The sequence below is a fragment of the Chelonoidis abingdonii genome, chromosome 8, assembly GCF_003597395.2.
Source record: "Chelonoidis abingdonii isolate Lonesome George chromosome 8, CheloAbing_2.0, whole genome shotgun sequence".
NCBI lineage: Eukaryota > Metazoa > Chordata > Testudines > Testudinidae > Chelonoidis > Chelonoidis abingdonii.
This window is the reverse complement of record NC_133776.1, coordinates 77,418,406-77,562,584: the sequence shown is the minus strand read 5'-3', so window position 1 is coordinate 77,562,584 and position 144,179 is coordinate 77,418,406. Positions and strand designations below refer to the sequence as shown.

The 144,179-nt window shown below is 40.3% G+C and overlaps 1 protein-coding gene across 2 annotated transcripts; it reads right to left on the bottom strand.

Moving 5' to 3' along the window:
- Positions 1 to 34,125: 34,125 nt before the first annotated feature.
- RPS6KA6 (ribosomal protein S6 kinase A6) lies at positions 34,126 to 113,120 on the bottom strand. 2 transcript variants are annotated; one of them, XM_032765473.2, is made up of 22 exons: positions 112,924 to 113,120; positions 97,637 to 97,696; positions 92,011 to 92,127; positions 82,660 to 82,741; positions 81,732 to 81,812; positions 79,859 to 79,938; positions 75,063 to 75,169; positions 74,735 to 74,772; positions 71,482 to 71,624; positions 70,178 to 70,248; positions 68,740 to 68,828; positions 67,484 to 67,548; positions 61,558 to 61,660; positions 59,085 to 59,209; positions 58,639 to 58,764; positions 57,766 to 57,855; positions 55,630 to 55,788; positions 52,131 to 52,292; positions 50,805 to 50,881; positions 47,100 to 47,217; positions 43,594 to 43,734; positions 34,126 to 41,455 (listed from the first exon to the last, which is right to left on the bottom strand). In XM_032765473.2, exons 1-22 carry the CDS (start codon positions 113,002 to 113,004, stop codon positions 41,330 to 41,332), a joined length of 2,241 nt encoding a protein of 746 aa, XP_032621364.1. In that variant the 5' UTR covers positions 113,005 to 113,120; the 3' UTR covers positions 34,126 to 41,329. The 2 variants fall into 2 exon arrangements, with proteins under 2 accessions (XP_032621364.1, XP_032621365.1); XM_032765474.2 differs by lacking the exon at positions 79,859 to 79,938 and having other exon boundaries at positions 75,063 to 75,156; positions 112,924 to 113,119.
- Positions 113,121 to 144,179: the final 31,059 nt, after the last annotated feature.

Genomic DNA, 144,179 nt, shown 5'->3' with positions numbered 1-144,179 from the left:
TTTTTTCAAACAATTGTCATTCCACACACTGAGCACACAGAAATTTGAAGTTATATACATTTCTGGTGATTCCATTTCCCTCTGCCTGTTCTCCCCAACAGTTCTGTTTAGCATTTCCTCCATATGGCAATTAGCATCTCTGTCTTACCCCAACCTGTGTTTGATAGGCCTTTATCGCCTCCAGTCGACTTTCCATCGCGTGCACTCAGTGGTTTCAGTGTCAGGAGGATGTTCCCGATGTTGCTTCAATTTTGCATGATGAGTTTATGCACAGAATACGAGATGTTTGAATCATTAAAATTCAGCAGCTCACTGAAGCTGATGCTGGTCACCTGACACCAAGTTCACTGATAGGACTAATGAACAAGAGCTCAAGGGTTAACTCTCAGTCTGTGTCTGCACTTCTCTGTTCTTTCCTCTCTGTTTGCACCATTATCCTAGCCCTGACCTCTCTGTCAGCTTTACAATCCGTATCTTCCGCTTTTTAGAAGCACATTTGTCATACCAGCTCCTGTGTATCATCAGTGTCTAATTCTAGAATGCTCTGACAGTCCACATTGCAGGGACATTTTCACTGGTTCTGTTGTTGTTGCAAACACATCATTAAAGTCATTTGTTCGTATGGCTGATGTCGGGAGCAATCCAGAACATATTTGCGACGTCAGATCTGCCACATCTTTGTTTGACTTTTGTTGCTCAGTAACTGTATGTTCATTTTGAATTGTTTTTCAAGTCGTGGTGTGTGTACATTTCTTGATGGTGACTCTCTTGATGCTTCGGGTACAGCATCAAACTCTGCCATCAGTCCACATTTTAGGACAAGTTCATTGATGGCCTACAGGCTATTGGGTGCCACCAGTGCTCGGTTTTGGTGCAGTTCTACAATGGATGAACTTTTCACGAACATTTGCAGTAAGAGTTCTGGATGCATTTCTCTTGTGATGTCTCTATGATGGCCTTTACTTGTCTTTCAGCTTCTTCTCCACCTATGGAATGCTCTCTGGTGATTTGCTGCCTTCTCATGGTATGCCAGATTTCTAGCCAGATTTTTCCAGTCCTTTGTTCCTGTAGAACCCAGTGTGGCTGGAACATTAGTCTGGAAGAGTTTGCAACAAAAACAGTATGCAGCATTCTGGATTTTTGAGTACATAAGCCATGGCCTCTCCACTTTGTCACCATTTGGGATTTCACGCCAGTATTGTGTTGGATGGAAACTTCTATTTTCATTGTCTTTGGGGAACATGAAGTTCTTCACTTGCTGTGGCCCATGCAGTACAAGGAAGTCCCTCAGGCTACTGCTCAAGTGGGTCCACAGTCCTGGATCACCTACACTTAAAGAACTAAACTCAGCAGTGTCTGTTTCTTGCGCCTCCACCACACTCTTCTCTGATCTACACTTTTCTTCAGGAATGTGCATGGTTTCTTCCATTTGAGATGGAGATATGGATGCTGCAGTAGCTGCCAGGTCACCTGCACTCTCACTAACTGGAAGATCAGGCATCTCCTCACCACTCACATCCTCACTGGGGCTGAAAGGCTCACCATGAACGTTTGTGTCTATGTATCTCAGGACAGCTTCTTCCTGCTTAGATAGAAAAGCTTCCTTTGCTTTCTTTCTTTTTCTGAATGCTGCCCCAGAGGGGCCTCTTCTTCTTTCACTCATGACTGCTGTTATGTGCCAGCTATAATGGTTCTCAACACTAAATTGAAGGGGACAAATAAGCAGGCTGGTAGCAGGGCCTGAGTTAGGGAACATATCAGCATCTTAAGGGCCTAACTGGCTCCTACTACTTCAGTTGACTGCATATTCTCTTCAAGTGGTTTCAGGGAAGCAGGAGGAAACAGGAAGTTCCCTGAGAAGCTGGTGTTAATCAGTCCAGGCTCCTGAGGGTGCTAGAGAGGTACATAAGAGGTTCCTCCTCCTCTCTCTCCCTGCAGCTCCTGCTGCTTTCTGTTATTCCCTCTCACCTTTTCTCCTGCCTGCCTGTTATGTCTCTTGTGTCCTTCTTCCTCCAGCACAGCACTTCACCATCTCTGTGCATCTAGAGCAGAGAGAAAACATATGCACCAGCAGCAGACACAATTTTGTACACTCTGGGTCCTAGTGGCGCCCCCACCACAGTCCGGCACCTGAGGCAGCTGCCTCAGTTCACCGCATGGTAAGGCCAGCTCTCCTCACTGACAACTGGTGGTCCACAGACCACAGTTTGAGAACCTCTGGTCTATACTGTAATAAAAGACTCATGATGGCCTAGCTATGACTAGCCCAGGTCTCCTGACTGAAGTTTGGACTCACAGGGCTAAAAATTACAGTATAGATGATTCATGCTCAGGCTGGAGCCCAGGCTCTGAAATCCCATGAGCCGGGTGGGTTTCAAAGTCCAGGCTTCAGCCTGAGTCCAAATATCTACACTGCTATTTTTGGCCCCAGGAGCCTGAGTCACTTGACCTGGGCTCTGAGACTTGATGCTGCAGATTTTTTATTGTAATGTAGATGCACCCATCTATTCTAACTAACTAGGGGGCTGGAAACTCTTTTCTTCCTGGTACAGTAACTGTGCATTCCTCCCCTCATCTCCCCAGTGCAGACCAGTGGAGAGGCTTTGAACTTTCATATTAAAAATATACTGATATAAGTGCTATAGAAATATACAAAGCAACTGTACTCCCTCCTTCACCTCTCTCCCTTCAGCAGAAAAACTGCACTGACTCTTTTCCTTTCCTCAAATTAATTTGAATACCTAGCCAATCTATCCTCCATATTATTCTCCAAGATAAGAGGAGCACAACAAAAAATTCTCTTAAAAGCCTGTTTATTACAGTTACATGTTGGCCATTTTCCCTTTAGGAAAACATCTCACATACAATTCTTTCATTTAAAAGCATGGCAAACCTCTTCATTATCTCTGATGTGCAAAGATGGAAAGTCTTTTACCAAACCAGTCTATACTACTGTGGTCTTCTTCCAAATGAAGAATGGACTGAATCACACTAGGAAGTAGTTATGGAGATCTATACAAATTATGTTGTCATGCAGATCTCCGAAGGGCCCATGACTTTCCTAGGCTTGGTCTACACTACAGATTTAGGCCAATGCCAGGCATCTAAAATTTTAGTCTACACTAAATTTTGCTCCCACCGACTTAATAATTCCACCTCCATGTGAGGCATAGAGCCAATGTTGATGTAGTTAGGTCGACGCAGTGTCAGTGTAGACATTGCACTGCTTATATCGACTGTTACTAGCATTCAGGAGCTGTCCCACAATACCCCACACTGACAGTACAATTGATACAAATACATCTGGTGAGGGTGAGGACGTGCACCCCCGACAAAAAGAGCAAAGTTTAAACACACACAAGCGATGTAGTTACTGAGGCAGCTGTATGCCAACCTAAGTTAGGTCAACTTAATTTTGTGGTGTAGACAAGTCCCTAGAAAGGAAAGTTTGTCTAAATCACCTAAACTGCAGCAGGATGATACCTTCTTGCCAGTGGAGAAAGGTCTCTTTCATTGACTGAATCAAAACTACTGGTCTCTTCTTCCCAATACAAGAAAATGTGCCTTTCACTCATTCGTATTGCAGTGTGATGGTCTCTTCTCACCAGAGACAGAAATTCTCTCTCAGTGATTCAGACTTTCCTATAGGTGAATCTCTTGCATGAAGAACAGTTGTGTGTGTTCTTAGCAATGGGCAGAGTGCAGGTTTTCTTGCCATCATTAAGGCTGATGTTAGCTTCTCTCCCTTCCTCCACTCCCCTTTGTTCTCTCTTTTACATCAGTGTCAGTGGAAGGACAGAAGCATCATATCTTGAAGTCTCATCTGCTGATTGAGGTATGTCTGGGACTAACGTGTCCTTGCTGTTATGATCAGACTTGAATGATGAAGGAAAATATTAGAAGGTTCTATTAAACACCAAAAATATGCTCTGATAATTGCCTGGCTCATTTAAAATTCAAAATGGAAATAAAGTGCACATTTTTTACTGCAAAAATAATGAACCAATGGAACAGCTTACCTAAGGATGTGGAGGATTCTCCATTACTTGAAATTTAAGTCTTTACATTAAAATAAAAATATATTCTAAGAGTGAGGTTCTAGTCTAACCAGAAGGACTTGATGCAGAAATTACTGGGTGAAATTCTGTCCTGTGTCATGCAAGAGTTCAGACTAAATGATCAGAAAGGTCTTTTCTGGCCTTAATCTATTAATCTATGAATTTAACTGCCTTGATGCCAGGGCTCTAATGGGGAAACCTTGCCCCGTTATGCATCAAATGACATTGCATCATGGAAAAGTTCAACCACAACAGCCCTTCGCAAGTACCTGCCTGCACTGGAACAAACAAAATGAGACCATCTTCCTGTTGGAAATAAGTCTCCCCTCATGAGTCATTGTATCTAATCAGAGTCTCTACAATATACGTTATTATCCTTTTTGTTTTCTTGATGTAGGATTAAATTATTGCATTTCCAGTTATTTTCCCATTGATGTTTACTTAAATAACTTACATTAAAATTGTAATAATCCTTTGGATGGTCCAGACTGTTCATCATCTCATTTCTCTTCACTATGATAGGTCTGCAAATTAGATCTTTCTTTTCCAAGGCTGTCTTGGATGAATGATTTAAATAACAAGGAAAGAAACAAACAAACAATAACAACAACAACAAAAATCTTTACATGCATTCAAAAGGCTTTCAAGAAAAATAATTATGAAAGAATTATTAAAATTTTATGAAAATTCCAACAACATGAACTAAAGAAGCCACAAAGTGCTATTGGCAGCAAATCATTCAATTCTTAGATACACGTGAGTGGCAAGAACATTTGACGCACTGTATCTGAGTGTAAATCATTCACAGTATATCAACGCATGAAATTTTAGATAGTTCACTTCAAACCCAAAACAATTACCACTATGATGATTTTATAAAGTGTCTCTTTTCCTGGGAAGAGAAGCATCTAAATCACGATCAACTTTGAGCCACACAACTGATGGCAGGTATTCTCATCTCATTGGGCAGGAAGTTGTGCACATAAATCCCATGCCAAGATGAGTTCATATTATTTTAAACATTAAGCAGATATATATATTCAGGGGCATGCACAGAAATTTAACTTTGATCCTGGGGCGGGGAGCACGTTCTGTGGCAGGAGCTCACTCTTCCCTCCCCTCGCCCTGTCAGGAGCCCGCTCTCCCACCACCACCACTGCAGCCCAAGGGCTGGAGTTCTGTGCCCCCAGTGATTACTGAGGGGGGGGCTGTGCTCCTGCTTTCCCCCCCTTGTGAATGCCCCTGTTTATATTTTAAAGCCAAATATACCAGTTCTTCAGTTGTTTTTAATATGTAATCACTAACTGATCATTTATTTTTAGTTTCTTTACACTTTTTTTTAGAGTAGGAAAACTGCTGTCTAACCCAGGTATGTTTTGCCAAGTTATTTTTTATCTCAGAACAAGGCTAATGCCTATTTCCATATCAGCTTTTTCTTCTTAGCAAGAGGTCATGACAAATAAGGGAGGGAGTAACAGAAAACAGGAGGAATTAAATCAAAACAACAAAGCGACAGCATGCCTGCCCCCTATAGAATCCAGCCACCAGTCAAGTTATCAATACACTGCAGAGGAAGAAACTGAAGGGCAAGTTGCTTAAATGTGACTCAATACACACAGAACCAAAAATTCTACTAAAACCAATGGGAGTTTAGGTATTCAAGAAATGCAGGATCAGCACAAAAAATTCAAATTTAGGTGAACATATCAAAAACTGGCAAATAAACACCAATACACTCACAGGACAAGGAGGCCACACCTGTTCCCAAAAGTCAGTGGACATTTTGCCATTGACCTCAGTGAAAACTGTATAGGGCCCCAAGGTCCTGCAGCCCTCACCCACTGTCTTGCCTGGTTGTGGACTCCAGGATTTATGGACATTGTCATTACTTTCATTGAGAGGTCCTGCCTGGATAAATATTGCAGTTATTAGGCCAGAAGTGAACAAACACATTTATAAGCTCTTAAAATCTTTCCTAACCAATCAATTCATACATAGTGCCTTCTAGAATGTCCACCACGCTAACTTGACACAGTTGCATTTTCCCCATACTAAAAGAGCAACCATATGCTCATAGTTTCAGTCCAACTAACTCAAAAGGAAAAACATCTTTAGGAGAGTATTTTCTTTCTGAGAGTCCATGCTCAGATGAACACAAAATGGCTGCCTATCTCTACAGACAGCATAGTAATAAGATTTAAAAAGTGCCTGAGACAAGATAAAGAGTTATAAGAAGATGCATGCTACATACATCACAGCCAGTCTTGCAATTTAGACATCAAAGGCACTTATCTGACCCCCATTTCTATAGTATGTGACCACCTGACAATATTTAATGTATTTATCCTCACAGCACCCCCATTTTACAGACAGTGAACTGAGACAGGAAACTAAGTGGCCTGCCCAAGGTCACACAGGAAGTCTGCAGCTAGTTAGGAAATGGAACCCGGGTCTTCCAACTCCCAGCATCCTAACTCCTGAATCACTCTGACTCCATGTACAATCACCCTATTAGGTTTCTGTAGCAGAGTGTGGCAGGGCCCCCTTGGCTTCTGTCTTTGTAGCCACTGGTGCACTTTATTTTCAGGCTTGTTCCCACCCCCGTTTCACCAGATACCAGAAACCTTTCACCGTCTGCAGGCAAGAGAGAAGGGAGAGCTACCTCTCTGCTTCCATTCCCTGCCTTTTTTCCTTTCATCCTGTTCTCCTCCGGCTTCCTTCCCCTGAGGCTTTTATGCAGCCCCAGGCTAATTAGGTAGCAGCTGTCTCCGCCTCCCAGTTAGGGCCAGGTTACCTCCAGCCTGCTGTAATTTGTTCCCTGATGAGGAGCGGGCATTACACAGGGCTGAATCTGCAACCCTTTGCCCAGCACCATGTCACAGTTTCCCTTTTAGATGCTGATGCTCACACACTTAAATATTTCTGATACTACTAGTCCAATACTCATCATAAAGACAAACACAGCGACCCTGAATTGTATTTACATTTGATGTGGGTGATGTAATTAGCAAATATAATATGTATTTCATGACTTAAAAAGAAACAGCATATACACACACCCCCTCAACCAATGAGCACATCTCCTTTCTTTCTCTATTCTGCTTGCCTTAGGCCCAGAAGCAGTAAAACAAGGATCACTTGCAGGCCAAGTAGCTTTCTCCAAACTCTAGATTAAACTCCATCTGGCCTGTATTCTGGTTACTGCCATCAGTGGTGAAATGGAATATAATTTAAGGGGCGGGGGAATCAGTGGAAGATAAAACTGTGCATGTGGATGGAATTCTAATAGTTTAGTCATATCGCTACAGTTTCCACCTCCAGGTGCATGTAACTCAGACTGCTACACATTAAGGAAGTATAAGTAGTGCTGGTAGAGCAAAGTCAGCAGCTCAGTTTTTCCCTCTCTTTTTTAGTCGAAATGCAAGACTTGCACTGTATGAAAAGTATGTTCCAGGTAAGAGTGTGACTGGGGTGTGTGTGTTAAACTCATTACTCAGTTGCCAGAGGAAATGACTTGGTGACCTAAATACAAAGCACCTAATCCAGCTAGGTGCTGTGTGTCATTATCTCAGAGGAGACATTCAGCAGCTTGTAGTGCTGGGTCCAAGGATTGCAATATACTCAGTCTGAAGCATAGCTTCCCATCCCAGCAGGGTGATCTCAGCCCTCCATGCAGCCAAAGTAGATAGAAGGAGTATGATGTTTGACTTTCACATGAGGCCTACCAACAGGTCTGTCCTGCTGTCCGAGAACAGCCATGCCATTACCAGAACCTGAGCCAATCAAAGGGTCTAGGAATAGAAGAGACTAATACAAGAAGCTGAAGCAGTGCAGGAGGCTATAGCGAGGTTCTTGTATTCAGCATGGTAGGTAGTCAACATGACTTGCCATTTTGAGTACTCAGCCAATTTGATTAAAAACATTAACAAGAGACAGAGAGAAAGAATTAACTTTTAACCAAAGACAGGTGAATAATTAATTCAATGTTCACCAGTAAGTGTGGGTAAAATTTGGGGGATGGAAACATTATTGCTCAGGATTTGAAGATATCACATAGGTTTGGATTGAACAAGACCCAATTTGCATAAATTTCGAGTGGTCCATTAGCCTTTTCCATCCTAGGCACACACTAGTCTATCAAAATACAATCGAACCAAGCTGTTCTCAGATATATTTTAATCTGGGCACCTGCAAAATAGGGTGAAAGTATGTGATAAAGAGTTAGCAAAAATCAGTCAAATAAAGGAAGGATTAAAGTAAGGAAGTTAAGTGACCAAAGTAATACAAAAGGACACTCAGATCTCTGTTGCTGTTACTGGAAAAATGCTCTTACTGGGCTCAGAGAAGACTGTGGAGATAAACTCTGCCAGAGCAGCGCAGGAGACAGCGGTCACCAACTCAGTGCATGAGGTAAAAAGGGAAACTAGCCATCCAGAAAACACTGAAACTGATGGTACACAAAAAGCTGTGGAATGCACAAGTAAACAAGTTAAACAATGGAGAGAAACAATTATTTTCCACCGGGTTGTTTTCGATGTGATTTATGCACAGCTTTTGTACCAATACCATAACTCTTTTTGGGAGGGGCGTGATTTTTTATTCATATACAAATCTAATATACAGTGTATGCAGTATATTGGTATAAAGATACCTTATACCCATATGAAATTTATTCCCCTTTCTGTAAGGAAATGCACTATGCCAGGATAAGCACTTCTATACTGATGTAACATGTCCACGTTAGGGAGGGTTGTACTGCTTTAAGTATATCGGGATAGTTGAAGCGGTACAACTTGTGTATTCAGACAAAGTCTTCCTTGTACCAAGGCACGGCAAAACATTGCTAGACAAAAATGTGATTATCAAGTTGATCATGTCCCATTAAAGGCTTTTACATTTATTAAGGGTGTCGCATTTATTAAGGCTGTCAATTAATCGCAGTTAACTCACGCAATTAACTATAAAAAATTAATAGTGATTAATCACACTGTTAAACAATAGTATAGCAACTGAAATTTTTAAAATAGTTTTGGATGTTTTTCTATATTTTCAAATATATTAATTTCAATTACAACACAGAATACAAAGTGTACATTGCAAATCTTTGTAATAAAAATAATATAAAGTGAGCAATCTAAATATGATAAACAAAAGATATTGTATTTTTCAATTCACCTCATACAAGTACTGTAGTACAATCTCTTTGTCATGAAAGTGCAACTTACAAATGTAGATTTTTTTTTTGTTACATAACTGCACTCAAAAACAAAACAATGTAAAACTTTAGAGCCTAGAAGTCCACTCAGTCCTACTTCTTGTTCAGACAAATTGCTAAGACAAACAAGTTTGTTTACATTTACAGGAGATAACACTGCCCACTTCTTATTTACAATGTCACCTTAAAGTGAGAAAAGGCATTCGCATGGCACGTTTGTAGCCGGCATTGTAAAGTATTTACGTGCCACATATGCTAAACATTCGTATGTTAGCAGGTGCTTAGAACCCACCGTCAGCCATCTTCCCCCTATGCCCCAGGGCCTCCCATCCACCAGGGGCTTGCTAATCAACTCCTCCCCCTCCCTTCCAGTGCCTCCTGCCTGCCACAATCAGCTGTTTTGCAGCATGCAGCAGGCTCTGGGAGGAAGGAGGAGGAGCAGAGACAGGACACATTCGGGGGAGGGGGCAGAACTGGGCAGGAAGAGATGGAGAAGATGCAGGATGGGGGTGGGGACTTGGGAGAAGGGATGGGTTGGGGCAGGGGCAGGGGCAGAGCAGAGGTGGGAAGAGGCTGGATGAGGATGGAGGCTTGGGGAAAGGAGGTAGGTGGGGGCAGACCTGGGATGAAGTGGGGGGTTGAGCTCCCCCCAGGCCCAGAGGAAGACAGGTCCTTTGCTGCCATATATTTCATGTTAGACCAATCTTAGATGAAGATCCAGGACACGTTGTTCATTTTAAGAACACTTTCACTGCAGATTTGACAAAACACAAAAAAGGTACCAATATGAGATTTCTAAAGCTAGCTACAGCACTCGACTCAAGGTTTAAGAATCTGAAGTGCCTTCCAAAATCCGATTGGGACTAGACGTGGAGCAAGCTTTCAGAAGTCTTAAAAGAGCAACACTCCGATGCGGAAACTACAGAATCCAAACCAAAAAAGGAATATCAACTTTCTCCTGGTGGCAAAACAAATGAAATGATGAGAATGATGAAAATGAACATGTGTTGGTCCACCCTGCTTCGGATCGTTATCAAACAGAAGCTGTCAAATAGTTGTAATAAAAAATAAATATAATGTGAGCACTGTACACTTTGTATTCTGTGTTGTAACTGAAATCAATATATTTGAAAATGTAGAAAATATCCAAAATATTTAAATAAATGGTATTCTATTATTAAACAGCGCAATTAATCACGCAATTTTTAATAATTTGACAGTCCTAAAATTTATATATAATATTGCTTTATGTGCTACTGTAAATTAAACATGTTAACTATGACAAAGCATTTAGCAAATGCAAAATGCACATTTCTGTGAAACCATGTTCTCTTATTAAGTAGCATTTGAGTTCTCTTAAATATTTAGTTTCCTTTTTTTTTTTTTAAACAGCCCAAGATATTCAGCTCTAAATGTCATATGCATGGAGTTGCTACTTTTTTCTTGACCAATCTGTATTTTTCTTCCATCTAATTTCAGATATTGAAAGTTATAAATTAGTACAAAGCTCATGGAATACACTAAGTTTTTCTCTGGACTTTCCAAAACCACTTCGACCAGGTACAAAGGCGAGGTCAAAGCCTTCAGACTTGCAAACAAATAAAGTTACTGTAAGTGTATAAAAATGCCAGCAAATTTTACTGATTTAAATGCAATGTCTCTTATACATGGAAATAAGTGAGTCACTTATAATTCCAATTACACTGTCTGCTGATAGCAGATATCTGACAATCGCCCTATAAACCACTCTATAATTGACTGGACCATCTACTGCCGGTTAACTTTTATGAAGACAGAAGAAATATCCTGAACTAGGCCTATACAGCCCTGTCCATGACAGCTTAGATGGAAGGGCCCTTCCAGCCCTACATTTTTATGATTCTAGGAGTGTGGATACTGGTTTCCATATATGGTTGCCAACCTCCCAGAATTGTCCTGGAGTCACAAGGAATTAAAGATTAATCTTTAATTAAAGATTTTGTCATGAGATGAAACCTCCAGGAACATGTCCAACCAAAATTGGCAACTCTATTTCCACGTTGGCTGATATATGCAGAAGAAACATCAGTGGCTGATGGCAGACATGGTAATAGTCTATACAAATCCAAATGGTGTAAACCCCTAAGTGCACAAATGGGTAAAGCTAGAATATATGGGATAAACATTAAGAAAACGAAAACTTACATTGCATATCAGGGAAAATTTCCTGATACTAAAACTTATTAGAGCTGTGAAATAGTTTTTCAAGGGAAACCCCTAAAGCTTGGGACAGATAAAACTAAAATGGACAAAATAGTGGCAAATATACACGGAAGTTCCCCCCCATCAGGTACTGTGTGAGGTTCATGATGGGTTAGCTCTGCATTCTCCCAGATGCCCTCTCTTGGAAAGGAAGAAAGTGGTTAAGATCATTATTAAATGTGCAAACTAATTTTCTTTCAGAAACAGGATAAACTGAAGTCTCCACTCATTCAAGTAACTCCAGAAACCTCAGCATTTCAACTTTCAAAGACACTATCAGAGCCATCTCCTGAGGATCCCACCCAGGACTCTTCCGAGGGCCCCACCTCCCTGAGCCCTTCCCAGGGACCAATATTGGGAACCTCCTCAGAACCCACCCAAGATCTCATGCCAGGACCCACCCCGGGGCCCTCTCCAGGCCCATCAAAGTTACACAAAGGATTTCTTAAATTATTTTTGTTCCTTAAAAAGAAAAAGGCATCTCCCACTTTGGCTACTAATGCAGTTGCTGTTTCAACATTTTCCTCAATAACCAGTGAAACCAAATCACACCCAGGCCTTATAGCTTCCTCTTCAACTATTCAGGCTACCTGTAAAAAAAGTGATTTAATTGTTTTCAAGGAACAGAATAAATCCAAATTTCCACATGCTAAGGTAAACTCTAAATCTTCAACATTGCAACTTTCTACCCCATCACCAGAGTCTTCCTCCAAGGCCCTTGCCCCAGTTCTGCCGGAGGATCCCACCACCAGGCCATCAAGGTCACGCAAAGGGTTTTTAAAATTACATTTACTTTCTAGAACCAAAAAGGCATCTCCCATTTTGGCTTCTAAAGCTGTTTCTGTTTCAATATTTCCTTCAATGACCAATGAAACCAAGTCACCTCCAGATCTTATAGCTTCCTCTTCAACTACCCAGGCTACCTCTAAGGTAAGCTCAACTCTAGTGAACACCAGCATTTCACCTTCATCTTCGGAAGTCACAACCCTGCATCTAGCAGCTGGTCAAACAGTGCTTTCCAAATTAAACCAACCCACTATTTTGTTATCTGCCAACTCTGCCAAATCAACTACTGACACCCAAGCAATCACCAGTATTAGTGACCCATCTGGATCTGCTATGAAGGGTCCTGGAGAAATGACAATCTTTAACAGTGCTACATCTACACTGACTCCTGGGGCATCTCTGCAAAAGAAAGCGGTGTCAAGGTCTGCACCACTGGTAAGCTTATCTCTGCCATGACTCAGAAATGAGACAAGTGTAAAGAGTAATTGGAAAGCATTTAATTCCAAGAGTGATCCTGGATTTGATGGAAGCTAGCTCCTATTGTCCCATACAACAAAAAGAAAAAGAAAAAGAAAAAGAACCTGCAATATTTCAAAATGGTTCCATGAATGAAACAGGAGAAGATGGGAAGCTCCATGTCGAATGTAGGCACCCAGATCCTCTCTATGGATTATATTAAATGGTACCTAAACACAGACTATTAGGGAACCTACCATATTTGCTCATTTAATTGACCATATATAGGATTTGGATGCTTCGTGTTTGGAAATTGGGCCCTGGAATGTTTATGGCTTTCAGCACTGCAGTTTTTCTTCTTGCTGCCAACAGATAATTTCTTAGAACTACATGGAGATGTTCTGCTCACCTTCCATGCTGTCCAGTATGTGGAGAATTTCCCCTCTGTAGTTGTCACATCAAAGCCATTTGCTCAGTTTCCAGATACATTTTACTGCTATTTTCATATCCAATAAGAGAAGTAAATTAAGTTGCCAGCTTTGCACTATGGCCCTGATTAACATGCACAAGAATTAGTTAAGTAAGCAAGTTTGCTTCAAGCTTTTTTTAAATTGCTACATTATAAACTCGGCAATCGTAACAAGTTATTTATACAAGATTACATGCACCAGGTCTGATCTTACAAATCCCGCTGCTTAAGAGAACACCCATTGAAGACATGGGATCTCAGCACATGGGGCACCTGGAGGCTCAGGCCCAGCACGTGAGAACAGCCAAAAACCTGGGGACAAATTCAGCAAAGTTGGCACAGGAAACCCTGCCCCCTATGCCAATTCAGCCTACTGAATGGAGGGAGGGGTGATAGCACACTGCCTGCAATCCAAAGCAATGGGTCATTGCCCTCTATAGGGACTCTGTCGGAGTAGGGTAGAGAGCGAATAAAAACACTCAGCACTGGTCTATAACTCTGCTCCTATTGAAGCCAAGGGTAAAATGCTTATTCTGCAATGCGAGACAAAGAGTTAAGCCAATGCAGGGCACTTTTAAAAATCTCTTTCTTCATTTCTTCAAAGGCTTCAGGAAACCCAGCTGGCAGGAACCCCATGGGGAGTGGTCAGATCCACACACTTCCTAAATTTCCTTGGCTGTGGCCCATTTAGGTCTGAGCCACCACGTTACCCCTCGCGCCAGCTTTCCAGCACCAAAGCTTAGAGCCTCAACATCTAACAATGATCCACTAGGAATTTCAACAGATCAAACAGGGAAAAGATGAGCTGTAGCAGCCTACCTCCAAAGCACATGGCGCTAACCCAGGTGTCACCATACACTTCATTCTTAGCTGAGGTTCGAACTCTCTAGTATTCGAATACTCCTACCTGGAGGTTAAACAGGAACCTTATATAAAATGAATTCATCTCTTGATTTATAGCTTGCACCACTCTTACACATTTCCAGGATGCCTCACTGATTTGTCAGGCTAATCTCTGAGCTGGTTATCATTCCTTTCTCTTTTCTCCTCCCAGTGATTTTCTTCTGGCAGCTATTCTCTTCCTGGCTTTAAACAGGAGTGACTGAATTTTAGAAGTATCCTTTAGCTGGGGGTGGGGAGTAGACAAAAGGAGAATCCTGGGGATTTCTTAAAGGCACTGGCTTCCTGCATTCTTTGGAATTTTGAGGAAAGTTATAGAGGATGCTGTAAAATACATAACCCCAACTGCCTTTTTATTATGCTGTTTAATGTTTTTTAACGCTTCAGTGTCTTATTTTAGCCTAATGTTGGTTTACAAGCCTCAACAGCTATGCATAACAAATGATCTGACTCTGCTTGACCAAAGGGGTCATCAAATCCCAGGATAATTTCAGAGTTCACTCAGAGTTCAGTGACATTATACTGTAGGCTCTTTACACGTCTCTTTTCTTTTTGGCTAGGAAGGTTGGCAACCCTGACAAGAAACCAAGCAGCAGAGGTGAAAGTAAGCCGGTCCGGTCCGGTCCGACGTACTGGCAAGAGCCAGTATGCTGTGCCGGACCGCATCAACTTCCATGGTGAGGATTGAAAGGGCTCTGGGCTGCCCACAGCTGCGGGCAGCCCAGAGTCCTTTGAATCCCCCCACGGCTCTGGCGGCCAGGCTGGGGCCAGGATTTAAAGCGCTCTGGGCTTCCCTCAGCTGCAGGAGCTCTGGGCCTTTTAAATCCCTACCCCAGCCCCGCAAAGCTTGGGATTCCCCCTGGCGGCCAGAGCCCCGGGTCCTTTAATTTGCCCCTAAGTCCCAGGGGGCTCCCAGCCACCTTTGCAGCTGGGAGCCCCGGTTGATTTAAAGGCTCTGGGTCTCCCAGCCACAGCTGGTTCCCAGGGCCTTTAAATCTTGAGAGGCCACACCTCTTCCGGATGAGGCCACGCCCCCTTCAGGACTCCAGCAGTACCGGTAAGTCCTGTAAGTTACTTTGACCCCTGCCAAGCAGACAATTATTAAAAAGCCAGGTGCACATTTCCCCACAAACTCTGGGCCCACTCCTGCATGGCGATGAATGGACAGACCAGTGGATTACATTGTTATAGTCAAGACACAGCATGTGCCTTAATCCAGCTCTTGGCTGGGGAAAAGATCTGAGTGGAAAAAGCTGTAAGTGATAAGAGCAGCCAACTGGCCACCAATCCTCACAGCTTTCTCATAACTGTCTACACAAGCCAGTGAATGCTGCAGCCCCAGATAGTCCATGGGTTTTCAATGTGGAGATCTGCAATGTTCGTACGGTTGCAAACAGGTGTCAGGAGGGCTGTGAACACCCTGCCTTTCCCATATTGCTATGGGATGGGATGATGTCCTGAAGGTGGGGGCTCCCCAATAAGGAAAAAGTTGAGCATCAGTGGTCTAGTCTATGCATGAGGAGCTTGAACCTAATAGTGATCTGTCACCTAAGTCATAAGTTCATTAGAAGAGGATCACTGACACCATTTTAACCTCTAAATAAATTCCCACACACACACACCTTTTTCTCTTTCTCATTTTATTCCACAGCCTGGAGCAAAATGGGTCCAAAAACTCTTCTAAAGAAAGAATCCTTTTCCAGTTTCAGCAGCCTGCTTCCCTGTGGATAGCATATACAGAGAGTGGTAGCAAGGAATGGTTCTTCCGATCAAATATTACTAAATAAAACCTGTCATGAGTAACTATGCTGCACACAAAACCACTGCTTCCCAGTGATTTATAGAGATAATTAGATTGTTTGATAATGGCCTGAACTGTTGAAATGAAGGGGAGAACGGGTACAGGAAAGACATACTGGTTTAAAATAGTATTCAGGTGAGTGCACTGAACAAAATGTTAATTAGATTATTCTTGCATTTTCCATTAAAAAGTGAACCAGTTTTATGAAGATCCTTATCATGTCAAATTAAATGTGTTCTGTGCTCTCAGTTCAAGTCTGGAGGCTGAAATGTGTCTATAAGAAGCTGCAATACCATTTTGGGACCAAACCCTGGGAGATGTTAAATGTCCTTCAACTCCTATCAAAGTCTATGGGAGCTGGAGGATACTCTGCACTTTGCAGGACCAGCCCAACCTGCAATTAGCCAGGCCTAAGTAAGAATGATGGATTGAAGAGATGAAATATAGGATTCCTCTTTGCCTTTCTGTAAGAAACAGCTTCATGTTTACTGATCTCATGGACATGATCTCGTGGCAGCTAAGCCATAGTCCAGCTCCATTCCTACACAAGCAACAAAGCAAATCAGAAGATAAATGATCATGACATCTTCGCTTGATCTGACCTTGAAATATGTTTCCCTTTTTCCCTTCTAAGTGAAACTATTTTCCTTCTTCCCTCCTCCCTTCGGGGAGGGCATTTGTTCTTTTTAAAAATATTATGGATGAGAGGGGATTTTACAATTTTTTCAAGACATACCCCCCTCATTGATTGTCAAAATGAGAAGCCCGAGGGGAAAGAGGGAAAAATTCTGTGTCTGTTGGAACACCTGCTGCCCCTTCCCTGGCAGTATTTCTCTATGTGGTGAGTACAGTTATCTGCATTTCAGCACTTGCATTTGTATTTAATACCAAAATTGCCCACAGCAGATTTTGATCTCTCTCAAAGGGCAGCCTTTTTACCCATGGAGAAAACAGGTGAGATAAATTTTAATGCTGCTATAATTTAGCCTACATATAGCCTCAGTCTCTGGGCATGCCTTCACTGCACAATTAACTCGGGATCTTACCTGGGCTTTAGCCCAAACTCCTCTCCCCCCACCTTCCCCACCAAAAAACCCTGATCTGGGTTTGGAGGTGTTTTAAGGCTGGGCTCACTTACACGGCGGGAACGTAGGTTAGGGTTTAGGTAAGTTCCAGTTTAATTCAGGCTGGAACTCAGTCACTTTCCAGTGAAAATACAAAACAGATGAAATCCAATTTGGTGCAATATGTTTTAGTAGTCAGAAGAAGTGATGTAGCCGTTGTTTTGATTTTACCACTTACACCCATTTCCTAATAAAAGGCCTGACCCAAAGCTGACAGATCTTAATGGAAAGTTGCAGAGGCAGTGTTATCGAGCATTTGGAGCTAAGAACTGGGAAACAGGTGGCTCAGATTCTATTCCCAGGTCTGCCACTCTATTCATGGAGACTTGGCCAAAACTAGCACTTAAAGGTATAACGTTAAATTATGTTGGCTAAATTGATTGAACTAACATCATCTAAAGCTCAAGGCAAAATGTACTTTAGCACACACCAAGCTGGTTGAGTTAAAAGGACAATAAGGTGGATAGAAAGCTGGCTAGATCGTCGACCTCAATGGGTAGTGATCAACAACTCGATGTCTAGTTGGCAGCCAGTATCAAGCAGAGTGCTCAAGGCATCAGTCCTGGGGCCGATTTTGTTCCAAATCTTCATTAATGATCTGGATGATGGGATGGACTGCATCTTCAGCAAGTTCATGAATGACACTAAGCTGCGGGGAGAAGTAGATACCCTGGAGGGTAAGGATAGGGACCAGAGTGACCAAGGCAAATTGGAGGATTGGACCAAAAGAAATCTAATGAGATTCAACAAGGCAAGTGCAGAGTCCTGCACTTAGGATGGAAGAATCCCATGCACTACTACAGGCTGGGGACTGACTGACTAAGTGGCAGTTCTGCAGAAAAGGACCTAGGGATTACAGTGGACAAGAAACTGGATATGAGTCAACGATGTGCCCTTGTTGCCAAGAAGGCTAATGGCATATTAGGCTGCATTAGTAGGAGCACTGCTAGCTGATCAAGGGAAGTGATTATTCCCCTCTATTTGGCACTGGTGAGGCCACATCTGGAGTACTGGGTCCAGTTTTGGGTCCCCCACTACAGAAAGGATGTGAACAAATTGGAGAGTCCAGCGGAGGGCAACAGAAATTATTAGGGGACGGGGCCACATGACTTATGAGAAGTGGCTGAGAGAACTGGGCTTATTTAGTTGGCAGAAGAGACTAGTGAGGGGAGATTTGATAGCAGCCTTCAACTACCTGAAGGGGGGGTCCCAAAGAGGATGGAACTAGGCTGTTCACAGCAACTCCCATTGGCCTGGAGCAGCGATCCATGGGAGCTGCGATGGGCCGGACCTGTGGACGGGGCAGGTAAACACACCAGCCCAGCCCGCCAGAGGCTTTCCCTACAGAAGCAGTGGCCCCTGTTTGAGAAACCCTGTTCTGTGCTCTACAATTCTGGGGGGACTGCATGGTCACCTGTGCTGCTGAGCTTGCCACGCTGACCAAACAGGAAATGAAATTCAAAAGTTCCTGGGGCTTTTCCTGCGTACCTGGCTAGTACAACAGAGTTCAAAGTGCTGTCCAGAATGGTCACAATGGAGCACTCTGGGATAGCTCCTGGAGGCCAATACCATCGATTTGCATCCGCACTACCCCAAATTCAACCCAGCAAGATCGATTTTAGCGCTAATCCCCTCACTGGGGAGGAGTATAGCAGTAAATTTTAAGAGCCCTTTAAGTTGCCAGAATGGGGTTGGTTGTGTGGACACATTCATTTTAAAATTGATCTAACATGGCTAAATTTGACCTAACCCCATAGTGTTTACCAGTGTGTGAAAAAATTAAAGAAAATGGATTTTTTTCCTCCAGGATATGTTGGCTGTTTCTACAGGGTACTATTAATATGACTGACTGTTATTTTAACATCAGGCACCTCCACTGGGGTTCACAAAGTTTGCTAAGATTGCAAGTCCATCCATTTAGTGGCATGCCTTGCAAGATTTTCCAGCTCTGATTTATTCTGGACTAAAATGAGTCTCCCCTCCATTCAAACAGCTCATTTGCTCCTCTGTAGAACTGCCTGTGCTCATTATAGAACAAGACTTCCATTAACACAGAACTGCCATTATCTTTTTGGCAAAATACCACAGTGCTCACTTCTGTAATTGTCCTGCATCTGCACTGATGCAATCTCTTCACATTCTATAATTTGAAGTGGGAGCAAGTGGTTTGAGTGGCCTGTTATTTCTGTGACTGGTGAGAAAAATCAAAGAGAGAGAGAGCATGCGAGCGAGCGCTGAATGCCATAGAGCAAAGTGAAACTTCCAAGGTAGAGTTAATTCCAGACGATGGCCAGCAGTGTCTGCAAGTCCCTCATGTGATCTGTCCAGTCTTTCTTCCAACCCCCACCCTCCATTTGCATCTTCTAATTTGTTAGGAAAGAAAATTGTTTTGGGTTTTCTCATGTAAAAATATAAGAGCATGGTCCATCTGATCTCCTGGCATTTAACATTTTTATTATGTTCTTATGTGCTTATTAAAATAAACTCGCAGTTTTCCAGAGGACAAATATGAGTGCATAATGTACAGTAAGATTCAATGGTGTTTCCAGCAGGTTACTTTTAAAACTATGAGATGCATATGGCAGGTAATTTATTTACCTGTCTAATCATGCTATTATGCCAAGTATGGCATTCACCCCCGCACCACCTCCTTGGTGATTGCTAGGGATCAAAACAGATGAGTGTCTGGACAAGTGCAAGGGGTCATGTTATCAACTGTTCCATCGTATACTTACAAGAAAAAGTCCCGTGAAACATGCAACATCATAAAACTAAGACAGACAGACCACAGACAGATTAAAAATGAGAGAGGAGATGGAAAAGAATTATTTTTTAAAAGCTGAATCTGACAAGACCTTGACCACAAACCTTATATCAGCAAAAGACAAACACTAGGTTTCCTAAGCAGGCACTTCTGCTCAAAAACTAGCTTCCCAAGCTTACCTTTTTCTGTGAAAGAACAATGCTTCAAACTGAAACAATTTATCCCACCTACTGAAAACAAGTATTGCAACAATTCCATTTCCCAGGCTAGCCAGTGAGAAGAACCTACTGAACTCAAGTCGAATTGCTCTTGCCTGCCATGTGCATGAATTAAAGAATTGCACTGAGTTTCAGTTTTGAAATTTCTGACAATAAGAGCAATTTAACAATTCTTGTACATTTTCTAAAAAAACAGATTTTCAGCTGCTCTTGGAGCTTTTCTGCTCCTTCTTTACTACTGCACATCTGTTAATTCAAGAGCCTATCCCACAAGGAAACTGAAGGCTTGGGCTAAGTGGAATTTGATTTGATCTTTACAGTGGCTGCAGTTCTTTCAAATAATAACAGCGATAATATTAATTAGTTCACTTTATTTGGCAAGCTTGATGCTTTCAGCTAAACACCCTCCTTAAATCCCACTTGTTTGATAAAACCTTCCTGCACTGCTATCATCTCTTGATTTTGCCCTGTTATCTGGTGTATGGTCTTAGTTAGGTCATCAGCTGCTTGGGACAAGGAAATTTCCTTTGATTGTCTTATAAAGCAGAAACACTTACCGTACACTCCATCAGTTAACTGATTTTTACTGTACATGCGATGAAGAAGTGACTCCTTTTTGCAGAAAATTGTTTACATATAGGTTATTTTAAATAATGAATGTATAAAGACGAGAAGACAGTTAAAATACTTACATGGAAAAACGTTAGTAGGACAAAATCATGTGACATAATTAAAAGGAATTTCAGTACTATGCTGAATGCTATCAAGAGACCAAATCCAGAACATTTTCAAAAGGCAGGGCATGCCACATATTCAGAAATGCATAAACAAACACAGGAGCATTGCTTCTCTGACCTTAAAAGAGAAGATGAGCTATAAGGTGTCTGAAGCTCAACATGATTGTCCAGTGAGAGGTTTTTAAATGTTAAAACTAACACCCTGAACAGCAACAGGCAGCCAGAGAAAATCACAGGAGAGTGAGTAGGTAGAATCTTCTTCATTCATTCCCCATAATAATCTTTCTACTGTGATCTGCAGAAAGCATGAACCCCGTTTCCTAGTTAGCCCAATACAGAGTATACCAAACTTGATGCCACAGGTATATGCTATTATCTAGTTTCTATAAAAGTGGTAAAAATAAGCAAGGAGCCCTGACCACACCAGATATCTGATTTTAAATTAGCTCCTTGCCCTGACACACACTAAAATTGTAACTCCCCAGCAAAGCTCAAGCAGCCAAGGAAAATGTCACCTGCTTCATATCATAATACAGGTTTGCTAGATCAGAGAAATATTGAGCCGTGTAATATGTATGCAGCAAATGTAACCCATGGTTTAGCTTTCCCAAAGGCACCTCAGGGAAATGCAGTATGGGGAGTGTACACTTGATCCCAGCATAGGCCAATGAGAACTGGTTCCGTGTCACTGGGATGTTCTGTCAGATACAGCCAAAACCAGTTGTGCTGTTCTAGACCTACTTAATATACCCTCCACTTGGTAGTGCAACCATCAACCACGTCAAATGTTGCTGATGAATCCAATATCACCACCACAAAGGCCTCCCAACCAACCCATCGTGGCAAGCAGAAATATCATGACTTTGGCACCAATCTAAGTACAGGGACCACACTGGTATCTGAACTGAACTGAACTGCATCTGACAGATCTTTGTATATATTTTCCTCAATTTTTCTTCCAGATTCCAATTGATCATATTTAATGTAAGAAAAAAAATACCAACCATGTACTATATCTGTGTCCAGTTAAAATATATTAACTTTTAAAATGACCTTGTGGAACAAAGGAAGGGAACAGTAAATGGAACCTGTGCTGCATGCTTCAGGGGGACCCTTGATAGTACCTTGCCATATACGTTTGGGTTGCAACATCCATTGTTCATGAAATACATTTCAGTGCAAATGTTTGGAACACTCAAAAGTATATTTTAACCCTAATGTAGTAAGCTAAACTCTTAATTTATGTCAATCTGTGCTGTTACTTTCATTCCACATTTTTATCCCACTTTTACAAAAAGTTGTTCAGACTAATGCATGCTTTAGCACTTGCATTCAGTTAAATTTACAGAGAACATATTGCAGTGTTCAATTGCATATTGAACTGTGTCAGTTCAAGCATGTGGGAAATAGTGTGCCAGCTCTGGCTTATGACCAACAATGATAACATCATTTCTGCATTCAAGGAGATTACTCTTTTAGTACTAGAATAGTAAAATCAAAAATGAAAATCCAACTCCTCAGTTCCAGAACTCTATCTCCCTCAGAGCCCATTTGGTTCTTCAACATTTTTGATCACAGAACAGTGCTCGATCATTTATAACCATTGAGTTAGGGTGTTCCTCACTACATTGTTTGTTAAAACAGGGTTACTTTAGTCTGAACATGACAACATGGTCATTTATATTTAAGCCTATCCAGTTGGTATCACTGATGCTTTCCATTACAAGAGCATTATGCCCCATTATTAAGATGACTTTCACCAAGCAATAGTGAGGCACCAGATTGCTTTTTTCTAAAACAGGTACATGGCCTGTTTCTAACTGCTGGGCCTTTCAGCATCCAATCTTCTTAAAAGGCATTCCATCCACAAGACCTCTAAACCCTGACCCTCTCTTCAACTAGACAACAGAAAATCTTCCCCCCAAAACCCTGTCTTCGTGTCCTTCTGCACATGTTGGCATTATCCAGATAATGAGGTCATCCCCAAGATTCTTATACATGCTCAAGACTTAGTGTATCCCTAGGAATTGGGATCAGGAAATAATTTAATACAGAAATTTAACTCATAATTATTGTTTTAGATTTGATTATTCTATAATTTAGAACCATTTCTAGGAGAGATAGACCTAAAAAAAGAAGGTATAAATTGATGGCAGCAACAGCCCTGGTGATGAAGTAAAGCCACCGGTGGTATTAAATGTACACGAAATCTCATGAAAAGTCCTTTCATTTCAGCTATGAATGCCCCGTGGAAAAGGGATGGTGTACTGCAAGAGCTACATAGGAAACTACTTTTAAGAAACAAACCGTTTATCAGAGAACCAAGAGGAAGCAGATCAGCAGCAAGTAATGGAATGAGTCACCCAAAAGGCGGCGAGGGGGTGTTACCAGACATAAGTTTTCATCGCTTGAGATGGGTGTCTAATGTCCTAGAGCTCTAGCCCCTACTATGTCTTTTTTAATTTGCATCTGCATTTCAAGCCACAGTACCCTTCCTACAAACACATTCTATTTTGTCCCATCAAGTCCACACTTTTACATAGTAATCAACAAGTCACCCAGACGTTTCCCTTACAGGGACTTTGTTTTCCACTCCTGCACTTAAAAAACAAAGAAATCAGACCATTTCTCATTTCATTACACTGCATTTATTTCTAATCCCACCACTAAACCTATTTTCATTGATTCTATCACCCACAATAACACTTAATGTCAGAGTCATCACTTGACAAACTAATCTTTATTAAACTCCAATATTTCTCAAAGGCAGATGCATCATTGTATTAATAGACCGTGATTTGGGATCTGCCTGGCTCAGGTAATAGAGAGAAAAGGCTTTTCTCTCTATGTCCTCAGTTCAAATTCTGCTCCAGTTTACTGAGCCCAGTGATGAGCCCAAATGAAATCTCTGGCTCGAAGTACTCCCCAAACTTTCAGGCAACAGTATCTACATTTTGTCCTGTCTCTATAATAGGACAAACCAAAACTCCAGAGCGGAATACTTGTGAAGTTTGAAGGGAGTTTGGATCTGGACCTAAACAGCTCAAGTCCAATTCGAGTAGTAACAAAAAAAAAATTCCATCTGAAGTCTTCTTGATGACAGACTTCAAGCAGGTACATCTCACCAACACAAAATTCACTGAGCATTATTATCAATACATTAAATATTTACCTGTTATAGACTGACTTTTCTGGGTTCACTTTAGTTTGCTCTCAGAAGTTAGCATTTAAACATAAGAACTTGTTTTATTTTTAAAATGTCAGAGGAGTAGTTAAACTGAATAAGCAACCCCCTTCACACCATCTAGGCACACTACAGCCTTGATCCTGCATCTGAATGCACACAGGCAAATTGCTGCACCCGCATAAAGCCCAGTTGAAATATGTGGGGATTAAACACTTTGGGATTTATAAGCTAGTCTCTTGTATTTGAAACATGCTTTATAACTCCTTGAACTACCTTAAACATTAAATCCTAATCTGCTATAGCTCACAATATGTTTAACTAAAAAAAATAAGCACAGTAATAAATGGTGAAGAATTTTGAAATATTAATTTGGCCTGTAGCGTTTAATATGTTTATTTACATTAATTAATTTGAAACCAAGTTTATATTGCCTTTGACAGTAGTTTGCTAGGAACTTTCAGTTATGTTACTAATGTTCCAAAATGGACCCTTCTGGTGGTATATTTCATCACTGATTGCCGTTTCCAGTGCATTTAAATTAATTATTTTGGCCAGCTAAAAATATGATCATTTTTATGAGATGCATGAAAATTTAACAAGATTGCTACAGGGTTTGTTTTCAGTTTGGTGTGTGGGGAAATTAGTTAAAGAATGCTTGATATTAAGGGTGGTCAACTTTTTTGTCTCTGCACACAACACCTACATGGTAATATTTGTAACAAATCCTCGGGTATCTTAACCAGGTTGTTAAAGATGGGCTAGAATGATAAACATATTGTTGAGGCTACAAACTGCATGTTTTGGGCACCACAAACAGAAAACAGAGCTGGATACTCTGTGGAGCAGGAGATATCCTAAAACATCAACTCCAAGGAAGTTGATGTTCAGACCAACTTCTCTCCTCTTCAGATCTACCTTCCAGATGACCTTTATCCTGGTCTCTCGACAGCTCAAGTTAAATATGACTTAGTCGGTTTGTGCCACGAACTCTTGCCCAGTCTAAATGAGGACCACATGGATTTGTGATACAATCAGTACAGTATAGAGATATAATATCTGGCTCAGTTTGGCTTTAAAGCCCACTAGAAATGTAACTCCCTTCTCCTCCACTGGCAAGAATCCCACAGGGGTTAGTCCCTTGGCTACACTACTTCATCTATCCATGAAACTGCAGTTTGAATCAGCTAGTAGCAATAGTCCACACGTCTTTTTATGGGTCTGTCTCCAGTCCTAAAGGAGCTGCTTTCCTGGTCACAAAGGCATCACCACCTGGACTAGCTCAGCAATTCAGCTCTCTTTACATTCCGGGTAGGCTGGGCCTTACTGGAGGCCCCTCAGAGGAGAGAGCTCTCTTGCAGCAAAATTTTCATGAGCAGGGAACCAAGAGCATTTAGGAACCTTGAGCACAGGCCTCACTGCTTGGAAATGATCTCGTTACCACAAAGTAAGAATCCCACTACCCCCTCCCCCGCCAATCCAAATTCATGTTTGGTTATGGTAACTTCTCACGTGTCACTTCAGGAATTGTGGGTGGTAGCCTAGGCAAATGAAGCTTTCTATGGCAGCACTTTTCCATTTCCAGCAATAGAGGAATCTTTCTCCTCTGGAGCGTTTCACCGTAGGCTTACATAAGGTTACTATTAATATCCTAGAAGCATGTTTAAAACAGAGAGGAATCATGCAAACACACACCAACATTAGAAATATGGCCTCATTCTTCCACAGACCTAGGACATAACTAGAAATGGTTCCTTGCTGCAGGAAGAAGCAGCCTTCTGTCCAGATGACACATACTGCTCTGGCAACCTTTCCTTAAAGTGCATGCTGTAGACTAGCCAGAAGACACTACTTGCCCTATGAACGAGAGCCGATGAGGTACAGAGAGGTCAGGGAAAAGAACTAGGGAGGTTCTATGGGATCCAGGAAAAATACAAGAAATCTCCTATGACTCATGGGGGCTGACAAAAAAATAGTTTGCCTGGTTTGTAAACACCCCTTCAAAGCTATGTCCCAGTAGCATGCTTTGTCATGATTATAGACAAAGGTTTGTCCACAAAATAGTTAGGGGTAAAAATGTAATTAAAAAATGAATTTCAATCCTCCCTTTCAGTATTTAGCATTTAATTGTAATCTGACTTTAATAATTATTACAGATTAAAATCTGTTTAATGAAATAGAAAGGTTTGTAAAATCTCAGTCTGATTACTCAATGGTAAAGAGGCAAGGTTAACTGCTTGAGCTTCAGTCTAGTAAATGAAGCATACTTTTTGTACTCCAGTCATAGCGCCGCGTTGACAATACCATTAGTTTAATTTAGGTAATGGCACCATCTAATGGCCAAAAGGAGAAGTGCGGAGGGAAAGGAATAACGGGAGAGCTTGGTGAATAGTATTCTAGGGACGGGGAGATTTCCTTTGTCAGCATTCTCTGACAACGGGGCACGAGTACTGGCTGTTAAGTGGTGCAGTTGGTAAAGGCACTTGATTTTCATAGCTGAAAACCCTGCTTCAGATTTGAGCAGATTAAATTAAATGGAGTATTTCCTGTCTTGGTTGCTGGGTCAAATCTAGGTAGGATTAACAGAACCCCCGTGTTATCCTCTGGGAGCTGTGCAGTGGTCTATGCCTAAGGCTAAGATTTTGTCGTGGATGTTTTTAGTAAAAGTCATAGACAGGCCATGGGCAATAAAGACAAATTCATGGAAACTGTGACCTGTCCCTGACTTTTAACTAAAAATATCCATGATAAAATGGGAAGGGACTGAGCAGCTGCGGCGTGGCTGGGAACTCTGGGGCCACCACCACCCCTGGGGGCTCAGACCTGCGGGCATCTCCTTGCCCCACAGTGGCCTCTGTGGAGCTGCAGGGTAGATCATGAAATTTTAGATCACCTGTCATTTCCTGTAGGTGGGGCACCAGCAGAGCTTAAAGTGGTCAGAAAAGTGTGTGTGTAGGAGGTCTGTCATCAGCCCCACATCTGCCCATAATCCAGCAGTTCTGCCCCAACACCCAAATCTAGCCTGCCTTCCAGCTCCATATCAGTTCTGCCCTGACCAGCCTCACCTCTCTACTCCTCCCACAGCTCCCAGGGTTCCTCACCCCATTCCCTCTCAGGTTGGGGACAGGCTGCATGAGGGTTCCCTTCCCCATTCCCAGGCTGCATGTTGCAGGGAGGGAGTGGGAAGGGAGAAAGAGGGAGTGGAGCCACCGTGAGCTGTTGGACTCCCAACACTCTTTCCAATGAGAATGGTGTGTTGGTTCCTGAGAGGAAGGGAAGAGGGCTTTGCCTGCTTCCTGCAGCAGCCCTGATTAGTTGCTCTTCTTCAGGAGGCTGGCAAGTGTGGAGAAAAAAGCCAATCCAAGGGGATGGTCCCTCAGGTGCTACTAAAAACATGCTCCCTTCAGCAGCCCAGCTTGCTTTTTATAAACTTTATTTCCAAAGACTGAGACCTGGGGTACTTTATCCACTGGGCACCAGAACATAAACAAGTGGGAGGGTAAGGTGGAAGGCTGTATTGCTACTGTGGCGAGGGGGCCTTGGTCACCAAAGCTATCAAACTCATACAATCCATTAGCATTGGTTTACCACACTAAAAAATAATTTGTGAATCTAAAGTGTATGGTGTGGGATCATCCTAATCCTGAGTGGATGTTTATCCATATCTGTTCAACAGACATCATTAAGGAGAGGCCCTGCAAGAGTGGGGTGCAGTTTCAAACTGAGCAGCATTGGTAGAGCTGCATCCATTGTAGGGTTGCCAACTTTCAAATCACAGAAAACCGAATACCCTTGCCCCACCTCTGCCCATACCATTCCCTCCTCCTTCCCCCCAACCCTTGTTCATTTTCACTGGGCTAGGACAGAGATATGGGCTCTGGCTGGGGGTGCAGGATCTTGGATGGGGCCAGGGATGAGGCTCTTGGGGCACAGGAGGGGGATCTGGCCAGGGGAATGGGGCCAAGGGGTTCAGTGGGAGGAGGCTCCAGACTGGGGCAGCGGGTTAGGGTGTGGACTCTGAGGTAGGACCAGGGATGAGAGGTTTGGGGTGTAGGCTCCAAGAGGGAGTTTGGTTAGGACTGAGGGGGTTCTGAGATGGGGTAAGGGATTGAGGTGCAGGACAGGCTGAGGGGTGCTGGCTCTGGGTGGCGCTTACCTCAGGTGGCTCCCAACAAGCGGCATCATGTTCCTCTGGCTCCTAGGTGGAGGAGTAGCTAGGGGATTCTGCATGCTGCCCTCACCCACAGGCACCACCCCCACAGCTCCCATTGGTTGCAGTTCCCAGCCAATGGGATCTGCAAAGCCAGTGCTTGGGGCAGGGGCACCCCCTGCGCTGCCTCCCTGGGCACCCCTGAGCCAGGGAGATGTGCTGGTCACTTCCAAGGAGCTGTGCAGAGTCTGGCAGGGAGCCTATGAGCCCTGCTGCACCACCACTCAGACTTTTAACATCCCTAGCCTGTTGTGTAGATTATGCACTGACCATGCATGTGACCAGTACCAGATTACAGCATGGTCAGAGCCCTCCACCTTAAATTAAAAGCCAAAATAACCTATTTAAATAACTAGAAACAATGGTTAGTCTATAGACATCAAGCATGCAGCAGAGACAAAGACCCCTCCACCTCCAAGTTCACACTGTACCCAACCAACAGTGACTGCTGCAAGGGTTGGAACTTGGAAGGAACCATTTGGTGCTAAAACTGGGGCTGAAACTGTTTGTATTAATCTGTACATTGGGGTGTTGAGGCCTGCACATATTGCATGACTGTTGGGGTATGTGTGTGACTCTTGTACACCCACCTCCACCCCCAATCTATCCCTAATATTAACAAAGGGCTCGTCTCTACTCATGCGTGTTAGATTGTTGAGTGTGGTATTTGCTCTTGAAATTAATTCCTGCCTCCTGAAGGCTCAGGAAGCTGGGGGAGGAGGGGATTCTCAGGTACACAGATTAGGATTTAGGAACAAATATTTAAAAAGAGTAAATGGAATGACTCAGCTAATTATAGGTGTGACAGCCTGACAGATCTTGGGCAAAAGGAGTAGCTGATGCAGGACTCATATTAAAGAAGGGTAATATAATTAATTCTAATCAACTTGGGCGTATAGAAAATAGGTCCTGTCCAACTACCTTGGTATCCTTTTTAGATATTGCAAGTTTTGCTAATAAAGGTAAGAGTGTTTATAACACTTCTGTAAGTCACTGGACTTGGTACCACATGACATTTTGATTAAAAACTATAATGATACAAAAATAATGGGGTCCTGCAATAATTGGTTCTTGGCCCTATACTATTTAACTTTTTTATCAATGACCTGGAAGAAAACAAAAATCACCCCTGATGAAGTTTGCAGATAACAGAAAGATTGGGGGCGTGGTAAAGAACGAAGAGGACACATCACTGATACAGAGCAATTTGGAAAGCAAAGCACAAGCAAAGAATATGCATTTTAATATGGGCAGATGTAAATGTATACATGTAGGAACAAAGAATGTGGGCCATTCTTGATTATAGTCTACAGGTCCCTACTTCGGGAACACATTTGATAATAGGCAAGGTATAACAAGATCCAGTGTCTGGAAGTTCAGACTAGATAAATTCAGACCGGAAATAAGACATACATAGTCAACATAATTAAGCACTGGAATGACTTACCAAAGGTTGTGGTGGATCCTCTATCACTGATAACTTTAAAATCAAGCCTTAATATGTTCTAGTTCAAACAGTAATTAAGGCCTATGGTCTGTGCTATCCAGCAAGTCAGACCAGATGATCACAATGGCCCCTTCGATCTTGAAATCTATGACTAACCAGCCCCAGGTTCCCTCACCATAAGAGCATAGAGCAGTCCAACATGAGCAGGAAGCCTGAAAATGGACAATTGCAGAGCCATCGTATGGGGAAGGGCTTCTGCATTTCAAAAAGCCAGTTGAGTATTTCAGGGTATGTAGCTTCATTGATAAATAACAATAGCAATAATCATGCCCTTCTGAAGACCGGAGCATTCTTGCCAACTGTCATTGCCTAAACCCTGTCCTGGGTGTTTGCATTAATGGACATCTGTCTGAACAGTCAAAAATTATCATCATCATCCTGACATCCTACCATTAAAGTCCACTGTGGAGAATAAGGCGGCCTTATGTTGTGGATCAGCTTGCCTGGATTATTGTTTGGTTGCTTACAAGTAAGCCTTGCTCTGTGGAGGCCAGAGGGCTGGAGTGGGGGTGGCTTTTTCTGGGACATGAGCATCCAGGTGCTGCTGTGCAGTAGGTGGCACAGGACAGGGAGAATTTCCAGTTGTTCCTGCTGGAGTGCTCATGAACCTCAAACCGCTAGAGGGATGTTAAGCCCACATGGGCAATAAATAGGTTAATGGAGCCTCACAGGCCAATTATGCTAGCTGGCTGCACCTGGAGGGTAGGTCAGATTTAAAGATGAAGTTCAGCAGGGAAAGGATCTGGATGGTTGCTTTAAGGGCAGGACATGTGGAGCAGAAGGCCCTGTGGGAGAGAAAGGGAAGGAGATCTACAGTCCCTCTCCTGGCACTGGAGAAGTCAGCAGGATCAATGTGGAAGGCCCAGGGAGATCCTTGCTGGAGCAAGGAAGTCTGGCAAAAGGCCAGGACTAACCAGGAGCAGCCACTGGGGTGGTGCAAGCACTGGTGATGAGCCTTAATAAAAGAGCAGGAACTTCCTAGGAGACAGAGACCTCAAAGGTATTTAACTGATGAACTGTGTAAGGGAGACTTGAGTAGGAACAGGTCAAGCCCAAGGAGGGCAGAGGTTTGAAATTTATTGGGGATTCCATAACGAGCCCTGGCCCCAGGAGAAGGGAGAACCTAGAGAGGTAGTGGGGAAGCAGTGTGGTAAAAAGTGATGGTAAGAAGCAGCCAAGGGAGGTCATAGGGACAGGTCTGAATAGAGCTGGACTTCTCACCTTCAGCTAAAGCAGGGACCCTACATGCTTCCTGGGACTGATCATGAGCTAGAGTCCATCTGTCCTCACCATTATGGGGGCCAGTGTGGGGAAGCTGCTTCTTCAGCAACCACCTCTGAGGTATCTGGCAGTGTAGAGAGCACTTTCCAGGTGCTAAGGAGGCGAGCAGGCCAATCAAAGCACCCTGGAGAGCTCTGCAAATCTATTTAATGAAAAATGCCTTTCCTCCCTCCCCAAAAGACCAATACATGCTGGGGTCCCAGGCCTGGTCTACACAAGGGGGGAGGGGAATTGATCTAAGTTATAAAACTTTATTATGTTATTCACATAGCTGAAGTCTTCACTGCGGTAAGTCGATGGCTGATGTTCTCCCGTCGACTCCACCAGCGCCTCTCACCCAGGTGGAGTACTGGAGTCAACGGGAGAGTGCCCGGGGGTTGTTTTATTGCATCTAGATTAGACCCCTGCTCGTCAATCCAGCAGGTAATGTACCCATGCCCTCAGAATCAATCAAGAACAGGACAGCTGTGCCTGCAGTGCCTTGCTTGTGTGGCAGCACAACCTGGCTTATAGCTAGTGAACAAGGTCAGTGAAAGCAGACTTAAATTGAGCCCTTAGTGGTAATCTAAAAATCTGGAGACATGAAAGAATCAATTTTCTTGCAACCAAGAGCATAGTCTGGAAGCAGCATCTTTTATCTCTCAGGAAATGGCATAGCCAGTGCTTTCTTGCCATTGACTGAAGAAATGCTTTGCTAAGCCTGGAGAATGAGGTGCCAGGAAATACCATTGCAATCCAAAAACATTCAATTCATGGACATGATGAAATTCTCAGAAATCCCAACCGCGGGAGTACTGGAAAGCGCTTCAGGACAGTGGACTGGCAGCTCTGAAGGTACTTTGGCAGTATATGTACATTACCTGTCATCCCTTACTGCCATTTGCTGGAGGGAATGGGAAGATACATCTCTCCCCTTTCCAATCCATGGATATCTGGAAGACGGCGTGGTAGCACTCTCTCTAACACACTGACTTGCAGGACAATCACAACTGTGCTAGAGACACTAAAATAAACTGAAATGGCTATTGTTGCATCCCATAATAAATCACTGATATAACATCAAACTGATGAAGATTTAGTTGTCAAAAGGTGTCCCAGCTGTCAAAAAGGGACAGAAATTTTATACTGCAAAGGCATGCTATGTTATCATTCCTGGGTTTTTTGAATATTTTAAAAAGCAAATGGGACCTGTCTGGGTGACCCCCACCCCAAGCCCACACAGGCTGGGTGGCCCCCTAAGGTGAGTCAGGGAATGGAGGTACCACTCCCTCCACAAGCTCCACTGCACAGGGCTGGCTTGAACCTCGCCATTTGGGCTGATCCGAGTTGTCTGGTGTCACTGCTCGCTCCCTGATCTTCCTCCATGGCCTCTTAAGGGGACACACTCCAGTTTGAAAACCTCTAGAGGCTGTTGCTAAATGGAAGGCAGAAATCTGGGGGCTCATGACTCCAGGGGTGGTAGGGGTGTGGCAGCACTGACTTGAAGTGGTTTCCATCATATGCAGGGTTTACAGTTTTGTTCAATAGCTTTCAGCAACCGCACTATACAAATTGTTCCATCACTGCGTGCCCATGTGTCCCCCCCTACACACACACACACATTGCCTCTGCCCGTCTCAGATGGGGGTATGCAGTAGACTACATTATTTGGAAAGGGGCATGCAGCCTAAAAAGTTTGAAAACTACTGCACTAAGGCTATGTTTACATTATGGAGCTTACAATGGCACAGCTGTGAGGTCTCCTGGGTAGCCACTTTTTGCTGGCAGAAGAGAGCTCAAACTACCCCTATTGACATAGTGCTGTCCACACCAGCACTTTTGCTGGTGAAACATACATTTGCCAGGGGTATGAAAAAAAACACAACCCCCTCTCCCCCCAAAGTGGTAGTGTAGAGAAAGCTTGACCCCATTTTTGCAGAGGTGTTAACGGGCCACTCTATCTTGAATGGTCCCTTAGAAAATGTGCTAACTACTTACGCTAAACAATCTGTTCCCCTTGCATTTAGCTATGATGCTCCGAGTACCTTTCCTACAACTTAAGAAGGGCTCTGTGCGACTCCCTCACCAACAGAAGTTGGTCTAGTACCTCACCCACCTTGTATCTCAAATATCCTGGAAATGACACTGCTACAAATTACACTGCATGTGCCCATAAGTCAGTCAAACATTTAATATTCTTGTGTAAATTAATATTTCACATCATAAAACATGGTATTCAGTGTTATCCACTATTCTGTGAATATTTTAACTGTAATTGTTACTGCAATAATGACCCTCTCATCTACAAGCCAGGCAAATTCTTCAGTGAGTTGGCCTTGGTCATTCAGTTTAAAATAAACTCAAATTGAAGTCAGAGGCATGGACTGTAATTTGAGTTTTTAGACCCTCATCTGGCAAACCATGATTTCCACATTTAACTTTCAGCACTTGCGTAGATCCCACTAGTTGCAATGGGGCTCCTCACATGTCTGAAGTTAAGTATGTTCATGAGTATTTGCAGGATCGAAGCCTTTGTGAGAAAGCTATTCCTGTAGAACAGGGGTAGTCAATAGGAGGACTGTGGGACAAATCTGGACCACCAGATACTTTTGAATGGACCTCAAAATCTATTTATTATTAGGTTTTTGGTTTTTTTTAAATGATTTTCTCTGGAGTTTGGACGTTGACTATACCTGGGCCCAGAAATTTGGGCCTCGACAAAAAATAATTGACTACCCCTGCTGTAGAGTATAAAAAGGATTTCTTGAACAACCAGAAAACCTACAATAAAAACATCAAAATCATGTGAAGTGGTGGATCATCCCACTAAGTTCATACTTCACTCATATCTGTTGTGTAGGTATGTTTTTTGAAGTGTTTAATATACACATATTAAAACACTATGCTGTGATTACAAATATACAACAGGCTTTTGATTTATGCTTGAAATATATAGCAAGGTAGAATAAATAATGCAATTCACAGTATAGGTTATTTTATAAAAGTTGGCTCGTTTTTTAAAAAAAGGTTAAAATGGGCTCGAAAAGTTTCTGAATCACACACAATCACATTAGGTCAGTTATAAAGAATAAATTTGTACTTTTTTCCTAATACCCAAGGAACTGCCAGCTATTTAAAACTGTCCCTCTATAATTATTCACAATGCTTTTAACAAAAATAAATACAATTTCTAAGTCGTCTTTGGCATGTTGTAATTCCAGATGAGTAATATTTAGCAGCATAGTGTAAAAGAAAAAATACATACTGTATAATGCACTACTGGATTCAGCCTTACAAGCAGAAGAATGTAGTACAATGCAAACTTTAATGTCAATATGTACAGAGCTTTAAAGAAAACATCTTTTAAAAAATGAAATAAATACAATATGATACAAAATCCACAATATGTTTAGAGAAGGAACGATAGTTACAATATCTGACAACGGGGACCTTTTGTATAGTTCATCTTTGAAGTACCTCAGATAGCATATAATTGAATTGCACGCTTTGTATGAACTTTAATGCCCTTTCATATATTGAGATTTATGCCCAGTCACATGCCAAAACAGTTTTAGCTATAATCAGAGTATCAGTGCAAGAATGCCAAAGTGCTTGGGAAATTATGACAATGCAATAGTAAGCCTAATGCAACATACATATTATAGTAACACTTTGCCCTGCTAAGGAGATACCTTCTTGCTGTATTTTTCAGTACCCTAACAAAAACAGGTGTAATTACTGCTGGATTACTATAAATGAGTTTGAATGATTATTTCTGAAACATATTTACCAATAAGGGGACTTGCCAATTAGAGTTTAAAGATGCCTTTTCACAAAAGAATTTGTTTTCCTTACATAGAAAAAACCGAATAAGAGACAAGGATTTGTATTATAAAAGGTTAAAAAAATAAAACAACAAAAACACAGATTTGTTACTCTGCTATTCAGCTTTTGCCATACAGCTGCTTTTCCTCAATTTAATTTCCATATTATTTATATTCACAAAGAAATATGCAGGTTTATCAACAGTCAGGAAAATATTGCAGTTTGGGAGCAATTATTCTTAAAAATATACACTGGAAATAAGGACAGCTAGTATTCTGAAATCACTTAATTGAACAGTTGCTAATACAGAAGTGTGGTATATAACCAAGTACAGCATGTGTTTTTTATACATACACACACTTGGTAATATGTATGAATGCTTCAATAAGTGATTGTGGATCAACTGTTGTGTCAAATATATTGCTCCTGTGGTATTATATAACTAAAGGATTCCCCTCCCCCACAACTTTACTACCATTGAATCAAACAGGAGATTAAACACACTGAAAATTAACTTCTAAAAAAAATCTCTCATTTACCTTAAATGCATGCTTCCAGTTTTTGGCTGGGAGTAAGAAACGTTACGGTTATAGTAGTGTACAAAACCCTGTTCGCATGGCTATTTTAGCCTCATTCTGTTGACTAAGTGTGGATAATCATGCTTTTGGACAATTTATACAACCGAATCTCCATCTTTTGCAGGCTTCACCCTCCTCTAATTGTAACATCTGAAAAATAAATTAAGTACTTCGATGTTATAGCAACCTGTTACAATGCACTAATGAACAGACGCCTACAATGAATGCTTGTTAAAGCACATCTTAAAATTTGCTAGAAATACCGTTTTAATTATTGGATGTTTCAATTAATTTATTTTTTCAACTCTTACAATATACAGTGAGTGTATAAGTTTTTTTAAATTACTTTTTCAAAGCTAAAGAGAAAGGGATAAGGATAATTCAGCTCTATAACTGGAAGTCTAAAGATAACAGAGGACTGGTGTGGGGTTGACTTTCATTTTCATATCCATGAGATGCGCTCTCTGGAAGTACTCACTAAGCAGGACATCTAAGCTATATAGCTGTGCTACCAGCAATTGGACAGCCTCTGTACAACTACATACATCGCAAGTTTCTAGTGTGGCCAAAGGAATGCTCTCCTTTTGAGCATAAGGAACACACACAAAAACTAAAACCTGTATTCAACAACAGATCACAAAAGCCAAAACATAAGACAAAGCTTTAGACAATCTGCCCATACTGAAGCTCCCTAGATACTTCTGATTCTGCAACATCTGCTGTTGGTGCCACCGCATAACTTTTGAGCAATGGGGCCAGGAGCACATTGCAGATCTCTACATTTTACAGTCTCACAGTGCATAGGGTATGATGCCTTTTATTACAGATCTGCTCCAGCTCAAACTGAAGTAAATATGAGTCTTGCCACTTACTAGAGTGGAAGCTGGTGAGGCTCTATGTGAATATGTATTTTGAAAAAAAAGGCTTTGATTACAATTGCACTACTGAGACTAAGACTTTTGGCAGGCTTCTTGCTGGGGAATTATAGTTGAGACACTAACCCGTGTTGGATCATATTAGTAGGATGGTAATTAGCACTGCAAAAATCCCTATATACAAGTAGCTCTCCATTCTGTTTTTATAAAGGACTTAAGAATGAAAGTAAAAAATTTACTACAGTATTGTAGCTTATTTTTAAGCCAGTACCCACAATAAAATGCTAACCAGTTTACAGTCTTAGGGTTGCCCACTTTCTAATCCCACAAAACCGAACACCCTTGCCCCGCCCCTTCTGAGGCCCTGCCCCGCCCCAAACCTTCTCCAAGCCTCATCCCCGTTCACTCCATCCCCTCCCTGACGCTTGCTCTCCCCCACCCTCACTCACTCATTTTCACTGGGCTGGTGCAGGGGGTTGGTGTGCAGGAGGGGTGAGGGCTGCGGCTAGGGGTGCAGGCTCTGGGATGGACACAGAAGTAAGGTGTGCAGGACGGAACTCTGGGCTGGGGCCCGAGAGGTTCAGAGTGTGGGAGAGGGCGGGTGTTCCGGCTGAAAACTGGACACGTGGCGACCCCATCTTTGACTGTGTGGTAGCTATATGTACATGACACAAATTATACCTTTCAGGAGCCCCTACCAAAGACTCAAATAATTGCAATTATCTTCATTTTCAAACAATTCACAGATTACTCATGAGGAGTTCATGTTGCTTACCTTTTAAATTCCATAACTACTGGGTTCTGCAAAACTGGCATTTTCCTTTAAAATGAGAAAAATCAGTTCAAACCCCAAAAGAGCATTAATGAAGATTGTTTTATGAAACACTGTAGGGGGGTGTTTTGGAAATGTAAGGTGAAACTTTATTCCAGCAATACCCACAGAAACTGAAAGACTGACATGATGAAATTTTAAGCATCTAGACAGGATTTTGTTTGCACTAGTTACAATAAGTGTGCCTTATTCCCAAAATAAAAGTGGAAATAGACATGCCATGTAGGCCTGGTGTAGTGTGTCAAATATAACAAAGGTGTTGTCTACACAGTTTGTCTCTGTGAAAAGATTACCCCTCTAATGGTGCAGCCAAGGAAACCTTATTTTTGCCCGGGGAGTGCCACTTGTAGTGGAGCTTCGTGATGTTCTTATCTCAACTGCAGGATTGACTTAGAAAGTGTTCTAAATTCTGTGTTCACCAATCAGCATGTCTCTGTACATTTTTCCTCTTTACAACTGTATCCTCCACTCCAGGAAGACACCATTACATGCTAAGTATCTTGGCCTGCTTATTACCAATTTAGTGCACCATACTTGTAAGGTGCTTATTGCATAGTGGGTCTGAAAAAGTTAAGTGAAAATACCAATGCAAACACTGCTAAATCACTCATGAATAAAACCAAAGAAGACCAGCTGCAACTTTATGAGGGAAAAAATTGAAAACAATTAAGCTTAGCATCTTAGATGTTCTCTTTCCCGCATTTTTATTACTTTAACATTAAAATCTACATTACAAATGGACCTCTCTTTTTAAACATGCTTTTTGCTCTGTTCCCCATCCAGAGTCTAATTTTTTGTGATCTCAGTTTTGATAGAAATAGTTTTTAACTACAATATTAGGTGGGAAATATGGATGGGTGTACACTTAATTGCACACAAAGGTCTCTAGTAATGAAAAAAGCATAGAACACGCAAGATGCAGAATTCTTTCTAAGTAGTATTTTTCCCATGTGGCAGCTGTGTTCTTTGTTACTTTTCAAGCATTTCAAACAGGTACCTCAAATTGGGTACAAATAGGCCTTAATATTTCCAACACCCTATTACACCCAAGAAACTGAGTAGCAGGCATGACACACTAGCATACACATGTTCTTCATATTCATTAGATCCCATACTATAAGCATCCTAATTTAAAATTCTTAATTGTTCAGTAAGGCAATTCCTACCTCCTGCACATCTACAGTACTCCCAATGACAACAAAAAACGCAGCGAGTCACCTCCACATTTTAGGATGAGTTACTGCTACTTTTGTTATTCCAGAATCCCCCCAAAAGCCTTCACAGTATTCTATTATCTCAGTATGCAAAGTCTCCCCCTCACCCCAGATTAACAGTTTATGATCTGCTATAAAAACATTACGGGATTAGAAATTCAATGATAGCAGACAAGTCAGGATAATAATTGATTTTTGATCATAATGATTCTCAGCGTGTTCAAATTTAGCGGTACATCACTAGTATACTTTCCTAATATTTAAAATGTTTATCATGCTACTATATCAGAACAATTGTGTAGTAGCATCTAAACCTTCATGAAAAGCGTTTTTTAATCACATCCTCTGAGAATTGCATGAGATTACAGTTCACTCCTAGGTGCAATTCAAAGTGTTGGTTCTGATTTAGAAAAATCTAAAATCATTTGGGACCTGGCAGTACTACAGACTAACACTCTCTCTCTCTCTCTCTCTCTCTCTGTGACATATACCAAAGTAGTTCAGGTCAGCTGAGATAGTTAACTAAATGCCCAGACATTCAAATAGAGAGTGAGAGGACAGCAGGATATTTTCTGTGAGGTCCACAACCGTGGAACCTACTCACCCCTCTTTGGTCAAAATCCTGTACCTACTGACTTTAAGGGCACATTTCAAGGCTTACTTATTTTCCCAGATTTCACCTGTGGTTAGCCAAGGAGAGGGTTTTTAACAGTGTCACAAGTCTTTGCATTTATCTTTTGTAATATTTGTACATGTGCCAAGGGACATAGGAGCAATTACATACATTTAAATAAATAAAATTAATAAACTATGTGCCAAATATGCTACAATGAAATGTCAGTTTACCTAACAATCCAGGATAAGCTAACATTGAATATACTTCTCTTCAATAGAAAAGATTGCCAAAGGAACAGCAATATAGTCTACGTACAGAGGGATAGCCAGGTACTGATGGACAGCCTTTGATATAGTGGATAAAACAGCTTTATGGAAGTTGCTATGCCACTATGGAATCCCTCAGAAATTTGTGATCACACAGAGTTTCTGTGAAAATATGACCTGCCAGTAATATGTAACAGCTAGCTAAGCCATTTGAGTTTACCACCAGCAGCAGACAAGGATGCCTTATGTCACCCATGACCTTTTTACTGGTAGCACATTGGGTAATGAGAATGCCACTTGATTGTTCTGTGGTCTTACAATGGAGTTTCACACAAAAGTTAGACGATCTAGACTTTGCAGGTGACATCAACTTCCTATCTTATGCTCAGAGAGGCATGCAAGCTGAAACAAATTATCTTTGGGCATATGCACAATTAGTAGGGTTGAAAATCAATACACAACAAGAAACACCAACATTTTCTGGGCCTGATATAGAATCGGTCCAATATTTCACATATCAAGTACAACAGGTAGGACAGACATTAAAGTCAAAATAGCGAAAAACAGACATGCCTTCATAACTCTAAAGCTGATCTGAAGAAACAGAAATCTTGCCCTTCAAAGAAAATTTCAAATATTTAACAACATTGTGAAGTCATTCTTAACAGATGGCACTGAAACTTGGACACTTAAGACCTTACTATCTAAACTCCAAAGTTTTCATAAACAACTGCCTAAAACAAATCCTTAATATCAGATGGCCAGGGGAAAAAAAAATAAATAAAAAATCAAGCTCTGGAGGACGACAAAATATACTGATATGTCAGGAAATTATGGAACAAAAATGAAGATGACTAGAACATACATGGAGGAAAGACCAAAACAACATAAGACAGGAGTTGGACTGGAACCCCGAGGGCAAGAGGCAAGAAGGTAGACCAAGCATAACATGGAAATACACAATAGAAAGCTATCAAAATGATATGGGAAGAGTTAAGACTGCAGCAAGAGACTGTCAAAAGATGGCAGGCAGTGGTGAAGTCCCTATGTTCCTCATGGAATAGGAAGGCTTAATTCAGTCAAGTTACAGAAGGACAGAGAAGATAACTAAAAGCATATGGACTACTTGGACTACTATCACATGTCCTATCTAAAGTAGTACCAATACTATTCAGGCTCTCACTCTTGAAGACTTAAATATAATCATTTTCATAGCTCAGTACAGGACACAGTAAAATCTTATGTTGAAAATAGGGGCTGTTCCCCCAGGCTTATGACAACTGACCAGTGGTGGGCAATCTGTGGCCCACATGTGGCCTGTCAGGGTAATCTGCTGGCGGGCCACGAGACAGTTAGTTTACATTGACAGTCTGCAGGCGCGGCTGCCCACAGCTCCCAGTGGCCGTGGTTCACTGTTTCCAGCCAATGGAAGCTGCAGGAAGCGGCATGGGCCCACCACTGCTATAGACAGAAACACACACTGACATTAGAGACACCCATTCTCTAAACAAGGTCACTTGTTATCCAGTTGTTTGGTTCACAAGTGATCATTTTAATTTTATGGATGAAGTGCAATGTCTCAGATGCACCCCATTTTTTAATATTTGTACACAAACCTTTTTAATTCTTGGCACCAGGCAAGTGTAGAACTCCCATATTAACACTAATGCATTTTGCACTGGCACAATAAGGTGATCAGTTTGTCTTCTAGCATCAATGAGTTAAATGAATGGAGTCCATTGGTAAGTGCCCAATTACAAAGTAATTTAAGTAAGAACTTGTGGATTTTTTACAAATAGGTTTGATGGTAAAAATACTGACACTGTGACACTTTTTACGTACAACTTGGTTATTGGTAATGGTCCCCTAAACCACTTCATGAACCCAGCAAAACTATACAGTATGTAAAGAATATCTGTAACAAATCTCTGAAAGGACAGTGTATGGAAATACCTTATGATCTTTGTGATGTACCCTGAAGTTTAAGTTAAATAAACATGGACACTGCCTGTAAAACAACACAGTGTGAATCCCCCTGAACCTGTGGATTTTTTTCTTTTAAAAAAGGACTTTTACAGAATTCAAGTAGTGTAGCAGGAAACCATATATGTCTTTCGATCACAGGTCAGGCAAATATAGAGCCACTTATTGGATTTTCCTTTGCTCCAGTTTGGCTAAGGTGCCCCAGTGGATCTATAAGTCTGTTGAAGTTAGCTTTTTCATGCTCCGTCGTTGAGCTAAACTTGAAGCTGCGACAGGCTCTAAGACTGGCTGAAATGTCTTGTGATTCAGTGCAGAATATGTGGCAGCCATGGCCCCCTAGAGAACAATGAAATCCACAAAGATTGTAAAAGTTATCTGGGAACGAAAACACTGAATGTTAAATATTAATTCTTTATGAATCCTGGAAAAGCCACAGAGAGAACTTGTGTTAGGGCAGAATTACTTTTGTAAAACCTTGTGTTGATAAAGGGATAATTAATATTTATACCTGGGTCCTCAAGGCTTCTGAGCATGGCTTCTTCACACACCTTAGGTTTGTTCCCTCTTACCAGTAACATTTATTTCACTTTCCATTAAATTTCCACTATATTCATGAGGCCAGCGGTGGAAGTAGAATTCATTTCTTACCAGTACGCTGCACTCATAGGAGGGACACAAAGGGGGGGCACCAGCTCAAGGGGGGGGGAAGAAGGGGTCACCTGACCTCCCCACTTGACCCTTCCCCTCCCTGCCCTCAGCCCAGGGCTCATGCACTCTCCCCATCCCCTCCCCATGATCCATCCCACATAACTGGGAGGGACGGGGACGACCCCCTGTCCTTCTCCCGCTGTGCTGGAGACTTCTGAACTGCACGGCTCTCTAGAACAGCTGCAGTAAAAGGAGCAGAACATGGGGCTGCTGGGCAGCCCGACGCCAGTAGCTCCTCTGGCGTGGCTGTACCGCCCCCAGCCCTTCCATGCAGCTCTCTCTCCTGAGTCCTGTCTGGGGTTTGTACACAGTCCCACCAGAGGGCAGGGCTGGGGGCAGTACACCCATGCCAGAGAAGCTGCACATTCTGCTCCTTTTGTAGCTATGGTTCCCAGGAAAGCCCTGCGAGTACCAGGAGGGGCCAGCCAGCCTAAGATGATCCTGTCTGAGATGCTAGGTAGATATTCAGGGTAGCTAGCTCTTCCTTGTGTTCATGCTGCCGCAACGACACTATTTTTAGCACACTAGCTTGATCAGAGCTAGTGCAGCTAAGTCTCCTCAAGCTGGAAGTGTAAATTCCAGCTTGATGTACAGACATTGCCTTGGAGACCTGCTAAAGCCTCCAGAAAATTCTCCATCTGGGTATGAGCATTGCCCCAATTACTTTAGTATTTAAAAAAATAGAAAGAACAGCAACAATCTTTTCTCTCAGCCTCTAGGACAAAAACCTTGATTAGTTTGTCAATATTTTGTTTGAATGTTTATGAGTGAGTGTGTGCACTGTGTGATGACAGAGAGAATGCTAATTCTAAGAAAGGTGCTCAGCATCGAGCTCTGAAAGTGGCTGGTTCCATAGTCTAGGACCAGCTCCTGAGAAATCTCTCTTTTGCACCCATGAACTATCTTCAACAGTTTCACTGTTCTACACAGTGGGAGGTCGTAGTTGCATAAAATGGATGCAGAGGTGATTCTCAAGTAACTAGGGCCAATCCCCAAGAAGGCTTTGAATACAAGGAGAGAGACTTTGAATTCTGCATTCAGTGAGAAGCCAGTATAGAATGGATGACTGGGTGAAGTGGTCATAGCAACACAAGTGGCTAAGTAGCCAGTCTTCCGTGTTTAGTACTACTGGAGTTTTTGGTGGCCATGGCTATTCTGGTATCCAGCTGAGGAGCCAAAAGGAACCAAAGGCCATGAACTAAAGTAAGGGCATACAGTGAAGGATGCTACAAAAAGAATCTGAGGGGAATTTCAAACAGAGTAGATACTCTCCTTCTCATCCCACATACTTCCTTGTGATCTACAAAGTCATGATCCCACAGAAATAGGATAGAGGGGCTTATCTGGGCAGAGGAGCAAGCTTGGGAACAACTGCCCTTCTCCTTATTTCCTCTGCCAACCCCCTTCACAGGGCTCTCCTCCACTGGCATTAATGGGGAAGGAGGGAACAAGTACCACCCCCCTCAAGCATCAGAGCAACCATGGAAAGGACAACTTCAAGTGAAGCACATACAGTAAAAAGTAGATTAACTCCTTTTCAACAAGGTCCTTATTTCCATGCTAACATCCTCTGTAATAAAAAAAATATATTGAAAAATCCCAAAAGTCACATCTGCAGTTTAGGATAGAAAGTGAAAAGCCATCCTAAATCCAGCTGAAACAGCAATTGGAATTTAGCAGATGATAATTAGCAGAGTCAGAAAAAGAATGCTTTTCTTTCAAGTGTTAAGCTCACACATATTGAGATGGAGGACTTTTTGTTTTACCTTAACTAGATGTGGTGCATCTTGTCTGTTTAGCTGATAATGAGGCAACTGGTCCCTGCAGGCTATCCACGAGTGTTTTAATACTTGCTCTGCTGTATATCGCTGATGTGGATCTACATGAAGCATATGGGATAGCAAGTCCTAGATTGAAATGATAACACATATACAGTGGTTACATCCAAATATAAAGTGCCAGAAAGTTAGTGTTAATGACTAACAACATGAAAAAAGCCATTTAATTCATCTGGAAGGATCTAACAAGCCACACCAAACAAGGAAATCAATAGCTGAAGTGGGGCATTCTGTGTCCTGACACTTCAGATGTCTGAATACAGTGTGTGACACTATATAGGTACAATGAAGTCTGTTAACAGAATGAGCATTCATTCTAAACAGAACCTTATTAGAATGTTCATGATTTTTCATATTTTGGTTTGCTTATGAATCCAGTTATCTTTCAGAACAAGGGCAGAAATAGTTAACGCTAACCCAAAACAAACAAATAAGCAATCCATTTGCCTTTAGGATGCATTTCTTCTAGCGGCAGATGCTCCTCCTCACTCCTGCTATATAATTAATGTCTGGACTACCAGCTGCAAAATCTAAAACTCAAATATAGCGATACGCCTCTGAAGTTTTTCCACTTTAAGGTACAACCTTGTAAGGTGAAACTGACCAGAAGTGTACATTTGGTTTTGCCCCGTTGCAGTATTAGAAAAGTGTTATTTTAAGTTAATATGCAATTGCAAGGTTGGTCAAAAGAAGGTGTGAGAGAGAACAAATCAGTTAACACATTAATAGGTGGAAGGAAGGATATCAACGAAAGCAAGAACAAAGAATGATTACTCAGCAATTGGAGCAGGACAATACAAGGCATTTAAAAAAATATATTAAGAACAAAATAAATCCTAGTAATAGGATAGGTCCGTTACTAAGAGAAATGAGAAAATTGTCACTAATGAAACAAAAAGGCAGAAGTGTTCATTAAATATTTATGTGGTTTTTGGAAAGAAGCTGGGTGATGCATTCACATCTCACAGTGATGATTTTTTTGCCTCTTCCAGCAGTAACTAAGTTGGATGTTAAACAGCTACTATAGTTCAATATTTTTAAATATAATTTGCACCTGAGTATTAAAAAACTGGCCAAGGATCTCTTTTAACCACTGGTGTTGATTTTTAACAAGTCTTGAATTACTAGGAAAGTTCCAGATGGCTGGAAAAAGGCTAGTGTGCCAAAAGTTTAAAAGGGTAAACTGAATGGCTTGGGTAACTATAGGCCAACCCTGATCCTGGTTAAATCAAGAAATGGCTGATACAGGAAGCAATCATTAAAGAATTACATGATGGTACATTAGTGCCAGTCAACAATATTTTATGGAAAATAGATAGCATCAAACGTATCTGATATTCTGGTTAACTTACAAGTTGAGCTGAGAAAGGTAACCATGTTGACACAATATACTTAGACTTCTGTAATACATTTGACTTGAGGCTGAAGCTAGACAAACTCAGATTAGAAAAACATTTTATTTTAAACGAGGATAAAACTAAGTGAGGATAACTAACTGGACAGTCATTAAATCTAGATTTAACATCTTTTTAAAAGATATGTCACAAACTATGGGCTTGATATGGGAATTATGGGTGAAATGCTACTGCCTGTGTTAAGGGGGTAAGCTTAGATGATCAATATTGGTTCCTTTGTAGCTTTAAAGTCTATTAGCCTACTAATGGGTCAGGTTAAAATTTATAATTATACTAGCACCATTTTAGGTTACTAAAACTCAGATTTAAAATATAACCTATTTTTTACCATTGATACTGTGTGGTTACTTTTGCAATTCACATAGCTAGATCATGAAAAAATACGTTAGAGCCTTCAGTTGATTTTCACCGACTAGCACAACATTCTTAACAGGAGATGCAAAAATTGAAGTGGAATGTTTGCTCCCAAACCAAAAACTTGGTGACATCTAAGCATTGCAAGTAAGAGGCAACTTTACATGTTGAAATACTCAGAATAAATAGATGGCAGTCAACTATTTTTTTCTTATTTTGTTGGTTTGAGTCAAAGCCTTATTATTGTTTGTGTTTTGCTTTGCTCTTGGTGCGTTGCATACCAGAATATTAATCCGAGTAGATTTTTCTAGTTTTTAATCACTATCATGTCATTATATTTCACTGAAATTTAAAATTTTCCACCTGGAGTATTTACAAATTTTCTTCAACTTTTTATGCTTTTATTTCAATTTTCTAGTTAAAATTCTGAAGTCAAGCAAATCTTAAACAAACACATAAAATTTGATTTAAATGTGAATTGTCATATAAAAGCTGTGCTACTTTTGATACGTCTTTATGGACATACAAGAAACAAAGTTCTTCATTTTTCTGGAAGTATTTTCCTCCTGGTTTTTCCACTGGGTATTATCAGATGCAGTCTTTCCAACTTTTTACTGGAAAAAATAAGTCTTAGAAGAATCAGAACAATCACATTTGCAAGTCAGACTGAAACCTGAATTGCAGTTCTCATGTCAGTCAACTGACAGGCTTGGTGATGGTTAATTTTAGGGAGCTATTTTAAAATCACTCAGATTTTTGTGCTGAATGTCCTCATTAGATAGGTTATGGGGAAATTCAAAGACATTTATAACTAACCCTATAAAACATTTTTCCTTTAAACTTCTCTTGGCTTCTAGCTTGTTGTATCCCAGGATGCATTGTCCTGTGCAATCACAAATACCATGGAACATAACTTAGTAGTAATAAATAGTTAGTCTTCACATTCAGGAACACCTTTAGTAAACCAGAAGGTAACATTATTTTGTAGGGCTGGGGTGAATTTTAAAAGTTAGTAAAAAAAAAAACCTTATTTCTCTGCTGAAATCAGCCTTTATCAGCCTAGTCAGCAAGGGCATTCAGTGCAGCAATTTTGGCTTAGCATTTCTCACTTCGGTTTTTTAGTTCACATTAAGACAATGAAACATTAAGCTTTCATCCTTCTGACTTTGTGCATTTGGAGTCCATGATAGTATGATGTTAATAGCGCTAAGCAAGAATTAGGTAGCCACGACTCAACAAGAACCAGGTTTAAAGTAGTGTCTCACAATATCATCCCATGTCAACTGGCTCTGCTGGAAATACAACTCAGGTTTTAGCTCTGAAATATGACATCACCATCTTTGTCCTCCAAAGACTGCCAAAAGTCTTACAGCAAGAGAGAAGTGTAGAACAGATCCTGAACCTCTTGTACAGAGCACGTAAGTTTTACACGTGGGCTTTGTGAGGCACTGTAAAAACATTCTTCCCTTGTTAAAAATGCAACTCTTGATATAGCTCTAGCATCAGAAACCATCAAAAAAAATACCACAGATTCCATACACAGACAAAAATATACCAAAATAAAATGGCTAAGAGTTAAGTTATACTAGTCAGATATCCAATCAAGTCTAACATATATTTGCTTGTACCCTAGATGGTACTATAGAAGATAAAATATATTTACACCTTTGCTGCATCTGAAACAGTGTCCCAGTTGCCTCCACTTAAAGAGAATTTTCCACTGCCTATTCGTAACAGGATTTCCTCAGGAGTATCATTGGGACCATTGGCAAAAGGAGTATAGCTATTTAAAAAAATTACAAGCAAAGAAAGGATTACATGTATATGAAATCTATAAAGAAACATGACGTAAGCAAATCTTCAGAAAGCAGTGTCATTCTGTCTAGATACTTATCGATGGTGTTACTACTATATTATGTGATTTCAGATATTTACTAAAAATACATGAAAATTTAATCTTTAAAAACTTTTCTTTTTATTCACTGCAGTGGCTTATCCAGTGGAACAAACTAAGTACAGACCAAAGATCCACAGTAGCTAAAGGTTAACAACTTGCAGGCTATACGTTCTTACCATTCCAGAGTTCATCAATTAAACTGAAATGTTTCACAGATAGAAATGATGGGGAATATCCTCACGTAAGGTCATCACACTTTTTAAAGTGAACGGCAATGAAGTGACCAATAAATCTGACTGAAGTCCATAAATATGTCTATACCTTTTATCATGGACTGAAAATATAAATGTGACTGGGATTGTTTTTAAGACTCAAGTCTGGGAGGCTCTCATTTCTCAAAATTACAGAAAAGTTGTTTTCAGAATCTTTTAGAAAGTTTTAAGAAACACTCTCTGCCTGTAAAGTCAGATCTCTCAGTAACCATGAATCCAACTGCGGAGTGCTCAGAAGAGTAAAAATTAATAAATATAAACCACATCCAAGAGACCTGAATAGTTCCTGAGAATGTTACGTTGTCTTGTTCCTTCCATGTCTAGAAGCAAACACTGAGTAAAACTTGGATAAGATTTACATTAGCACATGACACTGTTTGCAAACATTTGCAACTACCCTTCAATTGCAATTTACTGTGATTTCAATAATTTATTAATCCCAGATGCATGATTGTTTGCTACCCAGAAAGAGCTGCATTTTTGAGAACTTCATGGTTGAAGCCTCTTGCCTTTCCCAACCTATGAGCATGAGGATATAGAACATTAACACTAACATTCTAAGATACACATAGTGACGGTCAAGTACTTGGTGCATACTGAATATTAATATCTTTTAAAAGTTAATGATTTCATAAGTTTTGTTTAAAGTTGAAGAATTAACCTATGAAAATTGTTATGTAACTGCTATCATGGAGGACAAAGTCCACAATGTTTACACTTCTAAAATAATCTTTTTTCAGTTCCTGGGAGGGCATAAAATTAAGCCCCTTTGAAAAGCAGAAACCTGTGTGTTTTTATTACTTCTCTACATCTTAAAAATTAATTACATTCCAGATGTTCTAAAAATATTAATCTTTTGACTGCAAATAATTACCCCGCCACCCAATATAACACAAATTTGGATACAATGCGGCAAAGCTGCGCACTCCCGTGGATAAAAGCAAGTTCAATATAACACAGTTTCACCTATAACGCAGTAAGATTTTTTTGGCTCCCAAGGACAGCGTTACAGGTGCATGAGACATTTTAGTTCAGAAAAGTACAGGTACAGGTGCATGAGACATTTTAGTTCAGAAAAGTACTTTTCTGAGAGGTACAGGTGCATGAGACATTTTAGTTCAGAAAAGTACTTTTCAAAAGTGTTATAGTGGGATGAGAAGTACAGGTTAGAGAACTAAATGGCAGCTACAGCCTTTTACTCACGTGCTGCTACTACTAGTGAGTGTCCATTGTGCATTAAAGCTTTAAATGCCAGACTACTAAAAGATTGTGAAACTCATGTAGCAAAATTTACCATTTCTTGTCACAAGGAGAATCTCCTCTAAGGATTATTACTTTCAGTACTGTATTGTTGTAAAATCATCTTTAACTGGCCTAACAACAATTAGGACAATGCCCCTTTAGCAGACTGGTATAGGATAGCCACCCTGAGAAGCAGTATGTGCTTCGAATTTCAGTAAAATGGGTTGGATTCTTGTCCAGGAATGTCATGACAGCTGTGAAAGCTTTTCCATGTTTATTGCTAAAGTCTGTGTCACTAATATTCCAACTCAGAGATATTACTCTGAAGATCCCCAAAATACCAAGCACCATCATATATTCAGATTTTGAATCCAGTGAATTTGAATTAGCATTCTGAGGAATGAAATCTTAACACTAAACACCTGTCTATAGAAGGTTCACTAGAACCTTACACAAAACTAATTTGGCCTGTTAGCTGAGAGGCAGTTATCAGAAGACTATATGAAAACTTGATCTGCAAAATTTCTGAGGCTGAAGCTAAGGTAGAACATGTGACTAAATAGGAGTCTGACTGCAAATTTTTAAAAGTATTAATTACACACTATCATTGTCATTAGGGTCACAATACAAACATCTATATTTTGAAATTCACATTGATGAATCAAGTAATAATATACTAATTCAAACAGGTAGATATAAATCTATAAATTGGAATTTGCTGCTAAAATTAAGTCACTTGTTTGCCTTAAAGAAATAGGTGACAGCACTAAAGATTAAGGATATGATACTATCATTTTACTAAAAGCGTCGCTTTAAATCTCAACCTCAGTTTACTACTTGTTATGAAAACGTCAACAGAAATTGCATCCTTTTGTATTTGGATACTGCTAAAGAAAGTAACAATTCATTTTTTCCATAATGCTGTAATTTAGAGATTTCAAAACCCATCTAATGTAATGTTCCATACCCATGTAATGTATGATTTGTGTGTCAACATCAAATCCTTAAGGGATGTTGGCCAATTGAATCTGATCAGAAAAACAGTTGTGTATGTGACCCTAAATCTCCCTGCCAAATTTGGTAGTTTTGCACTCTTTTATTTTTAAGCACTGTTCTTTCCCCTGTTCCTATACAAAAGATACAGACCAGAATAATTAGCTATTCAGAGAATACAGTGAAAATGACTACATATGTAGGGCTGTCAAACACATCAAGCAAAAACGAAAGAGAAAAAATGTTTCTAATATTTTAGAGTAGCAGCTCTCTTAGTCTGTACTGAAAGCTTATGCTCAAATGCATTTGTTAGTCTCTAAGGTGACAAGTACTCCTGTTTTTTTTTTTGTGGATACAGACTAATATGTCTGCTACTCTGAAACCTGTCATTATGCAAGGCACTGCACTTAGCCGTATAGAGTGGAAATCCATCAACTTCATGAGAAAACTCCTATGAATCCGATGAAGTGGGCTGTAGCCCACAAAAGCTTATGCTCAAAAAAATTTGTTAGTCTCTAAGGTGCCACAAGTATGCCTGTTCTAGTATTTTAGTTATAGTAATCTTAGATACTAGTTATAACAATATTAGGTACATTGTTTCCAGATAGGAGCACAATTACATTGAAAGCAACTGATTCTAGATTTTGAATATTTCCATAAGTTTATGTTAAATGTTAACACGTGAAGAACACTGCTGAATTATGGAAGCCTTCTATTAAAAAATATAGTTTCATGCAATCCATATATTTTAAGACTGTTGCTCAGCATGCCACAATGCCTGATACTGTACAATGCTTATTGCAAGTAGGAAAAAAATATTTTCCTTCAAACAAGTAGTAAAATCTAGAACTTTTACATTCATTATCATTCATCTCAGAGCTGCTGTCATATCAGAATGTCTTTGTGTATACATCATACTAATTCCAGAAAACTAAGATGACATCTGAAACCTGATAAAAACCTTACCCTGCCAGCATGGTGTAAAGGAGAACACCCAAGCTCCAGATATCACAAGCAGCATCATAACCCTGTCTCATGAGAACCTATAAAACAAAGATCTGTTAAAGTTTTATTTGCTGCATGTAAAAAACTACAGAAAGGGTACGCCAATCCCAACAGCCTCTCTTAAAACCAAACAGAAATATGACAAATATTCTTAAATGTAGACAGCCAGTATAAATATTTTGAAAAGATGCTTGCATCTTACTACTGGGGGCCACTACCACCATTTTATTAGGTTGAGCCACTCCTTGAGAGATCAGCAGCACAAACACATTGACAGTAATATTGTGATATAAACCCAAGAACCTGATCCTACTGTCCTTAATCATGGAAAACTCCCACAGAAACAATTTCCAGATTAAGGTTTGCAGTATTGCATCCCAGTGAGCTTTAGGAACAGATATAAAAGGAAAATATTTTCAGTGTCTTTTATTGTGACATTTCTCATTGTCTAAAGGAACGTATTCTCTTTAAAGATCCCATTGTGATACTAGATGCGCATGGCACAGTTGATGCAATCTAAAGATGCAGAACACAAGCAACATTGTCTCTCAGGGAAAAAGCTTGGGAAAATAAGGAAAAAAGACATGAGTATTTTAAATGCATTTCTGGACAAATATTTAAAGGGAAGATAAAAATGTTGAAGTTGTAATTAGAAAGATATGTAGCCTAAATTGGAGTCTCTGGAATTTATTTGGAACTAATCCTTTTGAGACTTGGGATGGCAATATTTAAGATCACCACTCTGGAAACATAACCAGAGCATTATCATGACAGGAGAACTGTAACAGCCATTTTAGTGTAACAATGACTTCTAGCGGCTTTGGTAAATTGCTATTAATACTAAGAGTAAAACTGAGGAAGGAGTCCACAAACTAGCCTACAATGTAGACAGTACTGAATAAATATTCTGTAGGACAAAAAGGGATCTAAATGTTGGTTACACTGCAATGAAAGAGTATATAGTTGGTTAATTTTAGCCCATTAAGCTAGGAAATAAATTTAAGACAAATTTCTCATGAAGTCATGCTTTTAAATTCCAAAGGAAGAGAACATCTTATTTGTGTTAAATAAAAGCTACCGTGAAGACTTATTTACAGTGTGTGAATGGCATTTATAGATAAGTTTCGGGGAAAGGAGAACAAGGGTTGGAACAATTAAACGTGTTGTTCACACCTTTTAGTAGAAAAATATGTCTGACTGATAAGAAAGGTTATGATGATGGAATATGGTTTCTTCATGAGTCAGAATGGTACATATAAAGTCAATATATTAAACTGCTGAAGATACCTCTGGCGCTACAAAGTTGGCAGTGTAGCAAGGAGTTAAAAGAAGTCCATTCTCCCCTCGAAGTTGTTTTGCAAATCCAAAATCACAAATCCTGATAGAGTCAGCATTGTTTGAGTCATCCATATATAAAATATTACTTGGCTTAAGGTCTCGATGCACTACCTTTAAAAAAATAAAGTATAATACTTAGAAACTATTTGTAACTTGTAAAGATAACAAATGTTTATAGGGCACATCTGTAAAAATATCTAACTTCCTTACCTGCTAACTGTTCTATGAAGGTAGCAAAAACTGATCCACACAATTACTTAAAGTACGTGATGTAACTCCAGAAATTCTATATCTTTTAAAGAAACATTACATAGGAGCTCCTGAATCATGGAAAAGATGCAATTACCCTTTACTGACCCCCACAACTGATAAATAAAACCTACTGCATGTCATAAGCTACAAAGGTTAATCAATTTCTCAGAACAGTAGGATTGTTACTACAACGTTAAATTATTATTTATGAGAAAGTATATAACTTTTCTATTTGAAATACTGTTTACCTTCTAATCTAGGAAAGGTCATTAGCACTGATGTGATGTCAGATACTTTAAATAATTAAATTTAACTTTTTACTTAAAAACTTATGAAAAACCAAATGAAAATGCAACTTCTCAGAAGTTTTCTTTCCTGACCTTGTTAACAGGGCTAAATCTGGGAAATAATTGTTTGACTCAAACAGTGTATAATTATAGGCATATACTTATTATTGTTCTAATTGCTGAAAAGATACATCTCCTGTACTGGATAACATCTCCTGTCGGATGATGCTAGGAAGGTTTGCAATAAAGTGACAACCTCCCTGACACAAGAAGAGCCTAGGATTGAAATGGATTATGAAAAAGATACTTGTATTTCCACACAACATAAAAAGATTCTTTTCTTGTTTCGTTCATTGCCTCATACATATGATTTTGTACTACATATGGCATTGTTTCATATAACAATTTAACAGTTATTTGTTTGCATATAATTTTACCCTTTAAGATGTGAAAAAATGTAATTACTACAAAAAACAGAACTCCTAAATGGGCTTTCATTTTATCAAAAGTGCAGCCTGTAGTGAAAGCTACTCTAAGTAGCGGGATGCCTGTGTTCATTACTGAATCTAGGTTTGTACATATGGAATCAAACTCTCTTGCCATAATCTTATGATGCATCTTATGTTCAGTTCAATAATTTCAAGAAAATGTGAGGGTCTGTACATTCATTAATGATTCTATTACTTGATAGGATATTAGTGTTCACTGTGATTTTACCCTCTACCCCGATATAACACGGTCCTCTGGTGCCAAAACAATTTTACTGCACTATAGGTGAGACTACGTTATATTGAACTTACTTTGGCTCCCCTGACCGCCCCCTCCAGAGACCCCCATCCCTAATCACCCTCAGCATCCCACCTCCTACCCAACCCTCCTGCTCCCCGTCCCCTGACTGTCCCGACCCCTATCCACACACCCCGCCCCCTGAGAGGCACTCATCGGCAGTGGCGGGAAGCTGAGCAGCCTGGCTGCAGGCTGCTCTACTCCACCAGCTCCCAGCCGTGGCGCTACACTTCCTGCCAGTGAATGCAGGGAGGTTGTGGAAAGGACGCCCCCCGTACTCACCTGTGGCAGGAAGCTGAGTGCCACGGTTGGGAACTGGCAGTGGAGCGGGCCAGGCTGCTCCGCTTCCACCGCTGCAGGTGAGTACGGGGAGGTTAGGGAAAGGACGCCCCCCTGTACTCACCTGCGGCAGTGAAAGCAGAGCAGCCCAGCCACAGCCCGCTCCACTCCACCAGCTCCCAGCCACAGCACTCCGCTTCCTGCCACAGGTGATTACGGGGGGTGTCCTTTCCCCAACCTCCCAGCACTCACCTCGCGGTGAGAAGTGGAGTGCCACGGCCGGGAGCTGATGCTCTGATCTACCAGAGTGCTGCTTTACCGCGTTGTATGCAAACCTGTGTTATATTGAGTCGCGTTATATTGGCGGAGAGGTGTTAAATATTTTTAGTGATAGCACCTCACATATATAGGGGGCCCAATCTTGCAACAATTTCTGATGTAAATAGTCTTTACCCATATGAGTAGATACTTTATAGCAAATACGCCTATTCTTGAGTAAGAGAGACAGAGAGGTACTATGACAGCATCCTCACACAACTCTGGTAATGTACCTCAATCATTATCTGTAATAAATATCTTTTACCAGAAGGCTTCATTTATCTCAATTTTAACAACTTTCCATGTGGACATTTTGAATAAGACTAAGATAACCAACCTCATTTGTGATCTAGACATCTCCAAAAAGTGAAAAGCTGGTGCACTCATATTAACTAGGTTTTGGAGCCTTCAAAGTAACTTTGCAATATGACTTTTATAAGATACATATATGGATGAACTCTTATCACTAAATATTCCTGCTAACAAGTGTGTAATTAAAAATAAAATCTCTGGCATAAAAACATTTCTAGTACTAAGCATGTGATTTAAAAACATTTTAAAAGCTATTAAAAGTGGAATATATTATTGAAAACAACACGTATATAAAAATAAACGCATTAGTAGTGTTACAGGTTTAAAATAGACTACAACCTAAAAGCTGGGGCCTTGTAGGTCAATAAATATAATGTTGTAGTTAAAATCCAACTACATTTTATTCTGAGTTGATAGTGGCTTTGTATTAACAGCAATGTGTATTAATTAAAACATACAGATTGTACAGACATGTATATAATGAAACCAGAAATTCAGAACAAAATGAAAACCAGGCTTCCACAAAATGCCCACTTCCAGCTGTGTGATATATACACTAATGAGGTTTGTGCAAGTAGTTATCTGGCTGAGCGCTTCAAGGGGATTACGCATTATCTGGTCATTATAAATAAAAAACAGATTATGGCATTGATAACAACTCAACTGGTATTTCGAGCTGGATAGTTCTAATAATTCAGACCATTTTTAAATAGAATAACTGAGTAAACTGTATACTTGAAGTTCACATAGCCAATCAGATCTCAAGTTGGCACATTTCTATAGAAAAAACTTTGTTTCTGGTGGTTTAAATACTAGTTTATTTTACTTAATTATTCTACAGGAATTAAATAGTTCATATTACAGTAAGTTTGCATTCTAGTTTTCCATTAGAGGAGCAAAAATATTTTCATCTAACTGCATGAGTCAAAACTGAAATCTTCATATGAAATACAGAAATGTACTCCTCTTCCTCACCCTCCACGGAGATGTAGCTTAATTAAAAGGTTATGTAATCGAATTAATTTTCTAGCAAGACATTTTTATAAATTATGCATGAAGTTTAAATTATGTTGTATGCAAATGAAGTCTCGATGCTCTTCATAATGTGTTCACATACTAACAAGTCAACAAAAATTTAAGAAAAAGAAAAAGAAAAAGTGATTGTTAATTACACAAAGTAAATATACAATCATGATATAATATGTATCACTTACTCCTTGACAATGAAGGTAGTCAACTGTTTTAGTTATAGTGTACAATACAGCACTAGCCTCCCGTTCTGAGAAATACTTTTGTCTGAGAATCCGATCAAGTAGCTCTCCTCCCTTCATCAATTCAGTGACCAGGTAAATATATCTGCCATCATCATACACCTGCAGAAGTTTAAAAATATACACACACTGATTTGAATAATTCACAATTAAACATACATTCTAAAAATTTTAAGGACTAAATAAAGTCTTCTTCTAAATGTATATGAATACAGACAGGTATTGCAAAGTTTAATTTTTCAACTGAAAATTCATGCCTCATGGCACAAGGATTAAAGAAACCTTACATCTCACTGAACTAGATAAATTCATGGAGAATGGGTCCATCAATGACTATTAGCCAGGAAGGGCAGGGATGGTGTCCCTAGCCTCTGTTTGCCAGAAGCTGGGAATAGGCAACAGGGGATGGATTACTTGATTACCTGTTCTGTTCATTCCCTCTGGGGCACCTGGCATTGGCCACTCTCAGAAGATAGGACACAGGGCTAGACAGACCTTTGGTCTGAGCCAGTATGGCCGTTCTTATGCAGTGGTGAGTGAGTGGGTCATTAAATGATGATTCTGGGATTCATTCTTTCACCTGTGCTGCCCTGGGAAGAAGCATTTCGTTTCTCCCTATTTTTACCAGATGCAATTTTGAGTGATGGCACTTCAGATATTACCACCTAAGTAGTTTATTTCTACATTAGACCAACAACACATCAAGTGTTCAGTTGAGATAAGGATGGCAAAGACAAGCTTCCAATATCAGACTTAGATGCTTATACTAAAACTGTTCAGTCAGCCATGGATCTTTACATTTATTTATATAAACATAAGATTCTTTATTATTATTTTAAAAACTAAATAAGCTCCCAATGTGCTGGCAAAACACTTGGAATAATGATGGCTGCAGTTAGCCAAAGGGCTGCTAGAGATTCTGAATGGGAAGAATCACCCCTGTATCCCTCTACCATGTGCTCTCCACCCTTGTTCAACTGCAGCTGTCCCAATCTCCAGCGGCCCATCAATTTGCCACCCACTGAAATGGGAGGCAGCAGGGGTGGCATTTTGGTTCTTTATAGTTAATGATGAAAGCCCCAATGAACTTGGCTTCTGCTTGGTTTGGTTTTCTGTTTTTTTTTTTTTGTTTTTTTTTAATCTTAGAAAGAGCAGGAGTATTCTTTTGGTCCTTTAAAAAATTTCTGGTAACTGAATTCTTTGGAATGCCAGAGAGCTACAGAGGGCTTGTCTACACTTATTGGGGAACTGACAAGTGGTAAACAATGTATAGGTGGTCGATTTAGTGGATCGAGTGAAGACCCGCTAATTCCACCGCAGATCGCTCTCCCATCAACCCCTGTACTCCACTGGATCAAGAAGATTGGGGAAGTCAATGAGAGAGCATCTCCCATCAACATTGCACAGATCTAAGCCACGTCGATTTGCATTACATTATTCATGTAACTCAAATTGGGTAGCTTAGATCGAATTTCCCCTGTAGTGTAGGCAAGGCCTGAGCCATCAGTTTAAAGTGTGTAAGTGTTGACTCTTTCACAAGTAGATCTTAACTGTTAGGCATTTTGAGTTAAATCAACATTAAACAAAAACCAAGAAATTATTAGCAAAAATCTCATTCCCTCTCACATGCACAAGTTCCATTAATTAATTTATGGTATCAAAATTCTATTAGCTCTCTAGCTGTCTACAGAATCTTCCAGTAGAAACAAGATCTAAATTTCAAATGGGAGAGAAAGCGGAAGCAAAAGCAATAAAGTGCAGAATTTTCTTTTCTTTGCAGGTCACCTTTAAAGCCCAGACTGATTTAGGAATTTAATAATAAATTAATTAGCAAAGGCCAGAAAACAATTTTGAGTCTCCCAAAACCTAGCACATTTGCAAAAAAATTAAGATATAATATACAAGTAACCGCATATGCCATATTTAAAATATTTTACCTTTTTTTTAAAAAACTAAGTATTGTTTCCATCATATTTTACTGGAAATGCAAAGCATGGGATCCCTACCCAACAATTATTTTATTTACTGTTTGACTGCTTTGTGGTAAAAATTGTAAAATTTAAAAAGAAGAGTACATACATCTTTTAAAGTAATAATATTAGGGTGCTGTCCATAGCGCATCAAAATCTCAATTTCTTCTGAGGGATCTCTCTTACTTTTGTCAATTATCTGTGAAATAAATGGTGGAAAAGGGCTCAATGTTAAATGAAGTTTTTCCTCAGAAAGGCAAAATGGATGAAAATCTTGGATTTTGGAAAAGAGACTACAAAAGCTATAAGTAACAAGAATTTTCAAACTAAGCAAGACAGCAGTTTTGACTATAAAAGTCACATTATTGCTCTCTTTATTTTCATGCTAAATCCTTAGTAGTTAGGAGTGACACATTAACCAGCCTATTCGCTTAAAGCTTGAGGTTAATAGTTACAAAACAAGTTTTAGCGTATATTGAAAATTGCTCTAATTTGAAGATATCAGTGAATTTATCAGACTATCCTAAATACTTCTACTTCCCTCCTACCCACTTCCCCACCTAAAGAGCCCACTGATCTCACCTTTGTTGTATTCTTATTGTAAGGGCAAAGAAAAAAGGAACAAGGAACGCTTAACAATACGTCTATTCACGCTAATGAAACATGATAATTTAAGTAATTTCAAAGCCAATAGAATTAGGTTTCAAATAATTGATATATAGCTCCATAAGTCTTTTTCCAACAAAGTTTGATGGCAACTTTTCCTTTAACAAGAAATAATGGTAAAAGTAAATACAAAATTTAGCTGAATGGAAAAATTTACTTTTTCATTTCTCAAAGCACATACAACATTACGCTGACTGAAAAGTTAGTTGTTTTTTTTTAAAAAAGGTCTCTTTATTTACTAGTACATTAAAAAAGATACATGACTCAACTGTAGAGTAACTATTCAAATACCAAAAAGAGAATTTATACCAAGTACCTTCACGGCAAACTCCATATTGGTAGCTATGTGCACACATCTCTTGCAAACAGAGTAGGAGCCAACACCAATATCCTCCTTCAGCTCATATACATCAGTGAACTGTGCACTGTTTCCATGAAGTTGCTTTAAACAAATATAAACTGCATTTTAAAACAAACTGTACTTCAACAAAACATCATTTTTACTTTCTCAAGCAGCACATTTTTCTTTACTTTGCAGTTTTTTCCTTCTGAAATTTGCATTTAAAGAGACATTCAACTTGATTTTTGACAATGGATTAGTTTAAATTGCTGCACATAACGTTGATGTATATTATAAGTGCTTTGGTGCTGCTGTGCTGATATAAGGGTCTTTTCAACAGAGGAGAATGGAGATTAACTATCAAAACACACATCAGCTTTGGCATTTTAGTTAATATCTATCACAAGAAAAATAAATTTTACCTGTACTATTGGCAATATATTGTTGAGGGGTGAAATTTTATGATCTTCTATGGCAGTAGTTGCAACAAAGCTAAATCCTTTGAACAGCTGATGCGCGTTAGCACTAGGTGGAACTCCTGGAGAATCTAATTGTTAAATACACGTGGTTTAATTAGAATCAGAGGAGTATTCTGTTACTTCAGTATATTCAAGCTAAGCTATTCTGTGTGTTTATCATAGGGATGTTCTCAAAAGTATTTTGAGGAAAATATAAGAAAGTAGAATTGGTTCTGAACTACAAGATGTAGTTGGGGTGCCAATATATCACCTTTCACTTATATTCTCACTTTTAATTATTTTAACAGTATCACATGCTAAATAAAATACAAGCCTGCCCCCCCGCCCGCTTTTTATTTTTTTTAAACTACAAGACTTCAAGATGTCGCATAAACTAGAATACATGTAATTACATCTATCCCCCCCCCAAAACAACCCTATCTGTGACTATTCATGAAGAACTAAAGATTGGTGCCACGGTTTCATTCACAGCAGCGAGCTCAAGTATGTGGAGTCAAAAAGGGTGCATATGAGGGCAATGCTAGCTAGAAGTTTCAACTGAAGAACCATAAATGTGGGCATGGCAGAAGTACAGGGATCCATGGAGACAATACTTGAAGAATATAGTGATATGTTTCAAAAGTCATGAGAACCCAGATCTTCCCCAATGTACAGTGTGTGCAACTTCTACTTCACTGTACTCTGTCTAAACACAAATAAAGCACAATTTGGCCCAGAGGTTTTTTAACATATGTATGTAAACTTAAGAGCTATGTTGAAATACAAACTGCTGATAATACATCACGTGGCCAACAAACCAGATATCTGATTTTAAAGTCCAGGTGAAACCGTCAAGGGGAGATTTATAAACAGGACCCTTAAATGAACATACTAATTGTTGAAAAGAAATGATTATAAGCCTTAATTGAGTGATTGAACATTAGAACAAAACCATTTCACTGTGTGGTAAATTTTGTATTTAAAAGATGACATCACAAAAGATATTTACGTAAGTTTACTTGAAGCACTACTAAAATTGATTTGATAGCACTAGCTCAAGTCAGGCAAAACATTAACATATACCATTTTACTTTCCCCACACATTCAGTTTTACCATTGCACCTCAATGCTGACATGGAAAAATCCCTCATCTCAACCTGGATTTCACCTAAATTCAAATTTGACTGGCCAAAAGAAAAGTAAATCCATCAAAAGCTTTACTGAGCCAAATTATTTACAGCTGTTGAGGATAGTGATCCTGAAACATACTCAAACGTTCAAAAGGGACTAGGATGTCAGTCATATTCACTTCACTTTTGACAAGATGTGGAGTACTATGTATTAACATATCTAGGCTCACAAGCAATGTCTGAGACTTAGACATAGGACAGATCAGCTCCAACAACTGTATTAACCTAGTCCCAGTGACAGGCACAGATTCTGCAGAATCAAGACTTTTAATATAAAAATGGTTCCCAGCTCTTACCATTAGAAAAATAATCTCTTCTAATGTGAAACCAAATAAAACATTGTACTGCTGTCTTCCTGATCTATAGACAGGCTGGTACAATACCTTCATGAGGGTGAACTGTCCTAATTCATTACAATGAGGTGTTAATTTTGAAATTACAACAGAATTGATATTAATAATTTCAGTGCTAATTTTTCACTGTTAATTAGCAGAAATATTCAAGGACCACTACTAAATACAATCCCATTAGCTGGATATCAATCACTTAAAAAAAAGAACAGTTCTTTCTCTCCATGATCATCTGGCAACTCTTGTCCTCTAATACACTTTGGTCAAAATGGAATAGAAGAAAAATGCACTGCTGTTCAATTTCCCCTCACCTTACCCACTTAGAGAAGACAGCAAAGAAAAAAAACAAAACAAAACACACTTTCTCTGCAGTTTCTCTCTCCAGCAGCTAGGAAGGGATGAATGAGAGATGATTCACTGCCTAAGAATGCTCCTCTCTGGGGCCTGCACTGAGGTATGGATGGTTTGTAAAGGATAAGGAAATGAAGCTAGATGGGGAAAATTATGAGTCACTTGGGAGAGAGAAGGGAGATTTGGATTTCAAACCCCTTTCTACAATTTTAAATTAATCCACCACTGGAGACAATAGGGATTTAAAAAAAAAAAAAAAAATAGATAGATAGATAGATAAAGGCCAAAACAGGAACAAGAGAAATGGAGAAGGGGAGTAAAATTGAGACAAGAATAAAACACTATTCACTAAATGACACTAATGCCACAGTTGATTTTACTGTGATTGGTATATATTCTGCCTTTCATCTTTGTGCCAACTTCCAAGATTAATGGCTCTAAATTTTATAGCTCTAGCTCCCAGGTATCAAACAACAATGTAATTTAGTCCTCCCCATACAATGAGTTCATCATATTGACTCGTTATTTTCTAAATATATGCATTACCTTTTGGGGTCTTTGCTGTGAATTCTGGATCAAAACAGAAGGTATCTTCTGGCTTACCAGAAGCAGGTTTAAATGGGGGCTGAATTTCTCTTCTGAACAGTTTCTGGAACAGAAAAGCCACAAAAGAAGTTTACCTAAAATTCAGAATTACTTTACAGATATTATATATTTTGCTAAACTAAAAGGAACACAACTAGAATGTTTTTCATTTATTTTCAAAAGATTTAGCTTTCTGAAAGAGCACATTACAAAATAGCAGGCACAAAACACAAACATGTATTTCTGATCCTGTTTTAAAAAGATTTATTCAGGTTTTTCTGCTCTCCTGCTCTGAAGGATCTTAGAAGGGAACAGAGAGTCAGAAAACCACAAGAAATATACCAAAGCTTGCCCCCGCTCCTTACTCACCAGGCCTCTCCCCCATTCCAAGCTTGATTAAGTAGACACCAGCAAACAACTGCCCCCTCCCCCCCGGCCCCCCCCCCCTCCCCCATGGAATCACTTATTCATGGAATACTGCCTAAGGTTAAGAGTTTCCAAGCAAGATACTCATCCTTACCTCAGAAGGAAATGGGTAGACAGTGGTGTATTCCCCAAATACCTGAACTGGATCCCAGTTTCTGGCTATTGCAGAGGGGAGCCAGATTCTCCAAACCACTCCAATTCCAAGAGGAGGGAGAGAGGATCCACCCCATACTTTGCCATTCTAGTTCCCTAGGGCAGGAGATTCTCCCTAGTGTCTTGCTCTTCCTGCCTTACGGGATGAGGGGATTTACCCCCTCTTAAACCAATACTCCAGGTCTTTCCTAGGTCCCTTAAGGGAACAGTGAGGAATGGCAGCTCCTCATTATCCTCTGTCCTGATGCACAGTACAAGAGTAAAGCATACTCCAAACAGGTACTCCCCAGCGCTATTCAGGGTTTAGGAAGAGAAAAAGGAGGCTCATTCACCATCTCTGTTTTCATCCTTGTATGTCAAGGCCTGTGAAAGGCTGAGTGGCTTGTAGGGGCTTTCTGCCTCTACCCTGGCCAGGTGGTACTCCCTGATCATCACCAGACTCCCACGGCTACTTGTCCTTGTGTGCAGGAATATTCCCTGAAGAGAAGTCATCCCAGCCCCTGTATTACAGGACTTGGGGAAAATATGCATGAGACAGGAAGTGAAAATGACCATTACCAAATCAGAATTGATTATACACTAAGTGCGGTCAAATACTTAAAGTGGACCCTGTACAAAAAGCAGGTACAAAACTTTCAGGTAAAAGTGCAATTTTCTAAGTGGTTTTCAACTTCAACTTTCAAATTCTGAACGGAGGTTCACACCACTTCGGAAAACAGAAAAACTGTGGATCCCCAGTTGTCTGCAGACCACAGGCTGAAAACTGTTCTAGATACTGCTCCCTTAGAAATCTCAGTTCCTTATCGATATAAATCCTCCTGCTACTGTATCAATATATTTTCCTATTACTAGGTATATAAAAATAGGATTTTTTTCTTTATTTAATATTTGTATTTCAATAGCACCTGCCAGACAGACTGGGAAATAAGATAAGATTGGTCAGCATAATAGGCAGTGGTCTCAGCATACCAGCTGCCTATCTGTTAAGATTTTTGTAGGCATCACAGCAAAGGAGAGAGTTGTAAGGAGAAATTTGAAGGATAATAATTTTTCACGGTTCAAGGACGCTCCTTCCAAGCATAAAGGGAAGCATGGGAGAAAAAAAGAAAGGAGCTAGTTTGAAAATTCAACAAGTGGGCAATGGAAGTTGGCCGCATGGGCTGATTGGAGATGGCAGTTGTCGTCATCTTGGTAGCGAATGGGAGAGGACTGTTAGCGTTAGGCCATGAAGAGCCTTGAAAAGTGAAGACAAGCAGCTTATGTTTGATGGAACAGAGAAGGGGGAGTCAGTAGAGGGATGCAAAAAGGCAGGGAAGGCGAGCGTGATATGATCAAGTCATAGGAGAATGTTCTTTGCAGCAACATTCTGAATAAATTACGACCAGGGCAAGATTTCATTTGTGAAGGCCAGAGAAAAGGATATTACGGCATTGAGATGTGAGATAACAATTTAGCTGTGTGGATGGATTGGATGAATCCACAGCTAAGGCCAGAAGGGACCACTATGATCATCTAGTCAGACCTCCTGTACAACAAGCCTTTAGGACTTCCTTGCATTAATTCTTGTTTGAACTAGAGCATAATCCTTTTAGGAGAAGATCCAACACTGATTTAAAAGGCTGTATTTTAGAGATGTTATGCAGAAAGGATCGGTCAAGATTCAGACAAAGCCTGAATGTGAGGACTTAGAGAAGTCCAAATTGAAGACGATGCTGATGTTATGGGTCTGTAAGACAGGCAAGAAGAGTGGCATTGTCCACAGTAATCAAGAAAGAAGGCATCAGGGAGGGTTTTGGTGGCAGAGATTAAAAGCTCTGTTTTAGTCACGCTGAGCTTGGTCTGACAGCCAGATATCCACAAGGATACGTCAGAAAGAGGCAGAAGTTTTAGTATGGACAAACTGAGAAAGATCTGGAGCAAAGAGGTAGATACACAAGTGAGCAGCACAGAAAGCGTAGTTTAATTTGTGCAAATGAGATTACCCAGATAACATGTAGAAAAAGACAAGCGATAACGACCAAGGAGAGAGCCCTGTGGAACCCACACAAAAAGCTGAAAGAGGAGGTGAGGAGGAGAACCAAGACAGGACAGTTACAGACAGCCAAGGGAAGCCAAAATTTCACGAAGAGCACAGTTGACAAGTCGATGAGGATAGAGTACTAGCTCCAAGCTTGGGCAAGGAAAAGTTCATTAGAGACTTTAGCAAGAGGAGTACCAGGGATGGAAGCCAGATTAGAAAGGGCCTTGCATGGAATTGGACAGGAAACCCCCCACACTTCATTCGATGAGCTTAGAGATAAAAGGGGAAAGGAGACAGAATGATAGCTGGAGAGGCAAGTGGGGTCACGGATGGGCTTTTTTTTTTTTTTTTTTTAGATGTGAGACTAAAACATGATTGTATTATGAAGATAAGAGCCAGAGGAGAGCGAGATATTAACAAGTGCCAGGGAGAAGATGAGAGTGGGTGGCTAGCTCCTTCAAATGAAGCATGTCAAGCTCCCCTGTATCTTAGGAGGAGCTCTCAGTTTGGCCAATTATGAGAGCGGGGCAGCATCTGGGGCTAACAAGAATCAGAAAGAAAGGAGGTCCATGAAGAAAGCTATAGAAGGTTCCTGGAAAGGCTGAAGGCATGAGAGCAGCAGAGAGTTGCTGTCTGACTTCTAAGCCAGACAGCCAAAGCTGAGAACCACAGAAGGCTGAGGCATGGGAGCAGCAGAGGGGCTTACCCTCTGACATTTCCATGCTGAAAAGCGGGAACCAGTGGACTGAGCGCTAGGGGAACAGTGGAAGGGCCTACCTGTTGCCCTGCCTAAGAGTTACTGAACGGGGGACCAATGGATGCTCTCCTGGTGAGGATGATCTCCCAGCGAAGAGGCAGGGGAGGGGGAACTTGCTGGGAAGAGCGGGGTTATGCTCCAGTTCAAGGGGCTGTCACGGCAAGAGGACAGGAAAAAACCAAAGAAAACCTCAGGTGTGGTAGAAGATGCCAGAGTATAGTATGTGCACTGTCGATGGACTAGGCAGTGTGGAGTTTTAAGGATTCTATGCACGGAGGTGATAAATGACCTAGTTTTGGGGACTTTTGGTTATGGATTGGTTCGGCTATGTTTAGTAATTAACTGACCCCCAAGGAGGGGTATTACTGAGACAAGAGAGCATGTCATGGAGTCTTTACCAGCCTAAGAGGGCAAATGGGACAGTAACTGCAGCATAAGGACGACCAGCCAGAAGAAAGAACTGAGGGCAGAGGAGTAATTGTTCACAGGGTACAAATGTGTTCTGAGTAGGTGGATTCCACCTTTGCTGACAAGGCCTGTATCACATCCCTCCCATACCAGGTACAAAAGGGAGATCATTAGAGACTCAGTGACTGCATATTCTGACAGAAGCATCCTGGGACAATGCATTAGCTGGAGTCCAAGACAACCAGTTTTTCCCTACCCCTCTGGTGGGGGCTGGTGTTTGGAAAGTGGAAAAATCCCCAAACACATGACAAAGACAACAAGGTTTTGATGCTAGCCTTTAAAAACCACAGAGCCTCGGTAGGTCACAGGAAGATGACTCAGAACCACACTGGAAGTTTTGGACAGGAGAAGGGAAGAGATTAGCATGCTTGCATAGCAAGGAGCCCAGTTTAGCTGTAGGACCAAACAAGTCAAAGCAAGCTGACCTGGATAGAGAGGGGCTCTCTGGTTAAGAAATCAAGCCATGAGCTGCAGCAGAAGGGTTCCCCAGACACTTCTAGAGGATTCAGACCCAAGCCCAAAAAACGCTGCAGAGTGATGAGGAAACTGAGTCAGCGAAATGTGATTGTTTTTCAAGTATAGAATATGACTAAGACCTCTTCTCTTCTTCAGGATAAGGAAATATCAAGAGTAGAAGCCTCATTCCCTGTATTCCTGCAATTTCTCTTCTATGGCTCCTAGACAAAGTAACAAGGACATGTATGTTTGTAGTAACCTCTACAATAAGCTCTCTGAAGAGGGCCAGGGAAGGTATCAGTCAACACTCAGGAGCAAGAGATATAGGGGATTCTGCATGGGCATAACCTGATCTGGTTGTGGGCAGCAACACAAGTACTGGGGTCCTATACCCTATGCTGTTTCCACAAAGGTGAAGGACTTAGAGCTTCCACCCATGGAGAAGTGATGATTTCTGTCCTCATGGGATGGCACCAAGTATTGTTTGGAGATGCATTTATGCTCCGTATGAAATTATGCCTCAGAATTTCTCCTTCTGTCAGCATGGCATAGGTGTTGGCTGTTATGCTGAAGTTGCTAGCCCCAGTTTCAACAATGTCTTCTTCCCCGCCTTTCTATCTCTACCTGATCCTGGGAAATAGAGGCATCCAGCTACATGATGGAGTGCTGGCCAAGGCAGACCTGAACCTCCATCTTGATGGTGATTGTTTCCTCTAGGTCTGAAATGACCTGCATGGATTGCTCAAGCAGATGTACCTAGAACTGTCTCTCTCTGAACTCGTGGGTCTTGGAGGAAAGCAATCAGCACACAACACCTGTCTGGGGTATGGCTGTCCCCTAGGCAGAAGATGAAATATCTATGTCAGCCAGTGAGGGGATGAAGCTATGGTCAGAGAGGCAGGGGATGAAACATGGCTATTTAGATTCCTTACTACTATGAAGCACCTCACCCCTGCTGTACCGGGGGGATGAGGGGGTGGGGGATGAGAAGAGAGATGTCTTTTTTATTGGAATATCCCAATGAAAGAAAATGAGATAAAAAGGGTGAAGATCAACTCTCTTCACCAAACTAGTTGGGAAAAGGATGAGTTTGACTTTCAGTGAATGTTGTGAGTTAGACACCCACTGGGTTCAGCCCTGCTGCCACAGGCAGTAGAAGGGAACTGAGGGAGAACTGTGGCTGCATTGCCTTTTATGACTTCACACAAGGAGGCACAGTGTCAGGGCTCTGCATGCACAAACACTGCTATTCAAAAGAATCCAGTCTCTTGAACACAGACACTTACCTCGGGCTTACAATGACACACACACAAAACACGAATTTCTGTACCTCTCCCCTCTTAGTCATTTTGAAGGAGTTTTATTTAGGATTTTAGGACTTAGAATGTTGCAATTCTAATTACTATTAAAAATGTTAATGCATGTTTTAAAATTTTAGTGAGAACCTCAATAGTGTACAGCAATGAGGAGAAATACAGTCTCAGAATACAATAGTAAGAAGTCTCATTTGTCTAGCATATCCTGTTTAATAATCTTGCAATTTACAGAAATGTTGCAAATTTGGCAAACCTAAAAATGGCTATGAAATTAAACTGTTTTGTACTTACATTCCAATCAACTGTTGAAAAAAAAGGATGTCTCTTGATTTCTTCAACTCCATCTGAACCAGCTCCTGTAATTATAGGGAACAAAAGTGACTAAATTAAAACCAGCTTCAGTATAAAAATATCTATACAAAATTGCATTAAAAGCTAGTCACTTGGTTTCTTGGAAAATTGCATGGAATCACTTATTCATGGAATACTGCCTAAGGTTAAGAGTTTCCAAGCAAGATATTTGACTGAGAACAGACTGGCATATAGCTAGTCGAATTCATACATGCTGAAGAAAAACCTGGAAAAGGAAAAAAGTGAACTTGCGCCTTGTTTGCTTCTGTGAATATATAAAGGAGCCCTACTCGCAGGGCAACTTTATATCTAGCAGTTTACAAAGAATCATGAGTACTTCCCTGCAAACCACTGATTAATTTAATATTAAATCTCCAAACAAGTAATTGGAGACTATGCTTAGGGGAGTATAACAGCGTTTTCTAATCTGCTTCCTGATTTTTTGTTTGGTACCTTAATACCTAGTTTTTACTCCAGAATTACAGCCTTTTGAATGGTCTGATAAACCATTGTTCCATGCACCTGTGGAGGGCTGCCAGCAAAAACAAGAAAATAGGACAGTATACTAAGCCACAGAAAGGCATACTGAGGGAGCTAAAATAAGAGAAAGGCTACTTTTTTCTGAATTATGGCTTGCTGACATTGTCAGACTAGCAGTTATGGGCCACACTGCTGAGGGAAGTCAGGACAACATATGGTAAAACAGTGTGGTAAAACACTAAGGCTATGATGCACATCCTCTTGCAATTGGCTGGAATAGATTCAGTGCACAGAATCTTTGGGTGACTAAGAGAAGATCAGCTGGTTCCAAATCCTGAAAATTCAATTTATTTGGTGTTTCCAAGGAGTTGGCAAGAGCCAATTCATATATACCAAAGCTTCCCTTATAGACTGCATGGCAGCTGCTTAAGTGAACTGGAGCTCTGCAGAATACAGCATCCAAAACCTAGGTGAATGACTGGTCCAAGAAAGTCATCTTCAGCCTACCTTGCTCTGTCATTTACTTAGGTGAGCCAAATCCAGAATAAACATACTGCAAACTCAAGAAAATATGAGAAAATGAAGTCTGTTGAATAACCAAGAACTGATAGGACTGTTCAATGAAGCTTCACTTAAATTGTTCACAAGTTATGCTGTAGATGGTTTTACTTCAAGATCCAGGTCAAAAAGAACCAACCAAAACAAGTTCACATTACCTAATCTGTTTGATGGGTTCCTTTTAAACAACATCCTTAGAAGACTTTGCGCTTCAGAGCTAAGGAACTGTGGCATTCCAAGCTTTGCTCTGGAGAAAGAGAATGGAGAAATGATCACTTCAAAAGCATGTTTTGCTAAAAACACTCTACACGGGCTCATTAAACTAAGGGTAAGAAATTCTGCCATCAGATCTGCCAGTGTGTGTCACAAAGGCAGGAAAATTGTGTGAACGAGATTTCAAATTGAATATTAAAATAACTACCTGTTCAAGAAACTTCTAGAAAAAAAAAGCACACAGTGTGGTATAGTGGTTTTCAACAAATAGGCTGCTTCAAACTAAAGCTGCATACAGTACTTAAAGTTGTGTATCCTTGAGGAGATCTAAGTCTATCCAAACATGCTGGCATATGACAAAAAGGAAGTATTCATCCTTTTCTATCAGAACCAACTCTTGAAGGCATTTGGAAATAGCCAAAACACCCTTGTAATCTACACAACCACACAAGTCACCTTTTTATTCCTCCACTCATAAAATGCGTCAAGAATTAGATCATAAAGTCATTAGAGAAAGCCAATGGGGTCAACTTCGCAGACATTATTTTGTAAGAACAATTACTAAATTTAAAACAACGTAAATGATTTGAACAATTTTTTTTAATAATTGAAGTGTCTAGTTCAGCCTGAAATTTCTAGGTAGAATTGTAATTCTAGGTAGAATTGTTATACATGCACATATTCATTATGCCACAAATCCTGAAATAGGTGGTGAACTAATCAATCTTCTGTATCAATGCTGCTATACATTAATGACGGACACTCCCTCCTGCCATGGAGTCAGGACTAAAACCCCTTTTCTTTAGCATCCATCCCCCTCAGAAGGTCCTAGAAGTCTAACCATTTGAGCTGCAGGATACCCCTCTGACTACTCACAAAAGCAATAAATTCTTGCTCCCTCAATTAAAGAGTGGCAAAAGAGTACAGTTAGGGCTTGTTTACCAATCACCACTGTACGCTTGTCTTACTGTTTTTACAACACGGATTAAACTATTTTATACAGAAAGTGTGTGTATGTACACAGAGAGAATAGCATACACAATCTGTATAAAACAGGTTGTTTTGTTTTTACATAAGCTATGTTGTAACAAAGAAACAGTGTATAGAGAGGTAAATAATTCCAGTGTACTTTACTGCCCTATTTTTAATACTGACTTTATACATACACACACTTATTTTTTTCAGTTTTAAGCCTTGGAGATATTCTCCAGCATCTACATTATTTGTGATAAAATTCTTACTTTTGTGTTTCACATTTTATAATTTCACATCCTGAAAGTGAGCAAACTACAATACACAAGCTAAAGCACAATATCTATAGCTACATTTTCTGTTACTTTCAAAAAACAAGGGTAATTCTATTAAAAAAAGAAGAATACTTACTTTAGTATCATATTCATAGTTTCATTTCGATCTTTACCTTGAAATGGCAGTGTACCAGTAAGCATTTCAAACTGAAAAGAACAAATGTTTAATCAACATCAAGTGGTTAGTTATTTAAAAAGTACTCTTACAAGATTTTAATTAACATGGTATTCCACTTATACTACACACACTAAGACCTGAGAAGTCTTCAGGGTGATTAGCAAATACATACTAATTTTAATTTTTAAAATATCCAAAAAAGTTAAACATTTTCTCTTTGAAGGCAATTTACATGACAATATCAACAGCAGATGGGATAAAAAGATGATGCAGAACACCTTGGAGGGTTTTGCAGACTAACGGTGGTTCACGGACCATAATTCAAAAGCTACTTGAGGAGTCAAATGGCATTCTCCTTGAAGTCATGCACTGCTACACTACAAAAAAGTAGCCAAAAAATGTGTTTGCCTTTATTTTTCCTCCTCAGTACAAATGCTAATGGTGTAACAATTTACTGTCCGCAACAGCACAATTATTATTATTACTGGTGTAATCCACTTTTCCATGTTGTTCATTCAACAGGCTTGTTGTTACAAACGTTTTTTAAAGGAACGCTTTGCCAAACTCAGTTTTTTTGTTTTTTTTTCCTAATGTAAATACTAAGCAATGTGTCAAAGAAACATTCAAACTGAAGCCTAACAACCACCTAGGAAAGTGACTGAATAAAATTGTTCTGGACTGCTACAAAGTCACATATATGTCAACGGTCCTTAGAGCAGGAATCGGCAACCTTTGGCACATGGCTCTCCAGGGTAAGCACCCTGGCGGGTCGGTTTGTTTACCTGCCGCATCCGCAGGTTCAGCCCATCGCGGCACTCACTGGTCACAGTTCACCGCTCCAGGCCAATGGGGGCAGCGGGAAGTGGCGGCCGGCACATTCCTCGGCCTACGCTGCTTCCCACAGCTCCCATTGGCCTGGGACAGCAAACCAAGGCCAGTAGGAGCTGCGGTCAGCTGAACCAGCAGATGCGGCAGGTAAACAAACCGGCCCACCAAGGTGCTTACCCTGGAGAGCCACGTGCCAAAAGTTGCCGATCCCTGCCTTAGAAGTATGCATTTCCTTAAAGGTATAAACAAGTCAAGGTTCAACTTATTTCAAAACTATTGTTTCTTCAGTATAATCTAGTTACCAACTTCTCCCAGGTCTGAAGTTGTCCTAATTCAGCTTAGGCAAGTTTATTTTAAATAAATTTAACATTACTCTGTAGAGGCATGCAGAGTATTTGACTGCAAACTACATTATGCAATTAATCATACAGTACCATAAGAACACCAAATGACCACCAATCGGCACTCTGGTTGTGGCCTCGCCTGTTTACTACTTCAGGTGCCATGTATTCTACAGTACCACAGAAAGAGTAGGCCTTCTTTTCTTGATCTACTGATTCTTTGCTGAGTCCGAAGTCTACAACAACAGCATTACAAAGATATATCTCGTAAAGAACTTTAAAAACAACATTTTATACAATAATTTTATATTTTGGATTCAAACAACCAAAGACTGTTTTATGAGTAAAGAAATAGTTATCCTAAAGCTCACTGGAGAATGAAAGTTAAATAGTACGTTACACAATTGATTGTACAGTGCCAGGAACATTTGAAAGTGAACTGAAAGTCTTAGCGACCATTACTGTTGCTAAGTACATCTGCAATTAGGTATTTAAAAACTTTACATATTTAGAACCTTAAAATTATGAAAGGTTCTGCTTTTATTTTTCTTATTTGCAGAGACTTTTCTGCCTGCTTTATAGGATCGAAAAACTAGATTTAAAGAAGAATGTTCCATCGTAGAAAACACCAAGTACTAAGGCCATGTCTACATTTTCAAGCTTGCAGCAGCACAGCTGTACCAATACAGACGTGCTGCTGTAAGAGCTCTCGTGTAGTCACGATATGTCGAGGGGAGAGAGCTCTCCCGACAACATAATGAAACCAGCCCAACAAGTGTTGGCAGCTTTGTCTGTAGAAGAGTGTCTCCCACTGACAGCGCTGTGCATATGGACACTTATACAGGCAAAACTTATGTCACTCATAAGGGTGTTTTTTTCACACCGCTGAGCGACAAAAGTCTTGCCGACATAACTGCTGATGTAGACATGGCCTTATCTTACTGAAAACAGCTTATGTAAAAATCAGACTTAAGGTATTTCTATACTTAAAAAGCTACAGCGGCATAGTTACTCCACTGCAGCGTGGACGCTCCAGGGTAGATGCTACCTCCGCTGACAGGAGAGATTCTCTCCATCAGCAAATAGGTAATCTACGTCCCTGAGAGGCAGGAGCTAGGGGCTGGTCTGCACTAGGGGGAGGAAATCGATCTTAAGATACGCAACTTCAGCTACGTGAACAGTGTAGCTGAAGTCAAAGTATCTTAGACTGAGTTACCTACCATCCTCACGGCGCGCGATCGACGTCCGCGGCTCCCCCTGTCGACTCCGCTACCGCCGTTCACACTGGTGGAGTTCCGGAGTCGACAGGAGCTCAATCGGGGATCGATATATCGCGTCTAGATAAGACACGATATATCGATCCTCAAGAAATCGATTGCTACCCGCCGATATCGCCGGTAGCGAAGACGTACCCTAGGTCAAAAGAAGAATTCTTCTGTTGACCTACCACTGTCTACATCGGGATTTACTACTCCAGATATACACAAACTTGTCAAAGTCAGATTTGTTTATATCAAGTACACCTCTCAGTTCTCTTTTCCATTGTAAGAAGGAAAATGGAATTTTATAAGTGCTTGTTAATTCAAAAAGCTGCCTTACAAGCAGCTTCCAAATGCTGATGGAAAAGAAAAGCCTTACAAGAATTATTTTACTTTGGACCCAAGTTGACACTGAATTTAAGCATTGGTGTACCCTACAAAACAATATAATCCTGTAACCCTGATTTTCTCACTAATCCCCACCCTCCTGACCCCACTTTTCCACTAGTCCCTGCACTGTGAAAGCCCCAAATGGCTAAGGTGTTTGTGGTCTGGAAGGAGCAGTTAATCTTAATTAAATCCCTCAATTTAGATTTCTGGCATTTCAAGAGAAGCAGAAAGCAAGAGAGAAAACCGCTCAGAAGCTGAAGGAGTCCAAGAGAATGGTACCCAGAAATCAATAATATTGTATAGGGATTCAAATCCCCGAAGTTGCCTAAGAATCTAAAGCAAGTCTGAAACAAAAACACATCCTTTTAAATAATGAATATCCAGTAATTCTGTGATCTAAGCAAAGCCCATTTGGCTAAAAGTTCTATCAGAAAGAATAAAAGATTATAAGTAAAACTATTGTGTATATACATTGCACTAAATGGATGAGAGTTTAAATAATGAATTTCTTTTTAATCTTGCAAGGTGGTTCTTATGGCTGTTAGTATTTATACAACACAGCATATAGTGGACTTTATGATGTAATCTAGGTGGTAATTTTATTATAATTTTAATATGGTAATATAATTTAAGAATAAACTAGTTCAGAACACTTTGTACATATCCAAATGTTTATAAGGCAAGTCTTGTTGGTTTCCTAGAAGAAAATAGGATTTTTTCTTGTAATACAGAATTTTTCTGCACCTTTGTTTTTAAACTTATTAGACTATAATTTCTGAAATCACATTTTATATTTTTTTTAAAGAACATGTCTGCACTAGATCTTTCTTTCTTTTCTTAAAAGACTTAGTCAGTATATTGACATTTCAGCTTTACTGAATCTCTGCCTTGCTCAATCGCATTAGCTGTTGATCTTCAGATAGAGACATTTTATAATCAGCCTTGCTATAACCTCAACAGTAGTTTATTTTTGTTATTGATGAAGTGTCATCTGAATTTATTAACCTTATTTTTAAAAATCAAAGTTTATGAACAATTTCTAAAACCATTTTACCCACAGAAATTAACCTTTTCAGTGGTTTTTGTTTATATTTTTGGTTTAACACAAATACGATGACTCCAATCCTGCCATCTAATCCACATGGGCAGATCTCACTCATGTGGAGTCACACTAACTTCAATGGGATTATGCACAAGCATAATAGTCTCCTAGTGCAGATCAGACTGTATAATCTAGAGCAGGGGTAGGCAACCTATGGCACGAGTGGCAAAGGCGGCACACAAGCTGATTTTCTGTGGCATTCACACTGCCCAGGTCCTGGCCACCAGTCCGGGGGGCTCTACATTTTAATTTAATTTTAAATGAAGCTTCTTAAACATTTTAAAAAACCTTATTTACTTTACATACAACAATAGTTTAGTTATATATTATAGACATAAAAAAAGACCTTCTACAAATGTTAAAATGTATTGCTGGCATGTGAAACCTTAAATTAGAGTGAATAAATGAAGACTCGGCACACCACTTCTGAAAGGCTGCTGACTCCCGATCTAGGGCTATATCCGTTAATTTAAACAACTGTTAAATTAAGTACTGGTATATCAAGATTGTTATACAAGAAATTATATTGAACACCACCATAAAATACCTAATTTCATTAAAATATTTAAGAGCTATACTATTAAATTTTACCTACCTGTTAACTTGATATGTCCTGCTTCATCAAGCAAAATGCTGAAAATTAAAATTCACATTCACCAATACACGTAACAGGAATATTTATATAAGACATTTTAAACATAGTAGCTAAAGACAGATCTGAACCAATCTCCCAACCTTTAATTTAATAATGTTGTACATTATATTTCAATCAATGCATATATTTAACTATTAAACCCAATACATATAGTTTATGAAAACATCCTTTACTCCATTTTATATAATTATAGATATGTATAATGAAAATGCAAAGAAATAATTAAACAAAATACGTGTAATAGTGGATAAAATAAATTTTACTTTACTTTTCTGGCTTCAGATCCCTGTATACAATCCCCAAGCTGTGCAGATGATCCAAAGCAAGGGCCAGTTCTGCGAGGTAGAATTTCACATCTTCCTCTGTAAACATAACCTAATAAGAACTGTATAGATTTACCTTCAGATCTTGTCAGTTTCTAATACTGCAATCTAAAAACAGACAGTTGTTCTGCTTCCCTAAATTCAATTATTTCTCATAACTACTGCATTCCACAAATTCTCAGAAGACAATATCACTTAATACAGGCGATACACAAGAATAAACTATCTACTATGAAGTTTTCTGTATATCTAACCCTGAAATTATTTTATACTGTTCCTCACAATCCAACTCTTACAGAATTTAAAGTAAAACTAAATGTTATTGCAACTGTAAGATAGCATAGTTAAAGGAAAGTTAAGTTTTGTATCTGACTTGCTGGTTTACCAGTGTTCATTCAGCCACAATGCCCTATACAAAGCACTTCCTACTCCTGTTTTTCCAGTTTAACATGTAGTTTGATATACTATTGCTTACAATAGTACAAAATATCCAGGGTGTGTAACTGTAACCTTAAAACGTTATATTCCCATTTTATAGTTTTCAGTTGAGTGATGTTAACACTATTAAGACTTTTTTATTATTATTATTACCACTGTATATACTCGATCATAAGCCGGTTCATTTATAAGCCGCCCCCCTCCCCCCGCCCCCCAAGATGGATAAGTAAAAATAGAAAATTTTTATGACCTGTTCATAAGACGACCCTATAATTCAGGGGTCAGCGAACTCTGGCTCCCGGGTCATCAGGATAAGCCACTGGCAGGCTGAGATGGTTTGTTTACCTCAAGCATCCATAGGCATGGAGGTAAACTTAAGTAAAGAATGTGAGGGGACCTGGTCAAGCAGCACGGCTGCAGCCTGACAGTCCCAGAGCTGCAGCTGCTTCAGAGACTGGAGGGAGAGCAGTGTGGCCAGCCTGGGAGACACTCTGGCTCCGCCTCTTCCGCTCCGTCTCTGCTAGCTTATGAAGGAGTACATACGGTAAGTTTCCTTCTAAAAAAGGAATTGCCTGTTCCTAAAGTTAAATTCATACTTCACTGAGGTGAATGAGGTTGAAGAATGGACAGAATCTGCACATCATTTACATGAACAGAGATGCATTCAAACCTTTTCTGCTCCCTTTTTTTGGAGGGTGGAGGGGTTGAACATTTTGCTACAAGGCTGGGTTAAACAGCAACAGCACATCTTTCCATTTTGATGGTCGTATTTTGTCAATGGGGAAAAAAATGAGATCCAGGAATTTTCTTCTTTAGTTTGCCTGCCTCTCTCCCTTATCACTATGGCTTTTCATGCAAAAGAGTCAAGAATGTTTGGGCATAGTCTCTACTTATTCCCCCCCCCCCCCCCCCCGCCTGGTGTAACAGAAGTAGAGATGTTCTCTGGCAGCCAAGAGATTATTCACTCTCCTTATTCTAGACCTGCTTCAATACATTCTAAGACTTTCAAGTATTTAACTCCTTCAAAAATCACAGCAGCGGTGTTGCCAACTCATGATTTTAAGTCTCATGGTATTTACTGTTCTTCTCAAAGCCCTGGCTCCTGGGGGGGGGGGGGGGGGGTCAGGTGATTATGTAAGAAGCTCAGCTTTCATTTAAAAACAAGTTTGTAGCCTTACTGATTGTATGTGTGTGTGTGTGAGAGAGCTTTTTTACACACACACACACACACACACACACACCTCTCTGTGTCTGTCTTCCTCCAGCTTCCCTTTCTCTCTCTCTCTCGATATATCATTTTCAAATGCTTTGGTAATGCTGTAATAGGTATACATACAAAATATAAACCATTTAGACAGTCTCTGCATAGACAGAAATCAGACTGAGGGAGAACTATTTCAATGGCCATGAATCTCCACTACATCACAGGGGATAGGGTGGAGGAGGTAGTGGGATCATCTCTGCTCATTTTGTGCAACTTGGCCTATTAGACAAGAAATTCATGCTCTAAATGCCACATATAACCCAGGAGACTTGAATATATATTCAGTCGTACCTAGCCAAACGTTACACCAGGGGAGGTTAGTAGTGCCTAGACAAGGAGGTTGAGGGATTAATTCACATAAAATAAGGAACAACCAGTCACATATGTGGGGTACAGATAAAGCATTGCTTTACCTATATACATCACCATGTATGCTAGCTGGTTGACCCTGCATGACTGGGGCCTCACCAGGATTGAGAAAAATATATTTGCCCACAGAAACAGAGTGAGTTCTCCCATCTGCTCTCACTACTTGCTCTTCCTTTCACCATCGTTCTTCACTTAGTGTTATGGCATACATATTACTTTACCATTTTGATTTAACATGCTGGTACCATACGGCTACACAGACAGTCATTATCTGAGGAAACTATAACATAACTAGTAAAAACTTCAAGCATTTTGGAGATCTATATTCTTAGACTTTTTATTTTTTTTAGGTCTTTAAAACCTCAAATTATATTCCAAGATGAACTATTCTCCATTTGCTGAAATCACTGAGAGCGTGAAGGAGTGCAGAAACTTTGTTCATTTAGTCTCCTTATATAGGACTAGTTAGTCTTGTATAAACAGTGTTGATTAAGCTTAATATACATCAGTGTTTGGAACTGTGAACACAATATATACTCATTGCTGAACAGCTCTGCTCAAGATTACTATTCCTAATTTGCACAGCACACAGGTATTATGGTAGTTTATGTCATGTCAATGTTTTATGCAACAGAAATAGAAGGCTTAAGTTTTTATAGTGCCCACAAAGAAAGCTACAGTCCTCTCTCCTATTTTTGAATTAAGAATCAAGTACAATGAACAAAAATGACTATTACAGTCCAAAGATACAAAGGAAGTTTCCAAATCTCCAAATACAATTATTCTAATTATTACTTTGCAACCTAACAATTTTGTACAGATTCATTTTAAATATGATTTTTTTCCGCAAATGAAATGTGGCAAAAAAAAGTCAACAAATTGCATTGTTTTATTTCTGAAGTGAAAGCTGCAGTAATAGTGCTTTATTGGATGGATATCAGCCATTTCCTGCATTGCAGCTGAAAAAGTCCCAAATTAACACTTTAAATATCTCATCAACAGCTAAACATTCAAAAACAATTTCAGATATGCCTGATAATCCATGTGTGGAATGGTTTCAAGTGGCCCTAGGAACCGGTACCCCCTCAATCAGCATGGGTCATTCACTTTCCATTGCCATGTGGTATTGCAATAGAAAAAAGTTGTTTTTAAAACTATCGTGTTTTCTTTATAGAAAACATCTCAGGTGTCTTTTAAGATACAAAATGAAATGTTTAAAAAAATCATAGTACTTTAGAAACAATTTGAAGTTTGTTGAAAACCAAAATTAAACTTGAGTAATAAGTGACCTCCAAATTACTGCTTATTTCTTTACTCCTAAAAGAGAGATTTATGCCTTTTTCAGATACCCAGCCAATATTTTTACAGTCAGATTTGCACCCTTCATTTAAGTATCTCTTTATGAGGATCAGTAAATTCTAGCTGCACGATCACAAGACATGAACTCATTTCCTATTATACTGAGATTTCTTGAGAGACACATCTCAGATCAAATGGAAGTCGAGATTGACCACTTTCCGGTTTTATGCCTCATTAATTCTTAACAGGTCTGCTGACTCATAGAAATAGACAACTCTCTCAAAATTTTCATAGCACAGCCACAGGATATTTACATTGAGTTTAATTGTGAAATACTGAGAGATCAATATTGCAAGCTAATAAAAGGAGTTCAGTGTAATTTTAGGGCACATACTAGGTAAGCTCACTTAGTTCCCTGCCCCATCCCCAATATGTAGCTTAACTTTAGGAAACAGATGCACTGAGAAAATCCAACTCATTGGTTCTTAAAGATTAAGGATACTAATTTGAAACTACTACTGACAATCTATTTCACATCAAAGTCAGTCAGCCAGCTATTTTGCCCAATTTTAGACAATTGCTCTGTTAGACATTATCAAAAGGAATGTCTTGAAATCATATGGAAGCAGATTTAAAATATTGACGTGTAAAATTTACGAAGCACTAAAAACTCTCATTATGAAGATATTTTCAAAAGTTTAATTCAACACCTAGAATTTTTACAGAAAAGTTTTGAAAACCAGAAATATTTCTTAGTTTGAAATATTAAAAATATCATTATAGTCCCCGTGCAATTTCACAGACTGACAGATTTAAAGACATGTCATCAGAGCAGTACAATTAACATCCCTCCCCAAACAAGCAATAGTGAGCTGTCAATCAAGGTTGTGATTTCCTCAAAATTGAAAAAAGTATTTTACCTAGAAAAAAATATTCCAGATTCAAGAAACTAAAATGATTCAACAGACTCTCAGGGGCAGCTAAACTGACATCAGGCTCTAATTACACCTCTGTTCTTTATTATATAAACCTGATTTACCTCAATTAGGTCTCTATGCAACAAGACCACTTTTAGATTAGAGAATTTGGCATGGGGAGGTACAGAAAAGAAATTTTAGACCGATTATCAATAAAAATCTGACACCGAGGTTTCTTAAGCTATGGAACATTGTCCCACGGGATGGAGATATATATAAATGAACGTTCAACTGAGTTCCTAAAAATGAATGGGTGAAGAATTAGAGAAAAAGACATAAGGAACAACCCCATATTCACCGGAGGTTAGACAAGGATGACATTTTCCAGCTCTAATTTCTGTGCTTCTTTGAAAAATTTTTTACTATTGTATTCAGTTAAAATGTAGGTACTTACCTCTTTGGATAATCGTGTGAACACATCTCCTCCCCTGAGAAAATCCAATATTAAATATAGCTTTCCTTCGGTCTGAAAGGCTGATTTTAAAACATCACAAAACTTAATGGATAGTTTTATATGACAATAGTGAAATTAGACAATACTCAGGCATTCTAAGACTTATTTTAGTGTAATAGAGCACAGTTACTTCTGAACTGAGGTAATTCATTTAGGCATGACAGATTCATATGAACTAGTGAAATTTGTGAACTAACCTGAATAATTAACACCACATGAATACTACACCAAAATGTACTATATTCATTTATTTAAGAAATGTAATTTAGTTTTATTAATGTTGTTAATATTTTGTGCAGAGAAGTTTGAAAAAGGTGACCACTACTAATATACTGCAAAGTTTTTGTGACAAGAGATCTTACTATAGCACTGCAGTTCTATTACATCTTTGCTAAACACAGGGAGACCCCAATATTTGTACAATAATTATGTTTTTAATTATTGATATGGGAAATAATGAGATTCTACTATAATGAAATTTGCCCACAAGTTGTTAGGACCTAACATAACAATTTGAAAAATTAAGAGATTAGGAATTCAAACAAATAATCCATGCACCACCATGCCGACTGGTGTGCCAGTCCCAGTTTTTATACTGGCCAAATGTTACTGTACCTAAATTATTGCAAAGTATTGGTTTTAAAAACGTAAAAGAAAAAAATCTGTGGGATATTTTGCAAAATTTGTCAAAAGTCTTTGGGAAGCTTAATACTAGTACATGCATTCAAAGATTATGAAAGTGTTATATGGCTGTGATGGGGTGCTGTATTCCTCATACTGGCCCTGAGAAGGTTGAATTAGGCCAGGCAGACCCAACCAACCAATTAAGCACCAAGTCATGCAGAGGAGGCTGTGGTTCCTGGAGGAAGAGGGGCCTGCAAGGTGAGAAAGGATGACTGACAGGGACACTGCCAGAGAAGGGCAGAGCTAAACCCCAGGACTGCCATCAGGAGGATCCACGATCAGTAAGTGGACCCCGTGGCAATGGCATAAAGATTGAAAAATATACAAGGGATAAGATTCTGTGTGACTTGCTCATATATAGGTGCAGTGAATGGGAGAAACACAAGAAGCCTCTTACTCCAACCCCTTGCACTGCCCATTAAAAGTCAAGTAATTACATTTTAAACTTAGTGATACATTTTAACGTACTCTTTAGCCTCTTGGGAAAAGCACTATCCTGATCAGAACTACCATGGAACAGATAAACACGTACATATGAGAAATATATCCCTGAGAGGTTTGCAATTCATCTCAAGATGTGTTCAAATCTTACAGAAGAAAACTCAGAGACAAAAGGCCTAAATGACAAGCCTCTACACCATGCACAGGCTGTCAGTACAGAATGGACTGGGCAGATACTTTGACACAGAGTGAGGTGTAGACCACAATAGTGAAAACTGAGATATACTCAATAATTATAAAAGGAATGTTTACATAAGTGAGGTATATTCAAACCTCTCAAGGCAGGAATACTGGTTCTGTTAAACTCTGCAGAAGTTAATGCTTCAGAAAGGTTGGATTGATGTTTATCTGTTAATGTCACTTTTTTCCAGTAAATGTGTTTTCCTTATTGTCCTTGGTTACATATTGGAAGGTAGCAATTTCTAGTCATTTATGCCTAGCTTTCACATTATCTGTACCTGCTTATAGTAACTTAACAAAAGTAAGGCAGAATAAGATTACATTTGACGTGCTTAATGAAAGCTAGGTTTTAGAGCAAATGCACTCCAACTATTAAGAAAGAGATGACTAATGCCCTTAACAGCTAATCCTGCCAAAAATATATAGGCAACAGAACAAAAATACCAACCATAGTGCAGTTTGACGATAAATGGATGATTTACTTCTACTAATATATCTCTCTCCATCTTTGTACGAACTCTATCTCGTACTGAAAAAAAGCAGAATAGTAATAAATAATTCTCTATTTCAGTAAGGTGAAGGTAGGATGGGAAGCAGTAAAAAGTAAGTTCTAAATTTCCAAAAAATATAAAATAATCTTTATTTACCCTTTAAATAATTTCTTTTTATTTTGAGATATTACATTTTCCCCTCCTACCTCTATATATTTTAGTCTTTCTAAATTCCGCAACAAATCCAGCTATATTTTGTGATCTAGCAAGTTTCTTTTCAAAAATAGTAAAAAAACTGGGGAAGGCTGGGTAGGTTTTTTTTGGAGGAGGGGTGAGAGGAGGAGCTTCAGCTAACCTCAACTTCTGGATTCTGCCCCCTGTGAATATGTATTGTCTATTAAGATTATATTTTGGATTTTCTATCAGTAACACCTCATGCCCAAATGTAACCCACAGTGAAGTAGAGTCCAGTGAAGTGTCTTGTAAAGACAGAAATACCTTATAATTTGGCTTACTTTGCTTTCCATAATAAAGCAAGGTTGACTCAAAACTTGACAAATCAAGTTTTGACCAAATGAGAACCATGGAAAATACAGGAAAACTGTTTCTCTTTAATTCTCTTGCTGTAATAAAAATGCTAAATGGACTTACAGAAGGTTAATATAAAAAAAATTGAAGTCATCTGGACAGGTTTGAAATAATTCTTAAGGCATAGCCTCAAAAAGATTAATAAAAAACAGATGTCAAAGAAAGGATTGACTTCACTGAAGGAACAGCTTGTTTAAGACAGAGGGCTATTTAATACAAAAATATTTACAATACTGACTTCAACACAAGAAACAACAAAAGTATTTTCAAAGTCCATTATAAAGAAAACACACTTACCTTTTAGAGAAGCTTTTTTCAACACTTTCATTGCATAAAGCTGCCCAGCATCAGGACCAATTATTTTCCTCACAAGAAAAACCTGACCCAAAAAATATTTCATATTTCAAATTATTGCAAAAATTGTTATATATAACAGTGATCTAGTCTGAACAAAAAGTTATTACATCATGATCTGTTTTAGTATGAGGAAAAGAACAGACTATGCACCAAATCATAGCCTCCATAGGAAAAAACTAATATGATGGGGGTAGGAAAGAGAGAATCAGCAGGTTTTCACAATACACCATCTTTTTGAGAAAGTAATTATTAAACCTAGTAAGGGACTATGGGATCTTCTTTTGGTTGGGTGTAGGAAGTAGCACGAGATAACACCAGTGCATGCAGAGCAACAAAAGTAACTGCACTCTCATCTCCCCAAGTAACAGGACTGCAGGTGCTAGAAACCCCCACGGTTCCTGAAGTAGCTAGACCTGTGCTTTAGGCACTTGTTAGTTTTTCTACAGAGATCAGCTTAAATCAATGCTTACAGAATGAATATTAACTTACATGCCAAGAACCAGCATATTTTACACTAATGTGTTAGGAAAGGGCAGCCTGTGAAACGGGTGTCCCTAGCTCCATCTCCTTCCCTACAAATGCTATATAACCTCAAATACATAGAGGCTTCACATAAAGGTCTCTAAATCTGGAGTGTGAGAAGAAGGGAGTAAGATCACGGCCCTGCCACCATGGAGGGTTGGGGGGAGCGGAAGAAGTCCAGAAGTTTTACTACCATTTTGCCCCTCAGTGTGCTTAGATTTGGAGAGTATGATCTTGCAGAATAACAAAGATCAGAAAAATCACATGCTATGGATTATGTGCATTTTCATTATCCAAACATACAATGACTATGAGCTCTCCTAGCATAACTACTGAATTACCTTTTCTAATATGTTTCAATGAGCCAACTTCTATTATATTATCATAACATTAAAGCCCACTCATAGGTTTAAATAAGTATTTATGGAGATATACCTATCTCACAGAACTGGAAGGGACCCTTAAAGGTCATCCAGTCCAGCATCCTCCCTTCAGTAGCAGGACCAAGTACTGATTTTGCCCCAAATCTGTAACTGGCCCCCCTCAAGGGGGGGAACTCACAACCCTGGGTTTAGCAGGCCAATGCTCAAACCACAGAACTATCCCTCCCCCCTGAAAATAAATAATTGGAGATATATCTATCTCCAGAACTGGAAAGGACCTTGAAAGGTCATTGAGTCCAGCCCCCTGCCTTCACTAGCAGGACCAAGTACTGATTTTTGCCCCAGATGCCTAAGTGGCCCCCTCAAGGATTGAACTCACAACCCTGGGTTTAGCAGGCCAATGCTCACACCACTGAGCTATCCCTCCCCCCTTAAGAGTATGCTAACAAAAATCTGAGATTCAAAAGTCTTTTCATTCTTATATTCTGCCCAGATTTTCAACACCAGAAGCAAAAAAAATTCACCACTCTCTTTATGGTTTTAATTAGAAATGGTTAACTAAAAGTATAATTAATCTAATAAATAAAATCTTTTCCATTCCAAGATCAGGCCTTCTTCATCCCTTTCTATTGACTGAATTTCTTTTGATTATTTAGTTAGTCGGTCAGAGATGTTCTAAACATAAGCCTATCTGGATGAAGGATTGTTACCTTTTCAATTTTTGCCCAGTGACTGACATAGTGCCCTGTTTTCATTCTTAAATTACCGGTACTCTTTGAGAAGCCAAAAGTATCAAAGGGCAGCATGTCAAACCTCAGTGGATGAAAAAAATCTGAACTAAGATTGTGTCAATGTATTAGTTGCTAATAAAAAAGGAATTGGTGCGCTACAGATAGTACATCAGACAGAAGGCAGATATTTACAAATATTTTCATGTTAGCAACAGTGTAACACCTTACCACACATTTATTTAAAGCAGAAAGTTCTCATAACGTTAATATTTTTGTCAATTATTCACTAACAGCAAGCTTTCAGAAGGTCTAAAGTAAAGTATTACACTTTTCCCCTGACTCTACCGCTGGCACAAGTTTATTACTGTGCATGTGATAGTCTGGCAATGGGCGGACTGATTGGTGAAGGGATATGTTCATCTTAGAAAGACAGACAGAACTGGATCAGTTTTTTTTTTTAAAAGGGGGAGGGATAGCTCAGTGGTTTGAGCACTGGCCTGCTAAACCCAGGCTTGTGAGCTCAATCCTTGAAGGGGCCATTTAGGGATCAGGGGCAAAAATCTGTCAGGATTCATTCTGCTTTGAGCAGGGGGATGGACTAGATGACCTCCTGAGGTCCCTTCCAACCCTAATAGTTTATGATTCTATCCAAAGGTTTTTTGTTTTTGTTTTTTTAACTCCAGAACAGAATTGGTACATGGATTTTAAACCAGATTTGAAGAAAAAAATGTTTGCAAAGGAATTAAATGGTTAATCCTAAAATGTAGCTAGCTACTTTAATATTTAATCTATGGATTTCCAATTTTGTAGTGTTCATTTACTGTCACAGACATCTGATATTTCAATTTCCACACGGAATGGGACAAGATAAAGTAGGTTCTGTAGTAAAAGAAAACACCAAACCCAATTTATCATTAGAAATGTGACACCATCAAATATTCAATTAGGATGTTTTTACTTAATATTCTTTGTTTCAAATCACTTCAGATAAATACAGTACAATAAAAAGCATAAAAACAAAAAACAAAACATTTCATGGGTTGAAAAAAGATGTGAAGTTTCTCTTTCCATAGATCTACATATGCCCAATGAGAGGTTTGTTATTCTTTCCTCCAGCAATAGCTGTTTACCAGTAAATACAAGTGTCTGCCTCTGAACAGCACAAAGAGTTTTTTAAAAGAATTCATATGAAATGACTGCATTTTAGACCCAAAACAATCTTTTTCTTTAAAAAAAACAAAAAAAAAACAAAAAACCACAACTTCCACACTAGCCCTTGCTGTTTTCGGAAGTCAGAGAACAATACTGCAATATTTTGATAGTTTTTTGCTATTAGACTAATGTAGGCAATACAGCTACACAATTGCCAACAAAATCATGGTGGTTAAAATTAAAAAAGACCCCATACTTAGATAAAAAAGAAAGAAAAAACAAATAAAAGGGAAATGCAACATGGTAGTCTTCCTCCCACTTCAGTCTTAGAAAAGTATCTGCAAATAACGAATGAAATCTCCAGAAGCTGGAGACTCATCTGGCTAGACAATGAAAACTGTTTACTTATCAAAATGTCCAGAGTCTACAAAAATCGAATCCCTTGCTCCAATCAGCTACATACATCCAACCACTGCCTTTCTTTGCCCCTCCACTCACTAAACCCTATAAGCCTCCAAGTTGACCTAACTGCAGAGTCCAACAGTCTCTGTTAACAGCTCTGGATGCTCCATTTAAGTTTTCTTCACAAAGCCAAAAATGTACATGCATTTTGATTCCTATCCATATTATTGTGGTGCTTTAATAGCTTACCCATTCATCCAAAGCTTTCATGTATCTAAACAGTGATGAGCAAATGCACATCAAATAATCTATTCATTATGTAAATAGAAGATTGCAAAGATTCAGGAGAACTAGAGTCTTTTGATTTCACAAAGCCATCTGAGAAATAGGTCCTTCTCCTCACTTGCCCCTCAACCATCCATTTCATTTTCCATTCTTCCCCCTACCGTGGCAAAGAACCCCCACCTGAAGAGTGGCACAGAATGCTTGGAATGAGTACATGCAGTATGTGCTGCAACAGCAGAGATTATGTCTCCCCCTGCTGGTTTTTCTAGCTCCCTACCTCCTTATAGCCATCGTCAGAAAGAGTGAAGGAGACAGTTTTGGGAGGCATGAGAGAGACAGTACTCACACATACAGGTGATGGCTGATAGCCAGAATGACGACACCACAAAGAGGAGGAAGAAATAGAAGGAAAATAGAAAGAAAATGGAGATGGCGAGGATGAAGAAAGTGAGGGAGAGAAAACAATGAACCACAAAACAAAGGAAAGACCTAATCAGAAGAAAACTGAGTGGATAGATAAAAATATGGATATATAAGTAGTACTGAACATTAATCTCAGTGAAACAATGAAACCTAAAGACCACTGAAGGAAAGAAAGGTATCACAACATAGACAGGGAAAGAGAAAGAAAAATTATACGTTACTTTATTTTATATAAAGACTGCTTTATTCAATGCTTTAATCTCACAGATTTCGGCTGCAGAGGCCAACAACACTTCACTGTAATTTTAACCTGGAAATTGACAGATGTAGAGTAAGAGCTTCTCACCCCCAATCCATGCTCCTTATTACTTCACTTCTCACTCTACAACAGGTCCCATCACTGAACTAACTGTTCATTCACCCACTGAAACTTCATCACTGGGCACATCCTTGATCATGTGTGCATCAGAGTCCAAAATATGATTAGAAACTGCCAGGAATTTATGGCTAAAGAGACTTCATATCATAGGCATAACACTGAACTAACAGCTCAACCAATGTAATGACTGTATGGTTATTTGCCAGTGAAACTAGTCCATTTTAATTTTCCCAAGTCAGATGAGGTATACTCTGAATAGTGTTTTGCATTGCCAAGTTTCTCATGCAGTGCTTATAACCCGAAAAAAGTTTTAACTCTTAGTTTTACACTTTTAATGTGAACGCAACAGAAGTAAGTTTAACTTCAAAAACAATATTTTAAAAGCAGTTCTATATCTTTATTTTTCAATTAAATAAGATATAAAGTTTTAAGGTCTTGAAGCTCTATTTGGATAAGAACTCAATTCTGCATTTTGAAAAAGTGAACTCACCCAGCCATCACTGAAGGAGAACTAGAGTCTGGGGTTTTTCATGAAATGTAAAACACAATATCAAAACAATTAAAATGAAAAACTCACCCCACAGCAGTGCCCCCGAGTCTCCTGTCCCACAGGGGTGGGCCCAGCTCCCTGCTCCAGCCATTGCAACCTGACACAGGGGACTGGAGCACCCCTCACATTATGACCCCCATACAGGGCCTCCAGGGGCAGGATCTCACTGTGCCCCTCTCCCCCCACACCGGCTTCCTACATACCCCTGAGGACAGAACCAGACCCCCAAGTGAGGGGAACATGGATACAACCAAACAAACAACAACAAAAAAGACCCAAAATAAAAAGAATTTCCCAGAACTCCAAGTATAACCTTAGTGGTTATAGCAACAATCAGTACTGAATCCTATCAGATGCTTCATCACTCTGTAGGTCTATGGACAGTGATCAGAAAAGCCTTGTATCAATTTCTGAGGGCCAATATATCCACATTCCTTTCTTACACAGGCCCCACAGCAGTTGTATGTGCATTTGTCACCTTAGAACTTGATTACATCAAGTTACGGCATATAAAGTTGCTCAAAGGCTTAGGAAGACACTTGGCAGCAGCAGTTTACAAAGAGCTAGAGAAGCAGATGTCTGTCAGAGTAATCTGGGTGACTTCAATAGTCCCTCACTGATGAGCACTGCAAGACATCCAGGCATAGAGGTGTGTAGGAGGTCTAAGAGCTCGTGCAACTTCCCTTGGACAACTTCCACCGGAATCTCAAATGTACCTGTCATTCTGCATAGCAAATCCTGGAACATTTTGAAGTCAACTGGCTGTAAGGTAGATATCTCAGGTACCACCTCTCATCAAAAGGTGGCAACAAAACAAGTGCTGGGATGGAACAGTCTTCCACCTGAAAGTCCTCATCAGAGCCCTGATCATCCCACATAGTCAACAACACTGCAGCATGAGCTGACAGTCGAGCTGATGGTGGGGAAGGGGATCTCTAGGGGTACGTCTACACTACCTGCCAGATTGGCAGGCAGCGAACGATCCAGTGGGGGTCCATTTATCATGTCTAGTCTAGATGCGATAAACCGATCTCCGAGCGCTCTCCCGTCGGCTCCTGTACTCCACCACTACAAGAGGCGCAGACAGAGTCATCGGCGGAGTGGCAGACACCATGGTAAGTCAATCTAAGTGCGTCAACTTCAGCTAAGATATTCAGGTAGCTGAAGTTGAATAATTAAGATAGATTCTCCCCCAGTGTAGACCAGGGCTAGCTCTAGACTGGACTAGGGTGCAGAAGCTGGTCTTCTATCTTATAATCTCCATAGTGCTCAGTAAGGCCATAGGTTCTAGTAAGTACAGGGAGAAGGAGGCCAAGGGATAGTATCAATGGGATAATAAAAAAATGAGTCCTAGACTCCCACTCTGAGATGTAAGGATTTCAGTACCTAGACCACAGAGAATGTACTGGAGACTCCTCATTGCTATTATCTGAGCCTGAGGAAGAGAAGCAGTACTCCTCTTGAGGGGTTGGAGTTTGAGTAGCTGGGACCACAAACAGGCTGTGCTCGGTACTAAGCTTGGGGCATCAGACCATACTTTCATTACCAAAAACAGTGTCCAGTATCCAAAGAGGCAATAAAGTAAGGCTATGATTTTGTCAGAGGTAACAAAGTCATGGATTCTGTGACTTTCACAGACCTCTGTGATGTCAGCCCCCAGGGATACCCCAGCCACCTCTGGCCCCAGGGGAGTCCCGCAGCTCTGAGCCACTGTGGATGGGCACCATGGAGCTCCGAGCCGGCCCCACAGCTGCCCAGCAGCTTCTCATTTTGTCATGGATATTTTTAGTAAAAGTCAGAGACAGGTCCTTATTGCCTGTGACCTGTCTTTGTCACGGATCTTTTTAGTCAGTCATAATCTTCACCTTAGCCACAAGATCCCCTTGATATCACATAGGTTTCAGTACCAAGTACATTAGTGCTGCAGGTAGGCAAATGTAGGGTGCTAGTACCAGAAATATCAATAATGGGGGCTTCAGTGCAAGGGGTTGGTACCTGGTAATTTCTGACTCAGTGAAGAAGTTGGTCCTGGTGTTCTGTGACTGATGCCTGAGTGGGCACCACAAGGTCCCTTCTTGGGCCTTGAACTACTCTTCTCAAATGTAATTCAAGGGTATTTCTAGTTTCTTAAGGTAGGACTCAGTGATGGAGGTCTAGACCTCTTCCCCTTAGAGATTCAGTCCTCCCTCTTCCCCTCAACCTCTGAGGTTTTAGCAACTGTGGAGGATGATTCTTTACAAGTGCTTGTCTCATATATGAAAGCCTAAGAGCCACTGGGAGCACTTTGAGGAGGAATAGTCAAGATTTTCACCCCTAGCCGCTTCAGGACCTGAAAATGAGCACAATGACCTATGCAGACGAAACAATTCTAAGCAAGACACTTTTGAGTTCTCTGAGAATGATTTACAAATAGCACCTCTGTCTTGTATATATCCCTCACCATGTCACAATAAGCACCTCATACATCCATCAGAAAGAATAATTTTTAAAGCCTGGAGATGTGCATTATCATAATGGGGGGATCCCAGTACCAGGAAGTCTCACAGGCAAAGAAAAGGGCTGTTTCTTATAGTAAGAAAGGAAACACAAGTAAAAAAAAAAATAGCTCAACAAATCATCTATTTACAATGCAATGGATAGATCAAAGTGAGGGAGGAACTCACTGCTAGTTCCAATTCATATCCATGGTAGGGACAAGGAACTAAGAGTCACCCCACCCTTTATAATCTCAGATGGAAGGCCCGAGGACACTCAAGGGCAGGCATGGCCCCAAACAAACCCTGCTGGCCAAATGAATCTGAACACAAGAGGTTGGGATGCTCAGATATTGCAATGTGGACAAATTCACATTTTTGGTCAAGGAGCATCTGCAACAAAAATCTTTTCAGCAGTGAAATGTTTCATGGTATTGTTCTAACAAAGTCAGTTTAGGACTTTGGCCACACTCTTGGTTTAAATATTGCATATAGTAAAAAAGTTAAGACCACACAGCATCCAACCAGATGACAGCTCATGTATACTAATGTAATACCTAACAAGTAAGTTAAGGACATGTCCCGGCAAAGGACTAAAGTCAACATGACAACCCCCCATAGCATCCCATTTAAGGGTGAAACATGTTTCTCTGGTCCATGCTGTATTCTATTACTAGTTCTTTCTAAACGCTAATCAAAACTCACTTTTTCAACCTACTGTTTAATGTCATTACCTTCCTCTAAGCCCCACACAGACAGGTGGGTATCACATACATTGAATGAAAAACATTTAAAGGGCAGGAGAGATGGACTTAAGAGAAAACAGTTGGCTAAAGAACAATTCAGGGGCAACAAATGGCGGGTCAAACATGTATGATTGTAAAAACGCCCAGTATATAACAGGTATAATTAGGAGTTATGGAATAAAAGTAAGAAGGGATCATTTATGTTGAACTTCATAGGAAGCTTTTTGACAGATCTATTAGGCTGTGAAATAGTCCCCCAAGGAAAGTCTCAATGCACAGGTCAATTAAAGCTAGACTGGACAAAGCACTAGTAACTGCACAACAGGGAATAATCCTACATTAGCAGGGAGATTGAGTAGATAAAAGACCTTTCCCATCTCTCACTTGTGAGAAAAAAATGTACTCCACATTTAGAGACAGTAACTGTAGAAGAGGCTAAAGGAAACTTACCACAAATATCAAGAGATACTATATACCCTTCCACATGAGTTTTACCCTCCTCATGCGACATGGCTAAGTAAATGAACCCCACTGTACATCTGTTCTGCAAGAAACTGACAAGTGATCTCAGCATGGATAACAGGAAGAATGGAAGGAAAACACCGGTCTTAGTTAGACTTAGTTATAGCAACAAAAAAGGTAAAGCATGTCTAAAGGACAAGCAAGTTCAGGTTAATAGCGGGCTACTGGGCACAAGGTTTAAGTTTTCTAATACTGTCACCTCCACATAAGAACTTGCAAGACAGGGAATAACTTCCTCAAAAACATGCCAATTTTTACAGGTGTGTGTTTGTGGCTTATTAGACTTCTAAAAATTATGTTGGCTTTCTCTAACTCAGTCTCAAACTGCTGACTGTAACCTATTTCATCAAGTTTAAGAATATTTTTATATTATTCTGCACCCAACCCTGCAGTCCTGTTATTTATAGGAAAATTACCCTTGACTTTAATGGGAGTTTTGCCTGCATGAGGACTGCAGGATAAACAATATGGTGATCAAAGGGAGAAATTCATGTCCTGCTTCATAGGCAGAGTTTTAATGTACAAAGGCCTCAAGAATCCATCAGTATCCAGTGACACTATAAAATCTACAGAAAAAAATATGTACTTTTGACAGCAGTCAAGACGATTCAGAAGCTATAAAACCAATTTTAATGGAGAATTTCATTAATGTTAACAAGTAGGACTAAGAAGCTGTCTATTAGAAGTAGAGGATTGGAATAAAAAGGAAGTTTGTATCTTACCTTTCCAAATGAACCCTGACCAAGAACCTTAAGTAGTTCAAACTGTGCGGGATCTGCTTTCTCACACCCTTCTTTCACATGGTGGGTAATAGGAATTTCTTTCACATTTCCTTCATCCTGTTAAAAAAAATGAGATGGGGGGAGGAGGAGAGGGAGGAAATCAACACAACACTGAAATAGTTATCTCTTACATTATGTATACACAACTATCTCCTGCATTTTGTAGATAATTACTGAAAGGGCACTAATGTTATATTTATTATTTAAAAAGTCATTTTCCTTACTGTTTATACCTATTCTTCTTTAACAATCCTGAACCTGAAGTCTGTTTCTTCACCAAATTCCCTTCCACTAAGACAATATTCCTTATGGAAGGGTTGTAAGTAGATGATGGATTGTAATCATTACAAGTTTCCCAAGATGAAAGAAATTACAGCATCACAATAGAAATACTCTAGCTAAGGCTGAGGTGGCACTTCCATTCTAAATCCCTGACTTCAGTTCCTTTTAGCTTTCTCAAAAATCATCATCTGGGGCTGAAATTTATGCTTGGCCTTGGCCAAAATATTGTTAACTAAAATTTACCCCCAACCAAGAGCTCTCACCCCCCTCCCACACTCCAACCCCAATTTTGTGAGCATCATGGCCCGTCATACAATTTCTATTCCCAGATGTGGCCCTCGGGCCAAAAAGTTAGCTCACCCCTGTGGTAAGCTAAGGAAGCACAGCACAACTTACTACATTTCCATAGCCTCCACTTCCATACCACCCCTCGGCGTATTCTGGTGGGAGCAGTGGTAAAGCTACTTCATTTTAAAGAAGTCTGGTTCTCTCTATCAGCACAAGGAAACAGCAGATGAACCACACTGGTGCAAAAATCCCTAATGCAGACAATACATCCAAGCCTCAGTCCATCCAATACAAGAAACAAAAACGCCTTTCCAATTGGTTTTCATTCTATGCATATTAGGAATTTAAGGCTATGTCTACATTAGCAAGCTAACAGCAGCACAGCTATACCGATGCAGCTGTGTCGCTGTAAGATCACACGTATGGCCACTCTATGCCGACGGGAGACAGTTCTCCCATCTACATAATTAAACCACCCCAATGACCGGTGGTAGCTATGTCAGTAGGAAAGCACCTCCCACCAACATAACACTGCCCACACCAGCGCTTCTGTCAGTGTAACTTATGTTGCTCAGAAGGGTATTTTTTCACATCTCACATCAACTTACGTTGATAAGTTATACCAACAAAAGTGCTACTGCAGACATAGTGTAAGGTTTACTTTAAACAAAAGGCAGGAAAGAAATACTAGCAGCATTCAAGTTGCCTGGTGACAGTAAGAATTTTCTTAGTTATACATTTAACTGCCTAATGAAATCTTAAATAGCTGTTGATGCTTCACATTAAGACAGAGAAACATTCTACTTAGAAGCCTTTCTATTTCAACATCACAGCCTTCATTTTTGTTCCTTAATACTTAGAACATTTGCATGAAAAGAAATTTCTTAAGAGTTCATCTGCTCTTATGTTTATCACCCACCTTGAATCATTATCCTCTGACATCACAATTGGTTGCTGTGGAAACTGACAGTTATTAAACGGGAACTCAGGAGAAAAATTTGTTTTTCATGCTAATGTCAATTAAAATAAAGAATAAGTTGATATAAAGCACCCTCTATAAAGGTAAAACATTTATTTTCAGAGGCGGCTTATTTTATATTTAGCATACTATGTAGTTAACTACTATTAGAGAGTTGCAACTTGGCACCCTTTCTGAGCATGCAGGGACCTCTGCAACACCTGCATCAAAGAATAAATAAGTAAAAAAAAATAAAAATAATGCTCAGTTTTACCTTTTGGTGCATAAAAAAAATTAACGAATTCCAATGTTGCTTTTATAAATTTCAATTAGGTTAAGCAACTACCAATGTGTTACATCTGCTGTGTATTTACTATGGGCATGTCTACACAGCTAGTGCATGGCAAGCCAAGGTGTGAATCTACAACACATTAGTTGCCATGCAGATGATCCTATCAGGCACTAGAAGTTCTGTAGTGCACTTTCACTTTTGGGAGTAGCTTCGGCGAGTTAGTTTGCGGCAAGACAATGTGCTACAGATTCACACTCTGGCTTTTGCCTATTAACTCGCCCTTTGCAAATACATTTCACCACAAGTATAACTCCGCATAAACTGACCTTGATCATAAGCTTTAAATTTTAATATTTTTCCCCAAAGGGTCACACTCAGATTACAATTTTTCCCCAACAAATCCGATACTAAAACTGAAAATTTCTAAATGCTCATTTATTTTTCACGATCGCTCTTTACATTCATTCAGGCTGAACACTGAAAATATATTAACCCGTTTCTATTTTATTTCTAGTCTAGTCTCTCTCAATTACAAATCTGGTTAAGTGCTTTTGTGCTTTGCTGCCTGGGCAACAACATCCATTTCAGGGCTTAGCATGTGCCAAGCCTCACTGACTCGCTTGCTTGTATAAGAGGTAGTTGCTTCAACTGCTTAAAGTGGAGGTAATCCAGCACCTACAGTGATACCACTATCAGTTCTGGCTTGCTTCCCAGTAATTTAGTTGCAGCATGAGGGATGTTGGCTCCAAGTGCCTTACAATCAGATCAAGCAAGCTCTGAGAGATTCCTTTAGTTCAGGTAAAGCAAAGGGCTTTGATGCAACCCACTGCTCATCTCCATTTACCATGTGGAACAGATTTCTACTAGATTGGAGGCTGTTTACTCCATTGTGCTGGAAGATGTACAAACATAAAATAAGAGTTGCTGCCCCAGGCTTACAATTTACACCACTTAAAGACGACTCAGATATTTCGGTAGTAATGTAGTAGCGCACAGACTGGCTATTATTACATGAAAGGTCTATTTGACACCTCTTCTCCAGGGGCCCATCCAGAAGCTATGGATATCATATTTGCTGAGAAACTACTTTTCCGATTAAAAATTTAGGCTTTTTACTGTGGGAAAATTACTTAGTTTGAGATTGATTCCACACAGAAAATACCAATATTCAACATGTTTTGGGGATGTAACTTGACAAAACATTGGACAGGATCTGTCTTTGGTACGGTATTTCTAAAAAGGCCATCTTCAGAGAAAGGTCAAAATGACTATACCTTTGTTTTTCAACAGGCAGATTACACAATTTAGTATTTATTTTATGAGACTGGTAGACACTTCAGAAGATCTACAGCCAAACTACCAAAACAACTACAGTGAAAAGGGTGGCTGAAGTTTTCAAAGTCAAAATAGTAATACATTAAGCTGTCACCCAAAACAAGATCTGCCACAACGGACCAAACAAAATCTGTCACCAACAGAATCTGGTCCAATAAAAGGTATTACTTCACCCACTTTGTCTCTCAAACAATCCACACAAGTTCAGTATTCCTGTTCTAGCATCTGATGCTTCAGACGGCATTGAAAACCACTTCATAAAAGCACCTAATCTCTCGTTTAATGTAGTATAGAACAAGATAAAGTTCTTTTCTAATCCCCACCAGTGAGTAACTTGTCACGCTTCAGAGCATGAGTTTTCTCCCTTTCAAATCAAACTAAATTGACTCAATAACATGGGCTAGATCAAAATATTTAAATTAAGTGGATCTAGGAAGATTCACAGAATATTTAAGAATTCCTAGCTAACAGCCCAGGATCCAAACAGCCCAATAAAAACAAAGAACCCACAATTTCTTTAAGTGATAGACTGTCAATTTTGGGGCACCCAACTTGAGACTCCTTTAAGGAGCCCTGTCATAAGTAGATAGGTAAGCGTTAATTTTATTTGCCTGTAAAGGGTGAACAAAGGGAACCAAACACCTGACCAGAGGACCAATCAGAGAACTGGACTTTTTAAAAGTCAGGGGCGGGAATTGTGTACTCTAGGTCTTTTGTTTCTCCCAGCTATGGAGGAAACAACTTTCCTGCTAACTCCTATTTCTTTCTAATTTCTCCTACAAAGTGTAAGTACAAAGGCAACAAGGCAAATAGGCTGTTATATGCTTTGTGTTGTATTTACATGTGTGTTGATGTGCTGGACTGGTTTAATTTGGCTATCTTTTTAAATCAGACTGTTTATCCCTATTTTCTTATAAGCAAGAGCGCTGATTGAATCTCTTAATGCAGTAATTTGCTTTGTATTTTCTTTCTTTTTTATAAAGTTCTTTTTAAAACCTGGCTGAGGTTTTTGGGTTTTCTCCGGTGAGGCACAGGAAGGGGGGTGGAAAATCTCTTTTATTAGCTTTACTAGATTTGAATGCATCGCCTCAGGAGAGGGTGATTTCCCTTTGTTTTGCCTTCAGGAGTTAAGTATGCATCGCCCAGGGAAAGGGAGGGGGAAGCGGGGGAGCAGATACGAGGAGCACAAGGGGAAGAGCTTGTTTTCCCCCGTTGAGATAGGGAGACCCAGGGGTTCTGGGTCTTGGGGGTCCCCCAGGGAAAGGCTGGGGTGACTCGGGGTAACTAGGAACCCTAAATAGTCCTAGTTGGTGGCAGCGAGATAAAATCCAAGCTGGGTATAAGCTTGGGAGAGATTCACAGTAAACACTCAGATGTTGAACTCTAAGTCCAGATTTGAGACAGACGTTTATTACAAGCCCATTTTACAGAAAGAGCTGAGAATCTTCCTCAGAACCTTGAGAAGCAATGAGGTGTAGAGAAATAATTGAAAATGAGCTCTGTCTCCAATAAGAAAAACATCTATCAAACTTCAGATGCTTGCTTTGAAATAAAACATGAGATATGTAGCTTTCAAGGATGGTGAACAAAAGATTCACTCCACGTGTCTTCAAGAATTGCACCTATAAATATCAACAGCAGAGTCAAGCCCAGTACAGGACTCTTCTACCTTATCCTTTAACCCCAAAGAACTGAAAAGGGGGCATTATACCTTGACTTAAATGAAGATTTTATGAGTCAGTCATCTTGGCAAGGTTATATGTTACTTATGAGGATAAGGATGATCAGTCACCATCACCAGATATTAAGTGAACAACTTTGTGGAATGCAGACAGCACAAGATATAACATCATAAAATGGAAATGGTTGTTGCCCAGTTTAAATCTGATACACATCCTAGGCGTGTTTCTGAGCAATATTTGGGAGCAAGATGTATACTTTCACGCCTTGATCAGGAGAATGCCCAGAAGAAGCTATGCTGAAACGGACGGCCATAATCCATTCTACTAATCTGGAGAAGGGATAACATTTTCCAGAAAAAAAATGAACATGAAACATCTTCCTGAGATGCTTAGTCAGCTTTCAAAAGTCAAGAATGGGGTGCAGGCCTGCTTTTTTCTTTGGAATCAGAAAATCAGAATTAATCTCTTTGCTCTATTATGTCTCTAATGTAAAATCAACAGCTGAGATCATCTCACAGAAATGAAAGATTAGGAAAGGGGCTGGGTTTAAACCTGGCCTCCAACTAGAAGGCAGCCTCAGTCAGTCATCTACAATTGTTTATACTGCTTGCTTTGTGGCTCAAACCATGGTGCACAATTCCTACAGTAGGTAAATTTTTTAAATGGACTTCCCCCCGGCTCTATGCAAGCAATAAGCATCCAATACTATATTCATCAAAATGTACTTACATTGTAAGAATATGGTTCTCCTTCTTCCATGGGCTCATCCACCATTTTAAGACCATTCAGCTGGGAGGGAAAAAAGATTAAACATCAGCAGCAATGTTAGAGACAGGAGTAAATTAGAATAGCATTACAACACAATTCCAACAGAAATACATTCATTGCTAATCTGATTAATATTATAAGCAAATATGAAAGTTGGGTTTCTGTTGGCTTGACAGCTGCAATTTCGAACCAGGTCAGACTACAAAGAGACACCGGCTTATTCATTTAACAAACTGCTTTATAAATTTTGGTACGTTGTTCTGATTGATTGGGGATTAATTTAAAATAGAAGCTGTGCATAACACTTATGTCAGACATTGCCTACAGTGCCTTCCACACTCTTGCTCGGAAAGGTCTGCCACACAGTTTAAGAAACTGTAGTTTGCCAATGAGCTAATTTAGCGTTTAAGAAGGAAAGATTATGAACAGGTCTTAGATTTATCAAGAAGTTAAAATCAACTATAAATTCTATGTGTACTAGAAAATTTTGAAAAATAGTTTGAGATTCCATAACTACATTTCCTGAAAGCAATTTTTAAAATTGTTATATTTGCTATTATTCAAATCATCTAGATAATTTTAGCTTGGCAAACTTTGTGAGGTACTAGCATTTCTAGGGGATGAATTGAGGTCTACAGGATTTTTAAAATTGAGAACAAAGAATTATAGATGACACAGAGAAGGAAACTTGTCTGTGAACAGATCATTTTAAACAGCTGGTATGTAAAAAGAAAAAAGGAAAAATAGGAGTAATATTGTGTAGATTTAACAGAAACAATTTGGAAGAAAATGAAACTAGTTTAATTAAAACACTACCCCACCTGTAATAACTTTTTTCAGCTTCTCAAACCAACTAAAAGTAAGTCAACATACTAAACACATTTCATTTGCAAAATTACTAATGTAGATATCCTGCAGTTAAACTTTTCCCCTTCACTAACAAACACTAAATTTGGCTTAACAGTTGAAACTTAAAACAAAAAAATAAAAGGATATGCCCTGCTTCAACATGCAATGCATTAATTTAAAAACTGGAAAAACCTGGTGAAAAGGGTGAGGCCAATTATTCATTCTGATATAGTAATTACCATGTAATTCAAAAAAACAGAAATTATCACATCTCCACCCTCATGTGGCACACACATCACTCAGGAAAATGTTAAATAATATAAATATTATGAGAAACATGTTAGTAAACTAATTTTTTGTTTCCGAACATGAAAATTCAGGTAATACATTAGATTACTCAGCTAAATACAAGTCAGATTTTAAATTTTACGTACTCTTTTTGGCTTATCTAAAATACCAAGAGAAAGAATAGAATGTTTACCAATACAATTTTTCCTTCACTGTTGCATGTGATTTTTTAGGAGTTTAATTCTTGAATTAGTGAAATCTGATGCAAACTAAATCTGAAATCTGGTTAGCAAGATGCAACCCAGAAAAAAGCGGTAGTATTTTTTTTTTCTTTTTTTTTTTAATGTACTCAAGATGCTGTTCAGAGCAAAAGTTGAGGTTTTGGCTAACTTCAGTCTCTTCCTAGTTTTTTTTATTTTATATATTTTTTTATCAGAGTTAGATGATTTTTTCACATTAAACAAATCTCTCTTAATTTGACCGCTGGTTAATCAGATGCTAGTCAGTTCTGCCCCCTCTTCCTAACAATATGCACACACTCCACTTCCTCAAGACAGTAGATCCCTATGCTACTACCTGAAGGTTCTGGATACTTCCAAAACACTTTTAAAAACAGCTTGCTACTGAACTGTACACAAAAAGTCTTATAAGTGAGAAACCTTAGAGGGGAAAGTCAACATGCTACCTGGAGCTGTGCACATGCATATACACATAGTACAACTTCTCTCTTGTGCACTCCGCCACTTGAGATTTATCAGACTTTTCAATTTTATATTATTATTTTACTTTTAAGTAAATTTAGTGTTCATAAAATTGCCATAATGACAACTCTGGAGAGCGAGCACTGTTCATCCACAACAGAAGTACAATTCAGTATAAGCAGAAGCTTCTCCACGCTACCCTGTTCTGGAGGGGCTGCTGAAGGCATCAAGTATTACTATCAATCTCGACTGGAACGTAAAAGGCTTTGTAGTCCATATATGATACCTGAACCAAACAACTACTAGTTTTAGAGGTTTTAAATAATACAGATGTACATATTCCTTTCTCCATGAAAGACATTTATTAGACAACATTTTTGTATGCAAGCCATCACTGCGATCAATGGATTAGTGATCTTGATATTGATCTGTGGACGTTCTATAAGGCACTTTGATATCAACAGTAAGGTGTCGCCAAAACTTAAAGCTGGTTACCTAAAATTAAGCTCCTGGATCCATATTTAGGCACCTACATTTTAGTGGCCAGATTTACAAGCATGCCAAATACTTGTAGGCCTGATAAGAGCTCAACTTTAGGCAAGCAGGCATGAAAACTTTGGTCAACACCTAGATGTAATTTTTCCCCCAAAATCTATTATACTGTTTGTTCAGCAAACTTTCCACACATCCTGCATATTCATACTTTTGCATTTCTGTCAACTCATACACAGTAAAGTTACCTTAATTTGCCACTTCCTGTTATATGTTTTGTCTCTCCAATACAGTATTAGTTTTTTCTGTTCATTCTCTCTTTCTGTATCTATCTTTAAAACTCACTCTACTGGGCCCAGTGAATACTAGAATATGTCAAATCCCAAGGTTGTTGCTACTAAACCATAGTTTCATCTACTGAACTCTGTCAATGTAGCTGACTACTCAGACGTCACAAAAACAAGCTTTTGGCTCACCAAAACTTGACTCACCTGCAGTGTGCACTTTTAAAATAAAATTTAGTTCTAATATTTTTCAGATAAGCTATCAGATCGATCCACATTAGATACATGACTGCAAATTTAAACACTAAAATGTTGCAAACAAACATTTTCTATTATCCTCAAATTCAACCTCTCGTCAAGCGTTTAACAGAGAAATTTCCTTTTAGTTTTATCTCTATATATCAACTTTTTAGTCCAAAGAAATATTCAAGTTTATAAATCTGGTTTTACAGTCTGACGTTGTTGGAGACTATAATGCTGGATTATTCACTTGTGAACTATAACCACCATTCCTCAAACAAATCCTCAAATAAACCCGTGGACTGTAAGCCACAATTCAGTAGTTTTAAACAAGGGCACAAACTTTGTGCTATTGACCTACAAAAAGTCAAAATTATGACAAAATGAGTCACTAGCTTTTTAATATTCTGTAGAATTACTTACATTCAACAAAGGTTTAATATTTAGCATTATGTGTTACCTTACATAAAATGCAGTATGGCAAATACTAAATAAAATATCAATCCTAACTCCCACCCTTAAAGAAAAAACAAAACAAATACTAACTTGAATTCTGGCTTTTCAGATTACTTTTTTCAGTTAAAGTTATTACTAGCAAGTAACTTATCCACTGAGATACATTCAGCTATTTTTAATAAGGTTTCTGATTGTTATATACAAAGGATAAAGGAATTATTCTAGCCCACCAAATAAACAACATGTATCTACTGGGGTGGGGGGACAAAATTAAGTTCAGAACATCAAGATCCTTGGGTGCATTTCTCTTCAGAAAAGAAATGTGAACTAGAAAACACAGGCTAATCCTTTCACAGGAAACTTGTGAAAGGAAACAACATATCTAGGGAGAACCAAAAAATGCCATCAGAGTAAGAGACAATGGAACCACTCAGCTGTTCAGTATTTAACTTCTTTGTAATTATTAAAAGGCTATTAAATCATCAACTCAAAAGCTAACAGCAGCAATACTTTTCAGCAAACTGTATAAATTTTAAAAATGTGCTCTAGATTACTGGTAGTACAGATTAAAAAGAAACCTCTGCATACAAAAAGACAAGACTAAAGTCATATTATATAAGCCAAGACAACACTAATGGTGAAAACTTACTTTTTCAGATGAACAGCTCTGACTGTCCAACCAACCTTTCAATGCAAAACTGCCTGTCTATATGAAGTTAGAGTGTAATTTGCTTTCTAATTTAAATAAATTGCTACAGGTTCAGTGAATCCCGTGACTGGTTGGCAGTGCACTGTATTAATTTGGGAGACTACATTAATGTTTTTTTTTTTATTTCCTTTAAATCAAGCCTTTTGGCTAAACAGGACTGAAATATATCTACTAGAGTAAAATATCATTACACAACAGCCTGAGTTCCATAACTCCTCCAACAAGAGAAACTCTCAGTGTCATCACAGGCCCCTAAAAAAAAAAAAAATAGCCACAATAGTTCTAACACTACTAAAGTTGTCTCAGCTTGTTTAGTGAGTTTGTTTTGCTTTAATGTGCCTGAAGGTTTTATCCAGAAGAAGAGAAGAGCAAAAGTGGAGCACTCCAACTGGTAGACAACAATTCCAAACCACGAGGGAATCCAATTCTCAAAAGGTCAAAAACTGGTTGGATTACCCCTCTACTTAAAATTCTTCATTTTGTCTTTCCAACAGAATTAAAGAAAAATAAAAGCAGCAGAAGTGGGCATTGTATAATGCAATACCATCAGGGGTGCAGGATTAAGATCTACAGTCAGCCAGGTAAAGCCACCACATATAAAGGGGGGGGGGGCTCATAAGTTTGGAACAACAGGTAAAAACATTGCATTTAGATCATGTAAAAGTTTCTGCTAAATACTATGCTTCCATGAAGATGGTCTTCACTCTGACCATGCTAAGTCACTGCAACTATATTACTTAAGATTTACAGCTTCCCTAACATTCTCTCAAAGAGACATATCGATGAGACAGTCCTTTATTCTGCAAAAGGGGTAGGATTTTTACAAACCCACATTGAAGTTTTAAATAAAATGTGTCTATTTAAACATCAGTTATTTTGAAAAGGTTTTTCAAAAAAGTATACTATCAGAAAAACATGTTCTCATTTCTTTTTAAATAAAGCCTGTGCAGAACTTGCCACATTACTGACAATCTTGCTAATTAAGTTAGAGTTCCTGAGATTTGTTTGGAAAATTCCACATTTTTGTGCACAGGCAGAGATTCCCCCCTAGAAGTTTCTTTCAGCTGCAATTGTTTCCTTTTTTATTACAGTGACTTGTTCTTATTATATAAGATGCATCGATTGTATCTGTACCCCTGCCTGAAATGTCATCACTGTGGTACCTGGTCACCTGAGTTGCATATGTTAGCCATCTTATAGTACAGGTTTTGCATGCTTCCAGAAGGGGATGCAGGCAGTGATGAGCTCCCAAAATCCTAAGAACCAGTTCCCTACCGGGTCCTCGGCGGTAAGGGGGTCTTCACTTGCTCTGGGTTTTCGGCAGCAGGTCCTTCACCTGGAGCAAGTGAAGGACCCGCCGCCGAAGACCCGGTAGGGAACAGCGTGGTGAGTACAAGCCCTATGTGCCTGTCTCTCCCCCAACTACCCACCCCATGTCCTGCCCCCACTGCCCCCCTCAGAACCCACAATCCATCAACCCCCCCTCCTCGTCCCCTGACCACCACTCCCCAAGACCCATCACCCTACCTGCCCCCAGGACCCACCCTCTACCCAACTCAACACAATCTCTGTCCCCTGACTGCCTCAACCCCATCCACCACCACCTTGACAGACCCCTGGGCCTCCCACGCCTACCCACCCCCCCATTTCCCCATCCCCTGACGGCCTCCCCATAATCTCCGCCTGCTCCAACCGCTTCCTACCCCTTATCCAATCCCTCCCCCCAGCCCCAGCTGGCCCCTTTACCATGCTGTTGTGTAAGGATGCCATGCAGCCGTTGGAGCTTGCAGCCCCACCCCCTTACCCAGAGGTGAAAGTAAGCCAGTAAGCCCCCATATGGCATACTGGCAAGAGCCGGTGCACTGTACCAGGGTGACCAGGCTTCCCCAGGGGGCTATTTAAAGGGCCTGAGGCTCCCAGCAGGGGCTGAAGCCCCAGGCCCTTTAAATTGCCACCAGAGCCCCACTGCTGAAGCCCTGGGGTAGCGGGGCTCTGGGGGCTATTTAAAAAGTCCAGGGCTCTTGCTGCTTCTACTGCCCTGGTCCTTTAAATAGCCGCCAGAGCCCCACCACCACTACCCCAGGGCTCTGGCGGCTATTTAAAGGGCTAGGGAAGTAGAAGCAGGGGAGCCCCAGGCCCTTTAAATAGCCCTCAGAGCCCTGGGGTAGCGGGGGGCTCCAGGGGCTATTTAAAAGGCCGGGGCTCCAGCTGCCTCTGCCACCCCGCTTCTTTAAATAGCCACTGGAGCCCTGACGCTTCCCCCAGGGCTCCGGCAGCTCTGTGAGGGGGAGAAGCGGGGGAGGAGCCAGGGGAGCCTCGGCCTCCCTGGCTGAGAGCTCAGTTGGACCAGACAGGACGGTCTCGCAGGCTGGAAGTGGCCCGTAGACCGGAGTTTGCCTGCCTGTCCACCCCTGTTCCACATGGGCTTCTAAATTTATCAACCGGTTCTTGCAAACCGGCTCCGGCTCACCACTGGATGTAGGTATAAGTCTCACGTGACAATGTTAAATAGGTCTGGATGTAAAGCAGGAATTCCATTTCACAAAATATTGAGATTGACATTTATTTTCATTCTGATGTGAAACAAAACACAGACCTTTCAAAAATTTTAGCCAAAAAAAAAAAAAAAAAGGGGCACCCCAGAACAATCATCAGCCCAATGACTATGGCATTCACATGGGATGTGGGAGATGCTGGTTCAAGTCCTGCTCTGCCTAATCACCAACTATAAAAATCTTCCTTTGGCCCAATGAATATTTAACTATTCATACAAAGTGGAACAACTACAACAGTAGACCAACCCTATAGCCTGTGGTTATGGCACTCATCTGAGAAATGGAAGACCCAGGTTCAAGTCAATCATTCACTGGGCTACTGGCTATTTCTATGTCTCCCTCTCACCCCCTTCCAAATGTTTTGTGTAAACCAATACATTTCCAAGAAAAGTTTTGTGTTAAAAAAAAAAAATCAATACTTTCCACCAAGAAAAAAATATATAAAAAAATTCTTAACCAGCTCTAATAGTAAGTGACCAAATGAGGAAGTGAATTATAGAAGTTATTAGGGTCACTATATATGGAACTCAACCCTAACTATGAGTCTTGAATAGAACCTCCGCAATACCTGGAAGGATAGATGAGACAAGGAAGAAGATGGTCCAATATCTAGGACATGAACCTAGGACTCTAGTTAAATCTTCTGCTCCACTTAATCTCTCTCTGCTTCAGTCTCTATCCATAAAAATGGGGACAATATTACCTCCGCTCACGGCGTATCAAGAGAATCACTATATTAAAGATTGAGACATGCTAAATACTACAGTAACGAGGACCATATGTTTAATTTAAGTAGATAGGGAAGATTTGGGCTGTGTAGCTCAGAGCAGTCTATGTAACTAAAAGACGTTAATATTTCTTAAGTCCATTGTATACCATACATATAACTAAGTTAATAGGGCAAGTTATAAAATGTTTGGTCCCTGATCTAGGTTCAACTGTATGAAGTATGGATGGGATCTCACCAGGCCCCACAACTGGATTAAATCCCTGAATAGCCCAAAACCAAGGATTTCACCAGCTGTAAGGACACTGTAAGGCCCCTTCCACACTATAAACTTTAACTAGATTGGGGCAGCTGCACTGTAAGTTTGTCCCATATCAGTTATAGAGAGGGCCCTGCATAAATCATGATTTCACAGTGGGCAGGGATGTGAAAAATGCACTCAAACTTATTTTAATTTTGTTTTTAAAAATAAATGTCTACAAATTCTTTAATATAATAAAATCACCTTTGCTAGTCAATTTCAAGGACGGAATGAATTTCACAAGTATCCTTTGTCAAAATTAACAAAGTTTACTGGTAAAATTCATTCCATTCTCAAAATTGGCAAAATTTAAATTGAAAAATTCTTTGTCCATTTTATTATGAAAAGACAGTAGTTTATAGAACAGTATTCTGTGTACAGAAGGAAACTGTGATCCATAATGGAAATGCAGAAAAGAGGTAGTATAGCACCCGGATGACTGTGTTTACTGGGGTTATTGGAAGACAGAGGATGGACAATGAAACATGTAAGATTTAAAGTTAATGGGGATGTATTTAACTTGTTCCTTAACTTACTGAAGAGGTCTAAATATGTAAATCAGTTACTATCCCAGATGACAGCTGTGTTAACTAGCATATAATGATATTCCTTCAGCCAGAGCTGCAGCAAAGTTTCTTGCAAGCTATTCTGGTGAACTACTTCAAGTCATCTAACTGAAAAAACCAGCACTGGTCTTTTCAGAGGTTCATACTCCACAACAAACAATTCCAAGAAAAGCTACCCCAACTTCTTAAGTAGTAAACAAAAACACTAATGCCCATTATTATGGTTTGTAGTTCCACAACTAGCATTAATTCACTGGTTTAAGATACTGTTAAAAGTATTTGTATGCTTAGACATTTTTGTAAAACCTGTTGTCATGTATGTTGATTTTCACAAAGTTGTCTATTATTGTGGTGCTTAAGCACTGACATCAATTCACAAGTTATAAACTACTACTATGCCTCTCAATTCTTATATCTTTAAAAACAGGTTATAAATCTTGCAAACTTTCAGCCAAGCACAAATTTAGGTACTTAATTCACCTTCCCAGACTGCCAATATTCATAACAGTTGTATGCCTAGTCTCTAGATATTCTGCCAATAATGTACACCAGTAATAGTTCAGTATTTAACAAAATATGAAAAGAACAAGTTTAAAAGGATGTCTTATAAACAGCAGCCAAAATCAAAGCGATGCACAACTGTTTCAAACTGACACAACAATAAGCACCACAAAAAAAGATGCAAAGACTTGGCACAACAGAAATAGTAAGGCTTAACTCGTATACATAACATATTTACCTTCTCCAAAACTAACAGCATTATCTTAAGCAAATATCCCTTTTGTTATGGTTGAATAATTTCATTTCTGGTCTCTGTTATTCTGGTTTATTTCCTTGTGGATTTTAATCAATGAAGAGAGAGTTTTCCCATGTACATATCTATTCTTCAAAGAGCTTACAGCATGGGTAAAACAATTTACGAAACTAATAGATGTTACCTGAAGAGCCTGACAGATGTAATACACCAAATTAAAAGACATAGGATTTTGAAGCTAACACTAATTCTAATTTTGCATATTACCACCTTTATTTGATTAAAGGTTGATTAATATCCAATTTAAGTACCTCTTTGCATTTCTTAATTCATGTGACGTTTCCAAACAGAGAGAGAAACTTTCAATTCCCCTTTACTCTCCTCAGAAGAAAATGCTAAAGTACTACAAGAATTCTGGAATAGTATCACAACACAAAAATGCAATATTAGTAAACTATTGATTTTAATTATATTTTTAAAGATTGACCTTGAAAACTGAATATATGTTAGAAGTAAACTTGTTTGTTTACGTTTCTTAGTAATGCCAGAATTCTCTTGTCTTCTGTGTGAATGTGGCTAGCTTCTCTAGAATCAGTGAATTGTTCAATATAATCTAATTGTTCAAAAACATGTCACATCTAAAAGACCCAATCTGCACAACTCCTTGGAGAGTTACAGCTTCTGGTAGGAATATGGAGGCCTTCTTGCATTTGTACATAAAACAGTTCTCTTTACAATTAGTTTTGAGGTTCTGAATACATTGTGGGCATAAGGACAATGTTCATTTTGCTACTAGTGACTGCAATAAGTTTTCCACTTTTAACAACAATCACAACTGTTTGCTGAATGTCAAGAAGTTAACAGCATCTTCTAATCTTACAGAAACTTTAAAACCCAAGTATGTTTTGGTATGGGCCTTTGAATAGAAGGGGTTCATATTCAATAGGATTTAAGGTTTTGTTGAATGAATTTTTTTAAATAAAACTTAATCTGTTTCAATATGAGAAAGTCAAACATTTGTTATAGATATGATAACTAGAAACACAAAGTGAAATAGATTTCCTAGTGCTATTTTACACTATTTCTCTATGGAAATACATAAAAGCACAATGAAAGGCATCCTACAAGTTTAATTAACCTTCAAAAAATAGAAGCCTCTTTTGGTATGAGTAACTTGATGAAATTCACTTGACTTACCTTTAAAGAAAAAGTGGCCATAGCCACTACAGCCACTATAAAGGTGACCTGAAAAAGAGGTTATGACCTGTTTCTTTCTTTAAGGTGTATAAATAAGATTAGAAAAATGTCCTAACTCTCCCCTCACAAAAATATCCACTTTTTTGTTTAACATAAATTCAATCCTTGATGACTGTTTTGCAAGGGAGAGTCAATGGACAAATAAAGTAGAACATCAAAGAAAACATACGTGAAACTGGATAGGAAAGAGGAAGTTATTTTTATTTAACATGTTGTTCCACATTTAAGTAAAGCTCCTGAACACACATGTAGATAAAAAGCAGTTTCTTTTTGTGTGTGTTTGTTTTTTGGTAAAGATTTGACACCAAATCCCTTTCAATAAGAGCTTTAAAAAGATCACAATGTACATATAAAGAGCACCGTCACACTACCTTTCAGACTACCTTTCAGGTGTTTTATACATCATAAAGAAGCAAATACAGGGCACAACCTCTCCTTCAGATTCCTCCTAAATTGGCTGTAAGGCCACCTGGAATGAATGGATAAGACATAATTCAAGTGGACCAAAAAGTCAATGAAAAAGGCATGAACCAAACTGAGAATCTGGCTCTGACTCTACAATTGTATTGGGACAAGCAGATCCTTGCATTCACATGGAGCTCCACTAGCTCCAATGGGGATTTGGCCAAACAGATCAAACTACAGGATCAGAGCCAAATTCTCAAAGTTCCATTCATGTTCTCATCTTGGGAGAGACATTACATTTGTCGAAGAAATATTAAAAAGGACATGGCCAACATGATACTTTAAACAGTGTCCTGGTCGTTTTCATGTTCTAGTTCCCATGAGTGTACCGTTACTACTGCATATATATTTACAAGCAAAAACTTAGTTTTCAATCTATATAACACCATGAAAATATTTGTGTATATTGACTGTTGTAAAAATATTTCATTCACCATACCTATGAAGCTTAAACTACTATACAGAGATTCTTAACTCAGTCGTCAAAAAAAAAAAAAAAAAAAAAAAGACAGTTTATAGGAAACAATGTTATTGATTACTAAGTGACTTCTCATTTTTGTCACAGGAACATAAGAATTACCACACCAGATGAGACCAGAGTTCATTTAGTCCAGTGCCTCTGATGCTTCAAAGGAAAAGTGCAGAAAAAACATGAAGTAGGCAACTGTGGAATAAATTATCCATAGGGAAAATGTATTTCTAATTCCTCTGAGGTTGGTTTTATGCCTTGAAACAGTACTTGCCATAATAAATGTTTTATTTCCCCCCTAGACTGTCAGTTAAAAAAATAAGTGCCATTTCATTGGAAATGTATTTATCTACCTTAAAACATGAGATAAATTTAGCCAACAAGCATATTCTCAAAGATAATTTCTGAATGGTCACCTTAAACTATTTAACCCAACAGACTGGAGCACTGATACTAGAGTAAATGGCCTGCCCTGAAAAATATGTTATTGAAAAGTCATCACTATTAACTCCTTGCAACTCCATAGAATCCATGGCCACTTTAGAATTTAGACTCTCCAGATCGAAAACATGAATTAGCATGATGCAGTACAAACTAAGGGTAATTCTACACATTTACATACAGGATCAAATCTTGCCAATATAAAAAAGATTTAACTCAAAATAAACTACAGTTTAAACCCAGTTACTGAGTGAACAGGGACTTCCTAAAAAGAACTTAAAAATGCTACTGTACTATTAATACAAAATAGTATATTGCAAAATGGTAAATATTTGCATTTTTAGTTCATGAAAGTGCAGCTGCAAGGAAAAGTCCTTTATGCATTTAAAACATAAAAGGAAAATATAAAATAAAGACTGTTCGGCAAATGCAATTTGATTTTAATATCAGGCATACTAATTTCTGTTCTTGAATTACAGTGCATCCAAAAATCTAATAGAGAGTAGTGTGAAGTCATAACAAAGTTTATTAGTCTTACTCTTTGTGATTCATCCTAAGCTGTTCATGATTTCTCAAGTTAGTTATTTACAAAAGTTATTCACGGAATCACTTCACACAATTATTGGCCTTTTAATTGTACAGTTTGTTATAAATATTCAAAATTAGAAATCTGAGCTGTTTTGGTTGGACATATGCTCAGAAAGCCAACATACCATGTGACATAACTCTTGGAATCAGGTTTCTAGCAACGGCCACTGTCAATTTCATATTTCTTTCTTTAGTCCCAACCCAGCAAAGCACTTAAGCATAGCATAGCCCTGCTGTAGTCAGTATGAGCACTGAGGCTAAAGCCTGTCTTCTCCAAATATTGCTACTAGCAAACTCGTGCTAGAATATTTGTGAAAAGCTACAACTGAACACAGTCAAAGAAAGTCAGCTAAAAAAAACTGCAGTATTTGTCCAACTATAAGCGACCACAACAATGTAAAGTATACATTTAAAAGATGTACAAGTTTATGTTTATGTAGTTACCTATAACACCACTTGAATTTCATCTTTTTAAAACATACTGATATATTACAGTACTTGCTGAAAAAAGCTGAATGATGGCACAAATTCTTCAGAATAAAAAAAAAGATTTATTGCTTGAGATGCAGTTCTATTATTTTAACAAATCATAGTATAAATACAATCTTTATACAACCTGCAACTGAATGTTGTATTTTATTCTTTTTCTGTAGTGTGTCCACAGAGTGCTGTTTCTAAGCACTGTAATTACTATAGCTGTACACACTCTTAAATATGCTAGTGATTTAATACTTAATCACAGTCTATGTTTCTAAGTAATTTAGAAAAATAACTGTTATAATAGTTACAGTGGATGTCTGGATAAAAACAGAGTTAAAGGCTCCCTCTGGTATTCTTGCTGAAATGAAGTACCATACTTTTTTATGTATAAATCTGCATTATCGGATAATATAACTTCTGCAAGATCCTCCAAAAACAGTGGAGGATCCCTCCAAACCCTTAATATCCAAGACATATTTTATGTACGTCTGTACTTAAGAGACGCACGCACTGTCTCAGTAAGTACAGCCCAATGTACCACAGGAAGTGAGTGAGATCTGTTTTTAGAAGCTTTACTTACAAAACATCTTCCATATGTGTAACATGTAAATCAATCCCTCAGATGCATATGTGTGATCATTCAGTTCAACGGTCTTACCTGACAACTCTGGAAATCCAGGTTTCAATGCACTTCTGATTTCTACATTTAAGTGCATAAAATAATAATACTGAGCTGTTACCCACTACTAGATAAATACAATACTAAATATATATTTTAAAATTACACAGTGCAGCTAAATCACATTTGGTGCTCCACTTCTGGCCAGGTCTCTGTTTAAGAGGAAGTAAGGAAACTGTAAGGCTTAAGCTTTATTTAAACTCCTCTAGCAAGAGCTTCTTTGATTTTACTATAAAACTGCTAAGGTCCCAAACCCTTGCTTAACATCAGACTTCTCCCTGTAAATCACTAATTGGTAGGTACTCTGTGGTTATTTAATCAGAAATTTGGTAGTAGCCTCTGGATGCAGGCACAAAAACACAGGCTAATTGCTAAAATTATGCAATCAGAAAAACCCAAATAAATGTCTAACAAAACTGTAACAGCAGCAAGAGCGTTTAAATTACCAGGACAGTTTATAGAAAGTCCAATACCAAACAGCATTTTCTCCACCACAACCTAATAGCTTGGCAATTGTTAAGTTAAACATACAAAGAACTGCGCACCACACCAAATTAACATCTCACACTCAATGACCATTAATTCATCCACAAAGCTGACACAGCTACAACTTTGCAGGTGTTACAGGTAGTATAAATCCATGAGAGAAGAGGTTTGTCAGCTCCTGCTGAGCCCAGAAACAGTAACCTGCAGGGCTCTGGGTGTAAGGAGGTGGCAGCTAACTGAAGGGGATGGGAACAGTTCATGGGGGTGGTTTAGGAAGTGACTGGGGCCTCAGGGGAGTAGTTGAGAGGATGAGTTGAGGCAAGTCTGATTCTTTGGGATGGATTGATTGATGGGCACTTTGAGACCTCAGGAATGCAGGGCTCAGGGTGATGACTTAAGGGACAATTTAAGGTGGGTAGGTCTCAAGATATGAGGTTCAAATTCACTGTGTTGCTGGGATCTCGGGGTGGCTGAAGATGGCCAGGATGAGGAGTATGCAGGATCTATTCAGTATGACTGGGAGCAGTAGGAAGATGAAGAACAGACAGGCACTTGGGGGTGGCTGAGGGCAGCAGGACTGGAGTAACGGACAAAAGGGTCCTAGCTGGATTGTTTCAGGCAGCAGAATCGGGATGAAGGGCAAGTGGTCTCTTGGGGGCCAGGAGGACAAGGATGAGGAACAGCAGAGCTCTCTTGGGAGTCACAGCCGGATCTATGGGTGAAGGGCAGATAGACTCTTGGGGGTCAGCAGCTGGGAACAGCAAGATCAGGATGGGGCAGGTGGGCTTTCAAGGGATGGCAGCAGGATCTAGGGGAGAGGGGCACCTAGGCTCTTTGGGACAGCATCCAGATGAAGTGTAAGCAAGCTCTCCAGAGGTGGCAGCAGGAACCAAGGCTGGAGACAGACATAGGCTCTGAGGGGAACTAGAGAAGGAAGGGTGTGCAGAAGAATTCTGAAGTGGGGGGGTTGCTAGACTTGGGCTGGGGGAGCAGGATCTAGAAGTGAAGGGGGAGCAGGTTCTCAGGGGGACTAGATGGGGGCTGACAGTCTCTTGGTGGAGGGGGACAAGTGATCTCTCTAGGGGACAGGACCGGGATGGGGGACAATGGGGACTGACAGTCTTGGGGAGGTCTCGGGGACAAAATCGGAGCGGAGGGCCGGTGGGCTCTCTAAGGGATGGGATCAGGGGGCAGATACGGACTGACAGTCTCAGGGTGGGGGGCGAGCAGTCTTGTGGTAGGGGTCAGACAGACTCCCGGGGGAAGATCGGGGGTGGGAGGCAAGTAGGGGCTGATAGTCTCAGAGGCTCCAAGCTATAGCTCTCCGGCCCGCTGCCCCAGCAGCCAGACTCACGCGTGGGAGCGGGGCGGAGACAGCAGGTGCCCGCCGGGCGCCCCCATTCCTGCTGCGCGGCGCCCGCCCCCGGCCTAGCGCCCAACCCCCCGCAGCCCTGCACTGACCTCGCCGCCACTCATGCACAGCTCCATTTTGTGGCAGGGCTCCGGCTCCTCCGCGTCTTCCAGCGGGGCGAATGGTACCATGTCCTCGCGCCCGCTAGCCGGGGAGCCGCCGCCGCTCGCAGCCGCTGCTCATGTCCCAGCTCCGCGGCGGCGGCTGCTGCTGCTGCTTCTGCGGCCTCAAGGGCAGCGCGCTGCCGAGCCGGCGGGTCCCTCCGCGGCCCATAGAGCGCGGCGGCGGCGGCGGCGCAGGAACTAGCTCCGCTGCTACTGCTGCCGGCGGGGGCGGCTCCGCACTGCCCGCACCGCGCCCCTCCCCCAACATGGCGGCGGGGAGGGGGCGGTACCGATGCAACATGGGGAATGACGTCAGGCCGGGCTGGAGAATCCCCGGCACGGGGGGGGGGGATGGGAGGCGCACGTGGAGCGGGCGGTGTGGGGGAGGTGGGGGATGACGTGAGCCATGGCGTGGGTGTGATGCACGTCCTTTGTAACGTCCTCAGCGGGCTGGGTATTCGGAGCCCTTCCCCCTCCCTCGCCCACGAGCGTCTCCCCGCTGCCTAGTGAGGGGGGGACCCGTCACCCGGGTCCAGGCCTGCAGCCGTCCTGGGGCGGGATCCCCGCTGCACGGCTCGTGCTGACAGCTTGCGTGGGGGTGCCCGTCCTTGGAGGACGGCGACAGCCCAGAGCTCCCGGGGGTAAAAAGCACACGGGGGGTCAGAGGCGACCTGCACAGGGTGGGGTGTGAGCCTGCCTCCTTGCTGGTACTGCTGCTTATTGCTGTCAGTGGCTGTTAGGGGGACGAGGCCTACTGATATATTCAGGACCATCCCCTGTGTTACGGGTTTGGGTTCATGTAGTCAACTATACCTGCCCCTACTCCCCTGCAAAAAAAAAAAAAAAAAAAAAAGTGTCCCAATATTTCACACTTGCTAGCTGGTCCCCTTAGTGGGAGTTTTGCCTGGGGAAAATTGAGTGAGAACTTAAGGATTTGGCCCTGTTGCAGAGAGGTGCTGCAAGTGCCAATGCAGCTCTGGGCTGCTGGGGATGGGTATGGTATCTTTAAAGCCAAGAGGAGTATGCCATCGAAGTCAATGAGGTTACTCACACAATAAAAGCTAGGGTTGTGCTTACCTTGTGGAATTAGGCTTAAACCCTGATCCTGCAGTGAAGTTGAATTGCATACACACAACATTGCAAGTATGGGCACTGTGAATTCCTCAGGTAGTAACTGATGACTAGTTTTATAGAGTCGAAGGCCATGAGGGACTATTGTGATTTTCTAGTCTGACCTGTATAACACAAGCTAAGACACCTACAGAGCAGCGGCACTAGTTCATGAGAAGAGGTCGCTGAGTTACCACTGCTAAACTGGTTTACAGATATCATTTCATATTTGCAGTAAAAACCTTCTGTAAAAGTTGTTTAAATGACAGCAAAACAAGCCAGTGATTAACTTGTGAAATTCACTACAGGGGAGGATAGGAATATATTCTCAAGTCCAGAAGCTGCAAGATCAAACTAAGACCCTATTGGGATCTTACAACCTTTTAGAGCCAGAAACAGCATAAAAGCACGTAGTGTATGCATGAGAAAGGAAGGGATTATGTATTTCACCTTGGTTACAAGCACCAAGAGATTTATTCCTCCGTTTCCAAGTACATAATTAGGAGGAACATTGCATTGTTTCCAATTCTGAAGGAGTTTGGCACTGTAGTTAGTTTGCTATTTGCCAGATAAAAAGATGTCTGAGATCCTCTGAGTGAAAGGGTTTTTTATTTTATTTTTTTCCCTAAATCATTCTTTGATCTTGGAAGGAAAAAAAGTTGTGGTTCATGGAACATGGTTAAAAATGTGTGTTTGGAAATTATTACCCAAGACAGAAAACTATTCTGAGAATATTTTATACTTATTTAAACATGCTGTATGACCAGGGCCATTCTTAGGATTTATGGGACCCTACACAGTATTATTAATGTAACCCTTCTGCCCGTCTGAGTTGGCAGCAACAAGGGCCAGGATCAGTATCTAGGGGTTCTGTTTCAATAACGCAATGCAAAACCAGCTCGAGCCCCCACCCAGTGACCCCCCGGACGACTCTAAGAGGCCATACTTCCCCTCTCACAAGGACGGAGTCTGAGTGCAGCAAAATCCTCTTAATAAAGGAGGGAAACAATGTGGCACTATGTTGGGGAAACACCACAAACAGGATTCATAACACAAACCATGAGCAAAAGACCCACCCCCAAATAAGTTTGGCAGTATCCTTTTCCCCTCAGGGTCTTAAGTCCAACAACCCAAAAGATCACCCCAAAGTCCCAAAAGTCCAACACATCAAAAGTCTCTTGAGCCCAACAACCCAAAAGTCTCTGTCTCTGGTCAGTGCAGCCCCAGAGTTCAAAAGTTTATCTGCAGAGTTTTACCCCACCCCCAGCCTGGGTGGAAATGGGGAGGGAAAGGGAACGCGGAATGTTAAGAGGCACCTTACGTGGTCCAAGGCCAACTGCCCCGCCTCTCCATGGGATTCTGCTGCACCCTTCACCATAAGCCACTTCACTCCACCAGCCATCCCTTGAGGCGCTCCAGCCGTCGCACAAACTGCTCCACTCTATCCCACTCCACCCCGCTTCACTCCACTCCAGCTGTCCTGCGGGACACACCAACCGTCCTGCAAACTGCTCCACACTGCTTCACTCCACTCACCATCCCGTGGGCCACTCCAACCATCCCGCAAACTGCTCCGCTCTGCCAGCTGCTTAGCAATATATCTTCAGGCTCACCCACTGGTTAACACAGCACTCAGTGATCTCAGCTCTTTGTGATTTCATCTTGTAGTAGGGGAGCCCCAGTACTAGTGCACCCTTAGCCCAAAGTGAATTCAGCAAAGCAACCTGTAAGTAGACTCTTAATAGAATCAAAATTAGCTCTGCTGTTCAACAGTGGAGAAAGAAAGTGCAATTAGTGTTTCAGACCCTCAAAAGGGGGCTCATACCATTAAGTACAAATACCTGTCCCCAGCCTCTCTCCAGTCACTAGGCATTGGAACCCATGTCCCTTATCTAGCAAGTGCTACCTAGTTGATGGTGAGTCCCTCTGTCATAAAACAGTTCCACTGGCCTTGAGTCACATAATCAGGGTAACAACACTTTACTCTTCCTGCCCCAATACTAGAGAAATTGGGGACCCCTCAGCAGCCAAAGTGACCATTTGGGCAGCTGTGGGCTCATGCTAGGTGGGGTGGGTGTGCCTATGCAAACAAGACCAGCCCTGGAAGTTCTTTTCCACAACTTGCCACAATTCACCACCAGATATCAGGGTAGAGCTCATCCTTACTCTGCTTACATTAAACTGGTTCATCTATACTCCACAGAAGGCACCACTCCTCAGCTGGCACCACTGACCCCAATGTGTTGAGGGGGCACAGCCACCACCACCACCCGTGGACCCCCAGAACCCACCATTGCTGACACATACCGAGCTTCGTATGCCACAAATGCCGTGGCAGTGGCTCCAGGCAGGCTTCGTGCTATCACATGGGGGCTGCATCTTCCCAGAGCCCCCAGCCTTCCTGCAGCCCCTAGCCACTCCTGGCTCACCACGAGCATTTTGACAGGAAGTAACATGCAGTAATAGCAATAATAATACATGTGTGTGTGTGAGTGTGAGAGAGAGAGCCAGCCAGCCAGTCAGTGTGTGGGTGTGTGATTGTGTGTTGGGGGACTGTGTGACAGAGAGTGTGTTGGGGAGTATGAGACTGTGTGTGTATGACAATCTGTATTGGGGGACTGTGATTCATGAGATGTGAGTGTGAGAGCCAGTCTGTGTGTGCATGTGTGTGTGTGTGTGTGTGTGTGTGTGTGTGTGTGTGTGTGTGTGTTAGGGAAGTGTGAGAGACAGTGGAAGTTTCATTCCTCCTGTCCTGGCCCCTGCCGGATACTGAGCAGCGCAGGCAGGCAGGCAGGCAGGGACCAGAGAGGGACTCCACTCCGGGTGGCAGTGGACTGGGCCACCGCCAGTGACTGGTTGCACCACTCTGGGCTCCCCAGGGCCGAGACAGCATAGTCAGAAGCTGGAGTCCTTGACTGGCTGTCTGAGGAGTGAAGTAGGGAGGAGGCAGGGTTGGGGGCAGAGAGAAGCCCTCTGGCCCAGCACAGGGGAGGGGCCAGAGAAGAGAGGATTACAGCAGTGGCCAGCAAGGGGAATGGTGCCCCAAATTTTCGGGTGCCTTACGCAGCTGCACATGCTGCGTATGCCTAAGGACAGCCCTGTGCATGACCTTTCACAAAGGAGCATCACATAAAGCTAGCAAGCACCCTCTCAGCAAGATACAGTTCTTGACTGCCAAATAATTTTTATACAATTGGCAGGACTGAGGGAGCAAGCTGGTACACCACATGGTTCAGAACTATTCAGCCTTGCTTATTTCTTTTTACTAAGTGCACACAAGAGGATGTTGTGGTGCTGTATTCCTTGAATACGCCTGGAAGAGCAACATGTCTCACAGAACTACCCAGGATGCATTATAACTGAACTGTGTGACTACAAAAGAGAATTGGATATTGTGAGTATAACATTATAGCAACATCGAGTTAGCCTGTCAGCACTTCCATTGTAAATCTGTTTTTAAAGGCTTACAACTCAGTCATAGAAGACAAAAATGTTTTGGCCTGAAACAAACCATGTGCGCCCAGGAACATTTCCGTCCCCCTTCCCTCCCCCCCCCCCCCAAAATGTAGTTCACTCACAAAATATTTAGGTCCAAAATTAACATACTATACACACTGTTTGAATATTTATGGGCAACTATTTTTGATTCAAAAACATGTAACTGCTTCTGTTATATTAAAGGTCTCTCACAACTGAAAAAAAAAAACGTTGTTGGCTTGAGAGAGGGATATTCAGGTTTTAGAGTGATCAGGTGACAGGACAGGAAATGAACTTCACAGATTTTAACAACAAATACAATCAGAAGATGCAACCAAGTTTTTGTGCCTTTAATTCACACCCAGGCTGCTTCCTACTCCTATGCCTCTGTTTGCACACAGGTATTATTAATGTTATTGATGTGCATCCGCAGAAAGCCAAAGGACCAGACCTGTGTGGTGAAATATGTAGGCAAAGAAGTACCACTGGGCAGCTATTAATTTAAATCAAAAGGGATGGAATTGAGAAGTGACTTTTTTTGATGGGGACACTTTAACCCTCAGCAAAGCTTGGTCTTTCTTCGTCCATTCCAGTCACTTATTTTAAGGTTTTTGAGACAGTTCCTATTTCCCAAAAGGATGACAGGTTACAGACACATTCAATGACATACAATATTTCAGAATAAGAGGGGGTACAGAGAAGAGCAATGGGAAAGGATATGGGGTATGGGAAAACTCAAATGAAGAGAGATTGAAAATTTTTTGATTGTTTCCTTAGAAAGGAGATGACTAAGAGAGCACACGGTATATATAAAGAATGAATAAGATAGAGATCCGAAGCTTTGCTTTTCCCTGTTTCATAGCAAAAGCAGAAGAGGATATTCAGTGAAATTTAAAGGTGGCAAAGTAAAAACCAATAAAAGGAAATACTTTTTTCACACAGTGCATAATTAAGTTGTAAAACTCATTGTTATGGGATGTCATTAAGGCCAAAAACTTGGCAAGATCCAAAAAGAGATTGGACGTTTATATGAATATAAAAAATACCCAGAGTTATAACCATTAATGCCAATAAAGTGATGAAGAGAGATATTAAACCTCATGCTTTGGGGTTCATGGCTGGAGATAGAATGCAGTACTAGATAGATCATGGGTTAGATCCAGCGTACAATTCCTATGTTCCCATGTTAACATTTGTGCATAATGGAGCCTTAGTTTGGAATGTAAATGCCATCTGTTATAGTTGAAATAAAAACGTGTTGTCTCATGTCAGCATCAAAATTTTAACAGATATTTTCTGTCAGCTACAGTTCTGTGATTAACTGTTTTAGACAAAGATTTAAAGCTAACATGTAATTAAATATTTAGAAGCTGGTAGCTCTGAAATGACTGGTATGCATGGCATGTCTTAGTGAAGTCCAGGTGGCAAAGTCAAATATATTTTCAGTATCATTTGCATATTCAGTGTTTCTGTATTCCCAACATACTTTGAGGAAAGAAATAAGAATAAGGTGCTACAGCCTGCATTGAACTTTTTTTCAACTTTTCCTACACCAACTCAGTCAGCTCCATTGTTCCCTTTATAGACCTCAAATTGTGGTCATATGTCAATAACCAAGTTCTTAGACAGGTACAACACAGAGAGTCACCATGCACATCATGTCTCCTGTTCCGTGCCTCAAACCTGTTCTAGTTAGCCTGTTTCAAAAGATACGTACAGTCTCCATATCCATTCAATCATTGGGTTCTCTAACAAAACTACAAATAAGGGCACTGTACCATATGGACAGGTTCTTCTGCTTCCCCACCCTGTCAGCGGGTGTTAGAATCCTCCAGGAAAGTGCTGACTGCATCAGGTACAGCTCGTTAATGCCACCCTGGATAATAAGGGAAGCAGGAGTGGCAATTTGGGTAAAAAGAACTGGGTTTTAGGTCAGAGAGATCTCTGCAAGGAAACTCATAGAACAACACTGCCTGAGGAGAACACTTAGGCTGAAGTGTTTGTAATTCTGTGATTTATCAATAAAGCCAAACCCCAGGAAGCAAATAAATGTCAACTAATTTTGTGTAGACCCTGTTCAGAGCAGGGTGGGAACTCAACATACCTGCAAACATCAGTTAGTACCAATTGTGAAGATGTTTTTTGTGATATGGATACATTTACAATTGAGTATATCATCTCATTTCATCTGCCTTGTCTACCTACAAAAGTTATATCACTTTAACTGTACAGGTACAGTACAATCCTATCACCACTCCAAGTCTATGGATGCAATTATACAGGTAAAATGTGCCTTTAGGGTCTAGTTTATTTATTCCTATATGGGAAGATGAATAAGCTATACAGGTTTAAGGCACATTTATACTGGTATTACTCCATCTATGCTTTGAGTTGTGCCATTGTATCTATATCAGTAAAAAAAAAAAAAAAAAATCACACCCCTAACTGAGTTAGGTACAAAACCTGCGTGCAGACCAGGCCTAAGCCACCAAAGAGGCATTAGTTGGTAATGACTTTTGTACACTATCAACCTGGACTAAACTGGTGAACTAGAGCAGGGGTAGGCAACCTATGGCACGCGTGCCAAAGGCGGCACATGAGCTGATTTTCAGTGGCACTCACACTGGTCGGGTCCTGGTCACCGGTCCGGGGGGGGCTCTGCATTTTAATTTAATTTTAAGTGAAGCTTCTTAAACATTTCAAAAACCTTATTTACTTTACATACAACAATAGTTTAGTTATATATTATAGACTTATAGAAAGAGACCTTCTAAAAACATTACAATGTATTACCGGCACACAAAACCTTAAATTAGAGTGAATAAATGAAGACTTGGAACACCACTTATGAAAGGTTGCTGACCCCTGAACTAGAGGTTAAAAGCACCATATTCCATTATTGGATCTTGTCTGTACTCACACTTAAAGAGCATAAGTAAGGACCATGTTTCAAAATCCATATATTTACATACGTGGTATAAACCATGCTATGAAACTGTTCTGCTAGTTTTGTAAATTAGTTTATTGCATGGGTCATCCCTTTCCACACATGGTAAGGAAACTCATGTTCACATGATATGAGCAAGAATTGATTTTATGCACAGTTCTGGTTAACATGGATTTGCCATGAGTGAAATGACCCTAACAGAACTCTTGCCTCATTTTTGTTTTTAAATTGATTAATACTTTCTATGTCAATCTTTCCTAATTTTTGTAGTTATATTGTTAAAACTAATGGAAAAACACAATCTGCCCCTTTATATGTGATGCATCACATTTATCTGTTTTCCACTCCCAATTTAGAAATGTTCATTAGCCTAGATAAATAATCTGATCTTGTTTTCAAGGATAAGAATCAAGCTGCCTGAAAAAAATTAACAATGGAATCGTTATAGAAAATGAACTCTATCACACTTGACACTGGGTCTGGCAGGTCTTTTTTAATCGCTGGAAGAACTTGTTGTGTATAGCTATAATGTTTTGCATCCTGCTCCAAAGGAGTGTTACTTAGTAAAACAAATTTGAAATGTTAAATCCTCTACCCAATGTAACACAATTACATGTTTAGGTAAAAAAATATATATATTGTACAAATACTACTAGAAAACTCGCTGTGGGCCAAATTCTTCACTGGTGTAAATCCACTGAAGTCAATGGGGTTTCACCAACAGAGAATTTCATCCTATATATAGTAGCAGCTGCCATTTGCAAAGCATTTCCCATTTCAATCCCTAATTTCACACGCTCAGACCTTTTGGAGGAAAGTTTGAGAGCAAAATAGCTTCCACCATTTTTTAGTTATGAGAGTGAAAAAGTACATTTTCCCCATTTTTAAATAATTCCAACCACACTTTTAAAAATAAGACTACAGCTAAAATGTCTGAAGGCTGAAGCTTGAAATTTGGCTTGAATATTGTACAGCAGGTTAAGGCCCTGACTCTTTAATGTGCTAGGCACCTTTTTAGAGGAATGTGAGAGCTCTCATCATCTGTCCAGGTTGTGTCCTACATGTGCTCTTGGGGACTACACGTTTTGATGACAGAATTGTCAGTTCATATTAAATCCGCAAGCCCAATATTTCTAGATTAGGAATCCTGCAAACTATTGCAATATTAAAAACCTGGAGGCTTCCCTATCAGAAGGGATATTCCTTGGGAGTTCTTCTATGCCAGGGATGCCTAGATTGATGGGAGCAGCAGAATGTGCTCAAGAGATCTCCATGCTGGAAGAGAAAAGCCTGGTGGCAGATGAAATTATGCCCTGGGAATTAAATTAGGCCACAAAAAGCCAGAGAACAGTCTGGCTAAGGACTGGACCAGGAAACAGAACTTGGTGAAATAGGAGTTCTGAAAGACACAAAACCTGTCTAGAGAAAGACAGACTTCCCCCCACATGTAGTGAAGAAAATGCATAGGTGAGTGATCTCCCATACAGGGACAGTTGATAATGAAGCCAAAGTCCATGAAAAATGCTAAAAGCCTGAAAAATGTCAATATATGGAAGTTATAATCAAATGACAACAGCATTAGAATATAAAAGCTTATGCTACCACTCCTGCTACAGTAAATCAAGGGCCCTATCTACAGTTATTACACAGGCAAACTCTCATTGGATTCACTGGAAGTTTTGCTGCAGTACAACAGCACAGAATCAAACCCTCATGGTGTTCATACATGAGTGTAGCTAATATTTAGTAAGTATATTTGAGGAATTGATCTTTTTCCTAAAAATATCTCTGCTGTCCCATTAACCTTCAGGGCAGTTTATGTGATGGTGTGATGTCACGCTATGAAATGGAATAGTGACAAATATGGCTTTACTTCATAACTTTTGTTGTCTGCCTACAGCTGCCATAGTGGATGCATATCAAACCTCATCCTACTCTTTTGCTGTGTTCCATTCAACTACAGTAAGAAATCTTCCAGTCTAGAAAAGAGATCATCCTGCCTCTTGACTATAGTGGCTTATTACAGACTTGTCTCTTTAGAAAAATATCTTATCTCATAAGACTGAAATGGGAGCCCATCTCTCTCTGAAACAGAACAAGTATAGTGAATTGTATCTTTGCAGTTGCAAGGTACCATTTTAAAATATAGTTGGCAATCATTTGTACTTACTGCTGGGCAATGAGATTTGATTACATGTGCAGAATGATTCTGTGAGTAACCAACAGCCAGGCTATTGAATACAATTTGGAAGATATTAGTTTAGGTCTTAATTAAAAGATTCAAAGGTCCTGCACCAGCATCACCGGTGTTAAACATCCAGTGTGTAGGCTGGATCTGGCCCACTTGAAAGATTTAGATTCTGCAAACCCCAAGATTTTTTTAAAAGTAAGTTTCAAGCCCTTACAGTTGTAGAAAAAAAATTCTAACCATAAACTGAGTATACATGAATGTAAAATTTATGCAGAATTATCTTCCTGAGTCCTTGTTCATATACAAAAGTTGCACTAGTTCAACTAAAACTGGTTTTTACATCATTCAAAGTGATGTGAAGCCTCAAGCTCCTGTTTGACTCCTCACTAAGCTTAGACTAGCAGGTAACGCCAGGGAAAACAATATCTTCTTCCATTGCAGCTTACTAGGAACTGTTACCCATTCTCTGAGCCATGCATTTGTTATCTCAAGAATTGATTACAGCAGCTTACTATCTTCAGGTCTTAAAGTGGAAGCAATGTAGAGGCCCAGTTTGTGCAGAATGATTCAGGTACTATGAACATGTCACCCTTGTGCTCTGATTTCTCCTCTGGCTGCCAATCTGCTGCCAGTGCCACGTCAAAGTCTTGGTCCTAATCTACAAAGCCATCAAGTGTGAAGATGCAACTACACCAGGGATCACATCTTCTCCATGATATACCAAGACAACTGCCCTCTCCTGGGAAAATGCATCTGACAAAGCTGAGGATGAAACGTGAAAGTCAGAAGAAAAACGGTTCTCAGTTGAAGAGGAATTCAACTGTGGAATGATTTTCCAGAGGAGATAGAACTAGTCCAGAATCTGACTGCCTTTAGAACCTTTCCAAGACTCTACTGAGTCTCTTCTTCAATAAAGCTTTCCCACAGTAGCCAGTAGGATGTATCAAATTAGTTCCTTGTGATGCTACTACCCACCTGATAACTTTTAGTCCACTGGTTAAAGCACTCCCCTAGGATATGGGAGACCAAGGTTTAATTCTCCCCTCTGCTTAATGGGTAAGAAAGGATTTGAGCAGGGCTCCAACCACTGAGCTACAGGATAGTCAGATACGAGGCTTCCCCAATCTCTCCTGTTAAAGCTATTCCACTGTGGATAAATAATGAAAGAGTGATTGGAGCAGTGGCCCCACACCATGGGACTCCAACCTCTGGTGGGTGCCCTAATCACCAAGCAACAGAGCCATTCTTACTCTTTTCCTGGCCCAATGACTATTTAAAGTATTTACTCACAGCTTGGGAGGAGAGGGAGCAGAAAGAAAGAGAGAAACTGAATTGGGACCTCATTTCTGCAAAGAAGGACTCATGACTCCCTACCTAAGGGGAGAAAGACACTGAACTGGGGTTAGGGCCTAGAGGCCTGATGTGTAAGGACTGAATAAATTAGACCCAGGAGGGAAAGGCTGTAATTACCTTTGGACTGAATTAGTTATTAAGTGGCCTTGAAAGGGAAAAAGAGGCAGAGCGCTGCAGTGTGATCCCTAGCCCCAAGGGGATGTTAAGGTGGCAGCCAACCTTGTTACACTCCCCTCATATGGTTCTTACATGGACAAAGTTAGCTTGTGTCTGCACTCCAAATTTCTTACTAAGGTAATTTCCAATTTGCATATGACTCTGTTTACATACTTGCCAACCTTTTCCACAACAACTCACTCTCACAAAGATGAGGAAAAATTACTTTGAACATCCACAATGCGTCACCATTATACCTGGACAGGACTAAGGCATTTGATTATCCCCTCAACTATTTGTCCTTTTTGCTAATAGAATGAAGGGAAAGCCTGTTACCTGCTAGATGATACCGTCCTGGACCTCCTCCTGCGTTTGTTTGTGCTATGGCATTGCTAAAGATCCTACAAGGGCTCAAGAACCTTCAGCAGCTTTCCTGGATCATGTTCCCATTACTGACATTTGCAGGGCTGCCACCTGGTCTTTGGTTCATACATTCAGCACTCATTATGCAATCTCCCAGGCCACTAGGGGTGATGCTAAGTTTGGAAGAGTAATGCCTCAGTCCTTGTTTAGACAGACTCCAATACCATCTCCATATGGAACCACTTGTGAGTCACCTAAAGTGGAATGGACATGTGCAAGCACTCAACGAGGAAAAAACTGATACATACGTGTTCAGAAACTGTTTGAGATGTGTTGCACGTGTCCATTCCATGACTCACCTTCTTTTTCCTCTATATTGGAGTCAGAGGCATGCACAGGAATAAAAATTTGGCCGCATTTGGAGGGGCACTTTCTGTGCCCTTCATGGCTGAAGGAGCTGGCTCTCCCCCCATCCTCTGGTGGCAATTGGCTTTCCCCTTCTCCCCCCGTGGCCCTAGGGAGAGGAGGAGGAGCTCAGTCTCCCCACCCTGGAGGAGTTCTGTGCCCCCACTGATTGGGGGGGCCATGCCCCTGCTTCCTCGCACACGCCCCTAATTGGAGTCACTTCAAATACTGGCTTCCAGTGTGAAGGAACTGAGGGGATCAAAATGTCTCCGTCCATTTATGCTCTTAGCTGGTGGCATGAGTGTGCAGAGGGCACGTGTGTCGCACAACAGGTACCGCTATGGGAAAAAGTTCTCCAGCTCTGGAGCATGGACATCTAAAGTCAAATAGACATGCAACACATCTACTGAACAGATATGTAGCCCTTTTTTAGATATGAAGGTTCATTACTAAATGCCCTTTTGAAATATTGAGCAGGAAAAGGTTCTTAGTGTGTAGGAATTGCTCTCACTAGGAGAAAAGATTATCATGATGAAAAAAACCAAGTCTTATGTGATCTCTCTTTTAAAAGAAAATTCTCCATGGAGAAGGGGGAATTCCCTTGACCCTTTATCGCTTTGGGCACTGACAAAGATATGTAAACCCTTAACAATTACTAATTTTATAAGAAGCTCTGGAACATTAAACAAAAATATGCACATACCTACTAAAACAAAAAGACAGACAACTGAAAAAGTGGGATCAAATCATACTTGTCACAGAAACAATTTTTAAAAACCTAAATTAGCTCCTTTCAAAAGAGTGTTTTAATTGATGCACTTGCTTTTTTTCAGATAATTATTAGAGGACTTACTTTAGACTGGGAGAACTCCCACTCCTTGAGAAACAGAAGGCAACTTATCTCTCCCATCCAATATTATCACATAGCTTTCATGTGTCACAATAACTTGAATCAATTACTGTTTGTTCTTCACTATCAAGATTACTTTTAAACCACCTTGACTTCTCTTCTGTCCAAATTTGGCCACATCTTGATTCATCAGTTCTTTATTTGGAATACATATCACATTTCTTCCTTATGTCAGCTTTCTTCCCTATAATATCGTTAGTTTATCGTCATTCAATCCTTTCTTTAAATTCTGACTTCTTAATTGGTAGCTAGTGACAAGAATCTTCCTTAAGGCCACAATTCAGTAAAGTATCCCTAATCAGGAAAGCATTTAGGCACATGCTTAACTTTATACATGTGCTTATGTCCCACTGGAGCCAATAAAACTTAAGCATATGCTTAAAGTTAAGGACATGCTTAAGTGCTTTCCTGAATCAGGGCCTAAAGGCATGATCCTATTTCCATTGAAAATAATGGCAAAACTCCTAATAACATCAGTGGGGTAGGATCATGATGTAAGTAATTGCTATCAGGAAATTAATTAAATCTCATGTGATTGACATTTTTTGTTTGGAAGGTTTCTATTTCAGAACAAGTGTCTTGCTAAAATCTCTCTCTTCGTCTTAGTCATAACTGATGAATTAATCATCCCAGCTTCTTTTCACTTTTTTCTGAACATGAATTTTTACACATCAAACATACAGGACTTGAGTATGGCTGTCCATCATAGCCAATGATGATGCCACAGCGTGTCTTGTGTTCTCTTGTGCTATATAGTCTGATCAGCGAGGATCCAGATCACAAACAGATGTTACATATGAATGTGCAGGCTCCCACTAAAGACTTGGCATGATGCTTGACCCTTTTTTTTAAATCAGTCTTTTTCATCTGTCTTTCCCAAAATGTTTGCAACCTTTATTGAGAGCTGCTCTCCATTGAGGTCTGTCCTTGGCTGTGTCTTTGAAGTTATCAATATTTATGCCACGTGAGTTGAAATTCTGCTCCAGGGTGTCTTTGAAGTATTTATATAGACCACTCTTCCTGCATTTTCCAAATTTCAGCTCACTGTAGAGGACTTTTCTTGGGAATCTGTCATCACCCATTCTGATAACATGACCTGTCCATCTAAGCTGAGCTTTGATAATCATTGCTTTGATGCTGGTTGTGTTTGCTTTTTCAAGGATGTTAGTGTTTGACATTTTGTCTTCCCATTGGACCTTCAGAACAGAGTGAAGATAGCTCAGGTGAAATTCTTCAAGTTGCTTAATGTGTCTGCGATAAACTTTCCATGTTTCACGCACATATAAAAAGGGATGTTATCACAGCTGCATTGTATATCAGTTTTGTTGACAGTTTGATAGTATGCTGGTTAAGTATCCTATGATGAAGTCTTCCAGAAGTCAGCCTTGCCTTTTGTATTCTGTTTGATATTTCTTGATCTAGGAAAGTGTCACTTGAGTACAGTCAAGGTATATAAAGTTATTGACATTCTTTAATTTTGTACATTGACAGTGATGTTTTGTTCAGTGGCACTGATTAATGGGGCTGGTTGGAAGAGGACTTCTGTTTTTTCCGGGCTGAAAGTAAGACCAAACTGTTTAGTTGCCTCTGGGAACCTTTAAAGGCTAAGCTGTAGGTCACTTTCACTATAACTGAAAGGAGCACAATCATCTGCAAAAAGGGCTTCACATACGAGTTCCTCAAGGACTTTTGTCTTTGCAGAAAACCTTCAGAGTCTGAAGAGTTTTTCATCATTTCTGCGAAGAAGGGATTAAAGTGGACCACTGTCAACACACTGCCTTGCTTCACCCTATTAGCTATGGTGAATGGTTGAGAGAGGCCACCACCTGAGAGCACTTGACCACACATTTCTTCATAGAATTGACATATGGTAATAAACTTGGTGGGGAAGCCAAACTTTTGCAGAATTTTCCAGAGGCCATTTCTGCTCACAGTGTTGAATGCTTTTTTTAGCTCAATGAAGACAGTATATGATTCCATGTTTTGTTCAATGCATTTTTCCTGAGTCTGTCTCACAATGAAAACCATGTCTGTGGTACTCTAACCTGATATAAATCAATATTGGGTGTTTCATAGATTCATAGATTCTAGGACTGGAAGGGACCTCAAGAGGTCATTGAGTCCAGTCCCCTGTCCTCATGGCACGACCAAATACTGTCTAGACCATCCCGGAGAGACATTTATCTAGCCTACTCTGGAGATTCCACAACCTCCCTAGGCAATTTATTCCAGTGTTTAACCACACTGACAGTTAGGAACTTTTTCCTAATGTCCAACTTAAACCTCCCTTGCTTCAGTTTAAGCCCATTGCTTCTTGTTCCATTCTTAGAGGCTAAGGTGAACAAGTTTTCTCCCTCTTCCTTATGACGCACTTTTAGATACCTGAAAACTGCTATCATGTCCTCTTTTCCAAACTAAACAAACCCAATTCTTTCAGCCTTCCTTCATAGGTCATGTTCTCAAGACCTTTAATCATTCTTGTTGCTCTTCTTTGGACCCTCTGCAATTTCTCCACATCTTTCTTGAAATGCGGTGCCCAGAACTGGACACAATATTCCAGTTGAGGCCTAACCATCGCGCAGAGTAGTGTTGGAAGACACCTCTCTGATGCTGTTTTGACAAGCTGACTGAGCAAAATACAAGCAAGGATTTTATTGCCTGCAGATAGCAAGCAGATAGCGGGGTAGTTGCCACCAACAGAGTTGTTGCCTTTATTTTTGTATAGGGTAGCTATGGTCGCATCTCTGAAGTCCTGAGGAATACTCCCACTATATTGTCTTTGCCTGGTAAGATCCCTCTGCAAATCACATGTGACTTGATTAAAGGACTAAGGAGTAAATTGAAATGAAAAATTAAAGCATAGAAAAAGAGACTCATGGAAGAGGAAATGATGCCAAAGAGGGTTCATAAACTCAGTACTGATCTACACACACATCAGGAGTAAATTTTACATAAATGAAATGCCCTGTACTAACTCATGCCTTACATGACCGCTTCTTGTTTTTGATTTTGCTACCTAGATTCCCGAATTACTGTACACTGTCTTACTCTCTTCTGTTGTTCTTTACAGTGCAGCTGTTCAATAACTGGAGACTTTTCTCCCTTTGATACATGCATGTAATTCTCATTACTACCAATGCGAGTTGCACACATGTATTAACTGGAGAACGCATCCACTAAATACCAAACTAGCATGTCATACAATTGCTTATTATTCCATTCTGTTTCACTTAGCCTACTGTTCTTCAAGAGTTAACTGTTCAGTCTTGTCAAAGCTGTCTGATGGTGCAATACCATCAGCAAAGTCAGAACCATTTGTCTCAATCACACTGTGTTTCTTCAGGACAAATCTAAAGCCACAATTACAACTGTAATTTATTTTTAAACACAGTCTTTCATACAGAGAAGCATCAGAAAATGTTTCAGAGTTCATTTCATTATCTTGTTTCCTCTAGCACTTTAATAAAAGATTGTAATCACAGAGCAGTCAAATGCTAAAATGAAAAAGGATGTGCTTGTGGATGTTCCTACTTCTTTACAACATTTTCTCATTTACCATAAATCACATTGGGGAGATCCACATATTATGAAGCATTTTAAAACCAGGTGACTTTAATAGGAAAGAGCTGCCTCCCTTTTTAATGATGACCCTCGAAGCTTTAGTTAATAAAACCCCACATTAAACACTAGGCATTTCCTGCTCTCTCCACCCTGTAGGTCTGCCTAACCTAATAGATGCTCATATTCAGTGAAATCCTCTTGAGAGCCTGACCCACGGGTACGTTCGCTCTCCTCTAGCTGACTGACAGACACATTCCTAAATCCTGCAAAGGACAGACAGTGATCTCAGAAATGTGTCTTTATTTCCTGAAGTATTAGAAGAAGCAGAGACACTATACCAGGATACATACATCTCTCTCTCTAATATCCTTCTCTCTCTCTCTCTCTGTTACTGACTGTCTGACATTATGAATAGATATTTTAATTATTCAGAGAACCTTAACTTGGCCACTCTTGCAATTTTTTTGGAAAGAGAGAGAGAGTACCATATTTATCAAAGACATTTAAAACCTCCAACAGCAAAAGAGAATACATTTCTTCCCTCAGCAAAACTAACAGAAAGTTAAAAACTAATTTCCAAACCTGCAAAGAAATACAAACATGCTTAACTTTTTCCATACCATTCATCCCACTGAAGTCAATAGGATTACAAGTGTGCATAGATCTTTGCAGGATCAGGGCATTAACAAATTATATGAAGCAGGACATTCTATGATGAGTTATCTGGCCCAATCCTCCATCCATGCATGCACTTAGGAGATATTTTAGCCTTTGGAGTAATTCTCTAGCATGCAAATACAGTGTGTATTCATGCATGGGATTAAAAATCTCTGTTGAATTACTAATTGCATAAAATTGCCACCTCACTATTGTCTCTATTCCTCTTCATAGCCAGGTGTCATATGAAGGTAACAAAATATTACCAATAAAGGGCTTTTTCAGGGGGATTGCCTACTGAATCACTCAGCTGGGCAATTTTTCCCCCCAGTTTCTATGGATCTGCATGGACTTATTCCACAGAAACACAGAGCCTTCAACTAAATCCTATAAACCCTCCGTATCCTTGGACCATAAGATACTGCAAAGCAGTTGTCAAAAAACAACCTCTCTCACACTTTCAACTAGCTGAGAGTGTTTTACTCAGCAGCAAGGAACTAATATTGACTGAACCAGGTCATTAAAAGCCACACCAGTATTTCCACTAGCAACATGGTGCATGACAAACAATGTAATTTACACTGATGGTGCAATCTAGTAGAGGGATTCTGAGGTCAGAATGAAACACAAAGGAATCAGGCCAAGAGCATGAAGTAACTCTTTCCTAATGCAGAGGGTCAGTTTCCATTACAACCATTTTAGAGTTAAGTTTCTCACTATACCAGGTGACTCTTGTGTGTCACTTCAAGATTATTACTCAGAAGGAACTTGCCTACATTGTAACCTCTTTCTGCAACCTGGATCCTGCTTGCATCACAACCTGACAGGCATCGCCCTGAAAAATAAAATATTCAACAAATTTCAAATGCATAAATATGTATGTACAGCTACAAAATACATGTTTATGAATACATCGTGGTCTTCTAAAAATTATTATTACCATAATTTTGTATGAAGATATCAGTCCAGAGCATCAATTACTGTACATTGGCACAGTTCCATTTACTTCAATGGGGCTGCACTGATTTATGCCATTTGAGGATGTGGCCCATTCCGTTTAAGATTCCACATGTAACTTTAGAAGTTACTGACTGAGATTTCCAGGACGTAATTCTAAGGGTTGTTACTCAATCCATTCTCAGGCAGAACTCCCAGTGAAGTCAGTGGGAATGAGCTTGAGCAGGGACATAGTAAAAACTGAGTAAGGAACTCAGAACCTAGCCCCTAGTGAATAGTGAGTCACAAACACATGCCACAGTCTCCGTTTTAATGATCACACTCTTAGGCTCTCTATCCTCACACTTGATTTTTCATTGATAAATATGAGAAAGTCTAAGGTTAAAGTGAAGAGGTTACTATCTTTTGGGCTAATGCCTATTGATTTTACAGTTTCTGCATTCCAAACTGTGATAAGCAAAATGTGGACTAATTACATGGAAAGGTCTGAGTCTGTGTATTCCTGCTGAGAATATATACTGTACAGAACATGGTTTAAAAGAGTCCCCTTCTTTATCCTTATTTAATGTTTGTATTTAAATGAGAAGTTGCCCAAACCTTGCTATGAGCCTCTAGGGTTTTTTAAGTATGTTTTGCAGCAGTATTCTTAGCATTCAGGTGGGAGGGGGGAGGGAAGGAGGGAAATGATCTATTGCTGCAGTAGAAATGAAAATGGTAATGCACACATGAGTAATGCTTTGGTGCTCTGAGCTGTATGCTAGCTGAAGCTTAGTTGAATCACTTACTGATGCATGTACTGATTTAAGTCCAAACATCTCCTTTTAAAATTAACAACATAGTCAGTATTCCCATGGAATATTTCTGCCATGAAGGTGAATGTTATCATTATCTTGCTTGTAGAAAGACATTATTACTTTGAGTTCCTTTCAAACTCCTTCTTTATAAGTATTCAATAATTAAATGTCTATTTGACAAATATTTTACTAGCCCCAAACAAATTAGCTGGCAAAATCCATCATTCTCAAAGATACAAATACATAACTAACCTGTAATCCAACAGTATCTGGGTCTTGGCTAAAGAACTAAATTCAATCTATTCCCATTTCAAAGCAGGGTAGAGCAAAGTGTACTGACAAACTGTAAATGTATATCAACGGGGTCCATGCAGTTAGTGCATGAGAGACTAGTGCAGGATAGATTCACAGTCCAGCTTGTTGTGAACTAAATGTTTGTGTAGACAAGCTCAGAGTTTCCTTTCAATCAGAGCATTTTTGAGACTGCTGCATTGAATTTCCTTTTGTAATTTTTATCAGAAGTATTTTGCTTTTAATCCTAGTTATTATTTGTGCTTAAACTTTCTTTATGTGATCTTTTCTTATATAATATGCTACGTGCACTAAATCCTTTCTTTCATGCTTTATGAGACAGAGAAGAGGAAAACAGATGTGCAGCTCCAGGGTTAGTAAAACTGACCCATATCTTCCCCTACAAGACAACCTTGCAGATCACTGGGATGACCCTGGGCATCACTGGTCTTCCTCATGCTGGATGTTTTCTCCGCTCATCTCCAGGCCCCTTGTCTCCCCTGCTGCTGTGGATTGATTAACGATGCATCTGGATGCCACCTTCCTTCTGCCATTCAGAAAAGCTGGAGAAGGGAAATCCTTTCCCCAAGGTCTTGTCTGTGCTCTGTCTGTAGGAGCCATACTGACAACTCAGGGGCAAGGGGGTGCAATCTCATTCCCTCCACCATCACAAAAACCAAGGTAGCATTGGAAACACACACACACACACACCCCAAGGAGAACCTTGCAGCACTTCCTATTCCCTCTGTGGGATGTGTTCACATACAGGAAGTCCTTCCCTCATTGATGAAATGCAGCCACCTCTAAGTGAAACATGGAAGCTGTTTAGCAACACACAGCAACAGCGAACACCATTTTAGGCCAGGAAATGACAAGGAGTTGGACTAAAGCTGGAATTTGGTCACAACACTGGTACTCTTGCAAAAGATTCTAAGGGCTCATCAATGACCACAAGTAGTCAGGACTTGGATACAATACAGTAACTTCTGACACTACACTCAGATATTGATTCAGCACTGATTCAGAGGGGAAAGTGCCACTCACTGAATCACCAGAAGCTCATTTGGAACACATGCAATGCATATGCACACCCTTTCCTTTCTGTGTATACACTTTGAATGCACAAAGAAATCTCTGAGTGTATAACTACATTATATAATCATATAATGTGCTGTCAGACTTCTGATTTTTAACTATTTGACTGATGTGGTAGCTGAGAAATCAGTTATATTCTTATATCTTCAGGATGCACAAATCAATTACACACCAATTCAGCATACTGCTTCACCATGGAAGAAGCATACAGTCAATGACATCAGTAATCTCTTGCTGTCATTGAATTCAGCACTGTCACCAAGCACTTCTTTTCTCCCATGCTAAAGTAATCTAAGGAAAGCTATACCAAGAAGCCTTGGGGCTTTGACTAAGCAGCTAAAGTTAATGATTTTGATTTCAGATATTTTAGTGGATTGGTGCTTAAGCTGAAACCTCTATGAGACTTAAAGGGAGACCATGCGTTTAATTCCAACACTATATCCAGAGCTGATTAAATGCTTTATTATGAATAATAATTGTGCAAATTTGGCCCCTTTCAATTAGCAAATTGTCTGTGGACCAATTCTTATTTTCTGATAACATCCACTTTTTCTAAGTACTCACAGGCAAGTCTGGGTGAAGAATTGACCCGTCCTCTGCAAATTAAGTCACGTGGTTCTGCTCCCTAAAAGGGGGTTAATCCTGCAAGGGGCTGACTGTGCTCACCGCTCACTGAGCTCAGCAAAAGTTGAGGATGCTCCACAGCTCACAAAAATACTCAGGATCCTGCATGAACAAACCCTAGATGAATGAAAATTTTTAAACAAAAGCATAAAAAATAGGGGAGGGGAGAAATCACATTTAAAGGTGAATTGTTGGACAAATAATTATTTATACTATGGTTCATGAAACTTTTCTAAATACCCAGTGATTTGTCCAATTCTGTATAAATACAGCATATGACCCCATGACTCATAGCAAACCAAGACTTTTATTCACAACAATATGCTCGGATTTACTATTCAACCTGCTCTGTGCATGCAGCAGTGTGTTGAAATGTTAAAACTGGGCCAAAGGTGGAATTACTAAGAGAGTGTGGATTGCTAAGAGAAGAGATTGTCGAACTAAATATTTGGGAGAATTAAGGCTATTGGGAGAGAACTGTAGGCAGAAGGAGATAAAATAATTTAATACTGAATATTTGGCAGACTCCTTAAAACATATTTATAATGCAGATGGAATGTAGGTCTGATCCATTCACTGAGCAAGCCACTGGTTTCCTGTTATAGCAAATAAGGACCATCGTCAAGGGGCTTTTGCTTATGATGACGTGGTCAATATTACACAGTGAAAGAAATCTCATAGCAAACCTAAGTGTCTGAAAATAGTTAATGAGCTTGGTTAGAAGGGGAACAGTTTATAAATTATTCTATAATATGCTGCTTTGGAGGTTTTGTGTGTGTGTCTGTTTTTCTCCTTTGTTCTGATTTCTACGGGATTCTTTGCCCTTCTCCTCCTTGTATGGATTTTGATCTCTTCCTCCTTCTGTGTTTTCTGATTTTGTATTTCCTTTTCCTCATTTTGTACCTAATAGTCATTTTGTTATTAATCATGTTCATTACAGTAGTGCCTAAGGATCAACCAAGAATTGTGCTAGGCACTGCATGGACACATAACAGTAGACAGTCTATCTTCCATCCTTCAATCTACATCCCCTTTCCACCTAGTCCTTGCCCTCTCCTTTATCTATTCATCCACATTCTTTCACCGGTACTTGCTCCCCTCGCACCATCATTGTCCTGGGAAATAGCCCACTGTCTGCCTTTGAATTCTGAGAAATAAGGTGCCTTCTATACCCACAGACATGGCCAATCATGGGAGACTCAGATGCTGTAGTAGATGTGACTGTGAACCAGCAGTACCAGGTGAGCCCCAGTCCTGATGCAGGTTGCAAAAAAGAAAAAGGCCACATTAAAAAAAAATCTTGGTGTTCTGAACCATCTGGCCACCCTACTCAAGCAGGCTGGAAAGACGGGAGCAGCCCATTGAAGAGACAGCTTTGTAACCATATGATGGGGCAGAGACAAGGGTGCAGTTTGAATCCATTGTGCTAGCACAGTTGACTCAAGCCATAGGTCTCTAAGTAAGGAGTATTTCAGTTTTGGGGACAACTCAAGCTCAGGGTAGGACATAAGAATAAATGTAAACCTTGTGGACTGAAACTTAAAAGGCTCATTTGGGGGAACCATACTCACAGATGCTGGGCCCAGAGCGGCCCTTGAGCAGAGTTCTATGGAACTATGAGCACTACTAGCCATCCCAGAGATGCAGAAGGACTCATTGAGACAGCCAGACAGCACCAGGAAAACAGAGACCGCATCAAGCTCAGGCCTGATTTTGTTTGCCTGACAAAAGAGGGATGTGGTCCTAGAGTTGAGGAACCCCCAAGGAGTTGGGTTCCCCTTGTACTATATCTTCCATATTTTTTTCCACAGCGTGAACAGCTTTTCTTCCTGCAAGCCCTAATAAAGATCATCTTTACTAGTAGACATGTGAGTGTGACTCATAGACTCATAGGTCAGATGGGACCAATATGATCATCTAGTCTGACCTCCTGCACAAGGCAGGCCACAAAACCCTATCCATTAAGATCCCTCCGAAAACAGGACCCTATTAGACATAGCATTTGAAATGCCTTCAGCAGTTACCTCACCAGGCATGCTCCCAAGTATCTAAAAGGATTTGGTGTGCTACAGCACTTACAGCACTCTACGGGGGTTGATTTCAGCTTTTTGTGTTCTATACTGATGGAATCAGCTCTCTTGTTTACTGCTACAGCTCTGCAGAGAAAGCTGAAATCAGTGCCAAGGATTCAGTGGCAGATGAAGAAGCAGTATTTTCTTTATAAAAACACAATTTTATAATGTTTTTGATAAATACAGGAAGGATTTTGGAACAACATACTAAAAGTTCTTGAAGCTGGAAGAGGCTATTAATTGTGGAGAGGAATAAAAATTAAGCGGTGATCCCTGAGGAGTTATTTTCTGTTCTTCTTCCAAGCTGATAATAAGGAGAGTGGAATGGGGGGCTGGACAACAGTTGTCACCATGGCCTACAGCAAGTGAGTCCGGATGGATGCATGTTTGGTGATTAGATGTTGGATTTGATTGCTAGCATGGGGAAGGATAGATGTTTTTCAAGAACTTTAATGTGAACAAGCCTTTCATGAGAGAGATTGTTCTTCAGCTACTTTTGGTGATCAGAAATTACAATTGAAAAAAGCCAGGAAAATCTTTAAAGGTAATAAGTTCAGCCAAATCAACCAAATCTCTGTTTTGCATAAAGAATCTATTGGACAAATCTTTATTTGAGTTTCTTTTATAGTTTAACACCTTCTAAATGAGGATGAAGGCCAATGACAGGTTGAAAGGAACGTGGTTCACAAATGAACAATTGTCATCATCTTTGTTTATGTCGAACTTCTTATTTGTGAACCATCTTTCCGCAGACATGCCAAATGCTTTTGCTGAGGTCTAAGTTCAAATCAAGTGTGAGTAAAGAACTAACCTCTGAGTTATCTGAGCACAAAAAGGCAACTTATTTTTTTTAAAGGGACTCTTCTTCTAAGTTGGCACAAATCAAAAATAGCTCAACTGACTTTGCTAAAACTTTATTTAAAAAAAAATGATATGGCTGAGAGAAAGCAAGAGAAAAAAGATCAATAAGAATAGTAATAGTTAATGTCTTATATTTATATAGGATCATTCACTCTGTAGGCTCCCAAATTTTAACAGTACACAATGCAAGAGCATACACTATACAACAATTTAGGGACCTGATTCAGGAAAGCACTTAAGCATGTGCTTAACTCAATTGAGTTCAATAGGCCTTAAGCACATGTTTAAAGTTAAGTACATACTTGAGTGAATTTCTGAATCAGGTTCTAGAACAGGAAGTGAAGAGTACCATATCCAGTTTAAAATGGAGCATTTTACCCACACTGGACACCAAGGATATACCCCTAGAGCCCGATATGCATGTGCCATACAGAGTTAAGCTGCAACAGGAAGTTTAAGGTTGCCATGTATCCTGCAGGACACACTTCATGGTGACTCTCAGGATGTCTGCACTGGAGCTGGAAGATGTAATTTCTGGCTCAGGTAGACAAAGTCCTGCTAGCTCTGATCAGGCTAGTGCTTTAAAAATAGCAGTGTATCTGAACAGCATGAGTGACAGGAGGGGCTAGATGCCTGAGTGCATACCTAGAGTTTCAGACAGGATTGCCCTTGGGATGGCTAGCCCCTCCCACTGCTTGCACCACCACAGCTACACTTCTATTTTTAGCATGCTAGCTCAATCAATCAAAGCTGGCACAAGTATGTCTACTCAAGCTGGAACCAGTTCCAGTGTAGACATACCGTCAGACTCACACCACCAAATGCTGGACCAGTTGTAGAGGCCAAGGCCAAGAACACATCCAGGCTAGGTTACAGAAGCATCAATACCTCACTCACCACTGAAATAGTGTAATACACCACAAAGCCCAATTCACATGATGACTCCTTAGTCACATGAGGAGTCAGATTGAAATCTGCTATTACTCATATAAGTAAGAGTTTGTAGGATTGTTTCATAAAAGAGCAATGGTATACTGCTAAATCAATAGCAGTGCATGGGGAATAGAATTAGAATGGAAATTTAGTTTATTTGGCTGATCTTATGTTCTTATTGTTTCTGGATCGGGCAGGTAACCTTCTGAAAGTACCTCCACTAGTACAAAATCTACTGACATTTCAACCTAAGAGGAAACACCTTGAGACAGTTCTGATGGAATTAAAATAGGGATCTATGCCCCTCTCCTGAAAAGATTTAAGCACCTGTGTTATCTGACTAACATGAGTAGTCTCATTGATTTGAAACTTGTTTGCATGATTCCAGGAATGATATCAATGGGACTACTTACATGAGTAAAATTATTGTAACCTTTCTGCCCCTCTGAGTTGGCAGCAACAAGGGCCGGGTTCAGTATCCAGGGGTTCCGTTTCAATAACACAATGCAAAACTGGCTTGAGACCCCACCCAGTGACCTGGGACAATTACATACCACCACCCTGGGTGCCTCTAGGGGGCAATACTTCACCTCTCCCAAGCACAGAGTCTGAGTGTAGCAAAATCCTTTTAATAAAGGAGGGAAACAATGTGGCATCATATTGGGGATACACCACAAACAGGATTCATAACATAAACCATGAGCAAAAGACCCACCAAGTAAGTGTTGGCAATGTCCTTTTCCCCTTAGGGTCTTAAGTCCAATCACCCCAAAGTCCAACAACCCAAAAGTCTCTGTCCCTGGTCAGTGCCGCCCCAGAGTTCAAAAGTTTATCTGCACAGTTTACCCCCACAGCCTGGGTGGAAATGGGGGGGGGGGGCACACAGGGTGTTAAGGGGCACCTTACATGGGCTGGGGCCAACTGCCCCACCTCTCCGTGGAGTTCTGCTGCAGCCTTCACCACGACTGGCTCGACTCCACCAGCTGTGCCGCTCCTGTGCCGACCCATGAGCCGCTCCAGCTGTCCCAGCAAACCGCTCCACTCCGCTCTGCTCGGTGTTCCGTGGGCCGCTCCAACCGTCCCACAAACCACTCCGCTGTGCTCTGCCCACTGTTCCATGAGCTGCTCCAACCATGCTGCAACGGCTCCGCTCTGCCAGCCGCTTAGCAATAGATCTTCAGGTTCCCCAACTAGTTGACACAGCACTCAGTGATCTCGGCTCAGTAAATTTAGCCCTTTTAGTGAGTTTAGCTTGTAGTAAGGGAGCCCCAGTGCTCGTGTACCATTGGCCCAAAATGAATTTTGCTCTTAATGGAATCAAAAGTAGCTCTGCTCTTCAACAGTGGAGAAGGTGAAATTGGTGTTCCAGGCCCTCAAAAGGGGGCCCATACCATCAAGTACACACACCAGTCCCCAACCTCTCTCCATTCACTGGGTTTTGGCACTCATATCTCTTGTCTAGTGAGTGCTACTTAGTTGATGGTGAGGTCCTCTGTCATAAGACAGGTTCATAGTCCCTCATTCACATAATCAGAGTAAGAACACTTTATTCCTCCTGCCCCAATAACAGAGAAATTGGGGATCTCACAGCTGTCAAAGTGACAATTTTAGGCTGCCATGGACTATGCCAGGTGGGATGGGTGTGCCTATGCAAACAAGATCAGCTCCTAAAATTCTTTTCCACACTCGCCATAATTCACCACCAGATGTCAGGGGAGAGCTCATCCTGACTCTGCTTACATTATGTACGTACTTTAATCTTTGCAGGACTAGAATCATGGAATGGAATACTCATACTCACTCTTGCAGAGGACAAAAGGAATTGGAATGGTACTCATTCTTATTTTGATATGTTACTAATTGCATTTTTAAGGGACAGCCATAATTTTTTTTCTCCCTCTTCCTTTGGACTCATACAAACATGTTTACGCTTCTGCTTGAATTAAAAAAAAATAAGCTTTGCAATTCTTCTTAAACAATTTGGGCCAAAATCATTCTATTGATTTCAGTGCAGTCACTACACTGGAGATGAATTTAGTTCTTCACTTAAAAAGTAAATCAACAAAATGCATTTTCACTTCTACCTGAATGGAAGAATAATACAGGCTAGCTCACTGTTGTAGTTAGTATATTCCTTGTGACACAGTGGAGAAGAGAGTTACCAAAATACATAATGTATCACATTTGTTTTCCACTTGCATGGTATTTGGAAGAGAATACATCAAAGTTGCTCACTTTTGCCTGGTCTTAAACCAGTTTTGTTCGGGAGTCTTTACCCCTGTTTTTAGAGAACCTGCTCCTTTCTCAAGTTGACATGTACCTAAGCTACACCTACCAAGCTCTGTTGTGGGATGCCAAAGACAGTACAGTACTTCACATCATTTCCATGTCATTCACACAAGTTTTGGAACATAATGCACAAGTCAGGGTTGTGTGACTCATTCCCTGATAGCGAGATAGTTCTCTTAGTCTTCACTTCAGCCACCCAGGCCCAAGTTATCAAATGTGAAACTTGTGCTGAATAGAGAAAGCCCTGTGGGTACAGCAAGTACAATCTCACTTAATTCTTCTCTTTAAAAAATAGACAAGGAATGATACGATTTCTCCTCCCCCCCGCAGCCTAATTTTGCAATATTCTAAGTTATAAAAATGGGCTCTTGCCCAGGTCCGTGTCTGGGAGATCCCCAGATTTCCTCTTCAGTGTGGTACTTTGCTCCTTTGATGTTTCCTATCCTCCCAGTCACTGTCAGGGCTGAGTAAATCTAGAATGTGTTAGGGTAGTTTTAGGTATTTAAAACTTATTAGTCACTAGAGAGATGAAGGGGGGGAAATATAGAAACAGACGGTTAAAGAAAACAACAGAGGCAGAAACAGACGGTGAGCCTGATCATTGCATCGCGTGTGCACTGTTGCATGCCATTGCTTTCTTTGTGACACTAAGGCGAATGAAGAGTCAGCAGTGGAAGGAAGACTATTTAGTTTATGTTTGATTCACATGGGCACAATAGAGGAAATCCAGCATTTCCAGCCAGAGAGTAAGGTCAGCTTGGAGAAGAGTGACCTATTATTTTGCAAGCTAGAATTTATACAAAGTTCTATTCAGCCCTGAAAACTCTGGCTCCCTTCAGAAACAGGCAGATTATATGAGTGGCTTCAGCCCCAAACAATACTACTACATTTTTATTACACCCCAACCACAACCCCCCTCTCCCTACACAAAGTAGAAAATAGGTTACTCCTCCTGTGCAGTAACTGGCATTCTTCAAGATGAGTGTCCCTGTGGGTGTTCCACTCTGGGTGTTGGTGTGCCCCTGCGCCTTCACTCTGAGATTTTTACAGCAGTACTTACACAGGCCACGCACATGTGGTGCCTGCCTCATGCGCTGATGGTGCCTCAATAATGTGTGCATGAGGCCCAGGCTCCTCAGTTCCTTCTCTACAATGGAGACCACTCCAAACTCTGAAGCAGAGGGGAGAAGGGTGGGTAGTGGAGCACCCACAGGGACACTCATCTTGAAGAACGTCACGTGAGTAACCTCCTCTTTGAGAGAGAGAGAAAGAGATGTCCCTGTGGGTGCTCAACTCCAGGTGACTGAAAAGCAGTATCTCTTGTGGAGGTAGGGACTTCGCATCTGGTAAGAAAGCTGTAGACAGCACAGCTCAGCCCATTTGAGTGTCAGTCGGGGGTCTCTGAGTAAGAGCACAATGTTTAGCAAAGGTATGTTCTGAAGCCCAGGTGGCGGGTTTGCACATATCTATGAGGGGAATGTTACGTAAGAATGCCACAGACAATGACACAGATCTGGTGGAGTGTGCCCTAACAGAAGTTGGAGGATTCATATTCTCTAATTGGTACCATAGGCAGATGCAGTCTGCTATCCAACTTGTCTCTGGGTAGAGATGGATTTGCCTCTGAATCGTTCTGCAATGGAAATTTAAAGTTTAGGGGAAGCCCTAAATGGCTTAGCCCTGTCCAAATAAAAGGACAATGCTGTGCGCACGTTGAGTGTGTGCACTGCTGCTTCGAAAGTGTTTGCATGCAGTTTAGGAAAGAAGGTTGTTAGATGGATAGATTCATTGAGATGGAAGGATGAATGCACCTTCGGGAGAAATTTGGGATACGTTTGGAGTGTGACTTTGTCTTTAAAAAAATATAGTGTACGGTGAGTGAGCCATAAGCGCCCAAGTTCTAATATACATCTGGTGGATGTAATGGCAACTAAAAACAGTTTTCATGAATAGATGTAGGAGGGAGCATGTTGCTAGTGATTCAAATGGTTGATGCATCATGTGAGGTCCAAATACAAGTCCCAGGGTTGAGTGGGTGGTCTAATGTCCGGGTATAAGGTCTGGAGGCCCTTGAGGAACCACTTTGTGATGGGGTTGGCCAAGATAATGATGTCTCCGGTCTTATGGTGAAACACCGTAATTGCGGCTAGATGTATCTTTATGGAGCTAAAGGAGAGCCCAGATAGTCTAATATTAATGAAAAAGGCCTGGAAGCAGGAGCAGTTTGCCTGGAGGAGGAGCAGTGAGTGAACCTAGTCCACTTATGGAGATAGGTCGTATGTGTGGATTGTGGTCTGCTATTTAACAGTACTCTTTGTACCTGTTCAGAGCAGTCTAGTTCTTCATTAGAGAACCATTGAGGAGCCATGCTTTGAGGTGCAGCATTGTTATGTTGGGGTGGTCTAGTTGACCCCTGTGTTGTGATAACAGGTTTGGAAGGGGGGGGGGAAATGGAATTGGCAAGCAAACTGACATCCTCATTACAAATGGGTACCATGCCTGCCTGGGCCATGTAGGGCTATTAATATGACCCTGGCCCTCTCCGCTTGTATTTTTTGCAATGCCCTGGTATTGTGTTAGTGGTACTGAAGTGGTACTGGGGGGAATGCATAGAGTAAATTGTCACTCCATTTGATCATGAATGCATCTAACATCGAGTGTTTTCCTAGGCCCACTCTGGAACAGAATTCTGGGCATTTCTTGTTGGTCACAGTTGCAAAAAGATCCAGTTGTGGGTATTTTGAGTATGTTGTGTAGTATGGTATTGTTTATCTCCCATTCGTGATTTAGGGGAAAAGATCTGCTGAGCTCATCTGCAATGATGTTTACTGAACCAGGTAGGTAGGAAGTTGAAATTTGGATATTGTGTTGAAGGCACCAATTCCAAAGTTTCATAGCCTCCATGCAGAGTGAGTGGGATCTAGCTCTCCCTTGTCTATTTATATAAAACATGCAGGCAATGGTCATGATCCTGATGTGTTGGTTCTGGATGTGTGGGAGAAATTGGAGGCAAGCGTTTTGGACCGCTTGGAGCTCTAATAGATTTATGTGTAGTGAGGCTTATGTAGAGGACCAGAGTCCCTGAGTGGTGTGCCATGTGTGCCCCCCAACCCGTGAGGGGAGCATCTGTGATAATTATAACAGAGGAGGACTCCTGCATGAATGGGATTCCAGAGCAGAGGTTGTGTGGGAGAGTCCACCATGTGAGTGAGTCCTTGACTTTGGTAGGTATAGATAGAAGTTTGTTTACATCGTGCACATTTGGTCTGTAGATGGTGGTCATCCAACCCTGCAGGTACTCTTGACCACAAAAGTGCAAGAGACCATATGGCCAAGAAGTTGCAGACAGTGACCTGTGGGCTGTTCTGCAACTTGCCAACAAGATTCTTTATGGTGTTGAATCTGTCAAATGGGAGAGAGGCAAGTCCAATTATGAATCGAGGTGAGCGGCTATGAACTCCAGTTGTTGTGTAGGAGTTAATGTGGATTTGTTTTTGTTTATTTGTAGGCCAAGACCCTGGAAGCAGTCGATCATAGAATCATAGACTATCAGGGTTGGAAGGGCCTTCAGGAGGTAATCTAGTCCAACGCCCTGCTCAAACCAGCCCAATGAAATCATCCCAGCCAGGGCTTTGTCAAGCCTGACCTTAAAAACCGCTAAGGAAGGAGATTCCACCACCTCCCTAGGTAACCCATTCAAGTCGATGGTCATCTGTGTGGCTTGCATGGCCTCATCAAGAGTGTGCGACTTGATCAGGCAATCGTCCAGGTAAGGAAAAATTATTACTTCTTTTTTCCATAGGTGCACTATTGCCACCACGAGAATCATGGAGAAGACATGGGGTGCCATTGTCAGGGAAGGGCATGGGTGATCCCATCCATGGGTTTCCATACCAGAGTGGTAAGTCCCTGGAATATAAGAACCTGGATCTCCTTGGCTCCATGCTAGTAGGAGTCTGAAGGCGGGAGGAATGATGTGGTGGAAAAACCTCACTCCACTTTGTCGTCCTCATCACTAGAAAAGTCAGAGGGAATAGGAGATAGCTGTCGGTGCCGTGCCAATGGTTCTGGTGAGAGATCAGTACAGAATAATGGGGAATCTGGAGTTGGCAATACTAGTGAATTACTTAGATGAATAAACTGCAGTGCCAAGGTA

Coding starts and splice junctions, on each gene's coding strand:
- RPS6KA6 (XM_032765473.2), bottom strand. CDS start 113,004: ATGGTACCATTCGCCCCGCTGGAAGACGCGGAGGAGCCGGAGCCCTGC. Junction 55,789..57,765: donor ATATTATTACTTTAAAAGAT/GTATGTACTCTT, acceptor AAACTTCTGCAG/GTGTATGATGATGGCAGATA. Junction 43,735..47,099: donor CTGTTTCAGATGCAGCAAAG/GTGTAAATATAT, acceptor ATTTCAATCTAG/GACTTGCTATCCCATATGCT.